The sequence below is a fragment of the Typopeltis vanoorti genome, chromosome 1 (assembly GCF_054136105.1).
Source record: "Typopeltis vanoorti isolate ZY-2024b chromosome 1, IOZ_Tvanoo_1.0, whole genome shotgun sequence".
NCBI classification, from domain to species: Eukaryota; Metazoa; Arthropoda; class Arachnida; order Uropygi; family Thelyphonidae; genus Typopeltis; species Typopeltis vanoorti.
In genome coordinates, this window is record NC_143549.1 from 71280515 (window position 1) to 71424693 (window position 144179).

Sequence of the window (144179 nt, forward strand, 5' to 3'; positions counted from 1 at the left end):
AAAACATATTTACATACTCGTTATATCTAATATCTCATGAGCTAAGGGTTTTGGTCAGTGAAATTTCTGACTAGAAATCACTATCTTGGAAATGCCTTGTAAAACTACGTCATTATGGGTATGTCAAATAAAAGCCATATTGTAAAATTGGTAATATTAATCTCGAATTGAATAACAAGCACTCTATAACGAACGAAGCAATAATTTTGAAAAGGTTCCGATAGATGGCAGCACATTTCACAGCAAAGATATATAAACAAAAGTTTGGTGTCAAAAATTATCGATCGATATAAGAGCATTTCAATTTCATTGAAAAACTACATTATTAATTTGAATTTTTTTTTTTAAATCCTTATATGAAATAATTTTTATTTAACGGCGTACACAATTTCGAAAGTGCATGCGATAATGCTTAGAATTCTTTCACTAAGAAAAAAAAAAAGTTTGAAGTTTTCTTTTAAAATGTAAACTTTTCTTTCAGTTACAGCGGTACTAGAGATCAAACTTGTTTGCATTGTATATTTTTCATTGAAGAGAAGCTTTACCTGCCATTCCATGGAGCCCACTTTATTCCCTTGTGACTTCATGTATCAAGCAGCAAGGGAACGCACGCTTTCTCTGTAGCGAATCCAGCGTTACTGCCATTGTTTGAAATCGTGTGCAGAAATTGTGTGTTTTGAAAAATCACAAAAAAAAAGAAAAAAAAAAAAGAAATCTAATGAAGTGTTTCAACTCTGCTTATTGTTTCCGCTCCAAAACATTTTTTAAATACCTCGAATTTAGATTTTTTGTTATTGTTGTTTTGATTCTAGTTTGCAGCCGAACTTCATTCATTATTTGAAGTACGTCAATTTTAATTGTTATTGTTGTTGTTATTGTTTTGATTCTAGTTTACAGCCGAATATCATTCATACGAGCTCTTATTTGAAGTACGTTACTTTTAATGGAATGGAAGGTTATATTACTTTATTTGTTACGTCACGGCGAATTATATCTACCAGTCATAAAGGACTTTGGGGTTGAAGAAGTAACAAATTGCAGTAGAAATCTTCCACTTGCATCGTCTATTCCATATTATGTAGCAAAATTACTGTTCGCCCAAAAAAAATAAGAAACAAATTCGAAAAGTACAATAACCTAGTCAAAGGATCGTGTTACATTTGAACATTAAAATTCATCACTGGCATTAGAGCTTCAATGTTCCCGTCCAGTTTGGGTGTTTGAGATTTTCCTCTGTTAACACGCAGTGAGCGACTTTGCCACTAACTGCGATGCCATTTTTCTAGTCGTCAATGTGGTAAATTTTTACTGTACCTTCTTACAGTGAAGTTCATAATTGGAAATATGGAAAGGTAATTTCTTAATTCTATCTAGAATTAATTTTCTTTATTCAAATCCAGTAGCGGCTCGTGGCTTGAAATCGTGGGGTGCTGTAACTTTCGAAATATACGTACACACTGTAAGTACAGTGTATACGTGTTTGGATAAAATATCAAAATTATGGTAAAAATTAAAAAATAATTAAACATGAAAAAATATTGTTTATTATCGATAAAATTATACAGTTTGGTATAATTCAAAATTACTTTAAAATAAAATCCATTATCATAACCCAATAATGTTCTAAAATAAAAACTATAACAAATGTTGTCTTTAATTGTAATGTCCAAATATTTAAAGAGAAGGAGTAAACACGATAAGCATTGCGAACACTCTACTACTGGCGCAAACTGCTTATAAACAACAGTGGAACTGCGCGACGGACAGTGCCGCATTACGCTAATAGCTCGCATTTCACTATGACGTGCATATGCTTGTGCGCGTAGCAATATGACACTGTGGTAAACACAGTGCTGCCAGCGTCCTTCACCCTCCTAAGTGCTACAAGATGGATTTTTATTATTTTTTATACAAAATAAGAGAATTGTATAGGATTGTTGATGATAAAATTAAATATTACAAGCAAATATTAATAAATTAATAAATAGATTTATGTATCGAGAAAAATTGGGGGTGCTACAGTTCCGTAGTGCCAGTACATGAGCCGCCCCTGCTCAAATCGTCGGATGACGGGACGAAGAAAATATGCAACATGTGAAAAACAAGATTCATGTGTTTCAAATAGAAATTCGGAGCAACTTAATATATGAAAAAAAAAAAAGTTCAAGATATCCAATTTACACTTATTCAATCCTTCATTCTCGTTTCGAAATTTGCCATTCACATAGATTTGAATGGCTAATTACGTATTTGATTTGCACGCATGAATGTTCAAATAGTAATTTGGAAATGTTTTTATTCTACAAGACTTGAAAGTACATTTCAAACTATTTTCTGGCACACTCGGTACTTGTTGTTGTTATATTTCTGGCAGAAGAAAGTTTACTCTCTATCCCTAGAGTAGTTATTAAGGTACTGTTTTGAGAGGTACATCCAGAGGTGGGTTGATAACACGTTGATGTTTTATAGAGGGCAACGTGACTTTGTTAAACGTAGGTCTTGTTTTACTAATCTACTCGCATGTTCCAATAGAGTGATAGCGAAGTTGGATAAGAGAATGGATACATAAGCATCTGTTAGACAAAGCGTTTGACATAATTTCACACAGTACGTTGTTATACAAACTCAAAGGGATAGGCACGCAAAACAGCATTGTGACATGGATTGGAACAACGAAGTATACGAGTGTCATCAAAGAGTGATTTGTCGTCGAACCACCCCTGTTTAACTTGGATATTGATGATATTTGGAAAATGTTTTGAAGGGAAATGCTCAATTCTGTGCGGCTGATTCAAACTTCGATTGAGTAATCAGAGACAGTTCTAACTTGTAAGCTGACATGAATAGACGGATCCTACGGGCAAATATCATTGAGTATCAGTTTATGCTGCAGAGTATAAGTTATGCATTTTGGGATGAAGATACTGTAGACTGAGTATTATACCAAGTCTACCCATAAATGCTGTTACAATTTGAACATTACATAAATCTTTAATCCATCAGTAAATCATTTACAGCTTTCAGCACATAAAAACAACGTGTATAACGTGCATATAGCATCACTCAATGTTCAAATTATCCCCCGTGTGCCTTCACGCAAGGACACATCTTTTCCCCAAACTACTCCCACCCCTGTCATACCCAAATGGCTCTACTGCATCATCACTCACAGAAAAAGCCAACCTCCTGGCTTCACACTTTGCCCCCGATGCAAGCATAAATGACAATGGTAAATACCCCCCAGCCATTCCAGACGCCCAATATACAATGCCCCCTTTATCCTTTCTTCAGAAAGAGATCAGAAAAATATTGTCGAAATTAGACATAAAAAAGTCTCCTGTTCCTGATGGCATTCCTCCAATTGTCCTGAAGTTTTGTGTACCAGAAATAACCCCTATCCTATATTGCCTGTATGAATACTCTCTTACTTCGATGGTATCAATTCCACAGCCTGAAAATTGACCTATGTTCAACCCATTCCCAAGAAGAGTGACAAATCGCTGCCGTCAAACTACTCCCATATCTCACTCGCCCCAGTCCTACCTAAAGTAATGGAGAGAAAAACCATCAATTTCCAACTCATATATTACCTCGAAGGCGCCAGTATGGATCAAGAGATCTACCCACATTTATTACCCTTCTGTGGACAAATGCCATGGAGACATTTGACGAATTTCAAGTGGTTGCACTTGATATCTTAAAAGTTTTTGACCGGGTCTGGCACAAAGGCTTACTAAACAAAGTAACATCATTTGGTCTATCTCAGGACTTCCGCAGTTGGATTGCCAGCTGTCTGTTTGGACGCACACTATGTGTGATAGTAGATGATTCCTTATATCTCACCATCCAACTAATGCTGGGGTTCCACAGAGTTCTGTCCTCTCACCAACCTTCTTCCTTCTATATATATATATATATGACCTACTTCAGTTGACCTCCAATCCAACAAACAGTTTTGCAGATGACAGCACATTGCGCTCCTCCCTTTCATTTGATAAACCTTATTCTACACAATTGACCTTAACCTACAGAACAATAACCACCACCGCCCTCAATTCTGATCTCCAAGACATCTTCCAATGGGGTTAAGGTAACCTAATCAATTTCAATGCTAGTAAAACCCATGTCTGTCTTATTTTTCACAAAAAATAACCATTTTCTCCTAGTATTACTTTTGACAACACTCAAATTACCAGACACGATGAGATTTCTCTTCTTGGAATCACCTTGCGATCAAGCCTCTTCTGGCATAAACAATCACAACCTCTGCATCCTCAACTTCTAAAATACTAGGATTTTTCTTTCGCTCAAGACTTCACCTCTAAACAGCTGTTAACCTTAGGCAAATCACAAAAGTTTCCCAACTATTGAATACTGCTCTCACATTTGGAGTGGGGGGCCCCTAAGAGCTCTTAATGCTTGAGTCAATACAGAAGAGAGCAATTAGACTTATTAATGACTCATCTCTTACCAACTCACTCCTCCCACTTTAGCACAGATGTGGCTTCTGCAATATGTTAATTCTATAAATATTTTCATGGGAAATGTTCATCTGAAATAGTTTGAGGTTGTTGTCCAGTTTATCTCATGTTGACGGCCTTCATCATTTGTGTTTACTGAAAACAGGACATGGCTTAACAAGGCACTTGCTCTAGTTCTTTTGTATTCAATGTCTCTCTGGTGTTCTTCGAGACGTACGAGGATGGATTTCTCAGTCTGTCCATAGTATGGTTTACCACAGGCTGTCAACATAAGATAAACTGGATAAAACTTCAAACACACTGTAAAGGCCGCTTTTCAAGCAGCTATGCCTGATAGCATAACGGAAGAGGGACTTAGCCCTCCAACCTCAGAAAATCCGGCGCCTATCTTTCTGTTAAAAACTAATAATTCATGGGAGAAACTTACACCTAGCAACAACAACAAAATCTATTGTACTGTATTGGAAAATCCTGCATCATCCCACCAAACACTCTTTCAATGGGACTACCGTATCGTACAAGAGCCATCAAACCCGACGCAGATGTTCAGTGGAGAATGTGGCACGATGTATTACCCACTCCAACTATATTACGAAAATTTAACTCAGATGTCTCAGTTAACTGCATGTGCTGTTACCGATCAGGAACAGTCCGGCATATCTATTTGGAATGCCCAGTCAACACTCGATTAATCAATTTGTCTCGGGAAACGGCAGCTCTCACCTGTGGTAGTCTTCATACAGAAGAGGAGTATTTCAATCTCGTCCATGCAGAGGCAAATAATCATTCATTCCGCAAGTACCTCTTCATCACAGAGAAAGCGGTAATATACAGTTTCTACCTCAGACATACAAGACCAGACAACTCAGCAACTTCACAGAGAGAGGAAGCTGACCAACTCCTTGCAGCCTTCAAACAAAAGGTGAGAAGTCGGATCCTACACGAGCATCACCACCACAGGCAAAAACAACATCTTAGATCTTTTCCACCAAGACTGGAATCCACGGAATCAACTCCTGGCCGAGCAGTGCGACTGCATCATAGTACACTTTCCAGCATAGAAATGACATCAATCACCTCGCCCCGCCAAAGAAAGGGGGAAGAAAGAATTTTGTACTTAACAGTGTGAATATTAATCAGCTGTCACTCCCATGTAAATAGATAATATTGTCCTATAGTAACTGTTATGTTCTTCCACATGCATGTCAGATCTTATGTTCTTATGCAGTATCATGTCAAAATAACTCTTAATGGCTTTAATCTATAAAAAAAAATGTAATTCACTTTATAAGTGACTTCGATGTAACATACCTCAACAAGAATATGAGCATGTAACCTCTCTGCCTGACTGCAGAGAATCAAAAACCGGTTAATCCTGTACATAAGATTGTTATGTTTACAATAAAAAAATAAATAAATCAAATAAAATTACTGATAAGCACGCGAATGTTGGCTGCGCACAGCGCCACTATCGGAACCGGACTCACGCAATTCTGTGCGCAGTGCAGGGATGTGCGTAAGTTGTAACAGTATTTATGGCAAGACTGAGTATAATACTGAGTTTGATAGGCAGAAAAGGGGTGATATGATTAAGACATTCAAATTACTGAAGCGTTTCTATAAGATTAATTCAGGAGATATTTTTGACAGGACTGGTGGTGGGAGGACTAGGGCCATCCATGGAAACTGGGCAAGAGTGTGGTTAGCAAGGGTGTTGGAAGTAGTTTTTTTTTTACATGGAGAGTGGTGAATGAGTGGAATAAGCTGCCAGAGTTTGTTGTGGGTGCCATGACTGTGAATGAGTTTAAAGCAAAGTATGATAGATACTATGCGAATTCTGAATAGTTGTTCTTGATATGATGTTTAGGGCCTCCCTCGATGAGTCTAAAGACTTCTTGGAGTTGCCTGTAATAATAATAATAATAATAATAATAATAATAATAATAATAATAATAATAATAATGTAAACAGGCTACAAGTGCTTGGTGAAGACATGGGCTTGAGGATAACAGCGAACAGTGAGTTAACGTTTAGGGGTCACTTCGCCGATGTGGTAAAGATCATATCTGATAACTGCAATTGAAAAGACTGGCGTGCGCGAATGAAGAAGTTATTCTCCCACTTTACAAGGTGGTGATAAGACCACATTCAGACTACTGTGCTCAGATGTGGTCACTTGGTTTCCATGGAGACGATAAAACAGTGGAAAAAGTCCACCACCGGCTAACCAAAATCATATCCGGCTTATGGAACTTTGCATATGAAAACAGACAGAAGGAATATGGGCTTCACCGTTTGAGAGATAGAAGAAGAAGGAGAGGGTGTATGTTACGAAAACCAAAACTAGTAAGACGTTCTTACAGTATAGATGCTGAAGGAAATATGCAGCTCACTGCAGGTTGAGAGGAGAACTCGCGGTCATACCTGGAAGATGAGTAAGGGTGTGGTCAGGAAGAATGTGAAGTTCAAAGTTTGCAGTAAGTGAATGGAATAAGCTTCCAGTGGACATTGTAACAACTGATTCTTCAAGGAATGTTTCTTTTAATAACATAGGGACTAAGGAATTAAACTTTCCAGCACCCAGCCTCGATGAGCCCAACTCCCTGGAAGCGCCTACATATATTAATAATATTTTTTTTAGCGCGTTACAATGATTTTATTGGTTGCTAAAATATTTATACATACAATAAACATCTTGTGTGACATTGCATCTTATAATTTTACAGAGTTCAGCACTAAGTGCTGCAATTCCTACATTGGATTTCAATTAAAATTTTTAATAATATTTTTTTGCCTTTATATTATGTATTTACAACACATGTTCTTCTAATATTAACAATGAAGATTATACAGAATTTTTTGTATAATTTTTAATTTTTTTATTTTATTTTTATTTTATTATTATTATTATTTTTTTTTTAAGTTTGAGAAAGAGAAAGAATGATTATACATACAAATTTCTGCGTTTGCTTATAAGGTTTACTTGTAGATGAGTGAGGCAAGTTAATCCCACCTACTTCGAAGCTTGGGTTAGCTTTTATGAAGAGAGTGGGATTTAGCCTTCACTATTTGTGTTGTTGCTACTGTTTATGTATGGAATGTAGGCATTGGATGCTAGTGATTTGTGACGTGTATATTAGTGTTAATGGTGTATTAACTTTGTTGGTATATTTTCCAGAGTTCGTTTTTTAATGTTCTGTAGTTATCTATGTGTTTTAAATTTCTTGGTAGGTTGTTGAGTTGCGTGAGTATCTGATGCGATCTCACAAAAGAACCGTATGAGTTGTTGAAGGGTGTGGGGATGTAGAGAGTTGTCATTGGTCGTGTTATACGATATGTGTCTCTGTTGTTTCGATAGATGATGTTGAAGTAATTCCTTGTTAATGTAATGTAGTGTTTCAGGTTTTTAATGCTCAGAATTCTGAGCATTAAAAACCTGAGTGTACCGCCATGTGCTTGTCGGATATTGGTTATTGCGTGTAAAGTGTCCAGATCACTGTTGACACGATTTTCCTGTGTAGTGTTTCTAATTTTGTTAGGTGACTGTTTGCATAGACTGTTATTCCGTATCTGAGTAGGGATTCGCAGATACCTTGATATAGGAGTTTTTTTATGTTGGGTGGAATAATGTCTTTAACTTGGAAGAGTTTTGCTGCGATGATCCGGAGTTTGGTGTGTAAGTAATCTATATGTTTTATCCATTTAAGGTGGGAATCAATGTAGAGACCGAGGTATTTTGCGTGTGTGACAGGTTTGATTTCGGAACATTGGCAGGTATTTTGTTGTTAATAATGATAATAATAATAATAATAATAATAATAATAATAATAATAATAATAATAATAATAATAATAATAATAATAATAATAATAATAATAATAATAATGAAAGCATTGGTTTTATTTCCTATTTGTCTATCCACTATGTATTTTTTAAACTATTTATTCGTCCATTTATTTTGTATTTAAACTCAACTTTGTCATGGATTTTACTTAAAATGTCTGCGTGTGTCTAATGAATCCCATTTCTATAACCAAATTGATTAGAAAAACGCTATCTTCTCCTTCCATGATTTAATTTATCACGAAAATCGGACCTTGCATTTAGCAGACGCAAGCTTAAAAACTCACTACGAAAATTGATTTGTCGAAACGGGAACATCACACAAATTACTTCATGAATTAACGCATCCGACAGTTTTGCTAAAGGATTGCTTCTGTGCGCGACGAAGATATTAATTAATTCTCAGGGTTGTGGGGTGTATCACACTACACAGAACCAACACCGAATGCATACACACACACACACTGCTGATGACCTGCTGTAATTATACAGTAATATGTTCTGTCTGTAACTGTCATTAAGTCGTCACTAGCGGATATTGATAATTGCTGTGCGTGCGTCACCATGCCAACGACAACTTAATGAAACAGAAACCTTTATTTGTTCGTCTGCCACTAAAAGAAACACGTGACAGACTCTACAAAAGCGTCACGTATAGAAAGCATACAAATGCTGTTGTGCTGAAGACTTATCAAAACTTTTCTTTGTGCTTCGTGCGCTTATCGCTAAACAAAGGGGGGGGGGTGAGAGAATCGAACAGAAAATATGCGTACAATAACGTATTCAATCAGGAAGAGACGAGAGAGCGAAAGCGGGAAAGTTTTAATAAGATTCAGCCCTAGTTAAGTCTACATGCATTTTATACTAGTTTGAGTGCAGTCTGCTTAAAATAGGAAACCACCACTGCTTGTATATTCATAATTTGAGGCGTTCCGTGAGATGGCTCTTTAATTACATACTGCCATCTGTGGATGCGAGGAATTTCGAAAACGTTCAACACGAGAAAGAAGAAGAAGAAGAAGAAGAAGTGAGAGAACACGATCTGGCAGTACAGTAATTAGAATATTCTACACATCTCCTTTCTTAGCAGCCCCTGTGGTAATTTACTCTCGCTTTCACGTGTAATTCAGAACATTTGCATTGTTATTTAAGCGCAGGGCATGCCCCGTTCCTTGACGACGCTCCTGTTTTAATCTTCTCCGACCATCGCCGGTGTGCGGAGCAAAGTGCAAAGGTAATCAATAATAATATTCAAGGACGGGACGAATTTATCTTCAGCAACAGATGCAAGCTACTTATTAAATCTGCTTGTCACCATTTCCCTTGATTCAATTATTTCGGCGGTCGTCTTGCTGGGTGTGTTTTATTAATTTTCGGTGGCTAAATGTCCGTTCACAATTTCTCATTAATTATTCCTGCGACTACAACAGGGATTGTGGGATAAATCGTTCAAGAATACGAACTTGTCTGTTGTTTGTCGAAATCAGACACTGATAGATAAGCCTGTCTTTCCAAAGTCTTGTCAAAAATGTATTTTTCTGTCACCTGTCCAATGTACTGGCAACATCCCATCATTCTTGGATCTTGTCTGGGACGATATGAGAACAATACATCATGAATGAAGCTAATAAGATTAATACAGAGAAATTTCTGAGGACGATATTTACATCGTCGGCATAATACTCGGATAATTAAATTAATTAATATGGTAATTGATGAAATAATTGAAGAATTACAATAGCTGTGGAATAAGTGGTGACATTTTTACTCGTCTAGCAGCAAAAATGTCAAAAAGATAATTAGTTGGAAGTTTTAATTAATAATTAAATAATTAATACACACGCATATGCTTGCTCTCTCTCTCTCTCTCTCTCTCTCTCTCTCTCTCTCTCTCTCTCTCTCGCACACACAATGCTATGAAATTCTTAACTTTTTTTATGTCTTAAGTAGATATATTGAATCAATTATAAAGAAAATTATTCTTATGATATATATATTTATACATGTAGAAAGTTTTTTACCTTCGGTGTAAAATACGTTAAAGATACCAAGAAATTTTATACTTGGTTTTAATCCTTTTCCCAAATAAACAATACAAAGTTTTGCGCGTGAAATATATTCACGTGTTAGCTACCTGTTTATAGAGGCTAATGACTTCATATCACTTGCCTTAGTATGTTTCGCATAATGCAAAGCATTATGAGAAGTCGGTTTGGGAAGGGTCACTACCCAAACCGACTTCGACCTTTATTGAGGTCTCTTTCTCTCATCCAGAGATTTTTATTAAGAAGATCAAGCACATTTTGTCTACTTGTATATGAGATATATATATGACTTCTGCATTACTTCAACCTTGGTATTTCTCCCGGATCTGGCTCCCACTGAAGAGACCTCAATAAAGGTCGAAACCGGTCTGGGTAGTGGCCCTTCCCATTATGCATTGCATTATACACGCCTGAAAGGGGGATGTGCTTTGCATTATGCGATACATACTAAGGCAAGTGATATGAAGTCATTAGTCTCTATATACAGGTAGCTAACACGTGAATATATTTCACGAGCAAAACTTTGTTTTGTTTATTTGGGAAAAGGATTAATATATATATATATATATATATATATATAGAGAGAGAGAGAGAGAGAGAGAGAGAGAGATTGGAAGCCCATTTCAAAAGATGATGTTATACTTCTAAATAAATCCGCTACAAGTCTGCAAGATTCTCTGACTAAATTGAATAGCTGTTGTAATAGATATGGTATGAAGGTCAGCAATAAAAAGACAAAGACAATGAAAATAGGCAGAATCATTGAAAATGTCAACTGTGTTGTGAATGGAAAACCTGTGGAACAAGTAAAACATTTCAGCTACTTAGGCACAATTTTTACTGAAGATGGTAAACTAAATATAGAAATAGACAACAGAATCAGCAAAGCTGGTATCGTGGGAAGTCAATTGAATAAATTCATTTGGAATAAGAAAGAAATTAGTCGGAACACTAAATTAGCTGTATACAAGACTGTGTTCAAACCAATTTTAACTTATGGATCTGAGAGCTGGGTCAGAAGTAAAACACTTGACCAAAGACTAGAGACCGCAGATATGAGAGTCCTGAGAAAGATTAGAGGCGTGAACAGATGGCATCAATGGCAATATCATATTAAAAATGAGGATATTAGGAAAGAACTTGACATTGTCAGTATCCAGGAATGCGTTAGCAGAGCTAATCTCAGATGGTATGGTCACTTAAATAGAATGGGAGAGGAAAGATTAGCAAAACAAGTGTTCTCTGCCAGGTTGGCAGGAAAACGACCCAGAGGAAGACCAAGATATAGGTGGATTGATACGGTACAAAGTGCCTTAGACGATAGAAATATAAGATCTGATAATGTTGGAGTCTTGACAAGTAACAGACTGATTTGGAGGAAAATTGTAGATAGGAAGTTAGTAATGATGTAATTTTTTCATGTAGTACTGTCATATCCTGTACACCCCTTGAGGGTACATGGCAGGAATTTGATGATGATGATGATTATTTTTAGCTATAGTTTTACGTTTTTGTTTATTTATTTATTTATTATTGTTTGATTTTATTATTTTATTTATTTGTTTATTTATTTGTTTATTTTTATTTTATTTTTATTTATTTTATTTTATTCTTTTTTTTTTTTTTTTTTTTTTTTCGAACAGGATTTTTATCGGCTCTTATGACCCCCAAAAGTGCTAGCATGTATGTTATGTATGTCGCTATCTAACGATGTATCTCTAGATTATTTTTGTTGGAACAGACCACTTAGAATGTTCTAAATGAAGTGAAAAAGTTGATTTAGAAAAACTCCGAACAATGCTATGAACCCCGAGATAAGAAACAACGGATCACTGTATATTTGGTAATGATGTGCGGGCATGTCACAAGGATATGAAGTCACAAAGTTATGGCGGTTCTTAAGAAAAACAAAACTCATGAGACAAAAAAGAAAAATAATAAAATAAACGACCAGCTTTCCCCATCATTAAGATAAGATTCTTCTGATCATACCAGAGGGATTCTTATGCGTTTGCATTCCCTTGATGCATCTTAGTTTTGTCACAACTAATTAGCTGCATCCCTTACCTGCCAGAGCACAATGGCGGTTCTTGTGGCATCGCACGGTCTCAAAAGTGCTTTTATTGTCTCCTCCCCCGTCTTGTTAGTTTCACTTCCGCGGGCCTGTGCGGATGTTGTTTACTTTTATATTAACATCGTCTGATATTTCGGAGGTATTCCTCTGGGTTCTGGTTTCAGCATGTTCTTTATTTATTTTTTATTTTTTTGCAATATTTATCGCATTCTAACCTTAGAGAATTATAATACGATATAGTAAACTACAATAGAATTGCAATATTTTCACACGTGAGCGAGTGTACAAAACGTTGAATTCTAAATAAATGATGTTACTCTTTGATTATGACGTCATTCCTTAAATGTACAAAATATTAAATAAGGAAATAGACAACACAATAATCAAAGCTGATATCGTGGTGGAGACAACTGAATGAATTTATAAAGAATAATAGAAACATGTGAACAAAGCTAATTTATTTACTTGGCTTATGATAGTACAATGGTCGGAATATCTGCACGGGCATTCTCTACCATCCTATAAACCAATGTATTGTTATTGGTTGTAACGTATTTTTATCATCTGTCAATTGCATGTGTTCTACTAACTGGTTTGTCTGGTTGGGGAACGAAAAACCCGAGTTTCTAGGAGGAAAAATTCTACACCTCTGTATAAGACGGGCTAAATCATCTTCAGTTGAAAGGTCCTTATAATGGTCCTTAGTCATTAGCGTTCTAGACGGAATTCTAATATCCAGGACTTCGTCTATATCGATTAAGGTACGGATGCCATAGCAAAGCTAAATATGGGAATAGAAGCGGAAATAAAACTGTTACCAAGAGAGGTGTTTGATGCTAAGATGGCCTGGAATAAGGCCGAGAGTAAAGCCAAGATCTAGGGGGATTGAAACAGTAAGTAATGTAGAAGATCAAAATGTTAAATGTGACCACATTGAAGACGTGATAAATAACTGGATAATTTGAAAAGAGAACTATGAAAAAATAACTATCTTATCCGAAAAGTACTTTTTTTCTTGCTAGCGGAAACTGACATATCTTTTATTGTAAGCTTCATATTCTAGTACAAAAGTTTGACAATCTTGTGTGTAATCTAAGAGCAACAGCTCGTCCAGGTTACGATATGCTTAAAGTTACAAAAGTTATGTAATGTATTATCATTATATACACATATGGACATCCATATAATACACATATTATATATTATTATAATATAATAACATAATAAAATCACAGGAAACATGTACAGAGAAAGTTGCATAACATTAATTAAGAACAAAATCAACAGAGTAGTTAAATTTTTTACATTTGACACCTGAAACAGGATCTGTTTAATACCAATACGCAAAAACCAATCATTTATGTTTTTATTCTGAACAGAACTTCCTCATTTCTGTGTGTAAATAAAGATTCTTTTATTCGAGTTTTGTATTTGTTTGGGTTAGTTTCATTTCTTGTTTTTAAAGGTAGTGTATTGAATATGTTTGGGGCTAAATAAGTTTGTATATTGCTTCTTTATTTGCTTTAGGAACTATATATTTTATGTCCTTATGTCTACTATGGAAAGCATCTTGTTTGATATTTACGTATTCGTTGTCTTTTTTTATGAATAGTAGTCCTAAAAGGACTGGGGAGATGGACTGAGTCCTTGACTCTTCATCCCTTCATCTGAATGAAGAAAATCTGTGTGGATGGGATGTTATTAAGCTAAAAGCGCTAGTCATGGCTGAGTAACGGCAATAGCCGAGCCTCAGTTAAAACTTCATTGGCTTCAGCATTGCCATCCGCTACCCTGGAAGTCCTAAAAAGGACTAATTCTAACCTAATCTGTCGAAATTCAAAAAACTTGCCTGAATAGTAGTCCTTATAAGGACTGGCTTAAGGGGATGAAGCAAAGAATTCTTTTCATCTTCCCCGTTATCTGTAGAGGACAGTGTAGGGATAAGGTGTTATTGAGCTATTAAAGCTCTGATCATGGCAGGAGGATAACAGCAATAGCCGAGCCCCAGTTAGGTCTTCATTGACTACAGCATTGCCATCCGTTACCCTCCAAGGGTATTAATCACCGCATCTCACGGTCGATTGTATACACCCAAAAGTCCAAGTCATATCCTGAATAATAGTAGTACCCTACAGGCGTATAAATATCTAAGGGCTAGTAGATTTAGTATGGTGTATTTATTGTATATTGCAGTATCCTTGTATTTGTTTCTAGATAAGATTTAAATTACTTTATTCTGAGTTGAAACTAAAGGTTTCAGCGTAGTGCGATAGATACCTCCCAACTTAATATACCATATTGCAGTGTACTTTGAATTCATGCAGAATATAATATTTTTAATATATTTAAAATCAGTTAATCTATTTAGTAGTAAAGTCTGTTTAACGTAAAATTTACTTTATTTACGACATCGGTGATGTGCGGTTTTCAACTTAAATTGCTATCAATTTTTAATTCCAAGTAAGTTATTACAATGACTTTCTATTTCCTCGCAGTTGCAATTTTAATTTGTCCTGCAATTTCAAACATGCAAAATTAATTGTGCAGTGAAGCTCATTTTTCCTGTTGTATTTCAGAAATTAAAATGCACGTATATAGTTTTTGAGACATTCAGATTGAGTTTATTAGACTGGAACCAATTTGTTACTTTTAAAATATTAGCATTCACTATGGTTTGCATTTGTTTGGCTGTGTCCGTAGAAAAAATTAGTACTGTATCATCTGCAAAAGTATTTATTTTACCGTTTAGTTTAAGATTGCAGAAGTCATTGATATAAATACTACATAAAATTGGTCCTAAGACAGATCTTTGTGGTACACCACAGACTACCGTTTTGGAACTGCTATAGTTGTTTATTTTTTACAATTTGTGATCTGGCATTTAAGTAATTTTTGAACCAGTTTAGGGCAGTACCTCGTATTCCTATGACTTCTAATTTTTTTATTAAAATTTCATGTGATACAATGTCAAAAGCTTTGTTTATATATCTAAAAATATTGCTGATGTTAGTTTATGTTCATCTAGAGAGATAACAACTGTGTTTGTAAAGTTCAGCAAAACATGTTCTGTGCTAAACTTTTGTACAGAAACCAAATTGATTCTTTGAAAAGGAGTTGTTTTTGTCCAAAAATTTCATGCGTCTAATTTTTACCAAATTTTTTAATATTTTCGAAAAGACCAGTAGAAGGGAGATCGGTCTGTAATTTTTCAAGTTATTTTTGTTTCCCTTTTTTCGGTACAACTACGGCCTTCTTAAAATCCGATGGAAACATTCCTGTCATCAGTCATAAGTTAAAAATATACATTAGGGGGTTCGATAATGTACATCTAGCATTCTTTCACAATGCTAGTGTTAATACCAGAAGTTTTGGTTGTTTTTTAGGCCAGCTATAACACTTTTGATTTCGTTTTCATAAGTGGGGAAGGATATATAGAGTTGTCTATTTTTTGGGACTGCAATTCTGAGGGGTGGTTTTAGATCTGATTTCCTGTGTAATCCAGGGCTTTGTTTCTTTCATTTTGTATATTATTTTAACTTTAATGGAGTCTTGCATTTTATTGTTTAATATCGCAATAAATTTATGATACGAGGTATCAATATTTGTTGCCGATGTTATCTCTTCCCAAGAGACAGTGCTCAAGTTACGCTTCAATACTCTGGAGTCAATTGTTGTGTAGGGGATCTTTTCGGTTGTACTATCTTTGCTGTACTTGCAAATCCACTTTGATACCAATTGGAAAGTGATCCGCGAGAGGTTGGCGTAGAACTGCCGCTTGGATTTTGTTTCCTCTTAAATTTCTTCCGAATACATGATCCAGGCACGTTCTATCATCATTGAATTCTCTCGTGGGAACATTAATATATTGTTTGAGTACGTGCATGGCAAGTAGATCTAGATAATCTTGGGAGGAGCCTATTCCTCATCAAGTCAATATTCATATCCCCAATTATGAGAACATTGTCACTTCTTGATCTCATCTAGACTACACTCGAGTTCTTGTATAAAGTTGGACTCTGTGTAGCAATGCGACGTATATACAGACATTATATGTATTCGTGTATTATGATGTTCTAAAGATAAATTGACATTTTCAACTGTTTTCATTTTTAGTTAGTAATGTCATTAACAGATATGGAATTTCGAATAAAGAAAATTACACCTCCAGATTTGTGATCATTTCAACATTGATAATAATTTTTAAATCCGCTTAATTGGTACAAATCAATTTCTTCGTCTTTAACCCACAGTTCTGTTAATATCAGAACATTTGGCCGATAGTTTAAATTGTCTAGTAGTAATCCTATGTGTTCTAATTTATCTCGAATAATTCTTATATTTATATGCAAAATATTCAAACTACTTACAGTGTCTGAGTATAAAAAGTTTCTTAATTGCACTGAATCATGACAAATTACACACTTATGAAAAGTGATATCGCAGTTGTTATTCTCATCTGCCATTGTTGTTCGTGAGTCAGTTATACTCTCGCTGTTTTCTCAGAGTTTACACAAGTCTTCTTCGCATATGATTCGCCATATATTAGATGTATCGTCTCTTCTCATGAAAAGTTTGTCCTGTTTGACCCAGAGATATTTGTAGTGGACTTCTTTACATTTCTTGGCAATAAACGGATGTTTCAGGTTTCCAGTCAAGTGCTCGTTTAGATATATTTTGCTTTCCTTAAAACTGTCACATATATCAGTTGTGCTTAGTCTATATTTGATACGTTTGCTTCCGTCTAGCCATTTGTCTCTGATCCCTTTACATTTAAATTTTATAATGATAGGCATTGCTCTGTTTATCTGCCCACTAGGAACATGATGTATTGCCTCAGTATCATCTTCATTATCGTTGATCGTGATTTTATGGGCAATTTTCTTTGGTATTTCATACATATTTTCGCGTGGCTCATGGCAACACTAACAATTCCCAGGTTTAAGCTTATTGCCTGTTGATTCAGGTCATCCCCTGTTTCATGATTTTTTTAAGTTCCCTTCGCAGCTCCGTATTTGCGTTTTCTAGTTCAAAGTTCTTTGTTTTAAGTTCCTTTTTTTTACGTTACCTTAAAAAGATTTTACGACCCTTTAGAAAAGTGTTTTTCATCGCTTAATGTTATTTTATTTTATTTTTCTAGATTAAAAAATAACAAAAAAATTCATTGTGGGTGCTACTGAAATATAGGAAATAAATGAAACAAGTAAATGACAACTATCTATATGTTGATGAATGTCTGTAGCATCTGCGAGTGTGGTTATATTTTCTGATTTTTTAAGACACTTGTTGTTTAGATGCAAAATTCGGACATACTCCCCACTTGTCAGTGCAAGCAGATTCTTGCTGTTCTTGTGATGTCCTCTTAACAGGAAGATTTGGTGCGTTTCTTGTCACTCAGTTTTGTTTTATTTTTTATTTTTTGAAAAAAAAACTCGAAGAAAGGTTTTCTAGTATAACTTAAGAACGGAGTTTGCTTCTTTTATTATCGCGGGCCGTTTCCGAGATGTTTTTAAAAAATAAAAAGTGTTAAAACTGCATTTCAAACTATGGCAGATTGATGAATACAGCTTACGAAGGAAAAGTATTTGCTTTCTAACTGCAGAAAGAGGAAACAAGCAAGCAGCCAGGATTGGGTGAACATTGGACGGCACCTCCTTAGTTAACTTTTTCGCCCAGGATCGTTGCACTGAGTGCACAGTGAGATGAACATTCATTCCATAAATTTAACCAAAAGTAAGGGAGAGAGAGAGAGAGAGAGAGAGAGAGAGAGGTTCGGGCCAAAGCAAACTCTATGAAATATAACTTCGCAAAGTTCGAAATAAATTACCAGTAATGTAATAGGAATATTTTTTTCTGTCGAATAAAAGACAACTGCTAATTGTGAAACCTTTGAACTTTAATACGAAATCAGTGAGAATAATTTCCATCTAGATGCTAATTTTCACAAATTACACGTAATATAAATGCCACCTTTGCTCTCTGCGCAGCGGCCATATTTATGAGACCAAACATTGACGAAATTATGTCTACGTAAGACAATAGACTACCGTAAACGTGACTACAGTTATAATGGTGAAGTTAATGGGACTCCGAGTGGTCATTAGTGGTCAATTACACTCCCTCCTAAAGCCAGCAGGCCCTAATGTTCATCATAATTAACCGTTATCTCATCACACCGCCAGGTTGTGGCGACACCACGTAATATCTCAATACGTGTTATCATGCGCTAGAACTAAGCGGATGTCCTATAGCCACCTGCGGTGTCTTCTTCGATGATAAATGCAGTTAAGATTCGGAGGCCTCGTGTTAAAATTGCCTACTTGGAAGCTGTTGGTGAATTACTTGACGAGAAATATTTCAAGAACTCTTACGTCAGCACTTCCTTGACTGATTATATATAAAAATTGGCATAAAGCCAACTTTGTAAAGACAATTTTTTTTACGTTCTGTAAAATAACAAATAAAGTAACAAAAATATAAACAAATAGTCACTTAATTTTAACTAATAATAAATTAATAAGAAAGTCTTACTTAAGTCATTTATTTATTTCTATTTTAAAAGGTATTGTCAGAATAAAAATGCATTTTAAAATATACACAATAAAATACTTTTTCCCCCCGGGTCATCTGCTTTCTAGAGTAATTGTAGAAAGCAGACGACCTGAAATGCAAATTACTGCGCATTAGGTTTAAATCTCGTGACGCGATAATCATTGCTTTAATGATAGTTTAGCTCACACAGTTAAAAACATCTCTAAAACAAATATTTTTAAATGCTAATATATTATAAACTCTAAAAGAAGAAGTTAGCAAACCAGCAGGCGAATGCAACTTCGATCCCGGAAACATCACCAAATGTCATCGATTTGGTCCCGTAAACAGAAGAAAGGACGGAACGAACTATCCACGTCTCGTCAAAGTGATCTGTGATACACCGACAAACACTTCCTTATAAGGATTGGTTTAAAGGGGCGAAGCAAGAATGCTTTTCATCTTCCCCGTTATCTGTAGAGGACAGTGTAGGGATAAGGTGTTATTGAGCTATTAAAGCTCTGATCATGGCAGGAGGGTAACACTTCCAAATTAATAACGGCGATAAATAGCAAGCTAAAGAACAGTAGTCCCCAATCGCGTATACGTGCTCGACCTGACTTAACCTTTGAACAAAGACGTCAACTTTTAAAACAGCTAGAAGAAAAACGCCACAATGGAGACAACAGCTGGACCATAGACTACAAACAAACCAAACTAGTGCAAAAACCAAGTGACGCCACTAGTAGCCACCAAGGAGACCAGTATGCAGGCACTGCATAGGAAACGTGCAAGACCCCAGCGGTCAAAGCCATTCCCCACAGACCCTTGCATATCCACTACACCAACATCCGTGATCTCAACTCCCACCTTAATAGCGTTCACTATCATCTGCAGTCAATCAAACTCCACCTATTCTTCTTAACAGAAACACAAATTTCACCTTCCCCCAGCACCATCCATCTCAACCATCCAAACTATTCACTATTTAATTCCTTTCGACCCAAGGGCGGTGTGGTATGTGCATATATCCGCTCTGACATACCCTGCCAGAGAGCACCTAACCTAGAATCTCCCAACTTTGACCTTTTTTGGCTAAAGATATCCCTCCCCCACTCAGTCAAATTCATCTGCTGTCTCTATCGCTCTCCCAATGCCACCAACCACTCCGAGCTCTTTAACTTCCTCTCCTCAAAAGTTGATTTCCTCCAGTCCCACTATCCGAACAGTGAAATCATCCTCCTAAGTGATTTTAATGTACAAAACATAACTGGCTTTCCTCTTCCAGTTGTACAGATCTTGCAGGCAGAGACGCCGAAATATTTGCCATCACCAACGAACTAACGCAAATTGTTCACAAGTCGACCAGAATACCAGATAACCCAAATCACTCCCCAAATACCCTAGACCTCTTCCTTACAAACTATCCTTCCAAATATACAGTGAATGCAGTGAAAAAACTGGCTTTCCTCTTCCAGTTGTACAGATCTTGCAGGCAGAGACGCCGAAATATTTGCCATCACCAACGAACTAACGCAAATTGTTCACAAGTCGACCAGAATACCAGATAACCCAAATCACTCCCCAAATACCCTAGACCTCTTCCTTACAAACTATCCTTCCAAATATACAGTGAATGTAGTGAACCCCCTGGGTAATTCTGACCACAACCTGGTGCTCATCTCCTGCCCAATGCAACAACGCTCACACAGTCATACCTGCACAAGAATAGTCTGGCATTACAACAGTGCTAAATGGGACAGCCTCCGAGACTACTATGCTTAATTCCCATGGTTGGACTACTGTTTGCAGTCTTCCAATCCTAACATATGCACCGAACACATCACCAAAATAATCCTCACTGGCATGATAACATACATTCCCCACACCACTCTGAACTGCCGTCCCCTATCCAAACCATGGTTCTCCAAAAAATGTGCCAAGGCTGTGCAAACGAAAAATCAGGCATACCACAACTGGCTCAATTTAAGTACACCATCCTCCTTCAATGCCTATACTGAAGCCCGAAACAGATGCAAAAAAAGTATCAATGATTCCAAAAGAGAATTTGAACGGGCAAAAAGCAGGAAGCTTGCAGCCTGTCCTAGCGCAGCCATGTCTTTTGGTCTCTCGCCAAAGCAACTGGTCGCAACTTTTGCCCTACACTACTCCCCCCCCCCGCTATCATACCCAAATGGCTCAATTGCAACATCATCCACAGAAAAAGCTAATCTCCTGGCTTCACACTCCAATGCACACATAACCGACAATGGCAAATGTCCCCCAATCATTCCAACTGCCCAACACACAATTCCCCCTGTATCCTTTTGCCAGAAAGAGGTGACAAATCGCTGCCATCTAACTACTGCCCTATCTCGCTCACCTCAATCCTATCTAAAGTGATGGAGAAAACCATCTCTTCTCAACTACTACTCTACCTGGAAGGCACCCAGCTATTAAACGACTACCAATATGGATTCTGTCGATGCCGATCAAAACAGGTGACCTGCTGTCATATATCACCCATCTCTGAACATATGCCATGGGAAAAATTTGGCGAATCCCAAGTAGTCGCACTTGATATCTCCAAAGCCTTTGACCGGGTCTGGCACAAAGGCTTATTAAGCAAACTCCCATCATTTGGACTGCCTCAGGACTTCTGCAGATGGATTGCCAGCTTCCTGTCTGGATGCACACTATGTGTGATGGTAGATGGCTCCATATCCTCCAACAATTCAACAAATGCCGGGGTCCCTCAAGGCTCAGTTCTCTCACCGACCCTCTTCCTTTTGTACATTAATGACCTACTTCAGTTGACCCTCCAACTCAATACACAGTTTTGCAGATGACAGCACATTTGCACTACACCCTTTCATTTGATAAACCTCATCCAGTACAACTCACTTCAACCCACAGAACATCAACCACAACTTCTCTTAACGCAGACCTCCAAAACATCCTCCGATGGGGCTCAGACAACCTTGTCAACTTCAACGCTAGTAAAAACCCAGTTCTGTCTTATTTCTCACAAAAAAGAACCATTTTCCCCCCAGTATTATTTTCGATAACACTCAAATTCCCAGACAAGAATACTGTTCTCACATTGGAGTGGGGTTCCTAAAAAAGCTCCCACAAATTGTTTGACTCAATATAGAGAGGAGAGCAATTAGACTGATAAATGATCCATCTCTTACTGACTCACTCCCCCCCCCCCCCACTGTCACAAAGACGCTTAGTCTCTGCAATTTGTATATTCTACAAATATTTTCATGGAAAATGCTCATCTGAAACAGCATCAATAATTCCCCCCACTCTCTACTAAACCCATTGAAACACGTAAAGCCACCTCCCAACACCCCTTCACAGTACACCTGGAAACCCACAGAACAAGTTTCTTTTCCTCTTCCTTCATCCCTACTACTGCTGTATACTGTGGAACAATCTTCCCCCCTGATGTATTTCCCAAGGGAATACAATACAAAGGCTTTTAAATCGAATGTTAACAAGTTCCTCCTCCCCCCATCCCGCTATCCATATACGGTACTAAAGTACTATAGGTTGATCAGCCAACCTCTCCCAACATAAAAAAATAAAAATAATAAATTAAATAAATAAAGTATGTATCATTTTTTTATTTTTTTTTTGTATTATTTGTCTTTTTAAAGACATTAAAATTATAGACATTAGTTAGCATTTAGTTAACGCCTGGAAATGCCATCTAATAATAAAGAGGTAACGGTATGTATGAAATCCATCTACATATTTTGTTTGAGTAATTTAATAATTCATTTTCATTTCTTTATTAATGTTTGGTGTTTAAAATGACTACATTTACAGATAACATCATTATTATGCGCAAATAAACGCTTGTCAGTCTATTAACATTTAATGATCGCCAATATTTCTCTTTATCTCTTTCGCTGTATTTCTTTAATTATTTTATTTCTGTAAAATCACCTCAAAAAGGGAGTATTTGATTTTTCCTTTGAAGTTCCGCCTAAGACTAATTGGCAACTGATGCTGACTTCTAGTTCCATTAAGGGCAGAAATAGAAAGACTAAAGCAAGAAAGAAAATGAGAATAAAAGCCTCGCCGGCCAGATAGTGCAATTTCACGGTATGTATCTTTCCTGTTTTGGCCGTCCAGCAGGTCAATTTTCTTCTTTTTCTTCCTTTTTTTTTTATATAAAAAATAAGTTTTCGGGGCACGTGGTGGGCTGAAGATTAAAGCAGCTGTCTTGCGCGAGCAACAAAGCTGTGCAGCTGGTGAAATGACATCTGTAACCGCCCAGGAACATCACGTGTGCAATGTCGTAGACAGCTGCAACCGTTTCCTGATGTACCGTGTGTTCTCGTGTCAAAGCGGACCCCACTGAACGCCGACAAAACCTTATCCGACAGACAGTCAATTAGAGACGCTAATGAAAAAAAAAAAAAGTCGCGAACAACACGATACTTTCTTAGAAGTGCGCCAGTTGTAAGGAGGGCAATTAAGTCTTATTACGACCCATAGTTTACCTTGCAAAGAAACTCTAAATAGTCCTGTACTCCATTCTTTTTGTGTTTCTCTCGATAAAAGGACAATGAAACAAAGTAATGTCTTGAAGCCTTTGGCTCTTCATATATCTAATAAAAGTAATAAATATTAAAAGACATCAGATATTATTTGTCTAATTTGCATTTTCAAAGACGAGCCCCAAATGATTTTATCCGTAGCTATTATGTCAATTGTTTGCACCCCCCCCTCCCCATTTAAATATCTTTCTTTAATTATTTCCCGATCTGCTTCCTCCGTTGATTTGGAAATTTTCGTGAAGATTTTTAGGATTTCGATATTTTATGTCTTTATTAACGTCACTTGATGAGTCGTCGTCGTCCCGGTAGCATCCTCTAGCAAGAGGATTGAGCAGCTCTTCTCCATTTTTCTCGGTCTGTCGCCACTGTCATTCTTAAACCAGTCCATTCCACGATGTCATTGAACCACTCTCTAGTTGGTCTTCCACGTCTTCTCTTCCCCTCAACTTTCCCTTGTAATATAGTTCTTGTCAAGTGTCCCGAAGAACCTCTCAGAAGATGTCCTGTAAATCTAGTCTTTCTTTGCATAATATTATTTAACAGTGTTCTTTCCATGGCTGATCTTTTCCATCCTTTTATAACACCACATGCATTAATTCTTTCCATCACTCTCTCTCTTTCCGATGTCCATGACTCACTTCAGTAACTTTCAATACTCCAAACTGTTGCTTTTACTATTCCAACTCTAACACACCTATTTTAGTGTTCTTGTTTATTAAAATTCTCTTCATTTCCATAAATGCTGATTTAGCTTTGCCTATTCTATTTCCAATGTCCAACTCTGAAGTTCCTTTCTCTGAGATCCAACTACCTAAATATTGAAATCGTGAAGATTTTTCTCGGTCTTATTAAAACCGAGAAAAATCTTTTCTCCACATCTTATCTTTACATTAGTTCCTATTTTTCTATCCATTATCATTATCTTGGTCTTCTTTGTGTTAATCCTTAGTTCGTACTCTTTACAGGAGTTTTCAATTCTTTGAAGAATTTGTTGTAATCCATTTTCACTTTCTGCCATCACTACTACATCATCCGCATATCTTAAGTTATTAATGATTCTTCCATTTATTTTTATTCCTTCTTCTTCTACATCCTCAAATGCCTCTCTTGCATCCTTGTCTAACTCCTCTCTCCCCACTGGAAATTCTCCTGTTTCCTCTCCAGTAACACATACTGACGCTGTTTGTGTCCAATATAATCTCTTTAAAATTTCCAAGTCATAAGAGTTAATATCAATATTTTCTAGAATGTCAAAAAGCCTTTTATGTTTCACTGTATCAAATGCCTTTTCAAAGTATAGAAATCCCCAAAACAACTTTCCACCATGATTTAGCGTTTTCTTCCCAATAATTCTTAGACAAGTTATAGCCTCTCTAGTTCCTCTGTTGGTTTTGAATCCAAACTGTTCCTCATTCATTTCTTTTTCTATTTTACTCTTAATTCTCTCCAAAATTATTTGTGCCAGAATTTTTGCCGTGTGAGTTATAAGACTTATCGTTCTAAAATTGTTATGGTCCAAAACTTCCGCCTTTTTTGGAATGGTGATAAAAATATTCTTCTAAACTCCTCTGGTAATTCTTGTTCCACCTGATGAGAAAATGCAGTAATTACTTTCAAAATGGAATTCAATCTCCAACGCTGTTTGTTATGGTTTAAAGGCTTCCTGAATTTGTAAGGTTCATTTGTTCTAACAATCATGAAATCTTTTTCAGTTTTAATTATTTTTATAAATTATATTTGAAAATAATCGATTTTGATTTCCAATAAATAAGACAGTTTGAGTTGTAAGTCAGCAGTTAGAACTGAAGGAAGTACAGGAAAATGGTTTAATGTTAAATCTGGTGTCAGACAAGGAAGTATATTATCCCCTTTGTTATTCATTATCTACATGGATCACATTATGAAGGAAAGTGGCATTAAACCTGATATCAAAATTAGAGATGTTAATGTCACCTCCTTGCTTTATGCGGACGATGTTATACTTCTAAAAGTATAACATCGCTACAAATCTGCAAGATTCCCTGACTAAATTGAATAACTGTTGTGACAGATATGGTATGAAGGTCAGCAATAAAAAGACAAAGACAATGAAAATAGGCAGAAACATTGAAAATATGAACTGCATAGTGAATGGAAAACCCGTAGGACAAATAAAACATTTCAGCTACTTGGGCACAGTATTTAGTGAAGATGGCAAATTAAATTTTGAAATACACAACAGAATCAACAAAGCTGGTATGGAGGGAAGTCAGTTGAATATATTTATATGGAATAAGAGCAAAATTGGTCAAAACACTAAATTAGCTGTATACAATACAGCGTTCAAACCAGTTTTAACTTATGGATCTGAGAGCTGGGGTCAGAAGTAAAACATTGACCAAAGACTAGAGACTGCAGATATGAGAGTCCTGAGAAAGATTAGAGGCGTGAACATCAATGTTCACGCCTCTAATCTTTCTCACGATTCTCATTCTTTGGCAATATCATATTATAATAATATGATATTGCCAAAGATGGCATCAATGGCAATGTCATATTAAAAACGAGGATATTAGGAAAGAACTTGATATTTTCAGCATCCAGGAATGTATTAGGAGAGCTAATCTCAGATGGTATGGTCACTTAAACAGAATGGGCGAAGAAAGATTAGCAAAACAAGTGTTCTCTGCCAGGTTGGCAGGAAAAAGACCTAGAGGAAGACCAAGATATAGGTGGATTGATACAGTAAAAAGTACCTTAGAAGACAGAAATATAAGATCTGATAATGTTGGAGTCTTGACAAGTAACAGACTGATTTGGTGGAAAATTGTAGATAGGAAGTTAGTAATGATGTAAATTTATCATGTAATACTATCGTATCCTGTACACCCCTTGATGGCAGGAATTTGATGATAATGATAAATAAGACAACTAAAATAAAGAAATATAATCGTGATACTGTTTGAATTCTTTCAGCGGCAACTCCTGTTCGGTTAGTTTTGGTTAAGAATTTCTTATACACGAAAGTCAGTCTAGTACAATAACAAACAGCAGATTAAAAATATAAAATAAAATGTTATATGAGCGAATGGATATACGAGCGAAGTCGGAAGCTGTGAAGTTTAAATTGGAAACCGATTTTTATCTCATAATACTAAATCTGACCGCTACAATTTCTAAATCCCACACTTACTCCGGACTCACTCTCTCTCTCTCTCTCTCTCTCTGTCTCTCCCCTTCCTGGTCTATTTAAATAGGCGATTTATCGCAAACTTGAATACCTATTTGAAAAAAACGTATTCCTTGTAAGAATACGTACACAGCGCATATTTAAATATAACATTAGTAAAAATTTGGGGGTTGAAGAAGATCAAAAGACTCTGTTATAAATATTTAAGAATACCTGTTGGTTTTCAACAGAAGAAAGAGCACATCTTATGCTGCAAAGACCAGTTTCCTCGCGGATATTCACAATAACGTCAGCGTATGGAAGAATTGTCGGGATACCATAACTGAGGTAAAAGATTACTCAAAAAAGCTGGTGATATTGAAAAAATTTAAGAAAATAAATAAAACAATAAATAAATAAATATAATTAATAAATAAACATTTTTGTCACGGACTATATAAAGTATCAGTTGGTATTTGATTTCTTCATAAATTGGCATTTGAAACTAGCGACAATCACAGTTGACTATTCTTGTAGTACACACACACACACATGCACAAGCTTGTAAGCCTGCTTGTGGTTCACTCGAATTCATTTTCGATAAGGTGTGGCACTCCATGACTTCGTTACATATAAGAACAATACCTTTTAAATGGTCACAGGACCAGCTGATTACGCCTATTTCACTTACAAAATTTGATCATCATCATCATTTTATTGAAAATGATTTTAATTAAATGGTTATAAGCAACTGGGTTAAAAAAAAAAAGGGAGAGAGAGTTACATCACTTTCTTCAGTATCTCTCTTGTCAACCACCGATTTTCTTATTTCCAGCAATGTAAGGAAAGATATTAAGAAAAATAAAAGAAAATTTCACATTCCGTTTTAGTTTTGGAATTCTGATCTCGGTAATCTTTAAAAAAAATTGTGATGAAAAATGTTAAAAAAAGAGCAACTTTACATATTATACATTTATATTTAAATAATTTAGTAGTTTTATATAAAACATCTGGAATTTTTTAAAATTAATTTGATTATTTTAGCATTCGAGTTCTTTCAGAATTACTGTAAGGAAGATTCAGAATGAAATTAAAGTTGGGTCGACGATTTCACCGAGGTGGTATTGGTGATTATATTTCTGAAATCTAAATGTTACCGTTATTTTTCTTCCCTCGAATGCCATGCCTGTGAAAATATCGAATTAAATAGAAGAGTTCAGTAAGAAGCAAATTATAAATCACATCTCCGAATTCCTGCTCAATTTCAATTTAATCCGTCATCGTTAATTTCGTATCAAATTACATATGAAGCTGTCGAAAAGCAACATCTTTGTCCAAACGCCGTGTCATGCACAGCCAGACATCTGTTACGTAAATTAAATCGCTTTTCGCGGTAGCCAACACTCCAAATGCAAGTCTCTCATCTTTCCTTTTGCTTGTGTAAACAAGCCACAACAACACCACCACCAGATGAAACAGTAAACGACACTAAGCTATTCACTGCAACCCTAAGCTGTGGGATGCATCTTACATCCAAAACTACTTTCCCTTCTGCAAGGAACTTCCTTAGCTGACTTATCTTCAGGTTCCCCAAAATCTGCTGACTTCGCACACGACTTTTCCCCCATTCTCTTCTCCCCTCCCTACTTCAGAACAGTTCCGACAGTCACAAACAGATCGTTTGCTATTATCACTAGGGCAGATTCAAGTAAGGCCAGTGAGTGGGGAAAGGAAAAGAGAAGGGGGATTGGGGGGCGGATAAGAGTTTCACGTGCAGATATTTGATCCTAGACAGAAGTAGATCGCTGTCAATCCATCGGTAATCAGGAAATCCATTATTTCCTCTCCTTCGCTTCTCCCCCCCCCGTGTGAGTACAGCCAACAGTTCTTGCTTCCCGCCCCCGAACCTAAACAGCGGTATCTTTTCATGTCTTCACGGTCTGTTGCTATGGTCACAGTGTCCGCGGTTGTTCTCAGGGCGACTGCGTCCTGTGTATAGAATGAAAACGTATGTAATGATAATACTGCCAGGTCCATCACCTGCCGAGTGTGGGGCAAATAAACACAGAAGGAAACACGAATGCGAACAGATAAACATCCTAAACTAACGACTGAGGGGTCCTTTGAAGTTTTACGAAAAAAGCGGTGTCTTTAGGAAACCCTATAATATCACTAAACAGGGCCAAGTCGGGAGATTTTACATCATCTTTAATTTGTGAACATATGGATGGGGGGGGGAGTCTAATCTCCTCTCCTGCCCTTTGTATTGCTGTTGAAACTTCGTTTGCGCAATCTGGTTGGTTTGCAGAAAATGTTGAACAGATATTCACGCACAAAATAAATGCGTATGAAGTACAAAGACTGAGGGGTCGGTAATGGCAGACAAATTGCAAGCATTGATCTACAGTAATTTAATTTGAAAATTACCGTATCTGTTGATGTAGAAGACGATATTTGAACTTTTAAAAAATTGTTGAAATAAGGGGTCATCCTATACTTAAACGTAAAATAAATAAATAAATAAATAAAACTAATATTTATTTATTAATAAATAAGTAAAATAAAATAAATAAATAAAAAAAGATATACCCGCTGTAATTTCTATGCCCATATTATATTAACGTAAAAAGCTGTTAGTGCTAAGCGTAAAATTTGTGGTCATCTCATACTGCGAGTGTAGCACAAAATAAACATTTTGCAAAGAAATTGCGTTTCTTTCAACGTGTTGAAATAGAGGAAATCATTTCTCTCATTTTCAATTGGCTACTAGATGATGTGCAAGCCAAGACAACTACAATGCCAAAGGTTATATTCTCATAAAATCCCTGTAAAATTTTATTTGCATTTGGCTATAAAATACAAATGCATTCATAATATCCTATGTAATAATAACTAAAATAAGATTATTTTTTACTTAAACATTAAAGATCTGAAGTAGATCGATGAAAAGTATCTCCTATTTCATAATATTCTTTATTGATTATATATTGCTTAGCTGTTGTATTGAAAAAAATCAATTTTTTGAATAAAATAATTTGGTATTTATTATTAACAATAAAATAAACAATATTTGAAAAAATGGGGCATTAATTCTATAGAAATATTTATATACCATTTAATTATGAACATGTATAAATTATTTAATATCTCCCTGAGATGAAGTTTTTGATCGTTCTTGCAACTTCCATAAATTGGCATTGTTGATCTGCAAATGCAAAAAAAGTCGAATGGATGAAATTTCAGATTTTTTATTATTATTATTATTATTATTGTAATATGGTATTTTACTTACTGAACACACTACGTACTGACTTTTTCGTTTTGAATTCCTATTTGTTCAAGAACCGAGGAAAGTAAGACATTCACATTTTAACAAAGCATTTGTTTATCCTGGGGACGTTTGTTCACTAAAACTAGGAAACATATGCTCTTTGCGAAGAGGTTTGTTCTTTGAGACTGAAAAAAAAACCTGTATCAGGTTTTTTTTTTCTTTTTTTTTTTTTTTTTTGCAATCTTCGTTTGGAAAAGAATGTCCGTGTTAGAGAAAAGTGATGCAGTTTTAAAAGGAATACGGATGCTCAGTCGTAAAAATCTCTGCGGAATGTACGGTTCGTGAAAATTCAACCACGGCACTTTGCCGAAGGTTACTTTCTTCAGTTGTGCTGTAGCATCGGGAGTCCAAAATAATGTTTCAAGCAAAGTCCGAAGTTTATTTCCATTCCCTCCATCCCCTCTTAGCTTCACTCCACAATACTAACCTACGGAGAGTGTTTACAGACTCGACAAGACGCTGCAGGCCATGTTTAATTCTTAAATGTTTCATCTAGGAGAGACAGAAGAGTGTAAACAGCTATGGATTAGCCAAGTTGATAAAGAAATGGAGAAGAAAGAATAGCAGGATGTAATGATTTGATGTGGTTAGTACTCAGGCAACTTAGGTGAAAGCCTTATACCGGGGTCAAATCTTTTTCGGATACAAAAACTGGATGAAAAAGGGAATGTGATCAGGGGCAGTAATTTGAGGAGAATAAAAGTGGGAGGGAATTTGAAGAAAACTGTAAATAAACTGAAAGCAAAAATATAGTAAAACTATAAAATGAAATACTCTTAGAATCACTCAAATGTTTACTAAAACATGTCAAGATTTAACTATTAAAAAATGAATAAAGACAAATAAATAAACACATTCATGAGATCAGCTGCTAGTTATCGACGTGGTTTTAAACGAAGTTTCAAAAATATCGCACCGATTCTCAATAAACAGCAAACATCATTTTCTTCCCTATTTCTATCTTTCGGTTTATTCAATTTCGTACAAGAAAAAAAAAAGTTACACCTTAAAATTTTAGTTATTTGACTAAAGTTGAAGTAGCCAACTTTAGTCAAAGTAGTCTCCCAACAATTGCAGTTTTAACTGTGTGTTACAATGAGTGCAACCCACGCTCGTGTTTCTATGGCTATTTGACTTCATATAAAGAAATATTTTTAAACTGGTTTATCGATATATTTTCGAGAGCCAGATGAAAGTCATTAGCGAAATGCCTTTCGGTCCGAAAGTCATCTCGAGGTTTTTTTTTCCTGTAAATTGTGTGTTTTTTGGCTGATTTGTCTGTATGAGAGATGAAAAACCAAGTTTTCCAGAATTTAACACTAATAAACCAGAATGTGGGTTGTTTCACGCACAACTGGATTAAATGTCATAAAAATATACTTAGGATATTAACAATACAGAGATAAATGATCTGATATATCTGAGGAAGGGGGGGGGGGTTTCTAGCAAGGTTCTTATTGCTTAAAATTAACAGCTTTTGTGAATATATTACAGTTCTGATTTTTTGCGTCCATTCAATTCAGAAAATCAATTTTTTTTTAATGGTAAAAACTTTCGACAGTTCTGTACAGTTTTTGACTGTTTTGAGTTAGCGTAGTTTTCAGTAAATAAACGAAATTAATTCTATTAATTGCGTTTATTTACCCGACAACTCCTCTCTTTCTCTCAAACCATTCTGTTCACACAAACGTAGATATCTTTTGTGTGCGAACAGTACTGGGCGGATACTCTAAAGTCATCTCTCCCCCTCCCTCCCATCTGTCTCACATAACTTTCAAAATGTCCGGCTCATTGGAAGAACGCAAATGAGACATACGAAACCGAAAGAAAATTGGTGAAAGCAAAGCAAAGCGATACCCGCCATTAATGTTCCTGGAAACGTACCATTTTGTATAATTAATGACAAAAAAAAAAAAAGGTCATCATCGATCCATTTACGTTACACCAACGTAAGAAAGTATTTTCTTTCCTCTCTCTCTCTTTTTTTTTTTTTTTTTTTTTTTTTTTTTTTTTTTTTTTTATAAAAACGCAGAGTCTTCAGATAAAAAAAAAAACGAAAAAACGATTCGGAATCGGCAATTTAATTGTAGTCATGATTTTTTTTAGGTTAAAAGTTGTGTATGTGTGTGTGTGTGTGCCTCTTTTAATTGCATTCCTCTGAAATCCGTTAACATTTTATTCCCTCAAGACAACTCAGAAAATAAATTAAGAGAACTAGTAAAACCATCCAAAAAATAAAAGTGTGTTTTAAGTAACTTAATGATACGAAATTACTAACTACCAATGCGAATTTTCGCTGAAAATTAGCCTAAGTCGCATTAGTCAAGAGCTGAAGATTAGCTGAGTTTTATTGTGGCAGACCATTCTTGTATTATATTACTTGAGTTCATTTTGTGACGTACAGTGTTGTAGCGTACTTCGACTTCAACGGTGGAATTTATTTGCAAATGATAATCGATGTGCCAACAGAGTTGTGCTTGATAGTGATCATTTTTACTAAATGACATAAAAAATATTGAATTTTTGTACTACACTGAAATGCCAAAACTTATATTGGTATCTGGGACTGAGTTTTTTTCGATTAAATTCAAGAAACAAAGAGCTCTTAAGGCAGTGAATCAGGCATGCAATTGAGAGTATATATTTTGGCTAGTTTGTGTATTTTTCGGAAATACACAAATCATCTTTGTATAACTTGTCTTTAAATGTTCCTTTTTACTGCTGTAATTCCTGAGTAGCTGAATCGGTTTCGATTACGTCCTTTGGCTGGCAACACCTGGGATCGAATCCAGGGGCGAATGCTGGTCTTGAAATTCACGCTTGCGCTTGTTATCATTCAGGGAGTGAGAGCTATGATTTAAGTCTGATTAGCGGAATAATGAATTACTGACTTGCACTACTTTGCGGGTCACCTAGACTTGCATTACGTGAAGGCGCAAACTTGACTTACTTGTCTCTTTGCTTACTTGGGAAATGGAGTAAAAACCAGGTTTAAAATAGCTTGGTATCTTTAACATATATTATACCCAAGGTAAAAAAACTTTCTACATTTAAAACTATATATTTAGAAATTTATGTACATTTAATCATACAAATACAACATTTATTTTACTAATGATATTCTATCTTTTTCAATTTAGCTACTTGAATACAAATTCTACCCTACGGTTCTTCTTTATGAACTGGTCAATAACATCGTCGTAAAAAGTTGGTTGTAACTTAATTTTCCCAAGCAACACGCACACTTGTGAAGGCTGGCTGAAGCACACTGGCTAGAGTTACTTTGACTGCGTATGGCCTTGTGTTTAAGACGACGTGAAGGGAGCAGAAATGGCTATGCGGCGCATGAATCGCAGTTCTGCAGCGAGGACCTGGAAGCTCCTACAACCTAGCAAGCCAAGGTAGCGTTGACTAGAAGCAAGCATCGGCCTTCGATACACAACGCAAAGATCAATTATTGCCGCGCAAGCTTAAGACGTCTTCTGTCTACAAAAATGAATGGAATGCTTATAAATGCATGCATTTATTAGCAAATAAATAGTACTTCTTTCTCAATTAATGAGCTTGCGCAGCAAGCATGGAGAATTCGCTCCTGATCGAATTCCATCAAAGAAAGAAGGAACCTTTATAAGGTTTTTTTCTAGTGAAGGTGCGTTTCCTGTCTCGTACGGAGGTGGAGGGATTTTTTCCCTCACGGAAATTCGGTTTTTCCTGTAATCTACCACAAGATCACACCGGCATTCTAGCCTTATTTGTCTCAGATATAATTCACAACCTAACCTTTACGAGCTATAATAGTAGGTAAATCGCTCCACATGAAAATAAAGATATCAGTGCCATCTATGATAAGGCAGATAATTCGCTTTTTCTATTCCTTATCATTACGAATAAAAACATAAATCACTTCGGAACAAAATAAGAATGTTATCTCTGAGTTAGGTGATGAAGTATCATACATTTCTTACTCGGGATTGGGTAATAGTACGCAACTGAACAAAGTAAAAGAAATTTTTTTTTTAATTAATTTTTAAATTTAATTTTTTAAATTTTTTAAAATTATTACAATGAGGGATTGGTAAGCGTCAGAATGCTGAGGACGAAGTCCATTACTGTGTTGTAAGCGCAACTCGCAGTTACGAGCCGAGCAGAGAAATTTTAAATCAATTAACTTCCACTTTGGCCACCACAATTCTCGCTGGGAGATACACTGCTGTGGGCAGTACTACTACAAGACATTTGTAACTAGTTCTGATGGCGGTTTGTGATTAGACTTTTTTTACCCCCTACAGATTAAGGTTCTCTTTGAGTTGCATCCTTAGGCGATCGTGCAACAATCCATCAAGATCTGAGCAATTAAGTGTTATGATCGTGCAGCGACATCTAGTGTTTATCTTTTTAGATTAAGTCGGATAAACTTTTCAAGTTTTTATTTGTTGTACTAAATAAACATCTCATTGTATGAGTTATTAATTATCCTTTCTTCCTCTTCTTCTTCCTTATACGGAGAACAAATTTAGACTTTTTTTTTTTTCTTATGTTGTGGTGCACATTTGCCCATTATCTTCATAGTGAGAGGAAGAAAAAAAATTATTTCCGTGTTTAGATAAGAAATGTTAGCGGAAACATAGAAAAGTTCAAAGTATGCAAAGAGTCTTTTAAAATAATTTAAGTGGTCGAATTTAAAAAAAAAAAAAATCGACTGGAACCAGTCGCCTATTAAATTTAAATGTAGCAATGGTAAATTAGGACAATTATCCTAGGAGGACGCAGTAGCAAATGAATAAGGAATACCTCCAAGGGCCCCACATTTCAACATCAGATTTTTAAAAAAAAAAATGTCATTATTCTCCTTCAAAACGGGCCTGAAGCAAATGGAGGGAGGGGGGGGAATAAACTGCTTAAGAATATTCTGCTAAGGTTTATGTTAACAATTATTTAACGTATTGTTTTTTCCTCCTGAGGTAGGTATTATTTCTTATACAAAAATCGTTGGACGTCTAAGGAAAAGAAAGAACATGTCCTCCAGACAGTTGTTAACACCTTAAGAATACGCAACGGGACAGCTAACTAAAAGAAAAACATCGATGGGATCGAAGATATGATGGGCGCACTTTTACAACTGTACCCACTGGAATGGCACACGTTAGAAGGCGGTGTTATTAAGAAACTTAATCCAAATCGAAAAACCCAGTCAAAGAAATATTTAATGTCAGTTTTTTTATATGGATTGTAATAAAAAAACCAGTCATTTTGGCAGCTGACACTAATAGAAGGAATGATAAATGTCTCTGCCCATATTAAGGTCATTCAAACCCGTATGCGTCTCTCAGCAAGACTCATAAGTGTTTGGTAATAATTCTGTGTCTTTAGATGGCAGTGCACCCTTTTTTTTTCTTTTTTTTTTAGAGCAAGAACTTACACACTGGTGATTTGGCAATTCAGGTATTAAACCAATGTGTCTTCTGCTCAATTATCAGGAAAGCATTGCTGCCTTGCATAAATTCAGTATTCAAGTTAACGAATAGCAAAAAAAAAAAAATAAATAAAAATAAATAAATAAATAAAATAGTATCAAAAAAAGTATTAATTTCGGAAACCCTTTTTTCATCACAATTAAAAATATAAATTAAAATTTCATTATTTTAAAATAAAAAAATAAAAATTAAATTAATAAAGTGAAATAAAATTAATTTAATTAAAATGAAATAATTAATAAAATAAATTATTTAAAATAAACGAATGCATACAAGTTTCACTTAGAAATGATAAATAGGCAAGTACCGACAATTCTCATTGTCATTCTACAGAGTAAAATGATAATTTAATAAAAAAATAAATAAATCCAAGGTAATGCAGGAACTTTTTTTACTGCTTCTGTTTTTTTATATATTAATTATATGATAGTGGAAATTCATAATAAATAAAAGGAAGATAATATTTATGAGAGGTTAAACGATGATGAAAAACACACGCTGAATGTAGCTGACAGACAAATGGCATTCTTGTTAGTGGAATTCTCTTATCAAAATCGTTAGATAAGCACCGCCAATGCTATTAACAAACTCATTAAGGTAGCAACACAGGAAACTAAAGCCTGAGTATTTTATATGCTTCGTTACCTTTCGAAAGATAAAAACCGAATTGAGAGAGGAAACCCAAATGAATGGCCTCACTAGTCGTTTGATCTCCTAATCCCCCCCCCCCCTACTTCGATCACAGTGTATTCCGTTAACGGCACGCGCGCTGTTGCATGCACGCCAATAAAACTACAGAAACTGCTTTGTTTGTGGATTCCACAAAGGTGCGGTTAACGCAAGTAATCGTGCATGTCAGACCACCTGGAATTTGGCAGATCTGTGTGTGTGTGTGTGTGTGTGAAAATATATCCGGAAAAATGTGGAAAGATCCGGATCTAAATAAGTAAAACAAAACAAACAAAAAAGTCATAAGAAAAGTGTAGAAGAAATGCAACAAATAAAATAATTGAAAAATAAATATAGCATACAGTATTACGTCTTGTTAGTCATGCTGTTTATTAGCTTAGGAGTCCAATTTTAAGAGATCGTCTGCTATCAGAATGCTATATCTAGTGACATAATATGCATGCGCACGTTTAAAGGGAATCATCTGCTATTTCGTATTATCATAACGCGTGACAGCTGTGTGTAAATTCGCGCCGAACGCGCTCAAAACTGTTTCCGTCTCTTTTGTACAATATGATAAAATTGCACTTGCGTGAGTTGAAGGAACGAAAATAGCAGCTCGTGCGTGTATTTTAATAACGGTTGCTATACCACAATGCACCTTTTTCAAATGCCTGAACAAATTTGGCGATTTAACAACAATTCTTGTAAAAACAAAATGATAAGATTTTGAAAAAAAGCAAACGATTATTATAATAGTGTATTTTTTCATAAGCTAAGCATGAAAAAAAAAAAAAAAAAAAAAAAATATATATATATATATATGAATTATGTGGTTTAGAAAATCGTCTGCTATTGGAATCTAATTTCTGTTTAATTGTTTTAACACGCGAAGTTCTCTCGTATGAGGCTATGTTAAGCATTATTTTGTGTTTAAACATGTCAATTCTGAACTTAAGCTATTTTATTTATTATTATGTTTTAATGGTCATTAGTTCTTCGATGGATTTTTCTCTTTTACAAATATAACAATTAATATGTAACAATCAATATGTTGTTTTATTTATTTATATTTTATTATTTTGAAGCCAATTTAGACATTTAATGAATGGGTTCACATCGACGGAAGATACATTAAAATTATAAATACTAAAATTATTAAACATTGAAGATGTTGCTTCTCGTCATGGCCTTCTTATAAGATGGCCAAGGAAACAGAAACTAAAGCGCTAAAGAAAGTTGAAAAAAAAAAAAAAACGCGTTATTTGTATAATGGAAGACTTTGTTCTCGCAGCGCAATCAACAGAAAAACAAAATCACTACAGTAGTTCATTCTCTCACTTCTGGCAGCTAATTAGAGAAGTCCGCAAAGTGTCACATGTCTCGACTTCGGCCGAAGATGGTGACATATAATTAGCTCGTAGTGACAGCAGCACGCCGCTCAACACACGGACCGACATGTAAAATCAACTATTTTCGTGGCCACCTGTTTCTAAAAGTACACTGTGTGACACTGAAAGGTCCTAAAAATTACACATGTGGGAAGGGAAAAAATGGGAGAAGTTGAATATGATGTTGCTTGTAGCTCATAACAGCCTCGACCTCAGCTATCGGTCTACCAATGCATGCAGATCTGGTTAGGATTGGTTCAGTTAACGGTGAGGGTGAATTCTGCGAATTATACTCTATCGATTACAGGAGTTATCCTGACGGCTTTTTTTTTTTTTTCGATGATAAAAATTCCAGTTTCCAGGATATATAATTGCTGAATCTGTATGAGGCCGAAAGACAAACTTCGCAAATTAATTACGACTGAGCTACAGAGGTCTTTCGACACTAGAAACGGGCACGCGCGTTTCTCTCGCCCTGCTCTACGGAGGCAGTAAGGTTCTCTAATCGCATAGCGATGCTTTCAGATGTGTATGAACGGGAGCATGGTTTTTTTTTTTTTCGAATTAAGATGTTGAATCTTAATAATTTCTTATTTTCGAAATGAGTCAGGGTGATTGAGGAAGTAACCGTTGCCAACATTAACGTACAACACTTGTAAATACTCGACCGAAACGGTTTTTGATCTGAAAAACATGAATCCTTAACGAAATTGAAGCACTAGAAATTTATTTTAGGTGGAAATAAGGTTTTTCATTGGGTAAAAAAAAAAAAAAAAAAAAATCCACCACCAATATAGATTGTTGATCTTAGTCTGTGGTAACGTAAGAAAACACACGTTGTGATCAGCGTTTAGTTTATGCTCCTATTATGAAGAATTACGCCTTACTATTCCATCTACAAGCGATTAGGGTTGCTAGGAGTACAGCAGACGCAACTAAGGTTATTGATGCCAATATTTTGGCTGTTATAGTTCGCCCACCGATTTGAGGTCCCTCGAAACTACTGCGCATGTCAGAAAAAGGAGAATCCATTCCGATAATAGGGTAATCAGTCTGTCTTCTGGGAGGTAATAATAAACAAACTGAGTTTGTTTATTATTACAGGTCGGAAAATTTAGCTTTTCTTTTACGAACATTGTTGTTTTTAAAGTGTAACTATTTTGCTTGTATAACAGTTGGAAAAATGTACGTAGAGTGTTAATACGTGCAAATACTGCGTTCTACATAAAACAATGTCACTTCGCTCCATGATAAGTTTCCTTTTATTCTGGGACTTTTTAAAACAAAATCCGATTTCATGAAGTATTTTCCTTAAAGTTTCTCTTTTCCAAGGAAAATTAATTTTTTCTTTAAGCGCAGGAATCAATTTCGGAACAGTTGGCACTCTTTTCTCGACCGTAAAACTTGTTAATAGTCTTCTTCTTATAACGTCTACATCAAAATCATTCAAAGCTACGGTTTCGATGGTTTTACTCTGGCGCTTTTTTTTTTTTTTTTTAGGAGATTTAAATTTTGGCTTACCTTCACCTTTTGATTCCCTACGAATTCTTTTAACAGTCGACCCCGATACGCCCGCAATTGCACTTGCACGTTTTATGACTTGAGAAAGGGGAACAAGAAGACGGCCTTCTGACGATTCTTTTTCGCAGAATGTCAGCACATTATTCAATATTCTTTTGCAAGAGCTACTGAAACGTGTAACAATAGAACTTGTTGACTGTACTGAATCCATCATACAAATTAATAATAAAAAAATAATGCAAAAAGAGAACAACAAAAATCAAGCTAGTACTAGTACAGCGACAGACAAGAAAGCTCGTGATTTCGCATGTTGGCGACCAATTCGTACATCCTTCATTTCTTTCTCCCCTTCAGCATGAATCGACTATTCTTGGCACAAATCCAAGAAGGGATCTAGAAATGGTGGGCGAACTATAACTGCCGCGTATAATTCTCGCTTGGGTTTGTCTTGTGCAGGATGAAAAGCCGGAGTTTCCTGCTAGATTCGCATGAAACCTTCGATCTCTTTAGAACATCGTACAGTGACAATGACGTATTGTGTGATCAATGGGTTGTTCCAGATTATGGATTCAGATTCAAGTTTTGTTAAAGTCCATAACTTGTCCGTTTAACCTCCACTCATTCCAATCCAAATAAAAACGTGCACACTAAACAGCGATAATCTTTAACATTAAGCAGGATTTAAAACTCAATAATCGCCATTTGGAGTGAACTACCGACAGTCGGCATCTTAATTGGTATCATTCCTTAAAAGGATGGTCGTATAAGACCGCTCTTAAGAGATTAATATATGCTTAAGGGGTTCAAACACCGGTGCACCTTTTGGGAAAGGCAGAAGGAGGAGATTGAGGGTTCAGATACAAGACCCGCTCGAGCTAACTAAGTTTGACGTTAACCGTAGATTGATGGCGACCTGTGGTGTGGAAACGGCTCGCGAGCAAACATACTTCAGGGTGTTCTGTGACACACTTCATCGAAAAGAAACAAATTTCCAGCAACAGGCACGGACAGGTCATCGTTTCCATTCGTTTTTACCTTGCGCAGACATCGCCGCCGCTGAGGTCAAATATAATGGCGGGGGTGCTGACGTTAAAAATCGTCGACTTCCTTGACATGGCTCGTTTCGTGACGCTGCGGAACCCGTAATCACGAGACTATAAAATATGGTTGCGTCGGCCCCTCCACTTACCGCGAGGGAAGGGCAGACAGCCAGGTGCCCGAGACCAGACCTTGCTCCAAGATTCCCCAACACCGCGTGTCCAACGGCGAAATTATTTATAGGGCATATTACGTCCGCCTGTCGCGCTGTCATATACCTTACCCTCAGCAATCCTAGAATGGGTTTACGGTAACAATGTTCACCTTTGACGTCTGCCGATAACAGTACTTCTAGAAATGGCAGTAAACGCCCCCATCGTGGCTGTTTGGAACGGGGTGTGTAACGAAGATAACGACAGAGATAAGAAGGAAGACAAAAGATATCGGTAGAAAGTAGAAACGATAAGAAAGATGGAAAGAGAGAAAAAGAGAACAAAAGATATAAAAGTAAAACGATATAAGAAAGTAATGAAAAAGAAGAATAAATAAATCGAGACGAAGAGAGAGAGAGAGTTTAAACTAAAAAGCGTTTAAGAAAGAACAAAGGTGAAAAGGGCGCCTCTGCACTGTAACAGACACAAAAAAAGTTGACATTCTGTATTACGATCTTCTCACTGATTCCAAACAGAAGTCCCTCCCGCCCTCTCAAGATGCTGCATTACTTTGTCGAGTCTGCGGTGACTTCTCTATTTTGGTTTGTTGCATTTCCCACCCTTCAACAAGCCATCAACGAGAGGGCGTTTTAAGTCTCACTGACACGTAGCTCAGGAAAAAAGGACTTGTGGGGGGAAAGGAGGGGGGGGGGTTAAAGAGACTTGCCATGAGAAGTGGTCGTCCTGAGAGTGAATCGGCTCACAAGGTTCTCCTCTTTCCCCGATGTCTGTTTTTCCGAGACCAAGGTGGTGACATTACAATGCCCCTATTGTGTACGACTGTCCAGAAGGGGATTTCTACTCACAGGAGCATCCTCGTAAGAAATGGGCAATTAACAGTTAATAAAGTGAACATCGCCAGAGTTACTTTTGCCGGTTGCTTAACAACTTAACTGGAAGCGGCGTGAATAACTCGTTTGGGTCCAACAAATGACTTCTGTACTCTCGGTAGTTACGAGTTTTATGGCATTCGACCTACGACATTCGTTCCATTGTTAAGTTGGCCTCCTTTCCCCACATCCTGTTTCCTTCCCCCCCCCACCCCTCTGATTTAACTGTCTCTCTTATTGTTGGACCACTGCCAGTTACTTTTCGCAGTGGAAGTGTATTTCGTATCCTTTCCCACCACTTCTTTCATCGTTCTGATACGCATGTGTCAAGTGTTAACTAAGACCCTTCTGCGCAATTCCAGATATAAATAATATAAACAAATTTGTAAGCCTGTGATATTTAACGTTCTAAGAAATACTTATGATAAACACCTTGCAATAATAATAATGACCAGAGATTTATAAGCGTAAGCAAAACAGAAAAGATATCCATCTATGTGTGCGATTGCCAATCATGTAAGAGAGAAAAAACAGACATCTTGAGACTCCTTGTATTAAACTGCAGTAACTAGCTAACGAATGCACTACGGGTCCATAAGTAGCCTAAGAAACGTTCGTAATTATTCTTAATTTATTGCAGTAAATATCACTACCGATTCAATATTTACAGTTATGATCATCCGAATGGCATGGATATTTGTGATTGTCTTTGGGTGGGAGATAAATTTTATCGCCGATATCAGACCTGCAACACTTTGCTTATACGAAGCCAGAAATGGTTTGAAAATATTCCATGTTTGGTCTCTATAGCAGAGTGTCGGGATTATCTAATTTGGCTCACCCATGGTGAAATAGGTTTCCAGTCTTTCGTGGGTGGAAACTTATCCTGTACCAGAGGGAGCGCCAAAAGGTTTGCGTATCTTCACGACTAGTCTACATGTATATAGTGGCTGTTGACTTCACATCAGTTGCCTTAGCTGGTAATGCAAAGCACACTTCTTTTCGGAGAGCTATATTGTTACATGTTATGGCCAAGGTCACTATCGACCAGTTTCAACAGTTTATTGAGGTCTCATCATAGGGAACTAGACACAGGAACATACTAAGGATGAATGAGTTGACTATTTTAATAAAGTGATGCACCACTTTACTACTTGTTTATGGAAAATGCGATGTCTGCATTGAATTAACCTCAGTATTTTCTTAGATCCAGTTTCTTTTCATGAGAACTCAGTAAAGGTCGAAACTCATTTTTGTGCGGTGTTCCTTTCCCATAATGCACAGCAATATACATGTAAGGAAAGGATGCGTTATTTGCATTATGGCATACAGAAGTTGGTTGGATTTTTTTTGGATTTACGGCCAAAGCAACCCAAGCTTTGAGGTCAGTGTATTATTGATTGTTAATTACGTGTGTTCTTATGACCGGTTAGTTTGTTTTGAGACTGGTAGAAAAATTACAAAATACACATACTCGTACTGTAATTTTTTCTGTTTTCCCACTTCTATTAGCTTCAAAACGAGGTAGCAACATTTGCTCTTTAGGGAACCCCCTAATGAACGCAAAGGGATAGGCATTAATATATTGGATAAAAAAACAGCGGGCTGAAATCGAATTATATCAGTTTCTTGATATAATTCGACCTTTATAGGTGGAGGTCAAGATAGAAAAAATGACCAGTGTGTTAAAACAACTGCTGCCAAATGGAAGATTTCATTAAAAAAAAAAAAAATCAAAATTGGGATTATTTTTTGATGTTTAATTTTAAACACTTAAAGTTTGACTAGATGAAAGTGTTTGCCAGTTTTCCAAGCAATTTGGAAAACTGGCAAACCTCAGAGAATGAGCCACTTCCGTACTGTATTTCAAACAATAGCTTTTTAAAAGAGCTTTTTTTATTTATTTATTTTTTAAATTAAGTCCCTATCGAAGTGTGTTCATAAAGGAACAAAACTTAAGAACGAGAAACAATTTTCCATATCATTCTCGTGATCCTATTGGACTCAATCTTTCCAAACATTGAGATGTTCGTTATAATTACACAATATTTTAAACTCTTAGGCACAATAGGATATCCTAAATAACATTGGTCCCCGAGGGCTCACAAAATCGTAACGATGACACTGTTTGTAATATTTTTGAGCGATGATTCAAAATTGCACGTTTCTTCATAACCACGTCTTTAAGTAAGAGCATTGTGTTCAACTTGATTTAAATTATATACCGGGTGTTGTTCTTGAACACAGAATACTACAAAGAAACCAGTTTTAATTTCAGAAGAGATGACTGAAGCCTTCATCATGGTGAATGACCCACTTCGTGGAAATGTCGCAATTAACGAAGAAATTCAAGTAAGGAATTCATCGACTTAGTTTAACACGCAAATGTAATGACCATCCAAACAATACTAACCTTGTTATTAAGCTTTTTTTCTATTTAATAACCAACTACGTTTGCAATCTGCTGTACAGTTACAGAACTGTTCACTTTTCGTTCGTTTTCATATTCTCCTTCATTAACAATAATTAGCTGTTTACGACCTCCCTCCTTGGGATAACGTTTTCGTAATAGTATCAATTACAATATTTATGTTTAAAAAAAAAAAAATTTCAAAATCCCCATTGTCTGAGTATTTTTAGAGTACGTGAGACTCATTCTTTACGTTCTCAATATTACAGAAGTCTCGACTCGTGGGGCAATATTGGACGACCTTCGAGTATTCTTAGGCGATTGTTGCTATGTTATTACACAGACCGCTGACTGCTTTGGCATGATCTAAATGCGAGTAATGAACCAAAAGTTCGGACAAAATTGCATGATACCTATAATCATACTGTTGAGGCAATTCTTCCGGTTTTCTTTTTGTTATATGCTTTGTTCTGATTGGATAATTACTTGCTATACATGCACCATTCTCGTGCCTGAAGGGTCTGTTTCCCATATATATAAAAATTGCTTCTTATTTGATTTAGAGTAGGCCGAGGGTCATGATAGGAACTTTGTCTGGAATCTAAAACGTACGCGCGCGCACGCACACACACACAAAAAAAAAAAAAACGTAAAAAGAAACACAATAGTAACGCGTAAATGGCCAAAGGAAATGGAAGTAAATTGAAGCTAAATCCGGACTTAGATTTAAAGAAAAAAGACGAATATATTGAACGTAACCAGAGAGCGAGATGGGATGTCCATCTCTTTATGAAGACAGTGTGATGCTAGGGAGAGAATAAGCACGGGATAAAACCGAGGCAATGCATGTTAATCTGATTAATATTAATATAAGCAGATTTTAGAAGATGATTAGAACTCTTTTAATCTACGATAAGTCGTAACATCATCGTGATCTTCCAATTTCCATTACCTTCACATACAGGATGAAACAACAGCCGATGGTGGATAATAATACTGAGCTCTAAGAGATGTTTCGGAACCGCAGTCCTTTTTTTTTTAATTTAGGAGTCTGCATTTTAATCATTAGAAAATAGTATGGAACTATGTTTTCCAGGTGGCTGACGAGAGCCGTAATAAATTTAAATTGACCCTTGAGGGGGGGGGGATGAGGAAAGATCGAATGTTTTCTGGATATATCGATTAGTTTTCTAGGATTGCTAATTGATACATTAACATTACAATGGGATAAATAAATACATAAATTTATCCCAAGATAAATTTCTTTATCTTGGGATAAATTAATCCCAAGATCTAACTTCATACTTCTCTCATGAGCCAAAACGTTATGACCAGCTATCTGTTAGTAGCATGTTTGGTGTCCTTTGGCTGAGAAAACGGCTTGCACTCTTCTTGGCACTGACTCCACTAGACTACGGAAGGTATCTTAGACAAACTAGACAGAACCTTGGAGGTCAATGACCGAGCAGGCACTGGCGTCGAACGGTGGATGCTACGTTCGACATGATCCCATAAATGTACAATGGGATTTAAATCAGGAGAATTAGGAGGACTGGGAAGTACACAGAATGCATGGAGAACATTATATTGTAGAAGAGTCCGGATCTCTTGGGGCGCATTCAGCAGGTAGGGCAATACCTGGTCTGTAACAATACCAGGTAAGAATTAGCGACTACGATGTGTTTAATGGGGAAGCAGAGGATCTAGTGATGTCCTTGCGAAAACAATCCGCATAAAAATAACTACCGGGAGATCATAATGGTTTGTGCTCATGAGTGTATATTGCATTCTATAATTTCCAGTATAGTTCGCCCACCGATTAGAGATCCTTCGACACTTCTGCGCATGTCACAAAAAGGAGAATCCATTCGGATAATAGGGTAATCAGTCCGTATTGTGGGATGAGTTGTTTATTATTACAGGTCGGAAAATTAACTTCTCTTTTATGATTATTGTAGTTAACTATGTTGTTTGCATAATAGTTGGAAAATTTTACCTATAAAGCACGTGATTTCGCGTATTGGCGACCAATTCGGACGTCCTTCATTTCTTTCTCCCCTTCAGCATGAATCGACTATTCTTGGAAAGACGCGAAGCAGGGACCTACAAACGGTGGGCGAACTATAGTGGTATCACTTTATATGAGCCAGCCTGGATGGCCGAGGTTAACGTACCCTCTCTCCAACCAGCAGGTCGCGGGTTCGAATTCCGCTGCGGGCATATATGTTTGCGATTGTCTGTACTGGTATAATCTTTGATATGGGGTAGTATGACCGTTGAGTCTAGATATTAGCTGCTTAGACTGACAACAGTATGAAAACCACGAATTGCCCAAGTCTTTTTTTTTTTTTCATCTATATTAGCCGTAATATTTTTACCAAGATGGGTTTAGGGTGTGATCTAAGTGTTATATGCCATCTATCGGAGGAACCCAATCTCGTCTATTGGAGCCTTATAAAGTAGTTGATGCCATGTTTAGTTTCTCTCTCTCTCTCTCTCTCTCTCTCTCTCTCTCTCATACACACGCAACAAGGGTTTCTACTTCTGCTCTTTTCTCCCTCTCATACCCTCTGAAGATTCAGGGAAACGAGGAAATTAGTAAAGAAATGTCTTTGGTAAGGTGTTTAAAAGAAAATAAATATCTTTATCTTCCATATTCACTTCGCCAACATTATCGGAATAAATACACACTTAATGCATCCAGACTTGACCCTCCTGTTTTCGTTGAAACCCCAAATAGCAGCTATAGCATCCACAATGCACTTTACTATGAAAACTGTACTTTGTTCTATATACATATGATTTCTTCCATTACAAGTGTGGCTTATACGTAGTTGTTATTCCTTACCAGAGAACGTCGAATCTTGAATATCTTATTTTTGAATTTCTGTGACTTAAGGTTCCTTTGTGAATCATTCATTTGCTGTCTTCACTACCTACCCAGAACGCTAAAAAGCACTCTGTACTCTTACAGATTTGTAAGCAATTGTAATAATCATTGTAAGCAATGATCTAATGCAAATATTCTGTCTACGGAAGTGGTCATCTCTCCTCTGGCAACTCAGATCAGATCGTGTGTACGTTTTTTCTCCACAGAACACTTTTCCAACCTCGTGTCCTTTTGGCATTGCAATGATTCTAAGTGGGATAACCCCAGGACTGGCTGCTAGTCTACCTTTCCACGACCAAATAGAGATTTTACTCTCCAGCTTCATACCTTTGTTTCCGACCGAACAACAGAAAGAGCTCAATGTGAACACCATGTTTACATTCTCAAACTCCATTCAAATATCCAGCACATAGTTTTCTAAGTGTGTCAAGGTAGTTTCAACCATTAATCCAATCGTGTAAATCTCAAGTATGCTGCTTTAAGGCCATAAATGCATTCTAGGATATTCTGAATGTATTGCACGAGATTCACCTTTAAGGGCTGTGCTAGCCTAAACTGGAACTTGCTGTTATGCTCTCCAGTCTTGAACTTTTTTTTTTTTTTGGCTCAGTAAATCCTGTACAACACTAGCATCTAGAGCAAGAATAGCGCAATCAATAGTTTGATTTATTTGTTAAAAAAACATGTGCTTTACATGGTATATATGCGTAATGATAGTGGTAAAAATTTAACTAAATGTTGAAGTACTGTATAGTAGATCCTCCATAGTTCAGCCAGTGTAGACGAAGCCCTTTGGTCGGAAAGACATGGGTTCAATTTCCATCGATGACGTGAGGAACCTTTATCTGGTTTATTTTTACTAAAGGTGAGTTAGCTCGTCTCAGGAGGTAGAGGGGGAGGTTTCCTCCCGAAAACTCGAGTTTTTCGTCCCTCAGAACAGGCAACCCAGCCTCGTGAACACGCATTTCTACAGACAAAAAATACCCCCCCCCCACCCGGCTCCAATGTCAGGTTCCGCGACAAGTCGGCTGGGATCGCTCGCGTAAGGTCACATCATGTAAAATGGCCGACCCCAAATAGATAGGATAAGGCACAAGAGGAAGAAGTTTAAGAACTGCATAGTTTTGATTTAATTAGTTATTAAATTAGCTTTAATATACTCACGTTTTCTCGCTGAGTTAAGGTCCGGTTATATTTTTGAATACGAAGGCATGTAAATTCACGAGTCTTCTCTTGATGCACTCAGAAATTCGAAATGCTTGCAATAATTCAAATTACAGACAATAACATGTAGTTAAAAAGGAATTCTCTCTCTCTCTCTACCGACCTGTCGCTTAATCCTTTTACTGCGAGGTTTAAATTAGTTTTAACCATTACCTTACTAATTTAATGTTTTCAATCACACCTTAATAATTGGCCATTAACAATGGCCAATTTGAGTGTGCCTGAGGGGGGGGGTTGAATCATTTCTACATTTAAAAGGCCCGTTACAAGATTTCAAAACAGGGAAAAAAAAAAAAAAAAAAGACAAAATTTGGAAAGGAAGGAGATTTATTATACGTTTAAGGGTTAGAAAGAAATATTAGTTTGTTTCCCAAGGGCAGAATAAGATTACACCGAGACGACAGGATTGAAATATATCTGAGCCGTACGTTGACTCTGTATTGAATCACTAAAATATCAGAAATAAATTGACCCCCTCCAAGTGGTGGTTTCAAGAAATAAAAATGAACCCTACGAAGTCAAATAGCTGCACAAGATGTCTTTATAAAGAACATGTTCATTTTTCTAAGTTTCGTCTAATAAAAAATGCAAAAAACATCGACCACGCATATTTCTCGCACATAATTGTAAAGTGAGTGAGAACGCAATCTCTTTCTCATCACAAAATGTCATTACCAAGGTCTTTTTCTTTATTTTTTTTAATTTCATGATCAGAAACCGACCTCCTAAAACTTGTCATTCCCATCGGTAAACTCGTGGAAAGGGTTAAATGTTTTCTAATGCAATTATTACTGAGAACAGTTATTAACTAATGCTCTAAGAAATAGTTGATGATCGGTGTGATTTCCAACTGCACGTGTGTGAACTGATTATAAATTCGGTTAGAGAAGGAAGGACACTTTGCCATCAGCCAGACACATCATTAAACGGGAACGGAGGCCATCATTACTCGGCTAACAGACTCGTACTATTCTCCGAATTCCGAACACCTGCGATCGGTGTTCCCAGACTAATGTTATTTCGCGTATTTTTCCTCCGGAGGAAGAGGAGTACTTCCCTAGAGAAAATTTTCGTCCAAGAGGCAGTCCGATGCCAAAATAATAATAATCACCGCGATAACTTCAGCTTAATCCTTGCCACGAAGCTGCTTCAGAACGTGAGCCTCGTTGGCTGCACACGCGTGCGAATACCAACTCTTATAACGCAGAGGGGGACGTAGCACGTGCGACGACATTAGACCCCCCCAGGTACGCAAAGCTGGAAGATCTTAATAAGAAGCGGTAAGGAGGAATGCGAAAGCTGCGGCCGGCAAAATGCTGTCTCATAACGCACGGTGTCATCGAGGTCGGATTAGCGACCGCATTCCGTATATATCCGACACGTGTTGTCACGTGCGGCGTACTGCCACTGCTGCGATTCCTTCCTTTCCTTCCCCCCCCCTCTCTCTCTTGAGGGGTGGTAATTAATCACGTCCCCCATATTACGATGTATGCGTGGCAGAGAAGCCACACATTACGTTGGCAACGCCATTAAGGGTGAGCGGCATCCCTGGTGCACTCATTCGTCACCGAAATGGGTACTCGGCGTGACATCAGTAAAACCGAGAGGGGTGGAAGAAAACCAGCTGCACGAAGCTACCGACGGTACTTAATATTTTGGCCATCTTGGATTAACCGGCAGCGGTGCCATGGTTACCGGTGTTGTTATGTGTGCTGCATCCCGAGATTTGAGCTCGAGTACGAAAGGGAATTTGTTCCGCATAAACTCGGCTGGTGACGGGATGGGTTTCCTTCCCTCCCCCCTCTGGTGAGGGATTTATTTGGTCGTTTTCAAAAGAAACGTAATAACGCCGTGGCACACACACAGAGAGAGAGACGGAATACGAAGTTGGGTCACGTGTAATACGTAATAACCTCACACAAAGACAATGTTTTGGAAATAGCAGTGGTCTTATTGATGCAGAATGCTTTTAAAGAATCCTCCCAGAAACCTTTTCATTCTCTGGAATTCGAAACTTAATGCCCAAAGTCATTACATAGAGATAGACAGAAAGGAAAAGCCTTTTCTCTTTCTTTATATGAATGGCGGAGATGATGTCGGCGATTTATTAACGTCAAAAAGTGCATTTTTGAAAGGCGAAAACGCGTTTTAAAGAGATGGAAATAAAAGCAGTAATGTTTTTGGTCACCGGATGGTTCAACTCGTCATTACCGCTCTGTTTTAACATCCAAGAGTCTCTTTCTTACTTCTTTCATATCGAAAATGAAAAGCTGCATACACGACGAAGTGAATAAATACTGCAGTAACGCACACATAAGAGGTAAATATTAGAAGGTTAATGATGCGAACAGTTTCTCAGACCAGGCTTTAAATTTTGCGGGACTAAAGGTGGCACGTGAAAATGGCATTTCTAGTTGGATTTAAGTGTGACAAGCGCCGCTTTGAAACTGGTGCACCAGACCCCCAAATTTTGTCTTAAAGGTTCCAACTTTACAAATATACACTAATATTATTCCAGGTTCCTTAGCTCAATATGTAACGACGGTGGCTTTTGATTGGGAACAGGGAGGTTTTGCGAGACCTCGGGAAAAAGTTATGAGTGGGGGTCCCAAAATATTTGCACAAAAATAATTTTTTTATCGCAAAATCATATAATTTTATTAAACATAATTTACAAACATTAAATACATATAGTTATATATTGAAATATTTCCCATATCAATATGTCTCTGAAACATCAAAAATCCTATTATCAAATTTTCTTAGAAATTTGAAATTGTGGGGCCCCCTCCAAGCGCTAATCATCGGTCTGAGGCCTGAAAAGCCGACTTGTGAGCCGGTCCTAATTGGGAACCATGGATTCGCGTCCGTTCTGAGACACGAAGAATCATTTAAAGGTTTTTCAACAGAAAGTGAGTTAGCCGATCTCGTTTGGAGATATCGTGGCTCACACTCCGGGAACTCGGGCTTTCATGCCTAGCCTTCCAAACAACCCATTCTTTATAGCTCCGATCTAAAGGCAGATCTGCTATCACAATCTTAACTTTCTTAATATTCACTTCTTAGTTCCTTTCTCTCTATCTTAATACCAGAAGTCCTATAAATTGTGTTTATACGCTATCTTGGTATCCATATGATTGGTCCTTATTTGGGTGGTTCGTTTGCTGATGTTTTTTTTTTATTATTATTATTCTTCCAAAAAGCAAGGCTGAGTTAGTTTTAACAGTTTATCATCGAAAAAAAAAAAAATCCAAGGGAAATAACTGACAAGTTTAACGTACGAATTCCTCAAAAGTTGTCTACAGCACTTTAGCCACCTTCATTTAACATGACCGGTTTCGTCGTTTCATAAAGCCTGGGCCTATTTTGTAACAGAAGTGCATTATTTTAGTTACAGTAACGATGCAGAAGTGGACACTATGATTCGTTGGACAACCCCTCTTCCATTTGAAAGTAGAACGTATTATTTGATCTTTTGTTGTTGTTGTTATTGTTTTAAACTCTCTCTTTATGCTATTCAACACTTAGGCCTAATTTCTTAGCATTCCGAGTACAAACATAAATCGCATTACCACAACACGAATCAAAGCGTATCCTCGCTCCCGGCAGTCTCTGGTTAATTCTTGGTAACTTCGTTACGAGCAGTTCCACTTCGTAATTGCAAAACGTGCCATCCGGTTTCCAATTAATATTTCAGACCGATGTGGGTACAGTAATTAGAATACTTCAAGTTATTTACATGTTCTCTGACAAACTGTGGCAAGCAGCCTTTGAGGTAAATGAGATCTTATTCCCAACAGCGAGTTCGGGAAACTTCGGAAGCAGCTTTTAATGTAAAAATGGACGGATGTTTCGTACAGCTGGAAATTTGTGAGGATTGCATGAAGGGGGGGGGGGGGAATTGATAGATGATGTAGTTGGGGGGGATTATCTCGGATAAAAGAAAAAGAGATTAAAATGCTAATAGAGAAATTAGCTGTGGGAAGCAATCAGCTTAACGACTAGATATTCAGTACGGCATCCGCTATTTTTGCGTCGAGTTTGGAGAAGTGAAAACCTCAAATGGATCGACGAAGGATTAAAGTAATAACTTTTTAGTTCCTTCTAATGTGAAATTAAAACACATTAAATCACGACCAGTTATTTCCTTTTTCATTGGCATGTGCTGTACTTTCATTAACGTACTTATTTGCATATTAGTTCCTGAAACAAAATTAATGAAGGCAGAGTGTTCTTACAAAATACATTGGTTAATTTATTAATTGCACTTATTTAGTCCCTTACAAAAAGCTTGAAATGATGACTGACAAGATGAAATACAATGAAACACATTGTTTAAGTTATTGAAATACCTTCTATTTAATATGCGCACGCGAGTGATTGTTGTGAAAACTGTAGGCTTCGATGACGTCAAAACGCAGTAGACTAGATGGCCTAGTCAGTAAATTATTGTTGTCTTACTTGGAGATGTATTCTATTGCTGTGATGATTTTCTTTCTTTCCTTTTTTTTTTTTTTTTTTTTGGTTCGCTAACGATCGTGCTTTCCCCTCACCTTCTACGTTGTTAGAGGAAGCGGATGAGAGAGGAAATACAGAGGCAAAAAAAAAAAAAACGTTTTCTGAAAATAATTCTGTCCAGTCTTTTGAGTCAGCCTAGTAATGGGGGAAACGGTAAAGCATGCAATCTTTCCGCTGTGTAGAACGATAAGCTAAGCTTAAACGGCCTCCTATCTCCTTCCCTCGGGCTGGTCACTAGGGAGCAACAACTGCACGAAGTAGCGTTGAAAAGCGAAGTAACATCACAAAAGCTTGCCTGTCTGCTTGGCGATCTAATTGTGTAAGATGTGTAACAGTCGCAGACGAACCGAACCTCGACAGTCCGGGGGGGGGGGGGGGTTGTGACCCTTAAAGCTTTCTTCCGGCTCACCGATAGCGTCTTCGAGCAACACACACGACGGGGGAGGGAAATAAATTGCTTCACTTTACCGGCTAGAGATTTTTACCGAAGAGTGATTTCCATCCCGTTGCTTATTCCCCCCCCCCCCCGATCCTAGAAGGTTGTGTTGTTGTGCGCGCGCGTTAATCCAAGATGGTCTCATTCTCCCCTTGCAAAGATTAATGGCGGGTGATGCAGGGACTCCTTTTTATCTTCCCGACAATTGATGAGAGACGATGGCGGTTTTCACAGCTCAAGACGTTATTAAGTGAAAGACAGCGAAAACGGAAGAACACTCCGGGTTTTGGACCTAGAAGGAGGTTGACGAGGAATGCATCCTGTCATCGAGGCACGTTTTCAGATCGGAATGCAATCTTGAGATGAGCAGCAAGTCAGCGAACACTTCGCATCAACAGACATCGATCAGAAACACTCAACACCGCTAGCTTTTCTGAGTCCGGGATGATTGAGACAGAGCTGGGAGGATGTTACAAAAAAAAAAAAAAATCTTTCATTCAAAGAAATGTGCTGTATTCCGAGATGTCTTTTATATATTTGGATGCTCCCTGTGGGTTGAGTTATGCTAAGCCTACTTTATATCTTTCTGAATGAAGTTTTGCAATTCTGTGCTATTTTTCATTATTCGCATTTTAATTGTTAATTGTCCCTTATAATTCTTCGAACAATGAAACTGTAAATTTTCATTGTTGAAATACTCCATGAGATAATATATTTCTGTGGATTCTCTTCTTTGCTAAAAATGATTTTTTATTTTAGACAAAGTGCTATTTCAATGTTGCTTGAAATCAATAAGTTTAATCAAAATTCATCTTCGAATTCGAATCTAATGAAATGTTAGTAGAGTCAATGGAAACTTCTCGTGCAGTTATATTAGCTGATGTTTAAATCTTTAATATAGTTCTCTTGGTTTATTTATACAAGTCAGGAACCACGGTAACAAGGAATAATCATTTTCTCATAAAGTCCAAATAGAAAAACAAAATTAATACGTAAAAGGGGATGGTTTCCAGTATTTTTAGTTGGTTCTTCAGTCACGAACATGTCTACATACTTCCATCAACACTTATAAATCGTTTAAATGATTTTATTCAAATATACAAAAAGAATCTGCGACGTTTTTCTCAATATAGTTCAATTACTAAGTGATAGCAAAACATTTTCATACAACAATAAAAGTAATAATAATGGAAATAAAGTCTTTATACAAATTCTATATGCTCATAGATGGCGAGGCAATCGATTTAAAAAGTAGCTGAGCTTTCATCTAAAATTCGGGAAAATAAAATATAATCTTTTATCATCTTGAAGGCTGACTCTCATTTATTAGCTTTAATGTAGACAACATTATAATTAATATTTACGAGCGCATGATATTACTTTGTAGAATTCCTTACTAAAAATTGGCACGTACTATGTGTAGAATTCTTCTTTAATTTTTTTTTTTTCATTAAGCGATTAAAATAGATAGCATTTTTATAGGGTTGTGCTTGAAGTTTTATTAATTATAAGTAGCAACACTGTTGTTGTGATAGATGGTAAAATCCAATTTACTCGTCAAAATAATACGTTTGTATTAAATACCACGCGAGTGTATTTCTCTCTCCCTTTGAATACCACGAAGTCCAGACATGTGAATGTTCCAGAGGATTTCGTTTTTCGCTTATTGAAAAAAAATAAAAAAATAAAAAAAACGTAATCCGTCAGTATTTGCTCTTATTTTCTAAAGACGTCTTAGTGTCGCTTATCTGATGAGCGTGACACTATGAGGATGACGCACGCTCTCATTTTTCCAACACGCAAGCGCTTACACACACACACACACACACACACACACACACACACACACACACACAAATGAACCATACTTTCATGCCCGCATTTGAGAAGCCGAAATTTGGCTCCATGGACCGAAACCAACGTGCCGACGTCCGACAAAACAGAAAGGATGCATTTATTATGTTATTATTTCAAATAGTCGGAGTGCTTATCTGAGACGTTGCCAGCTTTCAAGTCGTTATAGTAAGCACTGAAGAATGGGAATCATTCATTTTCTTAACTCCCTGCTCATATTCCTGTCCGTCTGTACGTCTCTTATGGCAATAATGCGCACGCTACCTTCGCTCAGTCCCCAAATACCCCTACGGGTATAATAAGTTAATGTCAGAAAGCTATCTATGATATGTAACGTGACTGGCTGAGCAGTTCTTTCCTTCTCCTCTCCCTTCCACCCCCCCGTTCCCCCCTCCCCGGCACGGCGTTCCAAACGTCTGAATCAGACTGTCTCTCCCCCAACTAAATCTAACAGCGATGGAATAACTTCAATTTCTTAATCATAGCGCCGGAAGTCACGTGACGTCTCTTTGTTGCCATTGTTGGAGCTCTAACAGTATCACTGACGTCATCAACTTTTCGCTTTTTTTTTTTTTTTTTTTTTTTTTTTTTGGGGTGCGGTATCACGTTGCGTTATTATTTGAAAATGGACGCTTTAATTGAATAAAATCACAACTGGTAAACCTGAGCTCCTCTTATGAAGATAATTTTGTTTTCAGTGAAGATTTGTATTTTGTTCGTGTAGCCGTGTAGCAAATTATGGTTGGTTGCCTGAATTTGCGGTTCAATGACTGAACCATTATAGTACAAATAGAGTAGGATATTTTTGAAGAATCTGAGTCTATTAGTGATAACTTATGCATTACAATCTAATAATATTCTTCTGCATGATAATGATTGGTTCTCATATTACATGATGAAACATTTTTTTACATCAAAAACCTTTTTTAAGGAAAACAAATCTCTATGAGAGATTTGTTTTCCTTAAAAAAACAAATCTCTATGAGAGAGAGTAATCAGACCGCATATTCCTCAATCTCATAAAGAGATTCACCACAATCCTGGAATGGTCGCGAGGCACTCTTGACCTTAATTAAATATGAAACAATTTCGTCAGAGAAACGTATCTTTATTAATGTAAAGGAAATGTTTGTGACATTATGCACAACGGACACACGGGGACGTGCAAGCCATCCCAGGCAAGATAAGCACGCACGTATGCACACACACACACATCATATATATATATGTGTATATATATAAAACACAGACGCCAATTGCACACTTATATACATCCCTGTCTATGTACAGCTGCTCACACTGTGGTCACGGACAGCAGTCCAAAGGGTTTGTTCCCTCCTACGTTCTGTCCTCGGCTGCCGTGGACGAGCACCTCCTGAACAGTCGTGAAGTCGTCGAACACTGCTTTTCCCCTGCGTCGCATCATCTTCTTGTGAGACAGTTCCAGAATGTTGATTTCTTTCTTGTTCTGATTGGATCCTTCTTCGTTATCCTCGGCCTGTTCCTTAACGCTGGCCATCTTGTTTCTCATCAGCATTTCTTTCCTCTTCCTGTCGCGCGCTCGCTCTAGATGCCTTTTTCTCTCTTCTTTGGTCCAGTAGCGTCCCACTTTCAGTTCGCTCACGGTATCGTCGTCGGTGGTGACCCCGCATCGCTCTTCCATGATCTTCATGGCTCGGGCTTTGAGCAGCTTGTTCCTGACCGGCCGACGGGTGATGTACCGTGTGCCGTCAGCCCGTCTCTTCACTTTCCACTCCATCTTCATCTCTTCGTCCTCCCGTACGGTGCTCAGGGTCAAAGGACCTGCGAAATAGTTACTTCCACCATAAGTTCCTGACGTTTTCTGGGCCATGCGTTGTACAAACCCCTTCGTGTGAACTCCCTGAGGAGTCGGGATGTGCGGTTTATTCTTAGTGTCCTTTCGTTTCTGGCTGGTGATCGCTTGCCGAAACATTTGCTGCTGAAGCCAAATCGTGTGCTGGAGATTCGCCTGGTTGGTGTACATCGTGGCGCAAGGGTAAAAGGTCACGTAATTTTTGTTCTTCTCCTGCACTAGCGTCTCCCTACTTCGTCCGAGAGTAGACGAGTCCTTATCGCTGTGACTTTTAGTAGAGGCCTTTTTGTTACAAGTGTTGGCTTTGGTTGGTGTAGGCGGAAGCGCTGGAGAATATTTGATCGGAGTGCCCGGAGGAACAGGAGTGTATTTGTTCGACTCCTTGTCGCTTTGGATGATGTCCCGACAGCACTTCTTGCAGCTCTCGCAGCTAAAAATGCTTGCTACGTCCGACTCGTGCAACTGCGTGCCTTTATCTTCCATCCTCGGAGACACAAGCGACATGACGGATCCGTAGATCTCGCCGTTGCGAGCGGGAAGAGCGGTCAGTTCTAGAGTCAGTGGAATGCTGCCAGAACTGTCGGCAGTGTTGTAGGCGCTGGAACTGTCTCGGTCACTGAGACTGCGGTCTAAGTTTATCTGTCTACGACTGAGCATCATGCTGTTCACCCACCGTTCCACAGATTCCTTCTTGTCGAAGGAGTCGCCACTGTCGTTCGCAGGGAACTTGCTGGCCTTCCGTAGATCTGCGAGGTTGACGTACACGTGGTCCAGCTGCACCCTTATCCTCTGCTGCTCTTCCAAATGCCGATTCACCAGCGACTCGCACTCCAACTGGATGTTTTCCATCTCTTTGTTGAGTAGCGCCATCTCGCGGTCAAGACTAGTGTCGGATCGAAAGCGATTCAGAGGTCCGTTACTTTTGACATTAGTGCTGCCATCTACATGACACAGCTCTTCTTCTAGCCTGATAATCTCCTGCTGAAGCAGCTTGTCCCCTTCTTCAACAGAACTGTCACTGTCTTTACACGAACCCACTTCTCTCCTACGGCTCACTTCGCTGTTCGCATCGCCACACACGGAACCCACATCTCCACCTTCAGGTTCGGAGCTCTCGTCGTTTTTCGTGCTCTCATCTGTACGTCCAACACCGCTGTCTTTCTCGTGATGGTTGGACGCATTTTCGGTGGTCCCGGTGTCCGTAGTGACGTCATCGTCTTCTGGTTCTTCCTGCAGGAAGGAAAGAAACGTTAGCAGTACATAACAGAAAACACACGCAAAGAATCCTACTGTACTGAATACGAATTACTCTCGGAGCACATTAACAATGGTAACTATTGATATTAGTTACATACGAAAATAAGATCAATTAAAATCATTCATAATATCTAATGAAGTGACACGCGCAAGTTACGTTTGTCATCCCGACGACAACAATAATCTGCTCATCGCATAATTTAAGCTCCGTTACATAATGAGATCGCGCTCGTGACAGATAGATTGATCTCAATGCTCTAAACAGATGCTCTGAAGGAAGACAAATCCTTCAGCTGAATGTAATGACAGTTTCTCTTCAGAGCATTACAGTAATGACTTTAAATAGCCAGTCTGGGCTTGGGTTATTTGGTTAATGTCTGCTTAATGTATGTGACATGCCATAAATGAAGGAGAAACCAAAGAAATACGAAGAAACAATAAACTCGAATTTTATAAAATGTACCTTCAAAAGACATGTTTCGATGTGGCATTTACTCTCCTTCCAACTTTAACGCCCAAGTAATCTTGGATAAATGCAATATCCAAGATTACTTGGAGACGTCCTTTTGAAGCACCAAGATAATTTGAGTAAAATTGAAGTAACTTTAAAATTTAACGTAATCTGATACTTTTGTTTATGAAAAAGTTTGGAATCAAAGTTTTCTTTTATAAAATTAACGAAGTAATGCGACACAGTTGTCATTCTTACTAGTTAAACCAAAGAATAGGAATTTCAAATTTTTTGAAATATCTTAGTAAAGATTTGCTTCCTGGAGAAAAATCTGCCACATTATGTGACAAAAACAAGTCACACACACACATTATATGGTGGTGATATCTTGCAGGATGTTGTACGTATTTTGACCTCTGTTGATTCCCAAATACAAATGAACAGTTTTTCTTTCTCAGCCCTCCTTTGACTAGTTCTGTTTACCTGGAATACTCTTGTTATATCATTGAACAGTTATTGTTTGTGGGCAACCACCTACGATTTACGTCTAATTGTATCACCTGCTCTTCAGTGATCTACAGTAATCACGTGACATTCAAAATTTCTTAAATCTCTGCTTTTATCCATTCTTCTTTCGAAGTTATCTTCAAACATTACAAGGTGTTTCTCTTTTGTGAACTGCGATAAATATCTGCATATAATGTTACGCAAGAGAACAATCACTTTCGTTTGGTTGGAAATAGGGTCTAATATACACTATCTATCAATAATTGTCGGGACATCCCTGTTATTTGAAGTTATGGAACATTTCAGGTTTGTTAATAACATAAAAACTAGTGTACGGATAATAGGAAGCAGTTCGTCATCGTAGCAGTTGACATCGTAACAAGGTGATATGGCAACCCAACGGACTTCAGTGACTTCGAGAGAGGTATCATCATCATAGATTCTCACATTGGTGGCATGTCCATACGTGCTGTTGCCGCTCATCTAGAGCATCCAAAATCAAAGGTTGGCGGTTTGACCAACAAATGGAGACGTTCTGGCATCACTAGTGCAGGAAAACACCCAGAACGGCTGCCAAAAATGACTGACAAGGACGGGAGGGTGTGAAAACCGGCTACAATCGGTACAGTGCATCAGTGATTAGTTCCAGAGCGCCAGTAACACTATGGTGAGCGCTAATACTGTACGAAAATAACTCCATTTACTGAGTTTTCCACGGAAGAGCAGCGGCACAGAAGCCAAACATCAAAACAACGAACAAGGCAGCTCGTCTGGCCTGGTGGAAAGAGTGAATGGTTCCATGAAGGCAGCTCAATACCTTGATATTCTGAATAATTAGATGCTGCCTACACTGTGGAGTTTTTATGGAAAGGACCTGTGTTAGTATCAAGACGACAATGCCCCATGCTACAAACCTGCAGCTGTTATGGAATAGTATGAAGAGACGGGTATTAAACGACTGCCCTGGCCTATGCAGAATCCTGACCTCAATCCCATCGAATACCTGTGGGACGACTTGGAGCGGCGATTGAGGTCCAGAGCAGCACGTCCTCGATCTGTCGCTGAACTCAGTGCTACTTTGATGGAGGAATGGAGATAAATTGCACTTGCTGTCTGCCGCATATTGGTGGAAAGCCTCCCTCAAAGGATGCAGGAGGTGATCAAAGCCAAAAGTGGACATACCCGATATTAGGGTTCGCCTGCCGGTATCAATTGCAAATTGCTAAAGTGTGAGGACAGACAACTATTGCTGGATAGTGCATGCTCCAACAATAAAGGTAGGTTCAGTATACCATCATATAAAAATATATTAATATTTTTATACAGTTTAATTAGTGTTTTTATTCACACTCGATTAAAAGCGGGGATCCAGTAATGTTCATGAAAACAGTCCTCATATCCGAATACTGCCATCGACCTCTTTCCGGATAATCCCGCAGTCTTGTTGCCGGAAGTAGGTTCATAAGCGTTCATATGAATTTCAAGTATAAGAAACACCAGATAAGAGAAATTGGGAAAAATTCTGAAGAAATAGCGAATAATGACATCAGAATGAAAAATGAAACCATTAAAAAACTAAGTATTTCGTTCTTTCATTTATGTTTTTTATTTTTAAAGTTTTATTTTAATCTTATTTTTAAGTTGAAAGTTTCAGTTTTGGGTTTGCTTTAACTTGGAGATGGTGAGAAAATTTTTATTCCATCGTGTTTGATTATTGATAATTTACTCAACATTAAACACTAGAGGTGAATGAAGTTTCTGGACTGAGATTTTGTGCTTTGCATAAAGTTTCTCCGTTAGATGTAGGAAGAGTAGAATCTGCGGAGTTATTTAACGTTTGTTGCAATGTCTCAGCTTTAATTAATGAGAAGTAATATCACGTAGCATGGGTTTGTGTCTCTAGATTTTCGCTGCATCAAAAATGGCGTATTTCAAAGAGCAACACGATACGTCAGAGTCTACTCCATCATCGTTACATTTTCCGAAAGTGCTTCATATTTCGGAGAGAAAAACAATGAGTAGAATTCGAATGTTCCGTTAATTTTTCGAAGTTTTAAAAAACTGGAGTGTTCTGTGATGACTTAAGCTGTGGATAGTCATCGATGAGCAAAATGAGTAAAATTTCGAATTAGATTCAAGGAGGTTGTCCATGAAAACAAACACATCACCATCCGCGAATTAGCTGATTCGTTGGGAATATTATTTGGACCTTTCCAAAGCAGTAAGAAAGTAAATGCCTTTATCATAGAGAAAGAAATTGTCACGAAAAAATTTATTTAGTTATTTTCTTTACCTAACATCCAACCAAACATCGGAATAATAAACGCAGCTGAGTTGATAATTTTAAGTATTAAAAATTTTATCTTAAAAGTATAAGATCTCAACTGACCAGCAGTACTCCGTATTCTTGGCATAGAGCAAGATCAGATGGAGAATCCTCCAGCAAGTAATCTTCTAGCTGAAAGAGAATAGAAACAGACCACCTCAATAACCGTAATGAGACAATTTTTCATGACTGTTTGACATGAAAATATTTGTATAAATAATAGAGGAAGATGACGTGGAAAAGAAAATTATAAGACGATTAACACAGTTATTTTCTTTTAATTTTATCATCTTAAGAATTTATATAACTTAAATACGATTGTCTTTAATAGTTAAAGATGATCATAAGACAGTTATTTTGGTAAAGCAGTTTGTAATCATTTAAAGAAAAAATTGGAAGAAAAACTTTCTTTTCCAGAATATCATTTTTTTTTTTTAACGAACAAAAAGATACTTCGGGAAACTTACCGGCAGTTGTGGGCGTGCCACCAACAGTGTAAAATCAGAGCGATTCTCTGAAAAAAGAGCGATAGCCTGGTCTCTATTATGCACTTCTATGCCATTGATCTGAAGAGGAAAGAAAATAATAAATGAGGCAATCAGACAGTAATTAAAATTCAGAAAGAACTCGTATCTTTTAAAAAAATGCATATTAAAATTCAAAATCTGATTAGTATAGTGGTTATGATCAGATGGCGTGACAATCGACATAACTTTCGATTAGTTGAATAAATATGTTTTTTTTTTATTCGTATAATGAAAACACCACCAGTGCACGAAATTAAAATTAATATCTATCAGAATGTATCTAACAAACGTTATCTCGTTGGATAGACACATTCCCGTTCAATGAATATAAAGTAAAGTAAAAGAAATCTGCAGTTCCAAATGAAATTTGCTTCCAGTTAGTTTATCTATGTTAAGCCTATTTTTTTTTTCTTTTATCGACATATTACACACGAACATGAGCTAATCATCTTACCTGGAGCAACTGGTCTCCTTCCTGTATTGTCCCCTCTTTAGCTGCTGCACTTTCGGGTTCAATCTGCAACGTATAATATAGAATTATTATATAATATAGAAATAATAATAAGAATTATTATTTAGTGCTTAAATATTGCAATTTCACCAAATCAATCTATCTTAAAGGATGTTTCCAGTAATTCTATTTAGTCTTTAGCAACTATACCCAAGTTAGATTTTTTTAAAAGAGAAAAAAATATATAATGCATTTCGTTTGATAGAATATATCTAGTGAAATCTTCAAGAGACCATAAGAGATTAAGAGAGGATAGTCTCAGTTACACACTCACTATATAGATGTCTTGGAGGTCTGCTGCCAAATGTATTTGGCAGCAGACCAAGTTAGCTTAAATTTGACAGAAGTGTTTTTATACACTTAGATCAGTGTGTGTGTGTGTGTGTGTGTGGTAATCAGCTTCTGAGGGTCCTAAGTGATGTTTTGACGTTGCATTCAGAATTATTTCATTTGTATTGAGTTCAGTGATAAATATGTTAAGTTTGTTGGGTTTACTTATTTGCAGGAAGTCGCAAAATTCGATATCAAGGACAAGAATATCGCGGATATTAGAACAGCAAAAGGTTCTTTTACAACATATGCATTTTGAAAATCTGATGCTAGGCATTCATTTGAAAATAAACCTTTAAAACCACACAGAGACGCACTATTTAAATAATGAATTACGGATAAAAACAGAGCAACCTTACCTCGCTTATAAAGATGTCTGTGTCCGCTTCTTCGGGAGCTCCATAGCATAATGTTAGGCCTAACTTTTCGTTGTTGCTGCTTCGGTGGAGGGTTATTTCCTAGATAAAGACAAGGAATACTAATTGAAGACGCTCTGGACGTTCAGGGATACAATTACATGCATTGAACAGAGAAAGAAGAATGAAATAGAAAAAGGGAAGAAACAAAAGAAGAGAAAAAAGAAAAATAAGACATAGATAGTAAGAAAAATGGAGAATGGTGGGAAGTTGAGGGAGGGTTCGATGCAAATTCTTCGTAGTAAAATCGGGAAGTGATGTGCATCGGTAGAAACACAGAAAGAAGAAGGGAAAAAAAAAAAGATAAGCAAAGCAGAGCAAGAAAATTAAATGTCAGTCGAATACATGCAGGGTCGACTCTCTCGAGGGTTCTTGAAGCAACTTTCATCTCGCTTAGCACGTGCAAGTACGTTACCCACCAGATGCACGAGAAAGAGATAACGGTGCCGACATTCATCACGGTGAAGAGTTATTATGACGAGCACCGAAGTGACAGCCCCATCGCCGTCAGCGGAACAGTTCCATGACACCAGATGCACCTGTAGGATATCACGCTGAATAACGGCACGGGGCTCGGGTCGTAAACTTGCGAATTTATTTCCTCTTGTCTAACTCACTTCCATGCTCTGTGTACCTGCTTAGCGTTTCGCTAGCGGCCTCCTTCTGAGAAAAGCAACACTAATCGTCACGTTCAACACATCAACTCCCCCCCTTTCACTTTTCAGTCCACGCAAGAAACCGAATATCATTTTCTCTCTCTCCTTGGTCTAGTCATAATAAGTAGCAGAAAGCCTGCCGAAATCGGCTGAGAGAAAAAGTGAGTCCCAGTTCAAGCAATGCACATCACTAGAGTGCTCTCTCTCTCGTTTTGAAAAGTCGACTGTAACTCAACGATGAAGTTTTCAACCATTCCAATGTCCCTGATGACGTGTGTCTAATTTGCTATATTTGGTTCGGAAATATCATTTGGATGAATGGTGGCATGTCTAAGTAAACAGCAAACTTTTTAGTATAAATATTTTTATTTTAATTAAATAATGTATAAATATACTGAATATTATATAGTTAATAGATTCACTTTGTCCGTACAAGATAATTAAGCTTAAAAATTAAAATCATAAAGCTAATTCTGCAAAAGAAAAACTATTAGAAGTTCAACTCTAGTTGCCGACCAGAAGAACTTTTTTTATAATTTTTTTTTTCCAGAGTTAATCTGATTTGGTATACAAGCAGGTTACGTGTTCTTCACACGGGGAAAACTCTCAGATTTTTAACACAGTAATCAGGGACAGAGTCATGTTACATAACACGGGTACATACCAATTATTATTGGTACAATTGCATCCTCACAAGATACAGTCCTGAGGCTTGCATCTTGTGAAGACAAGGCTATTGATTAATGCAGAGGTGCGTGAATAAGATCTAACTACATGTGTGTGTGTGTGTGTGTGTGTGTGTGTGTGTGTGTGTGTGTGTGTGCAGTCCTATTGGTTTTTCATACAAAAAGTGGTTTATCCTCCCAAAACTTGAGTTATTTTTCATTCCACAGAATAGACAAACCGGCCAAAAGAATGCATGTTAACAAAAATACACTGATTTTTATTAGGTCTTAGAGTTGCTTCGCCGATTCGCCAACCAACCAACAAATTAAACTGCTGGTTTCAATTCTTTTCAAGTTCCATTTCACCCCTGGGGTTTTCGTATACTATCTTTGCATTATAGTGTAATTCCAATGATTTTAAACCTAAGAGATTTCCAGTTTTTATTAAGAACAAAGAGGATATGGGTTGTCTCCCGAGGTACGATTCTCATTTAAATTGTCGGCTCTACGAATAAGAAAATACATTATGTTCCAGCAATGTAGGTAAGCAATTTGACGGCAACGTGCTTAAGCATTAATATTACCGCATTTTAAGAAATAACTGAGGTACTTGTGGGAAATGAACCGTTGACAACGAAGACAACGTAATTTTGCATGCGGGAATAAAATCTAAATCAGTAAAATTCATAAATAAATAGCTGATAAGTGAAGCCTCGTCATAACTATTTGTAGGTGAAGAATCTTTAAGCTTCTTTGAATGGAAGATTAAATAAAAGATTAAAAACTCAGAAAATTTAAATGGAAGGGAGAGAATTTTTAAAAGGCTATAAATACCACCAACAACAGCATTAATAATAATAATAATAATAAAGTTGATAAATTGATGGAAATAGAACTTTAATAAAAGAATTAGCAATCGTACATTCCTCAATTCTTAGAAGCGAAAAAGAATAAGTTTTTACTTATTCTTTTTCTTAATTCTAACAGATAAAAGAGAAAATGTGAATCATATTCTGATATTTGTGGTAAAACTGCCCGAAGTTTTGTTTATAACATATTTTTATTTTAAATATTTAAAACCAGAAATATCGATATCACTTAGGGATATTGTCAGAGACGCAATGAAACAAATAGAAAATTCAGTCCCTGATGCATTATCGTTTTCTGAAAACCCGAAGAACAAACAAAGATCGCATTTGTTGTGCATTGGTTTAATGGAAAACGAAATATCAGACGACTAAAAAATTGGAATAATCACCAATCTATAAAAACAGTGACTCGCTGTATCTCTATCTGTATCTAGTAAACACAGTAAAAAAAAAAGTACACTCAATGTTTTCGCTCTGTATACTATCTGATTTAAAAGTTTATGTTACTCTTCCACATTTATAAGCAGGCATCTAAGAATAAAAAAAAAAGAGAAATATAAATTTCAATTAACTTTAAAATAAATCAATTATAAAATAGACCATTACAATACAAAATAAATATTTCCTTTAGGGTTGTGGAAATTCAGATAACATCCTGAAAGCAATTTAAAAGGAAGAAATATTCTCAGAAAGGGGAAAAAATACAAATAAATGGTGATGATAAAAACAATATTGAGAAATAAGCTTTATAAAGGTTTCTCGTTTTCCTAGACGGGATTTGAACCCAGGGCAAATGTTACTTGGTCCTCGTGAAGACCTCTCAAAGGACACATTCTCCGTAGTACAATGTGTCCTTTGAGAAAATGCATTTTCAGCTAACGTGCGTTCTCGTTAAAGGTGGAATACCAGCTTACTTTACTTATCCTCACACGAAAGTCTAGTGTGGTAATCCGGAGATCTCGGAAGCCTGGAACTCGGCCCTTTTCTTGAAGAGTGGTCATTTTGTTTAACTCTGAAATGCAGAGTCATTAAATCAATAGAATATAAGATGGTTGTTATCATGAAGAAATGTGTGGCTTTTAAATTAAATGAACTCAGAACTCACAGAATAATATTATATAAACTGCCGAAAGAGTTGTCTAGAAGACGTGAAGAGAGTGGGAGGAGAAAGGAAAATAATAATAAAAAAAAAACTGAGAATATTAATTGTTTAAATGTTATCACATACAGAGAACTTCATAAAGAATTATGCGATTTATCGGGGGATTTACTCCAAGTGTGCCATAACCCATTTTGCTTCTGTAAATAACTTCACGCTTTAGTGGAGCAATTATTTTCTGATATTTGAACCGCACTCTTGTTATTGAACAGCATTAATCGACCACAATGTAGAAGAGGATGTTCATAAATTCATTCGGAGTGCTGCGTTTAGAGATATCGACTTTGATATCTCTAAACACAACGCAAGGCATTTGAAGTAAGTTATTGTTCGATAAAAAAAAATGTAAGAGTTTACTGCAGGGCAACACGAAAAAGTTCTCTCTCTCTCTCTCTCTCTCTCTCTCTCTCTCTCTCTCTCTCTCTCTCTCTCTCTCTCTCTCTCTCTCTCTTGTAATTTATTAATTTTACGCAATCTGCCTCTTGTCTGTATTTGTCTCCTTTATTTCTTCGTCCTTCATTCTATTTCTTCCTTGCAACTGGATCGAAGCGATCCATCCTCTACCCCTGCTAAATCCTTTCACTGAAAGCGACCCACTGAAACGGCGTTAATCTGTTTTTAGAAAAAACAGGTGAGCGAGAGAAAGAGGGAGCCTTAAAGCTTCAATTCATTCTCGCTAACCAAGCTTAGTTACCATGGTTACGTAGAAAATGATAGTCAAGTGCAGATGCAGGGGTTACCAATGATAAAGGGAAGTCGCTTTTCATTGGCCGCCAGCCACATTTCCATCTCATTTGTCTTCGAGTATCTGATGCGACTCACTGTTCGGACACCAAAACAAGGTCAAGACAAATGTCGGGGTCATTTTTCATTGCTAAGCCCGTGACGGTAATCCATCACTCTATCAGAGAGAGAGAGAGAGAGAGAGAGAGAGAGAGAAACACTGCGACCTTCAACGAAGTCACGTTTCCAGAACGACGAACTAATTCTGTCGTTTACTCGCTTCCTGACTGTACGGAGTAGGATTGTTTCCAGCCACGTGCGTTTCAAATTAATGCCATCGGAAGCGTCGAGGTTTGCAAGAGTGTTCCGCCCTGGCAGATACATTCCATTAGAGTTAGTAGCGGACACGGACGGAACCCCCGACTGTCCTATGCTGCTGAAACATCGAGTCGTGATTAGCATCAACATCGGCACGCAAAAAAAAAAAAAAAAAAAAAAAAAAAAGCCTCCCTTAAAATCTAATGCTAATAAGGGCCTGGCGTACTTGCGGCATTTGAGGAACGGCATCTTACATCTGTAGCGTTTCATTACCGTCACGGCCGCCAGCGACACAAGGAGAAGAAGCTCAATTACTTTCTTCAGCGCTGTTGTTTTACGGTGACTTCGTTACGTTCACTCCGCACCCCCACCAGTATTAACCCGGCCGTGACCGCTGCGACTGGCGGCATCCATGTCGAAAAGGAGAGGTATAAGACTTCATTAGTTTCCGCAACGGATATTTTTGTCATAACTGAGAACAGGGAAACATGTAGGGGGTGGTAGAGGGGGGAGGGTAGGAAAGAGTTTCCTCCTCTTTCTCCCCCCCCCCCCTTCGCTTCCTCGCATTCGCCAAAATGACGCCTTCTGCGCCAGACGATGCTTCAAGTATTGATGCTAACCTAGAAATGGTTACTGGGGGAGAAGCTCCGACTCTTCGGCGGTTTTTTAAATTGTGGAACGATAAGATGTGCGTGCGTCTGTAAAAAAAAAAAAGCTAAGAAAAAGTGAGAGAGAATGAGTGAGATATTTATAGAAATAGACAGAACGGAAAAATCATTGAGAAAGTCGAGTTACTTCGAATCTATAAAAGAGAAGACCGTGGAAAGAAAAGAGGTCGCTAATAGCGATAAAGAAAGAGAGAAAGAGAGAGAAAGAGAGAAAAAAAATAAGAAATGCAGAAAATTCAAAACAAAACTAATGGTGAGAATATAATACAAACTGCGGAAAAGAAATTAAAAGATAGAAGAGTTGGAAGCAAAACAGAAGAGATAAATAAAAAAAGAATAATAAGATAATAAAAATGAAATTTAGAGAAAGTGCGAGATTAAATAGAACAATAGCAAGAAAGAAAGAAAATAATTGAAGATGAAGAGATCAAAGGAAAAAATAAAGGGGATGGCGAATAATTAATATAAGAAAATGCGGGCAAATACAATACTCCATCGGATATCGTGTTTGTTCGCTGAAATTTGCCCAATCTGGTTTTTCCAGGGAAATTATCGAGTGATTGTTGCAGTTACTTTGCCATCGTAAAAGCAAAACATTCTTACCTCATATTCCACATCACAGCCTTCGTCATCCTCTTGATCATTCTCCGTCACTAATGGATCGTAATTATTGGTCATGACATCAGTGCTCAACAGCGCCATCTGTGGAGATCCAGATTGCATTAAACTGCGAGAAAAACAAAACACAGACACGATTTTGAAATAATTGGTTTGAACTGAATTTTAGATAAAATTACAATAAAAACAAAAATTATAAATCTTTTATAAATATTTATTTATAAATTTAAATCTCTCTCTAATTTTTTTCTCACTTAAACGTACCTCGTCTGACCAAATGGGAAGATGCTTATTGGATGACCTTCCCATCCTCCCGTCCAGTCCGTCTGCGCATAGCTGTTGCAGTAAGTGTGAGGTGCGGAAGACTGCAATTCACTTGCGTTTGGTTTAATATTGGACTGCTTTGACGAACGTCTCTGCACTTCAACAACTATAGGCTCCTTCGCCGAGCTGAATGCTTCTATCGTCTCTTCGTGCGTGGCCTCTGACATATCGCGGCCGTTCACCTACAACAGACATAAAAAAAAATTGATATCAGAAAAAAGTTCAACGGCTTCGCTTTGTGGTTCGGGGAGGAAAACCGCGTTGACATATAAAGATGATATCTGATTTCAAAGACGAAAGAAATATTAGTTTCATTTTAATAAGGATTAAAAGATAAATGAAGAGTGAAACGTGAAAATAAAGAAAACATAGCACTGATGAGATAATAGACGTTTCGAATGCATTTCGAATTCTACGCAAGATCTGAAATATTCGAAAAAGAAATCTTTTGAATGTCAATTTTCTCTTCATTTGAGCAGCTAAATTAATTATTAAGTACACTGGTCAACAAGTATTTTGTCAATAAGATAGAATCAGAAGGTTTCGGTGTTTTTTTTTTTTTTTTAAGCAGAATTTAAAGATGGAACTTATTGTTGATGTCAACAATTCAGAGTGCTTTGTTAGATGGCACTCTAACAATATAAGTGTAGCTAAGTATTGGTCATGATAACAATTCAAATGGTGACTACGATTTTTATTATGATGATGATAACAATCGAAATCGTAGTCACCATTTCAATTCTAAACTTAAAAAAAAAACTGTTAAAATATGCACACATTTAATAAAAGTTGTTATAAGTACTGTATCTTTTGTAAGAATCATTCTCTCTCAAGAGATCAACGGTAGTCTCCTATAATACTAATGTTAAGTTTTCCTAGCATCAAGATGACGGAACCGTTCATCGGTTCGTCATTCGTTGTTGCCCCAAATTTTCCAAAACTATTTCAAGTTTTCGTTCTTAGAACTACTAAAACTAATAAGTTCCATTATTGAAGAATAAATCTACGATGTAAGCAGTTCAGACAGTTAGTTAGATAAATTCAAATCTCCAACAAGATCGTTGAGATTTTCATACAAAACGAAAGGAATTCCTTCTGTCTGATCACATGAAGTTTAGTGACGACTTACTAAATGCTCTGATCTCATGACAATAACTTCCTGTCTGCGCCGGAAGCAGAAAGTTCATCATCCGTCAGTAGTACAATATCTTGATGGTGGAGCTGGTAATGGAAGATCTGAAGAGTAAGTCTCGGCTGATTCTAAGTTTGGGAATAATATGAAGTCCTTGTTTTTGAACACAAAATGTAGAGAGAGAGAGAGAGAGAGAGAGAGACGATACATCAGTTAAATAGAGGTAGTAATCTGTTGCATGATCTTTTCATGATCTCTGGTATTTATCGATACTGTCGTATAGACCAGACTTTTCCCTGAATTCGAGCGTCCTTTGGGACCTGGGTACGAATCCTGTCTACGACGCAAGGAACCTTTTCAGGGCTTTTCAATTAAAAGTGAGTTAACTGGTCTCATACGGAGGTGGAGAATTTTTTTTTCTTCCGGAAGTTCGTGTTTTTTTCCTCAAAACATACAAACCGGTTCTGTGAACACAGAACCTCAGGTGAGGCAGCAGAGGATGTGGTAAGCCGGCTGCATTGATTGCCTAAAACCCCTAATTAGGGGACTCGATCAGTCTCGGACGAACGGGATGAAAGACAGCTTCAAACCAATTTCCATTCACTTTTAACTTTCGTTATATTGCTAGGATCACAATGACTTAAAAGGCAATTAATTTGTATCTTAATTTTATAATTAACTGCTTTGTTAAATTTATTTAAAACCCTCATTTAAAATCCCCATTTAGTTTTAAAATAATGAAATCCATCTTTGTTCTTTTCATAAGCGAGGCAGTAAGCAGCTTGTTATATCGGAAATACCGAAACATAGCACTGCGCTGTACCAAAGATTCCAATCGCGCTCAGGTCGCGAGGAACCTTTGAAGAGTTGCCATTGTTGTTGTGATGATGGCGATTGTTTGGAATTAGGGAGAAGCAATAAATGCTACAAGGCCTTGTGTTATGCATATTCTTAAATGGATGCATAGTGAAACAGCCGTTTCGCGATGTTTCGTAAGTAAGAAGTCATTTTTATATGAATTCATTTCTCAGACCTTTGTGTGCACATCATCGTACGATTGTCCTTAATAAACACACCTCCTGCATGCACGTTTGGAGATATTCATTACTAGAAAAACTGCATCCGAAAACTACACTCTTCGTTTCATCTGGTCAGCTGTGTAGAACGATATTATTTATAGTGTTTTGGGGAAGGAAATAATCTAAGATTATAAATTGGCAACCTCTTTCTCCTCCAGTCTTTCTGTTTAAAGCATCGAAATCCATTGCTTCATGCAAAAAATTATCATTCTCATGTCTTTTTTTATTTTTTTTGCAGCTAATCTAATCGAGTCCCATCATTAAACTTTTTACATTGACAAAGCGATTTTATTTTAAATAGACTTCGCTTAATCTTTTGCTAAAAATAACGAAGTCTCGCAACTGGAAGCCAAAATTATAGAAACGAAATATTAACAACACTCTACAACCCTAACTTTAAATCAGTATTTTTTTTTTATCCTTATAAATAGCATGTGGGAGAAAATGCATCGCATCTTTAATCCCTTTTCCAATAAGTAAATCCTATCTTCATACTGACTTCGGGGACTTCCGAGTCCCATTCTGATTGCTGAATGAAACAATGCTGGGGGGGGGGGGGGGGAAGGACAACAAACACAACGAAAACAGCTAATTAAAATTTGCTGAGACAGATGTCTTCATATATTATTCACCAATATCCTCGCGCAGTCCCTTCCCCCTCCAGCAAAATCTTTCTAATGAAAAGTACTTTAGTAGCTGAGTGTAGACGTCATTGGGTCGCCTCGGTTTATTTACGAAGTGTTCCGTGCGACTTGCGCACATCTCCGTCAAGTAACTATAGCAACGCCGAAAAGCTTTGGTGTTGAAGTTTCGAATAATGAGAACAGGTGTCGACCCTTGGGAGAGTGTGTTCCGACCAGGGAAATTCGCTCGGAGCGACTCTCTTTACTAACTGCTCTCGTTCGCTCAACGTTCTTCCCGTTTTCCCAATCCGACTAAGTTCGACACTCTTGCAGCGAGCTTACTTGAAACAAAATCTGCTCAAATGCCGCGAGAAAATTCTTAGAATATTCTCTTGATCTTCTCTGAGTGTAAAGTGATACACACACACGGCGAGCGAAGTTTTGATAAGCCCCTCTAATATTTCGGGTCTCTCGGGGTGCGATTTGCTGTGCAGGATCCGATCGGAAAGCTCCAAGAAAAGATTCTTTTCTTGGCGTGTTTGTTCGGATGTCATCTACCCTTGTTGAGGGGAGAAGTCAAACAATAAGTAAAGTGGTCTGATATAGGGGTGGTTTGCTGTAAATCGGACGAAATTTATGATTTACAATTTTCCCTTGCAGTTGACCTGACCTCCTCTTTCAGTCACTTTAAACTCTCCGTTAAATCATCGGCCGAAACAAAATCTTGCTTTTCATTCACCCGAACACATACTACGCTATGAAATTCGCCGCTTTATTCAGTTTCGCATTCCGAGGACTTACGTAATCCCAGACTTAGCAATTCATGCATTCGCAAGCTTAAGACAAGGCGAAGGGATTGAAAGGCAGTTAAGTCCCACTTCTCTCCGTGCTCCGTTCACTCATGCGCTTTTGGCTGACGAGGGTGGCGTATCGCAGTTAACTACAGCAGAAAAAGGAAACAATTTCTGAAAGAGTGTTTCGAATAATGAGACAATCGGCTTCTCTCGCTGCACTCCCACCTGTGTCTTCGTCGGTTCGCATTCTCCTGCAGAATGGTGGTGTTGTGTGTGTGTGCGTGCGTGCGTGTCGGTCTCTGCGGAACAATCCTTCAGACGGCCCGGTAATGCGGGAGGATATCTTTCGTATCCATCTGCTCACTCCCCACCTTAACAGTTTGTATGCGTGTGGACACACATGCGCGTACGAACTTCCTTCCCCGGTCTCCCCCCCCCCTGCCTTCTCGTGTGTGTGTGTGTGCGCGCGCTTTTCTCAATCTGTTTACTGCACACGGTAACCGGAAGCAGACCTAGATAATTGAAGAGGATCAGCAAAGCTCCAAGCTTGTCTCCAGATGGGAAGCATTTGGGGGAGAGGAAGAAGACCTAGCAAGAAAGATGAAGCACGGTAGAAAAGTCTGCCATAAACTGATTGCTTCCACCGTTCAACAACAACCGGGACCCAGGAGAAAAAACGTTATTTGTCAAACCAGCATTTCACATCCAAAAGCAACCGATGAACAAGTTATTCATTGTTAGCAGGAAAAAAAAAAAAAAAAAGAAAAAAAATAAATTAATTGCTTGCAAATAATTGATAATTCTTCATTTGCGTTTGTTAAGCAAACAATGTCTTCTATATGCGTTGTTAATAATACGAACTATAATTGTTGTAAGCTACTTCTGGACAACTGTTTTAGAAATTTTTGGGAGATCAGAGAGAATTCAAAAATAAATGCGATTTCATATTATTCACAAAAAAAGGATATAAAAGAATGCAACAGTTATAAAAATTCGGTTTTTATAATAATTTTCACATGAATGAAAATGTGCAGAACCTATAAAGCGAAAAGGAAAGATAAAAGAAGAAAAGATTTTTTTAAAAAAAGGAGAAAATGAGAAAATATAGAAATGGAAAAAATAAAAATAAAAAAATAAATAAAAATTTAAATAAAAAATTTAATAACAACAATAATAATATATATATAAACACTCAATTTCGTTTACACAACATAGTCGGTCGGATGTAAACTTTAGCGAGATGTTAGTTGGCCATCTTGGTAAACAATAAGATTCTCATAGTTTACACAGAATGAAACAGCAATCATCGTATTCTATAAAACACAGTTTAACCTACGGCAATTATCCAGTGAAAAATCGAAACTCAGATAAACAATCTAAATCATGAATCACGAGAGGGGAAAAATGATGTGACGTCACAATGTGTGCTTGTATTGTAATACTCTATGAAAAGGGTATTCAATTTTGGCAGCTGCAATAAAACCCACAGACATGTGAACTCTAATTCATAACGAAAGCCCTGCGATAGGAAGGTGGAAAAGTAGATAATGCCATTTACTATCCTCGTTTACGAAAGGCGATCCTCTACGCCTTGATGCATTTTGTCGGTGCCAACATCGCTCGCGTTTTGATGTCTAATTACAAGACGAACTACTCCCCCCCCCCACCCCACTCCCCTTGTTGAACAGCTATCTCCGTCCGTTCGTTTAAAGCAATTATTGAGAAACGAGGCAGCACTTCCCCCTAAATAATTTCCCCGCGTTCACTTCCGTCTTCAGAATACGTATGTTAATATCCCCGTCTTTCACCGACTCCTCTAAGGCATCGAGAGAAATCATAATTAGCGGCTTCACTGATGTAGGTCTACCGCAAAAAGCTAATTAATTCATCTATTATAGACGGCCGATTATTTTCCTAATTATGCCCATTACTTTAAAGTGAACTCATATTTTTTGATATTTGCCCGGTCGAAAACCGACTGATTTTCGAACCTCCCCCCTCTCTTCCTTCCCCCAATCCTTTTTCCACGTACAAGTGCAGGCAGCGGTAATTAAAGCAAACGGAAAGAGGGGGGGGGGAGTGACGTCATCTCACTTCTCGCCCGCTGCTGTTTTAGTAATTATGTCTGCATTAGCTGCGCCTGGCGATAGCGGGCTATTATGTCAACATCACGAGTTCTTGGACAAACAGAGACAGCAAAATAGAGGAAGATTGCTCGAGCTAATTAATTCTTCCCATTAGTACACTCGTGTTCAATGGCACTCCGGGAATACCGCACGTATCAACAGCTCAGGCTCTAGCAGGTCTGTGATTCGTTACCTAATAGAAGCAGGCGCGTAGTTTCACGTCACGTGCTCTTTAGGAGCGAAAGAATCTCTCTGTTGATGGACCTTTTAGAATTACTAATTGTTGCAATGCTTGTGCGAAGCTAAGATTTAAATTTTATTCGGCAACTAGGAACTACTAGCGCCACCTGCATGCATGAATAAAAAAAAAAAAATTACAATGATGCTGCATTTTTTTTCTTCAGCAAACAGGTTTTCTTTAATCCTTTCAGCGCTTCTCTGTGCAGTTTTAGAATCGGTGAAAGCTGGAGCGTGTGTTTTTCTTATTTTTAATTAATAACACGAAACATTTCCCTTTACACAAATGCGAACTTATTTTATATGCTGACAGGAGTCGCATTTACGTCAAATAGCAATACGGATAACATAATAAGACAACCTGGATATGTTGTTGAGAGTAAAGCTCACGATACTAAAATAGAAAATATTATTTAATGATAGAGAGAAGGAGAGAGAGACTATTAACTTATTTAAAACTTTCACTGTGTTAATAATATGTTAATTATATTATTAACATTATGTTAATAACATGAAAAGCATATCGTGATGCTCTGCAGTTGTTAAATAATTGTATGTGTGTGTGAAAACGCACGCACACACATTAAAAGAGCAACTGCGCATCTTTTACTGTGGCTTAAAAAAGCAGGGCATCGAACAAAATTCTCATAATACAAGCACGCATTGTGACGTCACATATTTTAACTGGTGTGCATAATTTGTCTTTGATAGAAAAGATGACTTTTTTTAGTATGAGTTCAGAGCGTTTTTACTTATAAAATAGTCAGCATGTATTAAATTCGTTTTGTCCGTCTGTACTCAAGTTATTCCGAGACTCACTATTTGAAATCCTTACAAAATTTTTGGCTGATTTATAAATTTTTGAGCATTTGCAGAGGCACAAAGAGAAGACAAAACTTATCGAAATCATATATTGCAATAACTCTTTATAGGAGAACAGAATTTAACAAAATATGAGATTTAAGTTGTACAAAAGAGTATGTTCAAGCGATTTCATTTTGGTTTTGGTTTGATCATTTTACTGGCCCAACTGAGGAAAGAAAAATGAAGTATCACGTGGTTAAAATGAAATAAATGGATGAATACCAGCGGGTGGAATTTAGTGAAATTTGCTATTCAGGTTATTTATTAAAATCTGTCAAGTTATTTAAATTTTACCTTTCAATCGGGAAATTTAGATTGAACAAGAGTGATAAACGAAATTTTTACGTCTAAAATATCTAACCCCCTAAAAATAATCACGAACACGCTATATAAATTTGATACACTCGTCAAATTTATCAAAGTTAATACCACTTGGCTGAATAACGTAATTCTATCACGGACATCGTGGTTATTCTTAGGGAAAAAATAAAAGGGAATGTCGATAATTCACAATTTCTCGATAAGTTGTAAGAAAAATAATGAACAGTGATTGCGAGTGCCTCGTGCATTTCATCATCTGGACACTCGTTGAATTTATTCTAGAAATGGATGTCGCAAAATATTTTTTTTTCGTTATAATATAATACCGTTTTTGTTGTCAAAACTATTTTAAAAATTATCGCAATTTTTCTCCAGCTTGACGAAATGTGAAACAAATTTGGTATTTAGGATACTATTAAGATTTGTGCCACTTCTAATGAAATATTTTAATAGCAAAATTAGGCAAAAAAAAATAATACATGAGCCGAAATCCATTTGAAATAAGCTTTTATCTTCCAATATAATCATGTTTATTTCTAATAATCTATGATTTTTATCCATTAATCTGATTATAAAACAATTTTCATATATCGAATGCAAAGCTTTCAGTTTACAAATAATGTGCGTGCTGAATTTTCCCCACTGCATTTTAATGAAAATTAAAATGCAGTTAAAAAAAAATATTTTTTCCCATTTTTAATTACTTCAAAGTTTTTATTATTTACCCCAACTTATACAAACTGTGTAAGTCATAGTAAATATGGAAAATATTACGTAGTGAATATTTTAAAAAAGCAGGAACATTAACTGTATTTACAATATCTGTTATGAGAACAAAGCTTTATATTTGAGGACTAAAATATAAAACTTATGAAAAAAACAGAAAAATCCTGCAATATCCATTTTAAGGCTTACAACAACATTTAAGCACCTACTAGTATCGCACTGACCGATTGTTTTTTCACATATAAGAAAGAGCTTTTTTCTTGAGCGAATTTTTATGAAATTTGCCATTTTAAGTGTTTACGAACGTTTTAATTTGGACTGCAAGTGGACAAAATTTATGTGGTTGAATTATGCAAAGTGGTACGATATTATATGCCATATTAAGGTGTCGAAAGTTTTTTTTTCATATGATTCGATGTTAAATTAAAGATACCAAGAAATTATATTCTTGATGTAATCCTTTAACCAAGTGTAAGCAAAATTCTGCGTTTGCGCGACTGGGCTACTTATATATAGAGGCTAATGACTTTACATCCATTACCTTAGTATCCCATAATATCACAAATGCCTTTGTATTTCCCATATACACGGGTGTACTGTATATGGGAAATATATGACTTCTGCATTACTTCAACCTTGGTGTCACTTCTGGGTCTGACTCTCACTGATGAGACCTCACTTAATATCGCAGTATCCCATAGTGCGTGCCTTGCATTATGGGATACTCAGGCAATGATGTAAAGTCAACCGCCTCTATATATACAAGTAGCCTATTTGCGAAGATACTTCACGCGCAGACTTTGTTTACACTTGGATATAAAGATTAAACAATATAATTTCTCGGCATCTTTAATTTTATGTGTGTATTGTTGTAGACTTTAATTTTATGTGTGTATTGTTGTAGACTTTAATTTTATGTGTGTATTGTTGTAGACTTTAATTTGTAGTGTCTGTTTCGCACTGAATGTCGTCAGTGTGCAAAACAGTTAATTGCAGTGTAAACCGATGAAGCAAAGTTTCATAATAGCTGCAGATTACAAACAGAACAGTTGCGGGTGCTTGAGGTGTCATTCGACTATGAATCATAGTCGAATGACACCTCACAAATGTGGCTTGTGCATGCGCACTGCGGAACTGCAGCACCCCCAATTTTTCTCGATATATAAATATATTTATTAATTTATTTATATTTTCTTGTAATATTTAATTTTATCATCAACAATCCTATTCAATTCTCTTATTTTGTATAAAAAATAATAAAAATCCATCTTGTAGCACTTGGAGAGCGAAGGACGCTAGTAGCATTGTGTTTACCACAGTGTCATATTGCTACGCGCGCAAGCATATGCACGTCATAGTGAGATGCGAGCTATTAGGGTAATGCGGCACTGTCCGTCACGCAGTTCTACTGTTGTTTATATGCAGTTTGAGCCAATAGTAGAGTGTTCGTAGTGCTTATCGTGTTTTACGGAGTAAACACGATATATCCCATGATTAACAAAGTAAAACTTGAAACTGAACTTCGAGTATTGTACAGTAGACCCGACATGCATGATTATTGTAAATTAATTGACTTGTTAAAATTTAAAACAGAAAATAATTTAGATTGTGTTCTTAGTGAAATTACTGTATTGATAAACATTCTCTTAACAGTTCCTATGACTACATCAGAGCCTGAACACTGTTTTTTAACATTAAAGAGAATAAAAATATTTCTGAGGAGCACTATGAATCAGGATAGGTAAGAATGCACTTGCGATGATTTCAACTGAGAAAAAATTCTTCAACAGTCACACAAACATCAATAAAAAGTTATTGACCTTTTCGTTTGAAACAAAACAAGAAGAATGGATTTTATTTTTAAGTAATTTTGAATTATACCGAACTGTATAATTTTATCGATAATAAACAATATTTTTTCATGTTTAATTTTTTTTTTAATTTTTACCATAATTTTGATATTTTATCCCAACACGTATACACTGTACTTACAGTGTGTCTGTATATATTTCGAAAGTTGCAGCACCCCAACGATTTCAAGCCACGAGCCTATACAAACTATAAAACACATATTCTAATCACACAGACTTGATGAGCACAAACTGGAGGATACTTGCAATTAATAATCATGACAAATTTTCCTCTCTTAGTTTCCTGTACATTTTCTTCATCATTATATGATATTGTTTTCAAAAGATAATAGTATCAGTTTATCAATATACTATTCTGTCATAATCATCTAGTAGTGATAAAAATTTATCATCGTAACGGTGTTAAGGTTGTGAGGCGTCGGTAAGGGGATCAGTATTACACACGCGTACACGTACCTGCGAGGATAGTAGAAATCGGAACTGATTCTTCACTTTCTCTACATACTTCTGAGTACATTCAGCCATTGACGTAAGAACAAAGCAAGTGTACTGCATCGCCTCATTCAAAACATTCTCATTATTTTCCAGTAAAAATTCTTCACCTGTCCTGAAATCAATCTAGATTAATAGATCAATCCAGAATGTTGAGACCGGTATCTTATCGTAGATTTGATACTTTGATGATTCGTATGTAAGCACAAATACATCTACTAAGAAGTATTTAAGACTGACTAACTCAGTACTGAGTGAAAAAGAGCATGTCACATATAAATCGCAGTACCCAAGTAGCATTCCTTATTTGACTGTTAACCGTTTATTAAATCTCTCTCTCTCTCTCTCTCTCTCTCTCTAAATAAATAAATAAATATTATCTATATTTATCTATTAGTAATTCATATTTATTCAGCATTTTCAATCTTGAAATTACTAAAACAGAAAAAGGACCCAAGAATTATTTTAAAACTTAAACAAAATAGCTAATACTTCTGTTTCTAATAGTCACCTGAACTTTCTAGAAAAAAAAATTTCTTTGCCCCCTAAGAAATTTTAAAAATCTAGAGATATTAAATTATCGCCATTATTTTTTGAAAGTGAATTGTTGTCCCTCCCCTCCTGATACACACACACACACACACACACACACACACACACCAAAATAATTACTACCATCCAACGCGAACAGTCGATGCTGCCAAGTAAATGTCACATTTCCTGCATACACCGGTGCCATACAGGGAAGCATGCGTTAACTCTGTTCAAAAAAACAGAATTAAAAACATCCGCGTTTTCAAATTAAAGTTGCGCATCATATACCCTAAAAACGCGTTACAAGACCAACGATAATGCATAACACGCACCTTACCTCATTCAACGACGGTTGCTTGACGAAATTTACTCTCTAAATAACAAGCGAGGCCGTTCAATCGAACAGAGGGTCAATAGATATCTCGCGACTGTTGGTCGTTTGTGTCGTTCACAGACCCTCCCTACCTGTCTATCTGACAGCAACACACGTCGGACCGGCCGTTTCTTGTTGTCAAAGGAAATCCCACGTGGAAATCGCAGAGCGCACGACTTCGATGCAGTCCGCTCGCGTAATGCCACTAGCCAAGTGGTGTCGTACGATACGTCCTTATCGACGTAGCGGAATGGATTAGGTCCACCCTGGGCAGGGAGGGAACGTCAAGAATGTAAGGGGGGATGAACTGCGATGCTACCAAGTTGGTCGAGAAAACAACTACAGACAGTTCAAGATGCTAGGAGTGACGAAGATGCGCAAAACATGCGATGATCTCACGCGTCGACGCAGAAAATAAAAATCTCATTTTGATTAAACAAAAAAAAAGCAGAAAGAACTTTGAGAAATAAGGATAGACAGAAAGGGCGAAAAAATGAAGAGAATGGATCATTAGTACATTAATCTCCATGAATTCTTTTATATTTCAGACTTGGTTTCTTTTTAATAACAAAGGTCGATCGTAAAAGTCTTTAACGCCTCATAAAGATTTTGCTTTTCTTCACTCTTTTTTGTATTATTTAGAAATTGAATTTTCAAACAATAACAAGTGATTTAGTCCTTTATCGTTCTTTGAAACTTTGAAAGTTGTGTTAATTGTTGTTATTGTTTTTTTTTTTAGTGTATTGTTACGTATTCTGCTCTGTTGTATGATGTATGAGAAAATGTCATTTATTTTTGCAAAATAGTAGAAATGTACTTTTCATCATACGTAACAATTCATTGTCTTGTTAAGCCTGGTTAGGAATATATATAGAAAATAATTTATAAATTCAAATACAAGCGGAATAATTTGAACTTTAAAAAACATTCCTTTATTATTTACTTTGTGTATTCGTCATTGTAAAATGTTATCAAAAGATGGAAATGTAGCATCATTTAAATGATGGAGGTAATAAAAAATGAAGGTGCGTGTGTGGAATATGAAATTGCTATCGATTAAAAAAACCAAATGTTTGAAGCAGTTTTGCGATATTACATCAATCTAACTTTCTTGATATACACGTTTGTGAGAATCACATATTTAATTGAGAAATTTTAGGGTAATCTTGGGCCGTAAAATGGAATATAAAATAAATGGCAACAAAAAAATCCACTGAGATAATTACGTAGAAAATAAAGAACTAAAGAAGAAGTAAAAAATGTACACAACTTATAAACAAGACTGCATTATCTTGTTCATCGTATACAATCTTTCACTTTTCTATATATTAGATTTAATTCTAAATACTTTGAAGAACTCCACAGTAAGAGAGAGAGAGAGAGAAGATGTGCGAGTGTTTTCTACAAACTAACTTCTGTGAGTGCAGTCAACAAGATAAGACTAAGAGAGGTATAGTGGCCAGTAGTAAGAGTGAAATAGCCACAGGACACGGAAGGAACTAAAGCGGGGGTAAATTAAAAGTTAGACACCGGAAAGAGTTAAGATAGGAATGCGAGGGTGATCGAGCGTGAATTGAAGGAAAGTGAAAAAGAACAGATAACAGAAGTTATGGGAAGAATGAAGATTAGAAAAACTGGGGGACGTTGGAGAATTGAAAGCAAAAGAAGCAAGAACCAGAGAGGATAGTTCGCGTGTGTGTCTCTAAGGGATCTAAATAGGCCAGAAAGCTACAGCGTAGACGGTAATTGTCACCGTATGGACAAAATGAGTCACATCGTGGTGAAAAGGACACGAGAAAAACCGACTGATAGGGAGGAAGAAATAGGGCTGTCCAAGTGTTAATAATGTTCAGGTACAACCCGATTAGAATGTCTCGTGAATCACAGATGGAGAAGTAATAGAGGATTCCGTCTGTAATCTTAGTATGGGTATCCAAAGGCGAATGTATATTGAGATAAATATTGGGTGGATGTGGGCGGCATCGCAGGCATGTTATGAGTGCTGAAGCACAACAGTTTTCAAAGATAAGACTCGACTATAGTGATAATTATTGATAAACCTGTGATAATAAATTAAGGGTCATCTTTCTACTAATTCGCAGCATTATTCTCTTTAGCTTTCCCAGTCTGTTAAAGCAATTAAAGTTTACCTATTTCAGAAACGAGCAAATGTTTGAAGTCTGTTCAGTGAAGTTGCTTTTTTCGGGAACTGATTGACATGTTTGTTGTAGAAGTGAACGACAAGTAAGTTAATATAAATTTTTGCTGATATCTAAAACAACAAAAAAAAAAAAAGCTTCAGATGCTTTGACATTAATTCTGAAACTTTTTTTTTCATAATTATGAACAGAATTTCAGAAACACTTGACAACGGACACCAGATGGAGCTACAGTCATGATCACCGACTGCTGTAAGTTTGTAAGCCTATTTATTTGAGCTACATGAAAATTAGAGGGAGGGGGTTACTTTTTGGTAATCAGGAAAAGCACTTAGATAGTAATGATAATAAGTCTCTCACGATTCTTTAAACCGTTTGTGTTCAAAGTCGTACGCACAGCTCAGCCGTTCCAGTCATTCCTGTTGAAGTTAGCGGTGTCGGATGAGTGGATTCAAGGTTATCGCGATGTTCTCTGCATGCGATGTCAGGAATAGCTCCTAGTGAAGTTGAACGCGAGGCGTAGCGTAAATAATTTATTCCATAGAAATTATGGATAACACACTGCTAGCTATTTATGCTGTATTTGCACGACTACATCATGGGCTATTTAGGCCTCTTCTTGCTGCTCGCATTTATTGAGCCGCTTCAAAAGGGGCTGAAGAGAAACTACTGGAAGTGAAGTCCGTGGATCACTCCTCCTGTCCTTCTATAGTGATCGCATTAGAGAAGGGGGGGGGGTGAATTGGACGGAGGTTATTCTGAAGATTTAGACAGAGAAGTGTCGCTGATTTGGGACGAAGCCAACTGCAGCACTTACAATCAACAACGGAGACCACAAATCATGACAGAAGCATCCCGATTGCTCGCTGCGGGAGCTTCGTCGCCATGCAAGTTCACTCCCTTCATACAATTCCAACAGCTTAAGATAATAAATACCGCCTCCGTCTTTGTCTGTACGCAAGTAGTCACCATGCTGACAAAGTAAGAACCTTTTGAATGATATTTTTACAATCGTCGTCGTCCATTGGATGCTACTAACGTCCTCTGCAGGAATAAATGGATCCGACGAAACGACATTGTTGGTAATTTGGCATTAAGTATTATCATATTTATAATATTCTTCAATTTACGAAATGCAATAGATTTCCGCTTGGCAGTTTATTTGTTTGTTTATTTTTACATGCCGTACTGAAAAGATGAAAACAGCTGACACAATTTTTCAATCTTTAATTTTAAAATTCATACCATACGAAAGCAACAATAAAGCAAAAATTGGCGACAATAGAATAGCGGCAACTGTTTGGTTTGAAATTCTCTGTACCAACCAATCCGTTACATGGATAATATGGCACGCCTATAGCAATAAATTAAATTAAATTTAAAAAAATAATAAAATATTTGTTTGGAAAGAACTCTAATTCCGATCTATTGCATAGCTGCTTACTATTCTACCAACTAGAAAAATCATCCCATTTATTTTTATTTTATTTTTTAATTATGAAAGGTCGGGAAAATATAGAGCAAAGATGAATCATAAACATCCAAATAAAACACAAAATTAAGGAACAGTATCCAGTTATTCCGGAAAAGCTGTCAGCTATTCGCCTTTCTAAATATGCCAACCCTTGAGTTGGCTTTCGCTTCTGATCTGAACAATATATACATTGTTCAACCAAATCTTCTTCCTAACATGGATTTTCGGGGGGTGGCCTGTTCCGGTCTCATGCCATATCTTTTTTGTTCTTTCAATTCTTCTTTTTCCTCTTATTTTGTATCTGTATAATATTTTTAGTAGTCAGCTGTTGTCCATTCGATTTAAATATTCTATCCATTTTTGTTTATAGTGTCTTATGTAGTAATTAATTGGTTTTACATTCAAAAATTGTAAGATTTCTTCATTTGTTTTATGGTTCAACCAAATCTCAAACAGTAATAAGTTTAATCTTAAAAACATTTTTTTTTCTAAATATTCACGATTAGCCAACATAGAATCTGTGATATCAATATTTAATTATCAGTGCAATTTAAAAAAAATATGGTCGAAGTTTTACTTTCATCCACAAGGACAATATGGACGTTGTGCTTTCATTTGATCTGTGGAAATTCCCAAGGCATCAAGATTTTCTTCTATTCTCCACTCTTTGACCGAGTTTGCTAGTTTTGTAATTATTGGAATGAAATTAAAGATCCCTTCGTAATCGATTTGAGTGACATTATGAGATTACTCGTGTAATAAAATCTTCCTCAATCTAAAAAATATTTCGTAAATCTCCCGTTCGTCTCTTAGTTCATATAATGGATTGTAACAGCCTTCCAGCATTAACGGATGTCGTATCAAAATAATTCTATGGGTTGTATTTCGTAGCTGAAGGCTTCTTCAGCTAAGAAGCCTTTATAAGTTCTTATATTTAAAAAAGAAAATGCAATTCTATTACCACTTGGCTTTCTGCACAGTCTTATGGTGTTTCACGATGCTCCGGAGAAGGCTTTCGGATCATCCATCGGTCCATCCGTGTTTTATGTCATATATTCTGACGATCATGTTGTTGAAACTTTTGTTAGTTGTAGAAAATTCTGAACTTGGATACTACAGTGTCCAATCGATATGTAAACTAATAGAAGTATTAGTTTACATATCAGCTGGGCAAATAAATATTTGAACTGTTTATTTTGAACAGTTGAGATCTTTCTCGAAAAAGAAGTTGAAATCCTCATTTTCCCAGATGTGTTGCGCATCTTTATTTGCCACACATCTTAATCTTCCACAGTCTCGTTGCATTGGGACAACACAGTCTTCTGGAAGCGTTCGAGGTCCACTATTCTTTCATCAGATAGCGAACAACAAGATTCATATCTTTGGAAAATGCCTCGGCGCTCCTGAGTCCAAATTCTGTCATGATGAACGCCATCCTTCCACGACTTAGCACTAAGGTTTGTGACTGAAATCCCTGCTGTTCTCGATACTCTGCGCTTTTTATGTGATTCTCGGTCTCCGAAATGTTGTAACCTATATGGCTTTAGTACTGTGGACAGATAAAAATATTGCTTTTTATGTTAATATTTTTTTTATGTTTTTCTTTACACATTTTACATAACCCGGGAACCTGCACTGGAGACCAAACACAGAACTCCAGTTTGATCGATTATTAGGGCATACATAAACTTTCTGTCATTATATGCCTTCCATGTAAATAAATAAATAAAAATAAGCTTCTGAAATTTTGGGATGATTCTGTTGTAGCCGTGGGCGCCATTGTATTTAGCACCCGCTTCCTGTCATGAAAATATGCAGTCAGCCATTTCAGTTCACAGTGTTTGACATTTCGTCCCGCGCGTGGTGTGCCATATAGTATTCAGTATGTGTGTGTGTAGGGAAGGAAAATTGAGGGGCAAATGTACGCGGTACATCGTAGCTTCCGTTTATATTTATGCGCAAAGATCCATTATGTCAACTTGCTAAATCGAAAAGGTGATATATCGCAATAGCGTAGCGAATGCTATTCTGCCGTTAGGATGCAGCGCTATAGAAAATGCATTAGGCCATTCCGAAAATTATATGCCACTTTCAGAAACGTGTGTGTATATAGCTCCAAATGTATTTTTATTCAGCCATAGTAGAAGATCGGGAATCTCTACAATCCTCTTTCTGAACTCTTGCGATCCCAGCATCAAAGAGTTTGAAGATATAATAACTATGTCACCATATCCTTAAGACGTAGCCAATTGTTATTTTAATGAACAATTCCCCCCCCCCCATCTATTTCTTGTATGATATTTTATATATTTGTTCATTTGCTCTCATCCACTTCAAATAAGTCTTGGGACACGTACAAGCCCTCTCCTTCCTCCTCCTCTTTTATGCGTTATATATATATTGCATTGATTTTGCTTACTGGCGTATGTGACCAAGTCAAGTCACACCAGCGAGGGACAGCGTATGTCATTAATAATAACAATAAAGCGGAAAAAAAATAACTTGGGACAGATCCAAGAAACCATTTTTTACTCGCAGTTCACTAACGTCTTTAGATGGAGCAAAAGACTTGGCTCGTATTCAAAGTGTCCCATTTTTACTGTAAACTGGAAACCATTTTTATCTTTCTATAAGACTGCGTGTGTCGTTTTCACTGAAGTTTTGGTGACATAAACTGTGCTTATCTCCACACTCGACGTTAGGAGAGATAAGAAACAGGGCAGGCGTTTGCGCACAATCTACATTTGTAAAATACTGGCAGTGACTAAATGAAACATCGTTAAAAAAAAAAAAAAAAAAAATCTCTAGCATAACGTCCCAAAATATCTTCAGTTATCTCTTACATATTTGAAAATCTCTGATCTTTATTGCATTGTAGTTACAAATATTCGTCAGTATTTTATTTTTTAAAATATATTGTTTAGATCATTCGTATTGTTTTCAGCTATGAATAAATTCGCAATCAAGCATACGAAACAGGATGCATAGTGACGTCACGACATTTCATCCGGGTATATTTTTTATCCTTTTTATTGCACCTTTTAGAGAAAACGCCGAGAGTTATCTAACCTTAAGTCATAGAATATCTAATAATTGTTAATAGCGTATTAGTTAGCTATTCCAGACACACACACACATGCACGGGCAGGTCCCCCTCCAGCAGCCATGCGCTCTACTATCCTAATGTAGGCCACTGACAACGATATTACGTCTTCTAAATACCGTCTTAAACTCTCAACAGCTACTTAAAGTTTCCTGTTTCCTCACCACCCCATCAACTGCGTCTAACCCCGAGACCTGACGGGTCAAAAGGCCTTTCATAAGCAACCGTACCAAGTGACAAAATTACTGTTGTTAATGGCGCAGAGACGATGCCGCTGGCTTTGATGTTAACACCGAATGCGGGCTACAATGGCGGATTGTGAGATTAGGTTTACGCCACTGTGGTCGTGTTTTGTTGTTTCGTCGCTACAAAAAAAAAAAAAAAAAAAAACCTCGCGCCTGTCACTGAATTTCTGTCCGTTAAAGAGTGGAAAATGTCGCATTTAGTGTCATAATGGTTCGTCGTGAGGATGGAAGGGTGCCGACTTGCTGACAGTCATGTTAACGGGGATTCCAGACGAATGTTTTTTTTTTTTATTTATTTATTCAGTTGATTGACCTCGCAGTAGGTTAGCACTAACAGCAGCCTTGCAACGACAGTTTCGAGTAGCAGAGGGAAGTGGGGAAAATAAGGGGAAAGTTGAAAACGCGCACTCAAAGTCACTTGTTATTAAGGTCACGAGCAACTGAGGGTCACTTGAACGCGAAATTTTCCTTCCCTCCCCCCACAAAAAAAAACGTTTCAAATTAGACACGACTTCCTCCCACAGGTTAAAGGGAGGGTATCTTTGCTCCTGACAACCACGAAACAAATAGGGGTCATTTCAACTGTACTTTTCTACATACTTCCGGGAGGGTGTGAAGTGTTCTGGTGTGCCTCGGGTGAGGGGGATAACGCGGTTTTACCTCTATGCCTGTCAGGGCGTATTCGACAGTCTGGACAGGTGTGAACCACTTAGAGACGCGTGCCTGAATACATAAACACGCAGTACATGTACAAGGCGGTGTAGAAATAGCGTCTTCCCTCACAGAAATAACTTGGCGAACGGAAACAAGTGTCACATTCGTATAGTAGTCATCTCAACAACAACAACAAAAAAAAAAAAAAAAAAAAACTTAGAAAGAGCCATCTATCTCTCATCCATGGAAAGCTTCTTGTCGTACTGAGAGCAATGGAATTCTTCATGTATTTTAAAAATGCATCAATTTACATTGAGTTACTTTGATAGAAGAACATTTCTAAGAAATGCTATGCGACGTAGAAAAAAATTAGTGACAGGTATCAGGACAACACTCACAAACGTGATGTAAAACTGGAATGAAATGATTTGATATAATCACGCTGAAGTATTCAGAAAAAAAAGAAGAAGAAAGAGAGGTGGGAGAGGATACTTTTTCTCTATTTCTGATTTACTATTGTTTTGTATTCTTCTAAGTCATTCTATTTTTCTTTTAGTTCCACGTGTTTACTTTCTATCGATATTTTCTGGTTCAGATATTCTTTAGTCAATTATACCTAAAGGTTTTTTTCCAGTTTTTATAAAGTAGAAATTCGGGGATGTCTCTTAGTATAGGAGGAGGAGGATAAAGGATTAAACCAAGGAAGAAAAGAAATTGTTCTTCATCCGTATATCTGTTTCTTTTCAACAGTTGACACCTTTTTATGGTGACCTCCCATAACTAACTTGCTTTGAAGACAATAGTTATCCGAGTATAACAGACTTCAGCTTCTGCCGAAGACTATTTTTTTTTTTCATTAAGCACAAGTATTATGAATAGATTTCGCACTCATGAATCACACGCTGAGGAGTAATTTTTCATTAAATTCGCAGTGTTTGGTATATATATATATATATATATATATATATATATATATATATATATATATATATATATAAAAAGCTCGATATAAAGATATATGTTGTATCTGCAAACTCCATGTTTAAAAGTCGTTCTTGTATTCTACCGGAAGTAAAATAAATTAAAAAAACCTCTACTACATCTTCTTAAGATCAATGCATGAACTTAACAGTGGGTAAAACCTCTCAAGGAAAGTTATTTTGGTCTTCAAACCTAATCATCTAATAGTATTTCTTTCGAATACGAATTGAGAGCAATGCTAAAAAAGGAAACGATGCGTATTCAAATAAGAGAGAGAAAAAACTATCAATAGTTATTCGTATACAGTGGGACGAAAATGACGTCACCATCATAACTTACAAAGGATGCTGTTAAAGCGTTTAAGATCATCGTACAATGCAGGATAGATAAAGACAATGTGGATATAATTAGCGTGTTTAATGGGAGGTATTTCCCTCTCCTTTGAGAAAAGGGGGTACTTCTTATCTGAAGGGCAAATGGTTAGATGATAAAAGAAATGCATGGACGAAAGGAGGAGTCATAACGAAGGGAAATAACCCTTGTGGCACGGTTCTCAGACAATACAAGGTTATCGCTGCCTCCAGGCGGCGCTATGTTACTTCGGTGTCATTAGTCTCCGATACGGTAAGAAAGGCGAGAAGACGGTGAGCAACCCCCCCCCCCTCCAACCCCAACATCGTGTTTGTGGGACACTCGTTTCTTCCTCGGGCAGTTGCTGCTGCTGGGGGCAGGTGATCCGTTTTGCCAACAATAAGAAGCTGCCGAAAACTCTCAGAACCGAAGCGAAAACAATCGATTAGAAGCGATGCTATCTGGCGACAGTGAATGCATAGCGCACGCAGCTTGTGGGGTCTGCGCTCTTATCACAGTCTCTTTATCTGCGCCCTGCTATCGCAAAAAATCTCGACAGGTAAACCTCTCTGATCTACGGTTGAGTGCTGCTATTCACTGGTTAAGATAGATAACTGCCATCCATCCACTCTCCCTGAAGCCGCCTTGCACAGCAACAACTGCTCATCCCTCCCTCCCTCCTCCTTTTAATCAAGTAACGACTCGAAAATCACTTTTCTGGAATTTCTTCAATATTGTAAATACGCAAGTGATGTCACTTCCGTTTCTTCATGTGTGTGTGTGTGTGTATATATATATATATATATATATATATATATATATAGAGAGAGAGAGAGAGAGAGAGAGAGAGAGAGAGAGAGAGAGAGAAAGTTTTTTAACTTGGGTATGTTATGTATTCAAGATACCAAGTAATTTTATATAAACTTGGTTTTTACTCCTATTTCCCAAGTAAGCAAACAGACAATGCTTAGCATTGTCAGGTCTGGATCCCACTGACGAGACCTCAATAAAGGTCAAAACCGGTCTGGGTAGTGACCCTTGCCTTTAATGTATAGCATCATACATCTCCGCAAGGGGATGTGCTTTACATTAAAGGAAAAATACAAAGGAAAGTGATCAGAGCTTAATCTACCTTTACCACGAGTTGCCTAGAGTGGCACTACCATGAGTTGCCTCAGACTTGCACTACATGCAGGCTCAAACTTGACTTACTTGTCTGTTTGTTTACTTGGGAAATAGGAGTAAAAACCAAGTTTATATAAAATTGCTTGGTATCTTTAACATAGTATACCCAGGTTAAAAAACTTTATACATATATATATAGATAGATAGATAGATAGATAGATATGTAGAATGTTTTTTAACTTGGGTATACTATGTTAAAGATACCAAGCAATTTTATAAGCTAGGTTTTAATCCTTGATTAAAACTTAAGGATTAAAAAAGGATTAAAACCTAGCCTATAAAATTGCTTGGTATTTTAACATATCTTATACCCCAAGGTAAAAAACTTTCTACATCTTACTCTCATCCGGAGATTTTTATTTAATGAGTCAAAGCACTTTGTGGCAACTTTAGTTAAAATTTATAAGCTCTGCGTTACTTCAACCTTTGCATTTTTAGGTCTGGCTCCCACTGACGAGACCTCAATAAAGGTCGAAACCAATGCGGCTCTGGCTCTGATTTAAGAAGCTCTGCTTGGGGGTAGGTTTTTGCCTGTCTCCGAGTGGGGCTACCGCTGAGGTTATGGCTCCGCTTAGTGGTGGGGTGAGCCTATGCTGAGAAGTTCTTCTCGGTGATGGGGTGAGCCTGTCACTGAGTGGAACAACGCTAAGTTGGGCGATCTTTCGGGATCGTCTTATTTTTAGAGCCCGCTTCACCTATACAAAGGTCGAAACCGATATGGGTAGTGACCATGGCCTTTAATACATAGCATCATACATCTCCGCAAGGGATATGCTTTACATTAAGGGAAAAATACTAAGGAAAGTGATCAGATCTTAATCCACCTTTACTACGAGTTGCATCAGGCTTGCACTAGGTGCAGGCGCAAACTAGACTTACTTGTCTGTTTGCTTACTTGGGAAATAGGATAAAAAAAAAACAAGTTTGTATAAAATTACTTGGTATCTTGAATATATATATATATATTTTTTTTTTCTAGCTTAGATAGAAATTTCTAGCATTGATAAAATATCATGATATATATATATATACATATATATTACGTTTCGTGAATGTTCAGAACCTCCGTGGATCCTTGTAAAAGGCTGTATATAAAAATAGTTTACATTATTTTATATATCAGTCCAAATACTGGTGCCGTGTGTAAGAAAGAGTTAAGGAGACAGAACCTCCTAATATTCTTCTTGAAGTGCTGGAGGTTGTAAGTGTTGGGGGAACACTGCGTGAGGAAGATTATTCCAGAGAATAGAGACAGATAGAATGAAAGTGAGAGAAGAAGGGTTCGGTGGGTTAGCGGTTAAATTTTGAATCGATGTTCGGAAGCTGAATGAAGGGTCAAAGTGCGAAAAAGGAAAATTACATTAATACGGAGTGAGAACATAACAGTTTTTTATTCATAATAAGATATAAAGAAAAATTTAATTAAGTAAGCCATAGAGATAAGAAAATTGAATCGAAACAACTCTACCCAGGCTTGTTTATCAACCATTCTTACAAAATGTTCTTCTTACCCTTAGTGTCTATAAGTAATCTCTCGAAGAATGAAATCAGTAAGTTTTTGTATGGAAATTTCTAGCATTGATAAAATATCATGATATTAACACGTTTACGATAAATCTGTTGAAGTTCAGCTTATTATAGTAAAAGTGTACTTTTATCGCATTTTACTACTGATTACTCATTTATGTGATTTCTATGTTGCTGTTGTTTTTTTTATATTCATGAAATCAACATGTTTCCCCTCCCCAGCATATCAGCATTTTGGTGTCGACCTAACAATGATTGCAACATTCGACAGAATGATGTTTCCTCTCATCCAGGAAAAAAGTGTTCTATAATTTAAAGCTAACAAAATAATTCATTCTAATGATAAAGCTGACAGCTTTATTATAACAAATGATGTTTATTTTTGTTTACTTCACATATACAACCCGTTAAGTATACGGAGGGGAAGGGAATTGCTGACACTCGCAGCGTGATCCTCCAGCTGGGATTGCATATTTATAGTAGTTTCCCTTTTCCTGAAATGACAACCCTTGTTTGCTTCCTACCGCGTTACAATAGCTGATGGGAGTAAAGTGCTCTTCAGACCGCCTACTGAAGTCATCTAAAACCATCGTTATAGCATCCCAGTCAAGGTTCATGCACGCGAAAAATCTGAACATGAGGTGTGGTGGCACGGGCTGATGGGGTGTTCTGCGCAAGTTGCACGAGAACCCTTAGTGCAGTTGCCTTGAACTAGCGACCGGCGAAGCAAACATCACGCGAGGTATTTCACATGAATATACAGTAGCTGCTCAAGGGGAAAGCAAATAAACCACCGACACCTGGCATAAGGGGAGGTGCGAATTTACACGTGGAATTTGCACCATTAGTGGATAATTCACACACCTGTTTGTAGGCAGACGCCAGCATTATTTGCCATTATTTCAACCAGAGATCGTCAACCCCTGATATGAACAGCATGCGTAATGTGCGTACGCAAATGTAACACAGTAAGATGTATTTGCAAATTAAATGGACTTTTGTTGTCTGCTTGATGACGTTACTTATTCACGCGGTGTGTGTTATTATACCAAAACATCGTATCTTGAGTGTTCATTTAACTTATACGTATACGTGATACAGACAGATTAGTTTACAAGTGCTAGGACTCGCCTAATATCAAGGTCTTTCTAGATAGAGATTGTTGAAAGAAGGGAGGTATTCGATAGAACTCGCTTGTCCATTTGACAGGGTTCGTATACGATTGAATGACTCAGTCCATGAGAAAGAATGCACTCCTGGACAAAGAATGATTATGTGTTGCCGTCATCAGCTATTTGTTTCTATAAGTTTATAGATTTCAAGCAGCAGCTGATATTAAGAGCAACAATGAATAATAAATGGAACTGTATATGGCGGAAGTTGTCAGCCACATATCCGGTTCCACATGTATCAACTATATAGCTCGATGTTTTTACATCGGGGAAGCAAGACGTTGCGACCGTGCTTTCTTGTAAGGGTTCAGAAGTTCCGTTTACGTTTTAAGACATCACTGAAAATCGCTCTAAAACACACATCACACTCCATTTTGGCTATTTATTTATTTGGCTTAAATATGATTTACTAACATAAAAGGAAACAATAAAACGAGTTAGGGACGTGATGGAGTTCGACGTTTGAAGTGCTTTAGTAAAATCCTTACTGATAAGTTTAAGATGAAAGAACGTTAATAACTACAATTATGAAAGAGTGTTCAGGTTTTAAGTTCAGTCATTCTTGTAGATTGAACCAACTAGCTGAACCATTAAAACTTTAATCAATAAAAATCTCCGCGATTACGTTTTTTTTTTAATGTTTCCTTTGATATTGGCATAATCTAAACGTTTTTCTCTAATATTGGCATAAATAATCTATCCTTGGTCTACAGGGATGATGACACTGAACACAACGGACAGATCCGGTATTTTAGTAGCAATAAATGAATTTATTAATACATTTTGTTACCACTTTTCAGAGTAATTGTAAAATTATTTTAACAAGACTAAATTAAAATCTGAAATTCGTTTTTATAATATAGCGCTTTCTCATATATTTTTGGAGCATACCCCTATAAAATTTTCAAGTATTATATTACACACCATCCTGCTATATATGAGAGAGCCTGACGTTGAGAAACTGGACGTTATTTTTCTCTGACTAACCTTAAAAAAGAAACCCCCAAATATTGAAATTTCCCACAAATTTATTGTAAAATTATGATCACCAAGCCTGCTAAACAACTTCTATATAGGAACAACTGATATCATTAAAATACCAGTTAAATTTATTGTTTTAAATTCAAATTATGTAACTAGAAACAAATATGTTCTTATTTTATTTTTCTTTAATGTTTCAATTTGTTATTTTTGTTATTTTCTATTAAATTTTAAATAAAGCAAATATTTAACAAGCTAAATTTCCTTGAAAAGATGCAATTTGAATGGAGGCCTCGACATACTCTTTTGATACCAAATGGACATCTTAATTCGATGTTATCCAATTCTTGCATTACGTCGCTGAATTAAGGCAACCTTTGTGTGGTTTAATGCAGCTTCTTAAGAATTTTCTAAACTTTAATACGGATACACACGCACAAAAAAAATTCTCTGAACTACATTTTAAAATCCCAAACAATTTTTCCGTTGCTTTCTAGCATGGAAATTCTTATTGGATTTTACTGAGGAGAAAAAAAATCACTTCAAGATAAAATAAGACACATAAGAAAACTGGAGAATAAATTCTAAGAATATCATAATAGATATTGATAATATCTATCAATATATTCTCAGAACGTAACGACTTTGAATGGTAAACGTAGAGTAGAAGGAGTAGTTCTCAGAAAGAGAGAGAAAGAAAGTAATAATAAATCTGTTTTAGCACATTTAAACTTTGCAGATGAACTGTGAACACAATTGCAGGTCCAAGTATTGGCTCAAGATTCGAAAACTTCAACACACGTCACCAAAACACTGTCCAGTTCTTGGCAATTCAGTGGCGACATCTGGTGATCACTTCCGACAATGTTTCAAGAAACATGCTTGGACTAGCCTGAATGCGAGCTATCAATCAAGGCGTTATGTAAACAAAACAGTGACTGATAGAAAAAGTTTAAGAAATATACCAGCTGTTTCTTGTTTATTACCACTGCTTCCTCAATGAAGTACAGAAAGAAACGAAATACTAAATTTAGTAATTTTACGCAACTCATGGGAGACAAGAAGAAAGCAATTCTTAAGTAAACTGCCTCAATAATGACAATATCAATCTTCTGGCGGTCCTCTCATTTAGCAGTTTCCCTATTGCGATTCAGACGTTTCTATCTTAACCCGAAAACATCGTTTTTCATTATCCATCTCAATGTACGCTGGAAGGTGAAAAGATCGTTAGTGAGTGCTTCGACCCTTCGTTACACCAGCAGAGTTGGAAAGCAGAACACAGTTCGAGTGAGCGATCTATCACTCAGCAAGACCGAAAGGTGTGACACGAAGCTAAAATTACATCCGCACGCCATGGTAGCACGAGTCTCCAGATGAAAGAACGAAGTGATTAAATTGCTCTTACAAACACGTTCAAAGGTGAGTTGTAATTTATTAGGACCATGCAATCGCAATACACGTTGTTCTATGTCATCATCAGCTGGCTGCACTGCGTGCAAGAAACATTATCCGCCACGCTGAAGAACAGGGATGTCCAAGTCAGTAAATAAAAGGTAGCATTTTCAGTAATGAATTTCAGAAATAAATATTTAAATATTACCTTCCGGCAACAATATCGCTGCATTCAGAAACCATGTTCGTACGGTATTATTGAATGGATGCATTCAATAGAGAAATATTTAAATGTAAGAAAATTAACCTGATAGGTCTTCAGAAGACCTTTATAGGTACGATTCTGGTCACCGATTAAAAGAACGTCTAGACTTTTTTTTTTTTTTTTTCGGCGATGGCAAGTGGTTAAGATTGGCTGCATATCGATCTCTAAGTGAGGAACCTTTATAAGGTCTACACTCCTGATGATGCGTAATGCTTATCCCGTGTAGAAGTAGCGGTTTCTCCCTTCATCCCCTCCCCGGAAATTCAAGTTTTCATCCCACAAAATAGGCAATCCGGCCAGAATATGCAATTCATCCGACATAAACGCTGACCTCATAATTTAGTTGATTCGGCCATAATTTCAACCAATCGCCCGATTTTCAAAAGAGAAATGGGCTAAAAGAGTTCTGCCCACTTCCTTCAGGGAATGAAAAGGCGTTAGATATGATTTATTGATTTTATTTATACAAAAAAGGTGTAATTAATTCTTGCTTTCTAGGTTAAACTTTCAAAACAGTTGCGAATGGCACAATTCTAGTTGATCCTTAAATATTTGTGGTTTAGTTAGGTGAAAGTTCTTGAAATATCGCAGGATTTCAGCTGTTTTATTATTATTGATCCCAGAGTCACACACAAGAATATATTATTTCATTTTCAATGCTTAGTTTAAATTATTTAAACTGGAGCATTGTTGTATTTAAAATTCACAACTTGAATCATTGTGGTTTATCTGATTTCGCTTTAAATTGACGCTGAACTTAAAAAGATTTTACGGGTCTGTAGATGCTATTTAAATTCAACGGCAATTTAAAGTGTCATCTAAATGCAACAAAAAAAAAAAAAAAAAAAAAAAAAAGAAAAGGCAATAAGCATGTGGGTTCTGAAATCTGAAAGGACTCCAATTCTGTTGGACGATAAGGTGTTGTCGGCAAAAGAAAGACAGAAAGAAACCAAAACTTGCATTCAAGTAGGCATTGATGCAAAGTCCCAGGCTTTTCAGATGGATCCTGCATTTGTGAAAAGATGTTTGAGTAACTACGCTAATAAGCCAGATATGCATACGGGGATAGAAAAATGGGAAATCCTGCATCGACTAATGAAAAGATTATCTCCCCATATTTTTCCGTCCCTATATTTTATCTCCGTATGTGGACCAATTTTTCTTGAATTTGATGTGACAGTTGGCAATTTTCTCGTTACCTTCGAAAAACAATTTTTTTTTTCTGGTATGTAATAGATTAGAATATCTTAAGATATCTTTAATGGCACGGCTTTTTTTTTTTTTTTTTGCGACATTGTTACCCACAAAAGGTCGGAAACCTATTCTGCACTAATTACTTGAATGGATTAGAATATGAAGTTGTAACATCCAAATAATTTAAAATACCGAAAAACCTTAAAAAGTTTAAAGCATTACGACTTCCATCTTATTCTTTTAATGTTCTTTTTATTTTTTTTCATGTTTACTAATCTCCTAAAGTATTTCCGTAGCATAGTCAGAATGACATCCTCTTTATCAGAAAGACTCGGATTTGTATCTCGTATACAATGCGAGAATTATAGTATTGAGACAGAATTAACCTCCTTATTATAGTATTAATTATTTATGAAAATCATTCGGCTATAACAGGCCACTGAGCAGAATACGTAATAATGAGATAATCACATGAATTCATCATGTGAAAACGTGAGTTAATTGTTGCGTTGTTAAAAATATTTACGCCTCTCTAGAAATGCCAACTTTTGTACAGAGGCGTAAAATATTTTTAACAACGTAACAATTAACTGTTAGCTGTAAAATGCAGAACGGAAAATTTATTGGTTGATATACCAGAAGTAATAATGTGGTTAGAAAAAAAAAAAAAATACAAGAAAGAAAAAGAAAGAAAAGATAACCGAAGCTGCAGCTATCTTAGCTGCACAGTTTTTTTTTTTTTTCCTTCGAAGGAAGGAAGTCAGAGTCCAACAAAATAGGTTGGGTGGGTCGATCGTTAAGGCTCACAATTCTCATCATCATAATCCGCTGCTTAAATACGCAACGGAGAAGTAAATGAACTACAGAGTCAACGACTTCCGTCGACACTGCAGCCGATGAGAAAGATTATCATCTAACAATCACGCTTTACGATGACCGATGCCAGAGGGTGAAGAAATGAAGAGATACCGATCCCTCGTTTAAAGATGCGTCCCCGCTAAAACGCAAACGGTTTTCGCTCGTCATTTTTTTTCCCTTCTTTTATATTAAGCATATTTTGACGATCATTTTACAGTTAATGCATTAAAAATTCAATGCCGCTCATTAATTTAAGCGGAATTCCTGAAAATAATTACCCGATCGATGTAAAGCCGTACTTACAGCGAATAAATTGAATGTTTGCCGGTCTGCAACGATAGCAAAGTTCTTTTGTGTTTAATGACATTCGCAGTATTTCGGAGGACATGAAGCATGCGTAGTGTACATTATTTCCATGTCGTTTGGTTAATATCAGCGTAATTAGTTGTTTTTATAAGATTAATAACTTAATTTTTTATTAAATTTAAAGTTATAACTTATTAGTTGTGCATTCAAGTTATTAGAGTTATATAAGTTATAATTTATGGTTGTAATAATTTAGATCATTAGTTTTAAAGTCTTAATATGACGTAATCTGGCGAATGAAATCTCAAGGATGACGAATTTACAGTAGCATTTGACACCTAGGAGTATAAGGGACACTACAATATCTTCATTTCAAGAAACGAAAAAGAAATTGATACAAGGATATCGGCGTCTAGTACATTATTTGTTGGACTCTGATGTTATAACAGTTAGTTTGGGCATTTCAAATTTGTCCATTAGCAGCAAAACTTACGATTAGAATTGTTAATAAAATCAATCAATTTTGAGCGTTCAAGTAATCGAATTTGCATTTGTGTTCACGACGGATAAGCAAAGATTGGTTAAGAGATGAATAAAACATCTTGACACGTGTTACAGCTAACAAAATGTACATCCGCCCTGTCCTGGAAAAAGTTTCACGTGCAGTTAAAATAAGACTGCCGGAGTCATTAATCACAGGCACCTGACTACCGCTATAAAACACAGTAGCCCGTTTCTAAATTTAGCCGGTATTGCAGAGCACGTGAGTGCGTTCATGACTATCAGCTGACGACTGCTTTTTAACATCCGAGAGAAGAAGTTGCAGTGGCCACCGAGGTAACTAAACTCCTCTGTAACTGAACACGCACTTAAGGCATCGTTTCCCTTTTTCCCTAACCTCAATTGTACACACACACACACACACACACACGCACGCATGTCCTTGGCTTTGTTTTTACTGTGCCAAAGATGCCATCTCATCTTACGAGCTGTGCTGGTAGACATTAACTCATGGGTCACACGATGCTTAGCCAACCCTAAGTCTTTCCATCTGTGGTTCTATCCAAGTAGACGAACTGAACTCACGAATCTTTCTCAAATCAATATTTCTGGGATCAGCAGAGGGATTTTCTTTTTTCATTTGTTTAAGAGTACCAGTAAAAGTGGATAAACATCGTCTACCACATAACATCCACATTTCTACGAATTCCTTCCATACTTATTGATGTTTGTATCTCCCCCCAGCAGTTAGAAAGAGGGGGGGGGTCCTTCTAGCTGCTGAAACAGGGATTGACATCTACTCGCCCCATTACGCCTGTGTACTAAAAGCGAAAGAAAAACGTAGCAACTAGATATGCCACAACTGTATATGGATCGGAGAGCAGCGCTTACTCGGGGCGATTTCTTTCTTTCAAGAAGTTTCTCGCGCAAATGAATAGTACCATAAGAAAAATCAGAGAATAGAAAAGTGCTTACGAAACTAAAACAGATGATTCGAAGGAAATTCAGGGTGGATGTTAAGCGGTGTCGTTGCTCCCAATACGTTCTACGAACAGAAGGTGGAGTCAGTATTTTGAGGGCATTTTTCCGAATGCCGATCCGATCCTTGCAGCTGCGTTACTCGACGGTGCAGACAGACAAATTGATCATGCTAATGACCACTTCCAGCTGTCGCACCGACTGCTTACGGCTATGCAAATGTTCCAGTTTCCCCGCACCGCCACTGGTGAAATGCGTGCGCATCGGACCCGAGCGTTTCAATGCCGCAGAAATGCACGTGCAACAGGCGTCGATAGGAGAAACAAAACGGTATACAAAAAAAAAAAAAAAAAAATGAACACTTACCGAGAGTACGACAAAATCCATCGTGGTCCAAAGAACGGGGATGGAGATACAGTCACTCAAGTCACTGAAACAAGTTCACCGCCAAACAGTGCAACACACACACACATACGCACTTTAACCTCCTGTCACTGCCCACGTTTCTCAACAAGCATCGTCCGCAGTCATATCCCGACGGTCAGTGACGTCTAGGCTTGGGTCAAATAATGAGGTCGGAAAGGAAACCGATGGGTCGAGCTCGCCTTCAGATGTAGACACGCCAAACATATCCAGCAGCAGTTCGAGACACGTCGATTCACTTAACATACTCCGAACGTTCACATCCCGCCGTCAACAACACGAGCGAGAGAACGACACGTCCACTCCCGTCTCCGTCTGCCTCAGGAATGACCCACTAAATGGAAACGACGGCTTACACTAGATCGTCCGACAAGTCAATGTCAGGTCACATGCACACCCTTTCTCCAACGTTTCCGTCCCTGCACGTACCATACTTTCGACGTACGGAAAGGAAGAAGAAAAAAAAAAAAACTTTCTGCACGTGCAAGCTAGCTATACTTTCGCACGCGCATCGTCCCGCACAGCCCTCTCTAAGTACTGCGTGTGTCCTGTAGCGCACGCCACCCCAAGTTTATAAGGTCCACTCCCATTCGTTTCCTCCCTCCCCCCTTTCATTAGTATTTCCCCGAGTGCTGGGTCCCGGGGGAGCGGTGCATGCCGGGAGCTCAACCACCTCCAGTCCGCCGGTGTAGGAAGCGAAGTACAGACCTCTGGTGCTGTTTATTATTCCTCACAGCAGGAACTGGTGCCGGACTGAGAGCAGCGGCCCGCCAGAGCGGCACGTTCTTAGCGCACTTATTGGCGTCTTCAGCAATAGTCTCTATCTCCTCTTTTGCTACAATTTATCAGTTCGGCGTTCGTTACGCATTTTATCCGACATTATCCCAAAATCACTCTGTCCCTATAACAAGGACTATTGTTTACCAAAAAAAAAGTTGATGGGCTACCGTAGCCATCCCAACGACTAATGCAAATAAACATCAGCTTTTATTATCATAGCATATTTCCACATAACGGCGTAATTTGGAAATAACAAAACTTTGTACCGAATGTATAAAAAAAAAAAAAAAAAAATTGACTTCATATACATGTTGTATATAGTTTCTAGGGAATATCCACCAACAGAGTAATTTGGAATTAAGACGTGTTCTGTGATGTGTGCATGAAAATTAGTTGGGATTCTAGACATCGGGAAACTTCTGATGCAAATTATTAGGGGGGGGAAAGAAAAACAAGAAAGAAAGAAAAAACTTTGCTGTGTCTGGAAAGAAACGCGCCAGTAAACTCACTGGGAAATTAATTGCAGTTGCGACCGGTGGTACCAGAAGTGCAGTTCATACCAGAATTAGTGAAGCGAGAGGTGCATTGTGTGCGGCAAAATAACCATCAGTGGCCACTTGATTAACATCTACGCATTCCTGGAAATCTTGCTGTTTTGATAGAGAATGATTTCAACAAGAAAGTGACAACCTCACCCCAGGAGGCGAATATTAGTAATTGCGTGGTGTTGCAGGGATTTAAAAAATATTCGAATATTAATGAAAATAAAAACCAAAGAAACGGGAAAAGATTCTAAAAATATCACTTTTACCAAATGACAGAACAATTGATTTGCGACAGTTCAGGAATAAATCACCCCTTAACGTCTACCTCGTGTGAAGAATCTTGCAACAAAATGAACCATGGGACTCGAAAACGATTGAACAAAATCTCAGAAGGAATGCTGCATTAGTGTAAGAAACATAAGCCTATGTGCTCCGATGAGCCACGTTTTGCTCTTGTTTTACAGAGAAAACAGTTGCAATTTGAAGAAAACATAATAAGACTCCATAATGATAAATATATAGTATCGAGAATACTGGAAAATAAAATTGACTTGTTGTCTGGTTTGTTGGCAGCACAGGCCTATCCTTGAATATCACTGTTTGATCAATATGCGTCTGATAATGTTGCATCTGCAGCATTGCCCGACATTTGATTCAAAGGGTGCAGCATTGCCCGACATTTGATTCAAAGGGTGTAGTGCATTGTTCCACAGAACACAAGAGCAACATTAGACCTTTACACGACTCTACTCAAACCCGACTCCTTTTTAAAATGCAATGCACGCCACACAAAAGAGTTTTTGAACACACGCACATACACATGTTCAAAAAGAGGCTAATATCCATTTCCTTTGCTTCCGATGTATGAGCGCGCTACAGCACCAGAGATGATTTTTTATTGGTTCACAACATTCTACTTTTTGATAGCTAAGAGACAGAACTGCGAAAGACCACCCACGTCTGTCTGCCGCCTGCAGTGATGTGGGTGAAAACGGCAGTAACTACGGATGACGTTAAGGGTGCATAAATCGACAGAACAACCCCTTGGCAACTGCAGTGTGTCCTCGTTTCATGTCGATGGGGATGTAGGAAACGTTATTTCAGAAATATCGTCAACAGCCTTTGAAAAAGAAATCGTATCAAACAGTCGCGACACAAAAAAAAAACTTCTTACATTATTCGTTGCATGCATCGAATTTAAAAGACTGCGAAGATAGATTTTTCTTATACAAGAGTGAAGATAGTGCATCACAGAGGAACGCATTTAAAGTATTTGAGAAGTGAATGAGGTACGCGTTCCCAAAATGATTGAGTGTTTAGATAAGGAAGGCTATTGGACAACTCCCGTTCATGCCACCACGTAATCAACGAAGCGATTGTTATTTAGCACGTGCCTTCCGTCTATTTCTGCTTTGCAAACTAACGAGATGCTCCTTGGCGAAATTGAGAACTAAAATAAATTATTTTACACCTCATTTGTCAGCGTCTGTTTACTAAGTGTTAGGCCTTTATATCGCTGGTCTAAAAGAAATTCACTGACCTACAACTCTTTAAATTCTCCGGGTTTTCATACGAAGCAAATCCGCTTCAATTCTATAGGTAGAATACTAAAGTTAGCCTGAAATAATTCGCAAACTCGACTAGATCTCCGAACTATTTGGGTCTTCTCTGAGATCCAAATAGTTCCGTGGAAATACTCCATATTTTCTCTTATGATAGAAACGCATACATTCAAGTCCTAGCGGCGAAATTTTTAACTATCGCAACTGTAATACGTCTCTGACTGAATGTTTTTCGATTTATAAGAAAAACAAGATAACTATCAGATTGCTATTTAGGGAGATAGCATTTCTTTCGGCAATGATTAATTTAAGTTTGGTTTATATATTTTTATATTTTTCAGGGCTTATAATAATTGATGTGCGATTAAAATAACGAGATTTTGGAAAAATTGATATATAAACCCGAAACTTTATTTTAAAAAAATGTAATTTGCTGCTACCTCGAGAGCGGAAGTCTAGCTGTCAACATCCCTGATAAGTCCAATGCAAAACGCACAGTATGTGGAGAAAACCGGTTGTCACAACACGAATGATGTGTACACAAAACAAGGAAAACCTAAGTGGGGTCATGTAAGTCTCTTAGAGATTAGTGCAATGATGATATTTCACTGGTTATTCCCAGGGCCATCAGTGTTGGGGCAGAGGCCTCTATCCCTACGGTGAATGATGTTGCCTACAAAAAAAAAAAAAAAAAAAAAAAAATTAAGAGAACACTTTGTATGTGTGCAGCGCCACCTGTAAGTATAATTTTAAATGCTTTTACATATCTGCATATTTTCAAGCCAGGAGGGTTGCAGCGACATCTGGAATAGCTCCCATTTCAAGCGGAAAGACACATCTGGCTTTATCTAAAACTACACAGACATGTAGGCTTGCTTCGTAGACTGCGTTGATAAAAAGGAAATAATGATAAATAATATAAAACAAAAAAGAGGGAAAATGTCTTTTCGGTCCGAACAGCGGGAATAAAGGCGAAAAAAACGAAACAAGCAAAAAAAAAAAAAAAAAAAAACAGTCCCGTTGTTAAAAGAGACAGAAACTTGTACATGACGCAGAGAACGGCGGCCGCTCTACGGAAAGTCGTAACTAGGTGATTTATGGGCTCGTAAGTAGACTTTACAGCCTATTATTTGGTGCTCATTCTGCGAACAGAGCCCTACAGGGAAGGGAGAGAAGAGGTTTTTGGGTGTCCAGGAAATATATGTAGTGTTGTCATCCGCAAGGGGACGGCACACACATACGCACACACACACACACACACACACACACATAAAAAAAAACCTTTTTATTAGTTTACTCACTCTTTTTTTTTTTTTTTTTTTTTTACTACATGGGATGAAGACCTGCTCCATGCTGCATGACAGTCAGGTTTCAAACAAAAGACAACGTTAAAATTAACGAGGCTAATTAGCGTCCATTCGTATTATCTCCACTCCCTTCTAACCCCGTAATCATGTTCAAGCACAGTCCTAATTCGAATAATCAATGGCAGTCACTAATTTAACAACAGAGTCGATAAACTTGTCACCTGAAGCTTGAACAGGAGGTGTTTTTCGTTCCATTTCCTTCAACAGTCCACAAATAACCCAAACTCGACATTAAGGAAAAACGGGTTGCAGAAATTCATTCTTCATAACAAACAATGGAGAACGTTTCCCCCATTATACGTGTCTTAATTCAAATGTAATTACTTTCTTTAATATCTTGAAGACGTATGCTTCCTGTTGTGTACGCGATTTTAACAGTAGTCGCTGGGGCGAGACCGGGTTATCTATAAGAACTCTTGACAAGTATCTAGAAATAACTATTCTGTGCGTGTTTTGTCACGCGAAGTGGAAACAGCAAGCTATGCCACAATCATCTAATCGAACGTGAACAACTTGGCAACATGTCAAGAAAAATCCATTGTTATCGCATTGCGTGTTGTGACGCAACGATGCTAAGATCAATGCCTTATTTAACAGCAAAATCTTCCTCAATGCCATAAATCAGAGAAAGACCGAACTTTGCCTGTAACCTACAATACTGTACTTAATCTCGGGATGCAGTATCGCGGGTTACGGAAATGTTTTATAAGTTTGGATTGATTCGTTCTCACACATTGACGACATAACTAATTATTATTATTATTTAGACTTTCAAAGGCCTCGTAAATGTTGATCTATTCCCATTTCATGCCACATTCGAAGTCATCTGCATCCTCGCCTGTTTACAAGATGCTAAAGAATTACCATACAGCTGACCTCATCACCATGCTCTAAACTTTCGTCATCGACTGCATTTCGTTTCCGTTGAAGAACCTGCTGTTGCCATGGAAACACGGAATCTGCAAATAAATATATATTTTATATGAGAGAGAACACCAGTAGGTAACCCATATGACAACTATTAGGAGCCACAAATCCTTGTCATGTATGGTCACTCTCTTTTTGAGGATCTCTCAGTACCCTAAGAAAACTATGAATATTTACCATCCAATCAATTAATTCACCGAATAGAAACTCGTTAACCTTATGATTTCATGGTCATTATTCTCTTCTTTCCTTCTGGTTTGATATCTTTTTGCTTTAGTTTCAGGGCCGTACTTATGCATAGGCGCATTAAGCTATAGCTGTGGGCCCCCGAAAAATTAGGAACAAACAATGAGGGGTCCAAAGCACTCTAGCGCCTTGGGCCCCCAGCTTGCCTCGGGAAAAGTATAATTACTGAGTTGATTTGTAATTTGCAGACAGCCACCAGCAAACAACTAAATTATACATATAATCACGTATAGAAAACGATAGGCAATTAGACACACACGTATAGACAATATCTTTTGGAAGATACAGTAGCTGAAAAATTCAGTGGGCGCATGCAGAGGCTAGTGTTGCTAACTGAGCGGTATTAACGTGTACAGCAAAGAAAATGTTTATTGGACTTGGTAAATCTAGTAAAATACCAACACCATCTTTAGGGTTCAAACAATATTTTAGTTTTAAAGAGTGCAGTTATAGAAATTAACGTCCCATATCAACCGGTTATCAGTGGCACAATAAAATATGGTACATTAAGTAACGAACATTAATCTAACCGTTGAAGAACAAATCTCATAACCTCCCACACACAAATATCGGCACTCCCCCCCCCCCACACACACATCTTCTCTGCATCCCTTAACAGCAACTTGACAAAATAAAAGGAAGCAATTTGACCAACACGATGGGAGCCTGACCTTCAGGATATATTTCACGATCATCTCAAGTTTTCCAAGACCCAGAGGTTAACGTAACCGCACGTGATCCTATGAAATCTGTTTGGATGGTATTTTATGACAGCGCAGCTACCGTGAAAATTGACTTTTATAGTTAAGCCCGTCAATGTCTGCGGAACAATGTGTTGACCCGCAGGAACTGTCTTTGGTGATGGCTCTTCCATCACACGCGAGCCATTAGAAATCCTGGTCAACAAAAGTCTTCGGTGACCTCGGCGAACTTTCGAGAACAAGATGGAGGTAATCCGGTCCAAAATATGTTATTATCCGCCTCTGCCGTTGACAGCTACGTTGATCCCGGAAACTGAACCCGTCACTCGACTGTACGGGAGACCTGTAGCTCGAGAAATAAAAATAAAGTACCTTGGCTCGCATCTGTTGTTAGTGAATTGGAAAACACTTGCGGTTCTTTGTTCGACGAACGACCCAGTGAGTAAAGAAAGAACTGTAATTGTTACAAGATAACTAGTATTGTACGATACAAATCTCCATTGGAATCCCTGCTATATCATCTTGCAGTGTGTGTGAATATTTCTGCCATAAGCAAAACAATTAGAATGAAAAAAGAAGGTTGGCGTTTATTATTATGTTCATAATACAATGAGGCGGGTTTTTTTTTTTATTTTTTTTTTTTTTTTTTTTTTTTTTTTTAAGATGAGGCTGCTATTTCTCTCAAGTGAACCGAAGAGAATTTTAGTTCACTGATGATTTAAATTTGTATGTGTATTTTTTTTTTTTTTTTTTTTGAAAAATAACTAATAAATACGTCTGCTCATTAGTGCATCTCCTAATTAACCCTTCTTTGTTTGAGAATTTTTTTTTAGTTTTTTTGCATTTCGTTTATTGTTTCTGTTTACTTATGCTTCAAGAAACATTTTAAGGTCGGTTTTTTTTTGTTTTTTTTCGGTTAGATTTATCGGTATCCTCCTTTAAGAGTTCCTGAATTGCTTTTCAGTTTTCACTATATTATCTTCTCAGCATTTCTTTAAATTTTTATTTTATTTTATTTATTATTATTGTTTTTTAAGTTTCCTCGTATTCTAGGTTACTTAGGTACGCGAGTGCGGAAAAGAGTTACTGTAACAATTGATCATCAGAAGTGTCAGATTCGCACATTATTCATTTCCTCTTGCAATGCTCTGAAATATAAGAATATATAATTTTAAATCTGACTGTTAAAACTGCGTTATCGAAAATGTCATAGAACGTTATTTTGTTCTGCAATTCCAGTTTAGTCTGGTTTACTGTTGCTTTCAGTTGTGTTGTGGCTGTAATATTATGACGTCATCTTCCTAATGGAAAAAATAGTTCTGATTTTTTTTTTAAGAGAGAGAAGATGTTTAGTTACTTTTAGTTACTATGAGACCACTTTCGTTAATTATTGCGCAAGGGTTCTCCTACGGATTGCCTGCATGTGGAAGAGGGAAAAATACAGTCCCACCGGAGACCGATTAGTTCATCCTCAGTCTAAAAACTTTTTTCTTTTTTTTTTTTAAGGTTCCTCGTATATTCTGAACCGTAGTATCCTAGACACGATTCTGACTTAGTTCTTTCCAAACCAGTAGAAATTTCTCGTCATCCTTAATCCTACGCTAAGGAGATAATTTATCTTAACGAGTGCATAACTACGTGCCTTCAGCTGCATATTGCACTGTTTATATTGTAAACTTTAAAAACTTTGAAATCATTATTTTAATTAAATTTTTAATAAAATCACAGTTGACATATCCATTTTTGTTCTCAAAATTTTGAGACTTCTCATTATTATATATCTTTGGCTGATCCAACCAAAACTTTATCCTTTCTTGTATGCCAATCACGAAATAATCTGGTTTTCTGTGTTTATCTTATTCTTCTGAGAGATTTTTTTTCCCCTGTTTATGCCATCAGAACAGTTCTTAGTCTAATCACAGTGCACTCACAAGGAGAGTAAAGCTGCCTTAGAAATACGCCATATGCCTATTTGTGGTTGGCATTAAACTGTACATCCATCAGTAACATTGACCTGATCATCAGTAAACTTAAGAAAGCAAAACGACACACAACAGCCACATGAGAGTTCACATATGGTCTCTTAGACCGAACTTTGAATGGAAACTTTTTTTTTCTTTTTTTTTTTTTGAAAGGGTGATGAGATTAAAGAAAAAATTGTCCATTACCTAATTTGGGGAAGAAGAGAAGGGGGGGGGAATCCGATTTTCCGTAACATCCTTCTACGTCATCGCTTCTCTGTGACATAGAAGGATTCTCTGAATTTGAAGTTTAAAAGCGAAATAATTATTTGCTCGCTAACCCAGTTTAAATCGCATGACTACATTTATTAGTGTAGTCGAATATCTCCACATTCTGGCACCCAAATTACGCCTCACACACCTTAACAACGCTGAAATCACGGACTACATTACGAATGATGTGGACATAGTAAAGAGGGCGCTGTGGAATCTCAAATGTGTAACAAATCCACAGGAGGGAATGCATGCTGAACACGCACACACAGCACGCCTGAAATATGTCTGTCAACAAACAACTTCCCTCTAAATTTCTGTAGGCCATTCGTACTCGCCACGTTAAACACGTCAGACATTTGTAGTGCACGTGTCGCCAGGAATACACCGGGCGAGAAGTGCACGAAACCATCACCACTCGAGGTATTTTAACAAGGCAGAAACTGACAGGACGACAGATCGAAGAGGTTTGAAAATCATCGCTGCAAAACGTTTTTCTTTTTTAAAAGCATTTTGGCCGGTGACTTGCTTTTAGAGACCACCGTAACGGTGATAACAAGATGTCCCATCATTCCATACCGAGAATAAACATTACATAGGAACAGATAACACATATGAAAGCTGTGTTACACATAAATACATTATTTTTCACATTTTTAGGTGAAGCGTAACGATATAAAACAGTTTGAGTCACAAATTATTTAATACAAAAAATAATAAAACTATAAATACACTTTACGCTTTAGATCTTTAAAAATATTATATTGAAGTATACACAATAAAACTATACTAAAAGAAATCATTAAAATAAAATTTCAGAATAACCTTTGAGTTGATTTTCTTTGATTATTTTTTCTCCTTCTTAAACTCAGATATAATTTAACGATCGGCTGCGTCATTAAAATAAAATCTTTAGAACAAATATTAATTTTATTCCCTGCAACAATAATCAAGATTCAATGGACTCATCTCATATGGAACATGCAGTACACGACACGAGAATTAGCGTGATTCTGCATTCAGTATTGTTGTCTATGGTTTGCATTTTATATTTCTTTGTGGTTTGATTTTTAAGGTTCAGGAGCATCAACATTGTTACAAAGCACTATTTTCCTTTATTTATCTAATGTATTTCGTGTCTGATATATATTTTTTTTTTATTTACAGAATGCGAGCAGTGTTAATTTAGAGTACTTTGAATAGCCACTCCGTCCTTTGATTTAAAATAATAATAATAATAATAATAATAATAATAATATGTGCTCAATTTATTATTATTATTATTATAGGGCTAAATGGCCTCTCCTACTCCCCGTATACGGGAATAAAAAGGAGTTAGCTGATTTTATTATTATTATTATTATTATTATTATTAAATTTCTGATAAATGTCTATGGGAATTGGACTAAGACCATAGCTGTTCTGAAAGCAACAAATTTTGATTTACGATGACCGGAAGAGACAATAAGGCCAAAAAGAAGCATTTCATAATCGCTATTGCGTTAGTGTGTTATAGGCTGGTTTGTCTGTTCCTCAGAGCGTTCGCTTTCAGTATAAAGTCAGTAACCGTCTCGTAAGACATGTGATCTGTATCGGTTGCTACGTCCATTGTGCCCAAACGACCCGGATTTTGTTACAACTTGCGCTACTCATCCGGAACGTGCATCTAAATTTCTTCCATTCAAGTGCATCCCATAAACGATGCGATCCATGCATTAATGAGGGGCTATAAATTAATATCGGAATCATAAATCATGGGTTAGTGTCTTTAGTCCCTCTATAATCTCCATGAAAACGACCCCCACGGGCACTCTAAATATGGTCGTTCCCACTCCCACTGACTGCACACGTCAGCGTTTCCCTTGCCAGGACGAATAAGGCTGGGTGATCTCCGTATTTGACGCGCTTCATAAACCTGATGGCGGGAGAGCGTGAGAAAATTGCCGTTTAAATAGCGGGAGATGTTGTGAGCAAGTTCTCGATCCATTTCGGTGCTAAGTGTCGACTGTGTCCCTTTGTGGTAAATCATGCCACGCGAGCAACTTGGTTCAGTGCAGCACTTGAACGCGACTCACCCATCAAGAAACAAGAGCGTGTATACCTCGCAGGAGGCAAAGCAATAGATCACGAGCGTAGAAAACATACCCAAACACACGTCTGATTCGCGTGTGGTGTAGTTGGAAATAAGTGAAGTGTTGTTTAGTTTTGCTTCCCCCCGCCTCCTTTCCCCCCAAATTTCGACCATAGTTTGCTCACCGAAATAACGATCAGCAGTCAATGCCTTCCCTCCCCTTTTGATTTTTTTTTTTTTTTTACGATGGTCAAATAATTAGATCAATTCTTCTTTGATTGCAACAGAAAAAGTTCGCTTATTACAAATATCACAGAAAGCAGACAAAAACTACGACGCCGTGGTGGAAATTATTAAATCGCATTCGAATACTTTCGAAAAGTTTTGTTTTTTTATTTTTAAAAAGATAAGCCTTATAAATTCAACGAGCTGCACGAGAAGTAGCTTTTATCAACTAAGCTACCGAAGGCCCTTGAAGATTTTATTTTTAACGATAATCCAGGCAAGCTAGCGTCAAGTTATCTAGAAACACCGTTTTGGAGACCAAACATGGTCGAGCCACTTCTGGCCCCATTAAGCGGGTGGTGGTCTCGCACTTGGCGATGAATGCACCTTCTACCTAAAAACGTTTACAAACATCCATTCTCGTAGGAGAATTCGGACCCACAGCCTGTGGGTTGGGGAACGAAAACGTTATTTATGCTTGGCTAATTAGGAGCTGACAACCAAATAACTATTAATTTCGATAATGAAACCTCACTTTCTGACCAATTATTATTCTAGTGACTTGCCTTTAGATATCTTATCCGACACTTCCAACATTGAGAACTCTAAGTCCTGTAGGAGGATTGCTTGCATAGTAGAAGAAGTTGCATGAAATTATAATATATATATATATATTATTTTATATATATATATATATTATTTTGATTGGGTTGATTTATTTCGGATTACGGCCTAAGCAACCAAGGTTAATGAGGTCAGTGCATTATGTTCCCTGTGTTCTTCCGATCAGTTTGCCTATTTGGAGGGATGAAAAATCAAATTTTCAGGAGAAAGAACTTTGCCGGAACTGTATAGGATCAGGTAAGTAACTCGCCTTCATCTGAAAAACCCTGATGAAGGTTCTTTGCACCCTAGACGGAATTTGAACCCCAGGTCATTCTAGCTAAAAGGCATCCTCGATACTCACTGAGCTATGAAGGCTGCACAGTCTTATAAGTGGACCTCGTAAGTTATATGAAGTCTTCTGGACGTGAGGATCAAGTTTTGTGATAGACGACCCCATTATATTGCATATTTATGTAACATTTTTCATTCCATTATCTAAAATAGTTTGCAGATGAGTTCTTGTTTTATTGGGTGCTTGATACATTTGGGGAATATGGCCCCTTCTTATAACATCACTTAGAAATTTATATTCTAAATGGAATGTTCACCTGCTACTCCCATTCCTCTCTAATTATAGAAGGATTATATAAATCATCGTGATATATAGATGGCCACTATCATTCCTCCACTTCCTCCCAACCATGTATAACTTAGAGCAGTCACTGGCCAACTCCAAACATACCGAACGAACTTCTCATCAGCTTCCTTCGTTTCACTTCTTTGGAACAACCTCCATTAAATTCCCATGGGCTACTTTATGCAGTAACATAGAAGCTTTGGAGAAAACTGTCAAGAAGTATACTATGCTGATTATGATTTATTTCTTTCAGTCTATTCTCAAAAATTCTCGAGGTTTGTTTAATTTTAAACGTTGTCACATCTCGCGCTGCTGCTCTATTACACTACATAAAGCAGTCATTCCTCTTCGCCAAACTTCGCTTGTGAAAGCGAACGATGAATATGATTCATTGTGTTTTCTCTAGATTATGATTTGTGATGAAAAAAATGAAAAAGAAAAAAAAAAGGTTTTTTTTTTTTTTTTTTTTTTTTTTTTTTTTTTTTTTCTTCCGAGAACAAATCCTAAATATTAAGCATTTTAGTTGAAGGAGACCAGGGACTAAAACCGTCTCAAGACAGACACGAACCAAGCTACCGTTTCAGGCTGACTGTATTATCTCATTAAATACAATGAGTGTGATAAAAGTGTGAAATGTTAGACGTGAATAGAAAAGTAAATATATCAGAAAATATTAGTAACCATGTGGGTGTACTAAATATACAGCATGAAAAAAAACTGTTCTTATTCCAGAGTGTTTCCTGTTGGTCTACCTGCAGAGAGTGTAAGAGGCAGAAAATGGGCGTAAAATCTGGCAGTGCAACAGAGCATAACTTGTACTAACGAGGTCACCCCTCCTTCACTGTACCACACGCCCACGAGACAGCTATCGTGACACAACAAATGGGATGGATAATTAGCCTGTCTTAACCCGTGTCAGTCAGTCCATTGTCACAGCAACGGTAGATAAACAGCGTTCTAAATAACTGCAATTATAATCACCATTCGAGTAAGCGGAGAAATTTCGAGGTTAGAAGAGGGGTTGCACTTGCAGTCCATCTCGTAGTTTTCTCTCGTAGATACTTTCGTACACGACATCTCTTATCTGCGGACATCAACCGTCTCTTCTAGCACGACACTTCTTAATTTAAAGGTTAGCAGGAGACGGAAATGACGTCATATTGTCATAACTATAACCGAAACAAATGACAGATCTCTGTCTGTTAAATTATCTGTTGCAGAACTATATATGGAACTAGATGTTATGCATTTAGGTAACTGTTTTACATTATATAAAAATAGCTGTGGAACACGAGACCCATTGTTGCACGTATCATAGTTTTTATGGCGAGAGAATGGAAAAGACAAATCAGCAGCTGTTTTATATTGTAATATTCTAGAGGGAATTTATTGTTGAGATGGTTTGAATTGCCTAAGATGTTTCAGCTTCTTCCAGAGAACTTTTTGAGGATAGCTGGGAGGATTCTTATGCCCTATGATTTATTGCGGTTTTTATTTTAACACTTATTGTTCCTGGAGCTCCTTGAAGTCTAAAGAACGCCAGCATGTGTTTCCCTGTTTTTGTATTGCAGCTCAAAGATTTCTTGGGATTTGAGAAAATATTTTCTGCAGTTTTGCTGTTTTTTCTCCCCCTGCTCATGAAAAGAAACTCGATCTTCTGCAAGTGAGGTCATTGATACGGATTGTTTTTATTTGCTTTGGAACTCAGCGGTAATGTACAGAAAATATGATAGACTTTCTTTTAACACCAACGTTCCGAACAACAACAAAACTAAGAATTCCTGGTTAAGGTAAAATAATAGCTAATAAGGGAATAAAATATAAACCAGAAAAGTAAATAAAAGACGGAATATTACAGCACTTAAAATTAGAAAAACGTTTCGTGAAAATGGGAGAGAGAGATTGCCAAATCACTTGGATGCAATTTCGACCCAATTGGTCGAAATTGCGAGTCGCATATTTGTGGCATATTTGAATCCGCATATCGGATTCAAACACAAAATATTTCTAAAGTAATGCGGGGTTTGCCTTGGGCTTGAACTGCTTGCGGACGCGGGCTTGACTTTCTTGTCTGTTTGCTTGCTTGGGAGGTGGGATTGGAACCAAGTTTTTGTGAAGTTGCTTGGTGTCTTGAATGCATAATATGCCCAAGTTGAAAAACTTTCTAGATCTGTATTTAAGTTTTGTCGATTTGGAAAAGGTGCCAAGAGAGAAGCTGTTCAATACGCTACAGTTATATGGTGTCAATGGGGCATTACATCAAGCAATACTTATCTTTATTTGAGTTGTAAGTCAGCAGTTAGAATTGAAGGAAGTACAAGAAGATGGTTTAATGTTAAATCTGGTGTGAGACAAGGATGTACATTATCCCCTCTGTTATTCATTATCTATATGGATCACATTATGAAGGAAAGTGGTATTAAACATGATATCAAACTTGGAGACGTTAATGTCAGCTCTTTGATTTATGCAGATGATGTTATACTTCTAAATAACTTCACCACAAGTCTTCAATATTCCCTGACTAAATTGAATAACTGTTGGATAGACATGGTATGAAGGTCAGCAATAACAAGACAAAGACAATGAAAATAGGCAGAATCATTGAAAATGTCAACTGTATTGTGAACGGGGAACCTGTGGAACAAGTAAAACATTTCAGCTACTTAGGCACGGTTTTTTGTAAAGATGGTAAATTAAATATGGAAATAGACAACAGAATCAACAAAGTTGGTATGGTGGGAAGTCAGTTGAATAAATTCATATGGAATAAGAGAGAAATTAGTCGGAACACTACATTAGCTGTATACAAGACAGTGTTCAAACCAGTTTTAACTTATCGATCTGAGAGCTGGGTCAGAAATAAAACACTTGACCAAAGACTAGAGACCGCAGATATGAGAGTCCTGAGAAAGATTAGAGGCGTGAACAGATGGCTTCAATGGCATTATCATATTAAAAACGAGGATATTAGGAAAGAACTTGACCTTGTCAGCATCCAGGAATGCGTTAGCAGAGCTAATCTCAGGTGGTATGGTCACTTAAATAGAATGGGAGAGGAAAGATTAGCAAAACAAGTGTTCTCTGCTAGTTTGGCAGGGAAACGACCCAGAGGAAGACCAAGATATAGGTGGATGGATACGGTACAAAGTGCCTTAGAACAGTGCTTCCCAAACTTCTAGATGTCAGGGGCCCCTTTGCAAAAATTAAAATATTTCACGGCCCCCCCTCGAAAAAAAAAATCGTAATAGAGAGATATATTATTATAATATTTATTGTATTTATATTCAATACAAAACATACACAGCGAATATTGCAAAAATCAAATGCATGTATTATATTTTTTGCCTCTTACCGTTTGGTTCTGAAGACGATGCGGGCTGTTCTGGTAAAATATGAAATACCGTCCTTTTTTTTTTTTTTACTCTGTTTCTGCTTCTTCTGATTGTTCGCGGGAATTTTTTTTTATTTTTTATCAGCCACTTCTCCATCTCAGGGTTAATTTTTTTTAACGTAGAATAGATCAAATAATATCACCACTTACCGATACTGGCACACCACAGACTGATAACATGAAATTAGTGAATATTACCTGAATAAGGGAATCCTCGGATCAGGAACATTTTTCTCTTTTATGACTTTTCTCCCTTTAAGGTAATTAATCCTAACGGAAACAGACAGCAAAGGCAGGTTATTAAAACGTGCATATGATTGGTGCGGTATTAACAAAAGATCGCGCAACCGAAAGATAAAAGCATAGCTGACAATTGAGTTGAAATGCTAACTCTCTTCAATCGAATTCCAATATATATATATATATATATATATATTACTTAGTTTTAACACTTTTACGAATTTTAACACGTTCCGTTGAATTTTATTGCTGCCTTGGGAAATCGAACTCACACACACATCTAATTAATAACAATAGTTTTTAGTTAGATACTGTGTTTTTTCCCATGCAGAGATATCTATACAGCATAGTTTCTGTATGAGGGGACATGTGATTCATTAATTAGTGTGTTTTTATTCCAGTTGTCTCTAATTGCACTATTTGTTGAGAAATATATTACACAGACTCCTCATACCTTATTCACTGGCATAATAAAAATACTTGTTTTTATTGCCTCTGCAGTATAGTGGTTGTTAGGGAGGGGTGTTGTTTACCACTGGAAGCAAATTACTATCTCCCCACATGAACTTGTTTAAGCTTTTTTTCATGTGTGAAGTATATGCGAAACTTTTATTGGTAACAGAAAACTAGCTCGGATGACAGTGATAATATAAAAAGAGTTTTGATATGTATATAAAGTCAATATCAACAGTCCCTGATTGATGAAAGGGACTGGAAGATTTGGAGCTTTCCTGGAGAGCATTCGAAGTAAATACAATTAACCACTGCTTTGAAATGAAACATATGAATAAACAATATTTATTAATATTCATTAAGCGCCGAAATACAACAGGAAGCAAAGTTTGTGAACCAACACCAATGTGTGAATTTTTTTATTAAAATATAAAAAATAACAAAAAAGTAATAATAAATAATAAAAGTTAAATACATTTCTTTTAAAATAAAAAAAATCTACTTAGTCTTAAAACATTTTACATTTGTTTTCATTATTTCACGGCCCCCCCTCAACAAAACCTACGGCTCCCAAGGGGGCCGCGGCCCACAGTTTGGGAAGTGCTGCCTTAGAAGATAGAAATATAAGATCTGATAATGTTGGAGTCTTGACAAGTAACAGACTGATTTTGAGGAAAATTGTAGATAGGAAGTTAGTAATGATGTAAATTTTTCATGTGGTACTGTCAAATCCTGTACGCCCCCCCCCTTGAGGGTACATGACAGGAGTTTGATGATGATGATGTAAGGCATCTTATCACTGAGCTATGGACAGCTTTCTTGCATCTGTCTTTCTTAATCGCCTAACATCAGATTGAAAAAACGAACACCAACTATTCTGTCGCGTGGCATCCGTTACACACAAGCAGAACCCATTGTTGCGTATAAACGTTTTAACTGCCTTAGTCAAACAAACGAGCAAAACGCTATTAGAAGTGAAATCTAAGTTATACTTAGAGGAAGAAATCATCTCATGTCACATAACTTCTTTTATGTGCACGTATTCTAAGACGGTGTTTCGCATGCTCAAAATATATGATGTGGGTGTGGCCAATCAGTTGACCACGCCCACATTATATATTTGGGTGAAACCTTTTTTCGAGGGCTTCGGGAATACTTTATCTGTAAACCGGTCCTCTGCACCATTCTTTATTACAGCATGCTTTTCCCCTCATTTTTAATCGATTTTGGGGAATGCTTATTTATGACTTTTAAGCTTATTTGATAAAAATGACCGATTTCTCTTTGTTTAATCTTGAGTTTCCGGTGACACTTTTTTTTTTTCGCTGCGACTGGCGGTAATCTACACGACATCTGGAATAAAATGATTTCAACAAAAGCCATACCGTAAATAAATAAAAAAAAAAAAAGATTTTCTTATTAATGTGCATCTTACTTGAAACTCAAAACCATATACTTGGAAAGAAAAAAAGAAAAAAACCGGAAAAGTTACAGAAAGAGAGAGATAAAAGAAAAAAGTGCCGTGTTAAAATATGTCTCGTGGTTCCGTGCGTTTTCTAGATGACGGTTTTGATGAGGTTCGCTGCGGGAGTCTAATTACGAAGTACTTTCCGTGCCCGCCGTTCGAAATAATGACCAGAGATTAACCGAGCTGTGATAACGATTGTTTCTGCCGCGCGCGGAATCTTCGCTGCATCTCGAGCCAATCTGAAACAAAGGGGTCCAACAACTGTCATCACCACAGGGTCGGTTACTCCCCTTGAACTTCAATTTAAGCAGCTCGAGACACGAGAAAACGATTACAAGACACACGAGGCTGTCATTACGAACCCCCCGACGCTAACTGGAAGAGGTCGAGATTAGCTTACCTACTAATTATCGGTGGCAGGAAGTCGGCGGGCAATGAAAAGGATGGTGGACAATGGCCGCATCTCCACCAAGAGATGCGAAAACTCTCACCACGGGAGTTTAAGGGGACCACGAGGCGGTGTGACAGCCTTTCGATATGATCTGCTGCAGTGTCCTGTGGTATGTCCGTCTTGATAGAAATAATACGAAGAGCTTGACAACCAAGGCCATCCCCACACCAATCTCTATGAACAGAGGCGATGAATCGAGTTTTATTTCCGTGCAGAATGAATAAATTGTGTGGGATTTTCATTGCATTAAGCTTGACGTTCAGCTGATTGAAGTTCGTCGTCTTGTCCTGTTAGGTTGGTATTTTCGACAACCTCCACTTCTATTGCTGTAACGCTCTTGTCCTTTGCAATACGCAAATCTTCATTTCCCCCTGTACAGTCTAACTAAATACGCAAATGAAATAACCTTCATATTGTCAGCTGCGTAATTTGTTGTTTTTATTTTTTTAATTTATTTATTTGTAGTTCGCAAGAGATGTAACTATCTTTGAATATATTTCTTTAATGTCATGTTTGCTGCACGATAAGTATTAAAGAAATATATTCAAAGGCATATATAAATATATCTCTGGCGCACTACAAATAAAGAAATTAATTAATAAAATAATAAAAATAATAAATCACGCACTTAACAATATGAATGTTATTCTGTTGGAGTATTTAATTATACGTTTGGTATTTTCTCTAATATTTGATTTTTTTTTTAAAGAATACAAAATTCCCTTATCGACTGCATTTGTGGGACCATAATAATTAACTGCGCTGAAAAAGTGGATGTGAGAACTTCCTTATCACAGACAGTTCGAGTGGATCTCAGTAGCAATTAGCAAGACGTGGAAAAGAGATTTCGTTTCCCACAGAGACAAAGCAGTTGGGGGAAAAGGTTCCGGTATGGCCCTCACAGATAATCAGGAAACAGTCGAGTGGCGACCTCAGAGGGAAGATAAAGCGGTGGTGGGCGTTCCAAATATGACAAACATTCAGAGCGGATAATAAAGCCGTACTAAAGGCAGGGACACCAGTAGATTTTACCGACAGATGGCGACTAGGTAAGTGACACATGTCACTCAGACGACATTCATTTTCCGGCCGTCTGTTGTGTGTGAACCAGCCGCAACACAGATAAGAAGAGTAGCTGATAGAGTCCAGGTTTCACTAACCCCCCCCCCGCACATCCCCAGCCTCTCTTTCCGTTGCACCGAAGTATGGTGATCCCTTTGTAGTGGCGGTTTCGATAGCGGCTTAAGCTGTCGTGATACGGTCTCTATCGTGGTCTCGTGTCGATTGACGAGTTACTTGAGAATACCAAAGGATATTGACCTCCAAGACGTTATCGAAGGCGGTTGACCTACAAGTGTTGTTGCCCTAATTCGCTCCTCTGATCAAAAGTAGTCTCTTTCCCTAAAATAAAATAATAATAAAAAAAAAGGAGAACCTGTTCAAAGGAGAAATTCCGTTCTCAATCCCAGAGTGCCTTTCGTTATCTCCGAATAGAATATGGCAAAATAAAAATAATTTAATTATCCCTACTTAACGCTACTATTATAGCTTTTGCCTGCTCTCAATTTCCAGTAGAATGATTCGAAGTAGCTTCGAATCATTCATATAAATCAATCGTCCCACCTCTTAATAAAGTAAATTGGAGAAAAAAAAATCGTAGCTAAGACATAACACACGAAGAATGATTTCTGCAATGATCAGATATTTGTCTTCCACAAGATAATTTCTGCGGATGTGCATGCATTTGTCGCTTAATTGTGAAGAATTATTAATAATCCTTTTACACGACTCTCGGAATAAACCGCCGCTAATGTTAAACGCACAAATTAATACGGCGATAATGAGGCAGGAAGGAGGGAGCGAGATCCTCGTTTCACAGTTTGACAGGCTTGATACGTGCGGACCTGGAGAGCTTCACTTAACCATGGAATACCACGTGGTCATTCTAACAGAGCGTGCAGGGGCCAAACGTCGGCACAACAGAGGTGTTTGACTGTGAGAAATGGCTGACGGCCTTGCCGCTAGCTGCCTCCACCCGCACATATCACCGCTGACGGGATCGCAATTCTCTTCCCCTTCCTTTTTTTTTTTTTTTTTTCCCTCTTCACCGTCGCCTTCTTCCTCCTTGTGCGGGAGATCGAGGTCAAAGGGGAGATCGCTAAATCTCGCAGGCGAGATGAAACAAGCCGCTTGGCGCTGAAGGTCCGGGATATTGGTGAAAGGGTAGTGGCCAAGATGTGCAATAACAGTTCCTTGGTGGGCTGCGAGTTGAAGAATGTTATCTTGAAGGAAGTAGAAGACAGAGATAAGAAAACAAAACAAACTGAATGAAAAAATTAACTGCGTTTCTGTACAGAGATTACGTCACGTGATTTTGACACCAGTGATTTCCGTGATAAAGTTGGGAAATGAAGATCATGGAAGGGGAAAAAATTGGTATTTTTGGATTGTGGAGATATGAGAGAGAGAGAGAGCGAGAGAGAGAGAGAAGAAGAAGTTTTCTTCGTGTGGCGCCTTTGCTAGGAGTTGAAACCAAGACGTCTCCAAGAAGAATAAAAAAAAATGCAGCTCATAGGGCGTGTTGAATGCATGCTGTCTTCGTGTCAAAGACAGTTCCGCTCAAGGTATCGCGTTCAGATATCGTTAACAATTCATCAAAATCAATTTGTTTACACTTTTTGACTTACTTTTCTGAGCACGGGTTAATTCAGTATTGCACCCTTCTCTTTGCATGTTTTTGTTAAAAAAAAGTTACGGTAATTAAAGGCGTAGTTAAGTGTGAGGGAGTGGGAAAAGTTGGATGAGTGTGTGTGTAAGGGGAGGGGGGGAGGAGACCCCGGTACATGCATTCGTTAGCTGTGAGGTGTCTTTGGGGTAATGGATGAGTCTGGGAAACATCTCCTGCAAAATTCCAGCAGCGTGAGTACGAACTTCTCCGGATGCTGTATCTAATCCATCCCCCCCCTCTTTCCCTACAGTGTTCGGACATACCCTAATGGTATTGTAGGTGACAGATACAAGCTGTAAGAAATATGCTTCTCCGAACCCGCCAGCCAATTCTACATTACCAACGTGCCAGGACTTACGAACAAAATACCAGGAATAAGTAGTCTCGGTGATTGGCAGAAATCTCGCTCGTTACAGGGGTATCGCTGCATCTCATTTACTAAAGCGAGGTCATTAAGGTGATAAAAAACGGTACCCTGTGTAAGATAGGCTTGTTGCGTTGTACTGTAATACAAGCGTTTGGGATTTCCGCTCCTTGTGTGGTCGGCGAACATCAAGTAACCCGGGTGTCCTCTTTATGCGAAGAATCTTTCCTACAACCCCCCCCCCCCCAAATATACTCCCTGGCTTTAACCTAAGCCTCCCTCATGAACTGCTGGACCAACTGCCAAATATGTAGTTTTCTTAAAGGAAGGTGCCACCTTTGAGGCATTTTAATCTGAAGACATTAAAGCCACTTGTCTTTGAACTGCAAACTTCTTTAGCATATTTGATACACTTTTGTGTTTCAGGAGAAAAAAAATCACTCATTAAACATAAATATAAGGTGTTATTATGTTATAACTGATGCTGTCCCCTGCCTTAATATTGTCCTATTCCTGGCAGTCCGTTTTTAAGCTTAAGTGTGGCAAGATTGGCCACAGAGTTTTTACAGCCTGATGATCTTCCTTTCATAATTCAATTGAAATCACCTTCAGTATGTATTAAGCATAGTGGTTGGAAAAATATTCGCGTGCAATGGTGTTTGCGAGAATGACTCAAAATCAGGATCGTGTGTATGCAATTCATGCCAGATTGCGTGTTCTGTCATGGATGAAAGTAAGACAGTAAAAGCAGTAGAAGAATGCTATCGCCAACGTTCTTCCTATTAAATAAAGATAATTATTATCGCAAAGAATTCCAGATTACATTGGTGTTCCACACATAATGACTGCTATTCCAGCTTCATTCGCTAAATCCGATCCTATGCGACAAAACTTTCTTTTGGTCTTGATAAACATTACTAAAACGGGTCGATCTTCTCTTTGCATTTATGATGCAAATCACTTTTCTTGGTATTTTTATACTGCTGTTCGCAGTTATCATTTCAATTATTTTCTCACTTTTTATGTGATGGTGGAGGCAAAATTTCTTGAAGAGTAATTAACTATTTTCTGTATTATAGACTAGACAGGTCATGAGTTTCGACATGGTAGCTTGCATATCACATGAATTAAATACTACACTGAGATACTAACTATGCAGGTACGTCAGATTTTGCTGAAATTTTACTGTGAAACTTTTCGCCAGTGTTAGAAAAAGACTTAATACGATTTTCATAAATGCCACGTGCTGTTGCAAGAAACGACAAAATGTTTATATTCTTCCCATTTTGACGAAAAAAAATTGATCAACAAATCATTTCCTTTTTACTATAAAGCACAAAACTTATATTTCTAGTATTTATTTATTCAGTTGCCTTAATTCCATGAGTTATGTTCAATTAAATTAGGAAATACCTTTGACGAGCATCAGATGGCAGCACTCGACATTTACTCTTGTTAATATAATTCGCATTTGGTTTTAAATGAACATACTGTTGAATGGTTTAAAGTTGTGCGTATCCAGAAAGAAAGAAAGAAATAATAAAAGATGACAATGGAAAAGCTCAGTATATATATGCTTCTGACATTGGATTAGCTCTAATATTCTCCGATGTCAAAGCAATCATGTCAGCAATGAAAATATTCCCAAACTAATTTTAATTAAGCTTCGTTAAGGAGTTCTTATAAACAGAGAGGAGGAGGTGAAGTCATTCGCAAAGGTATTTTTTTTTTATAAATTCATTTCATTTATAAAAACACATTTATTTCACTTATTCATTTATTTATTACACATTCATTTATTTCTCATCTGTCTGGGACGGGTTAAATCTTAAATATTTTTATTAAAATTACAATGAAAATATTTAGGATTTCTAAAAAAAAAACATTATGCTAATTTAGCATAACGTCTTTCTTTTTTAGGAAAAATATATTTATTGTGTATTTTAGACATGTAAATATGATGAATGGAAAACGTAATGTGTTTTGAAATCCAGTGAATAAACCATACAGAGTAGTTTGGCTTTCACTGATATATAACATCAGTGAAAGAAAAATGAAAAGAAAAATGGTGTTTGGAAACCATTGCTTATAACTGCCACATCCAGGATTTTTTCACTGAAAGTTTTTTTTTTGTATTATTAATAACATTTCCAAAGTCGCATCACTAAACCAGATATTCTATGAGATGTCGCAAAATATTCATTGGGGTTGTTCTGTTAATGGCGAAAATTGGGCGTGTTAGGAATTTTTTTTAAGCCTTTACTATATTGACAGAAGATCATTTCCGATCTGTATGCATTAGTTATGAAAAAAAGAAAAAGTATTCCTGCAATATATATTTTCTTCTCCAGTAGAAGGAATAGTCTTCACTTGCTAAGATTGTTTCTGTAAAAGATTTTAATTGGCACTCCTAGTGATGACTCAGCATTTCTCTTAGTAATCACTGGGAGCGAGAGTCTTTCTTCTGACAGACTGTCGAACCAACCAACTTTTCTACCCCACCTAAAACGAAGTACAAATCCTCCAACTAACTTTTTTTAATTTTATTTTTTACTTTTGCTCATTTGAAAACTCCCTTAAACATAACAAAAAGAGCAAGTCAAGGCAGTGATTTTTTTAGGCCAAGTATTGCTGTAAAAATCACTACCGACTGATTGTGTCACAAGAATCAATAGATCAAAATTCGACTTGCTATGGCTCCGGTTGTTAATTGGATATTATCGGCAGGCTGTCTTTATTCAATAAAGGTAATCTACAGATGAACAGTACTCAAGTTTGAAGTCCAATTTAAAAACAAGCAGATAAAATCGTTCCCCCCTACGCCCTTTTAATTTCAGAAGATCCCCTAGGAAATCCATCCATATTTATATATAAAACGCAGATCAAAACTACCTGGTCCAACAATTTTGTTATTTAAACATTCTGTTTATTCTCAATTCAGCTGCTAGCACTTTAAAGCTTTCACAATACGTATTGACCTTACACAACTTGGACGATGACTAACTATTGGTTAAAATTTCCAACCGAAACTTAAATGCCGAATTGCGTGTCAGAAACACTTCATTAGGAGTATCCCGTTGATCAGTTGAAGAAATACTTTGACCTGACTGCGAATATATTTAGCGACAAAAGAGAGGGAAGAGTGGCCACCAACATTCTCCCCTAAATGGCAGGAATACTACGTCCTTTAGTCGGCACTGCCCTCTCAGCCATCCATCCGCTAAAACCACCCAATTTGTCTCGCATTTGGCACCACCTCTCAGCCGTCAATGGGGTTCGTCAAGCAGCCTGCGAACAAAGGACACATCTCGTGTAGAAGTACCGCTCTTGGAGCAAGCTGAAAGTGTCGGAACGGCTTAGATGTCGGTTGTCCGCCCTTCCTCCTATATCATATACACATATACTGTACAGCTAAGACGAACAGCGATATTTTTTTTTTCATTATTAGAATTAAAAGTATAATCGTTGTTGCTTGACTATTCCGAAATTCTAATTCTACCACATTCCCTCAGTCTTTTGTACGTACTAATTGAATTTGGATTTTATTTATGTGATAAATTTAAAAAGATTAAAACAGCAAAATTAGGTAAAAATGTTTGGTAATTTTTTAAAAAATGTAAACGCTTACTATAATTAGATCTACAAGACCTTTAGGATGTAAAATATTTATCCCTTTCATCCTTTATTAAAGCGATTACAATAAAAAAGGAAAGATACCAATCAGAGGATAAAATCTTGAAATACCCCAACAACAATAAAATATATAAAAGTATTGAATTTGCTGACCTTCAGGCAAACTACTTTTATCTTGAAGGATATTACGTGTCCTTTTCCCACAGAGAGGAAAGTGTGGAGCAAGCGATGCACGTAATGTTTGAATACCAGTATTCATCATCATTATTTCAAGCCTCCGCGGCTGAGTGGTTTTGCCACGCGTCACTTGTCCGGGAAAGAGGTCTCCGTCCCATGATGACAAGAATTTTCTATGGGTGTTTCAGGAAAAGCTGGATTAATCTTTCTTTTGGACCCTGTTTTGAGGGAGAGGAAAGTACATTTGAATGCTAAGCCTTACTGCTGGAAAAGAAGATAATCATCACCATTTTCAAAGGATGATCGCCACCCTTATATTATGCCAGTGGCTTTCTGATCTTCCTCTCGTTTTTTTCCGTTTTAAATACTTAAAAAAAAAAAGGGGGGGGATGTTGAGAAAATGGAGGTGGTCTATTTTCTCCGCGTGTATCTGTTTCTGCATTTACAAATCTCATTTGGCTTTTAAAAATTTTACTACATAAACCACTTCACATGCTCGTTCTCTCTCTCTCTCTGGGATCAACTTTACATATGCTATTCAAGCATCCTTTTATCCTTCGTCTTCCTCCCCCCCCCCACTTTTCCTCAACTAAAGGACCGACACCAGCTACCCACACTCCGTATTTGTCACGGTTCATAAACTTTATGGAGCATGGCGATAGGCTTAAGTGGACTACAATGTACAGAACTGCGGACAGCAGGGACTTTCTGCCTTCTAAAAAAACCTGAAGTAAATCAAGAGCTGTTGGAGGAATAAAGCACGTGACCCTGCGGCAATACATCATCCCGACCACGCCCAGACACGACATCTTGAACTACGGGATAAAAGAACTTATGAATGAAATGGCATACACAACAGCAGGGGGGAAAAAAGTTTATCGCGAGGGATACTGGGAAGTTGGTGCCATTGTTGAAAATGTAAACACGTGGTCAACTACATGTAGCGTGGCCACATGTAATCGCGGACAAAAACCATCACCTTGGAAACGAATTTAACACGTGTGATCGCACGTTTGGAAATGCAACTTGCTGATTGAAGAGGAAGAACTCACTCGTCCAGTGTTTCTTGGTTGTTTATACTAAATATGGAGAGCATTTTGATGCTACTTTAAGCCAAGCTGTAATAATACTAATCACCTCATGCCTATGAGCATTTTAAATATATATAACTGCCAAATTTAGAAAAGCCGCATCAACTTATTAAGGGCAAAACCTTTATCTGCATCTTAATTTTTTTATGACAATCCGATCCACAAAATGTTGTAAACCTGTAGCACATCAACACTGTAGGTAGCTAATGGGATAACTCTAGAGACGAGGTCATACTTTTTTCAAAAGACTTTCAGCTTCATGAATGCAATAATTTTATCTAAAATAAACCATTTTAGATAAAATTCTTTCAAAGAACTAAAAGCAAACAATAGTTAGCCCTTGGCTATCTGAACGGTAGTCGCATAATGGATTGGAAATTGCCTTCATACGGATCGTAGCTATAAAGGGGTCTTCTAGATCGTATCTGAAATTCCACTCACTATACGCAAACTCAATCTCATAAACGAACAGAGAGATTTCTTAAGGAGAAAGTGGGTCTGTTCTAGCATGTTTTCATTTTAAATGAAACTTTTTTTTGTTATAAAATAAAATATCATCGTGTTCGGGACACCAACTGATAAATGTAACCATTTATTAGCATAATAAGTAACTTTTTTTTTTTGCACTCTTTTTTGACCAACATACTTTACACTGGTAACAAAATCTCCATACAGGAAAAATAAATTCTAAAAGACGCCGCATTGATTTTTTTTTTTATGTGAATACCACCCGCAAAAGATTGTAAATCTGTCATATATTTTAGAACCGCAGGTGAGCGATCACCTAAAAACCTTGCTCTAGTAGACCAAAGACAGTATTTTTTTTAAAAAAAAACTACTTTTGGCCTCCAGACAAACAAGGTGGTTGATGGTCCGACATTGGGCGATGAAAAGCATCCATAAACCTAATTTATGCCTCTTCTCGAAGTTGCGTTTTTCTTCCAAATCTTTCCCCGCCACTTTGACAATTTCAAAACCAAAATCGTCTACTAAATAAGTCCATTTACAGCTATTTCTTACTTTAAACTTTGCAGCAGATGAGATTATTATCTTGTCGATAAGATATTGACTCATCTGCATGTAAAAAGAAAAGGGAACTAATTGCAGAGAAGAAATAATCCCCACCTGACACCCGCTTCAAGAGCATCGGTTTTGACGATGCTCTTGGAGTGAAAAACCTGGGTTGAAATCCACTTAGTACGCAAAGAGCCTTTAATCGTATAAAACAGGCAAACCTGCCAGAAAAAATACACATAATTTACTGCCATATACATTATGCAAATGAGACTAACTGTCCTATTGCATGAATGAGGGTTCAAAGAAACCAAATAATTTGTAACTTGGTTTATTTGGAAAAATGGTTGGGGAAAATGGGTGCATTAATAAAATAAAAACTGTAAAATAGGCGTTTGTCATTCACGTCCTCCTCCCCTGAAACTAAAGCCTGGATTCACACCTGATAGCAGAAATCTTTTGGAAAAACCGGTTGTAATCTGAATACCTCTGATTTTGCATACCTGCTTTAAAACAGTCGTAATAATCCCCTACAGCCAGTGCCATCTATCGGAAAATAATGGAATCATTTTGTATTCTCTGTATCCAAGAAATACGTAAGTAAAATTAATTAAAATATGATAATTTTAATAAAATTCCAAGAGAATAAAACATCCGTTAAATATTACAATACATGGACATGTAATGTTTGAAAGTTCAAGAATATACTCATTGTAGGTACGCATTTATGCAATTGCATTCTGCACTGATCTTTCAGAATTAAGCTTTCTGATACTATTGGAAGTCAGCTAATACTGAATGCATGCTATCGCAATTCCATTGCACCAGAGAATCTTGACAACAATAGCCATTATGATACTTCACTCTCTTCGTCTTGTAACGTTTCCCGTTTTTCAATTCATTTGTCTGTTTCGCTATCTTAAGTTTCTCATTTCTTTTTTTTTCAAGTAATATCGAACCTCCGATCAGAAAGTTTCTCGCAGAAGAACAATAATTGCATTTTATTTCGTACTTCGCATCCAGCTAGCCTGCTTGTTAAAGGACAACGTAACAAGTTAATGGGTATTTCATCGCAAACGAAAATTAACAGACAGAAACAAAGCAACGGGAAAAGCGGCAATTTCTGTAATCTTTCCGATGGTCTCTGAAGGATATGCTAATTGGACGAGAGTTTGTTTAATCCGAAAGATTAGCCGACACACACTCTACGGCTAATTTCTGTTTATAAATGGAGATGTTACGCAAACACAATCGCATTACATCCCTGCATATAAATCCTCTTCTTAGGGGCCAATTAGAGGAGGTGCGAGTGAGGGTCTTAATTAGAGTATCCTCAACGAAATCATTTCAACATTAAACAAGAAAACTTTTCCCCTCTTCTCTCCCTCCGTTTCCATCAGCCACTTGGTCCACGTGCTCACGCACGCCACCACCTATTACGTCACAGTTTCCTGGCTCTTCGCGGCAGGAGGACCTACGGATTCCCATAGGCATGACTCATCCTCTTTTTCCCCGGCCTTACCGTCGAAACAACATTAATAAGATGACTGACATCTCCGTCTCGCTCTGGCTTTACACGTGGCTCGTGCGATTCAACGTCTCACGAACACAGCTGTTTCGAACGCTTCAGCGGACCGCCCCTTATTACCCGGAGATTTGCATCCCAGGCGACCTATTGTTGAGGGAGGAGAACCACGAGACCAGAGGGGCTGGCTGTTGACGTTCCGAGGACACACGGGGGATGTTGCCGCTGTTGAGCGGGGAACTCGTTTGTTGCCGTTCGGGATCTGATCGTGACGTGTCACTAACAAGGATTTTATTACAGGACAGAAATAAAGTAGATGACAATGCAGTCCTGATTTGGAACAGCGACTCGACAGTCCATTAAGAAACCACCCCTATTTGCAGAAACATTTTTTTTAAAAAAATGTTTTAATTAAAAATATTTTCTCAACGACCTCATTATTTTGCACTGTACTGTGACGCCCATCAAATACACGTATTTACAGCGCCATCTATTGTTCAAATGTTAAAACGCTGAATCGGATCATGTTTTTAATTAACAATATTATTTCATGAATAATCTCAGTGCAGGACTTTTGTTAATTCCATTTTAATTCACTGTTAAAATATATAAACAACATCTCCCACGCTCACAAATACCTGATAGTATTATAAAAATTCTGCTTCACTAAATTCTTCCTACCAAGGATGGAAACAGTTTTTTCTGTACGTGTTAAAGCAGTCTGGAGAGAGTACATTATTTTTTGTAGCTTATTTTTCACCTCAGAACAGACTCAGAAGATTACATGCATTTAAACACTTACCCCCCACAACCACGATGTGAGGGGGGGAGGATATGAAGAAGCTAAAAAAAAAATTTTTTTTCCTACATACTCCCCAGTCCCTCACACACATAGAGATAGAGGATGGGATGTGCCTGTCTGTTTCATTAATAATGAGATCGCGGGTATATAATACAGCAGGTTGAACTAACAACAATGAAATAGGTGATGTTCAACCTCACTGGCAAAGGGACTGTCATTCATGGGAAGGAAGGGAGCATCCAAATAAAGCTGGTAGTAGAATGCACGCAAATCCAGGATAAAAAAACAATGACAATGTTATTGGATCCATTAAAATTGTATTAAAAGATCAGATAATTTAATATATATATATATATATATATATATATATTGTATTCTCGAGGTGTTGATTGGATAAATATAGGAACGAGACACCCAGAAATGTTTAATGTGCAACCCAGTCAATATATTATGGTTCATGACAATTTACATATTGAGTTTAAAAATATTAGAAATAAGACACCGGAAATTGAAAGGAAGCGGCATCGATGTTTGCAGTGTTCCTGTATTCACGTTTCTGTTATGTAAACTAAAGGCGACCTCTAGCGATACTTATGTCACAAAGCGAATATGTTTATACATTTGCAACAGAGTTGGAGGAATGTTCGTATAAATATTTGTAATATTAGAAACGTCCTTTATGTTACTGCATCCCACGCATAAATGCACACTAAAGTTAAGTGTTCTTCAAACATTACAAGTTGCTCCATTTCAGGATATTAGCACTCGAGACCTTCGGTTTTAACTCGCTACGAATAGCGCAATTGTGTTTCTTTCGGTAGTTGCACCATCGCCCTCCGTATGTGTATCAGTTGCAAAGGTCAGTACTGTACAATGAGTAATTAATTATCTGCAAAATTGTAATTGAATGAGGCGTGTATTGATTGGTAGCAAACGAGCGAAACGTGATGCTGTAGTGTCGTGTTTGACACGTAAGAAGGAGCCCTCGAGGGCATTGAGAATCTGCTTAGAAAACTGCACTGTACACATTGTGCAGACAGGTGTTGAACTACATGCTTAATTAACTATTGGCTGATCTGATTAGTCTGGAATGATGAGGGATTGAAACATGTACGAGTGAGGTACGAAATAATAAACCGGATCAGACAGCGAGGGGGATTCGGGAGGAGGCAATCTGGTCATGTGATTTTGCTTACGAGGTCGGAGCAAGCGTCATGTCAGAAAAGCGAATACTTCGGGATTAATTTTGTCCTTGCAAAGCAGCATCCAATATACGTACTTCGAAAGAAAACTTTTTTTTCTTCAGAAAATAAAGTGATGAAAATAAATGCATCGACAATTAAAATACGATACTTATTATAAATCTAAGATAACCTCCGCAAACAAATTCAGCAGTATGATTTCATGTTCCAACCTTACAAAAAGGAATTGTCTGCGCTTTTGTTTATACAAATGAGAATAATTTTTCAAATCCTTTCCACTATCTTATTTATGACTTCGAAAGCCAACCGCCTTCCCCCCCCTCTTCTCATACAGGGGATGTAAGGCATTTATGTTTTTAGCTCTGTTCCTTGCGCGAATAACTACACGCTTGGAAGGCATCAGTAAGAGGATTCGGACCAGTCAATCGATTGTCGAAAATCACACCACAGTTCCGAAATCTCAAAAAAAAAAAAATAAAATAAAATAAGCTTGCATATTTGTTCCGCAGAAGTCGGTGGGGGGATGGGGAGACATTCATAAATAAGATAGTGGTGAGGGGATCTTTTGTTTATCGATCATTCATCACCATCAGAAAGTTTTGTCGTCTGCATAACAGATGACTGTATTCTAAGCAAAGGTGCTTTGTGATTGCATCGCTGAATTGTGTTAGGAAAAACGGAAAAGAATAAAGTATCGGGGATCGCCCATAAATTACATAACGCCTTTGGGGAAAAGGGTCTCATTTTATGACAATAAGCGGAGAGAACATTATGAGATGTAAGATACTTGGTGACACGAGAAAGGAAGTTTATGAAATGGAGTTACGTAAGTTATGGACGAGTTCTTGTTGCATGCATACAAGAATACCTTTCTCCATGTCATTTCATTGACGGGATGCAACAATATTTATGATGACCTTTTCTTCCATCCACCCCCCCCCCCCCTTCAATCTGTGTACATCATTCTTACGGACTGTTCACATTATAAACTGCTACTGAAACCATCTTTTGCAATATCAGCAGAGTTGGATATCGGGCACCCGAAGCCCTAGCTGCAACAAATAAATCAATCTTTTTCGTTAATTTACATTTAAGAGGCTCCGCAAATTCATTATCAATGTTGCAGCAATGACTCAGAACTGAACAGTAAAGAGTGTGACCAGTGATTTCCAATTAATTCGTTAATATTTTGACATGCTCCGCATTTATGAGCAAGTGCTATTATTGTTATTATTGCACATACTCTCAATGGAAAAGCTACTAAATAATAAATCAATCGATTTATTATTTAGCGTAATTAACAAATTCCTAATCACCAGATAGCCCAATTGCAGTTAGTATATAACTCCTCCGCTAGGTGTAGATGGAATACAATCTGCTATGCTTATTTCAACGTTAGGTCGTGTTACTGAGAGTAACAATGTACGTTGTTCTTTGAATTCTCTCCATTAAAAAATGATTGATTTCAAGGAAGGTCGGAATATCAAAATTCTGTTTTAAATCTATAAAATTTTCTAGATGTTAAAACTTAATTTTGGAGAGGAAAATATGGACAGAACCCAAGTTGAAATGCGGAGTAACATCCGTCGGTGATTCTGAATGTTTTTCTCTTAGTACAACAAAGGATGAAATAGAAAACAAATCGAAACAGTTCCTCTTGAAAACAGACATAATCACGCCCTTGAATTAGTTGATCAATTGCGAATCTCATCACAAGATCTGATGACATTCGTTCACTCAGCTTTGTCTGTGCAGGAATTTCTAGCTAAACATCGAATGGCCAACCTTCTTGCTTCTCAGGTCTGGTAGAAACTCCGTGGCTTTTTCTTTGATTGAAAGTCAGATTACCGAAGATAAGAAGAAGAAAATCTAAAGTTATCATTATATTATATTAAATAAATTAAAATTCCCAGCAGACTTGATGAGTTTAAAACATCGACTTCAGCAAATATTTTCGACAATAGCCGAAAATAGTACAGGTGAAACTATCCATAAAAATAAATACCGCTAGACTTCGAAAAAATCTAATATAAAACCTACAAAGGAAAAAAAAAACTATTCTAAAGTCCTCAGAGATGACATTAGATTACGATGATTCCAGAGCATATACCACACTATTCATGAAACTTCTAAGTTTGGTACAGTCATGCTACGATACAGTCAATAGTCCAGATTTACCTCAAAGCGACTTTTATTTATTTTGGTCTCATGAAGGGTTGTCACCTACGTCCACATCATTTAACAGTGATAAGGAATTGGAAATAAAAAAAAGTATCAAAAACTGCTTCAAATATCATGACTTCGCATTTTTACAATGTTTGAGTTCAACGTTGCGAAATATCCAGAATCAAGATGCATAGGGAAAAAATGGATTAGTATCCTCAAATATCTGTATATTAAATTTAATTTCTTTAAGTATTTTTTTATCCAAAAACAGACATTGGTTTTCAGTTCGCCTTTGAGCAAATGAAATCGAGTATTCATCGTGACCATTTACATTCACGCCAAAGTTAACGATTTTAAAATCCTGCGAGGAAGATGTCGTTTCAGCAACCATGCAGAATCGTTCAATGTAGAGGGATTGAGAGTCACAGGGAAAGACGGAGAGTGAGGGGGGAAGGAATAGCATATCAGGGTATCGATGTAGTAAGAGTGCAAAACATTTCCACAAACGCTGTCACGGCGCAAAACATCCTCTTGGATTCAATTTTACTTTTAAATCGTTTTCCCCCACTCCATCACTTTCAAATGGTCATCAATCTTCATGAGCAGCCGGCGAAGGGATCTGCTGCATGAGGACAACATCACTTTCATTAAGTGCTACAACGCAGTTTTCTTCACCCAAACACTAAATCCTGAAACATTCCTAAAACCACAGAACATTCTTCATTCCCTCCATCCCCAACAAGGCACACTTTCATTCACGGGTAACAGATCCTTAGGGATCTGCTCAATCCTCCAAGTACTACTGGTGTCGAGCACGTTATGGATGTGTGTTTGAGTTGGTGTCTCGTGGGGGTCGTTATCATACGGACGGGCACCAATTAAAGGAATGAGCAAACTGGGATGTTCTGGCATCTATCCAGGGAAACAACACCAGTCATAAAGATTTCGGCAATAATAATTCAGAGCAAAGAGTTTTGTTTTAGGACGTCCAACAGATGGCGCCGCTGAAGTGCAGTAAAATAATTTATAATTCAGGTTCATGAAATCTGAATTAGGCTTGCTGTGACGTCACAGAATTGCTCCAAGTTAGTAAGTGTAAGAATATTTGAATCAATGTTTCTCATTCATGCGACCCGAAAATGAGCTGTTGTTATTAGATTTGAAAGTCTAGCTAAAGTTTTTGTAGGTTTACCTACTCTGTTTTTTATTCTCAAAGAAGCCACTGTCGGTGGCTTCTTTAAGAAAAAAAATAAACCAAATAAGAGGGGAGAAACAAACTATGAGGAGAGCACGAGGGAGGTGATTTTCCCTAGAATATTTCATACAAGCATCAAAGGTGACTCATCACTTCGTCACATAAGAGAAAGAACCGAATTCTATTTTTGTGCAAACGTAATCCAGTTTCGGGTTGCAATGGAAACAGCAATATTTGAGTCCTCCTGACATCTCGCTCGACGAGGAAAAACAGCAGCCAGCAGTCGATCTTGTATCAGCCAATTACAAGCGCCCTCTTGGGACAGTCGTCACTATCTGCAGTCATGAGTCACTCGGCAGAGGGCAGGAAGAGTCAAGAGACTGACTCACAGTGGCTTACGGAAGAGTTCTACACCGGCGTCTTTCTGACCGCTGTCAGCACCGAAACCGGATTAACCGCCATGTTAATATTTTACATCGCTGCCGACGTCTCCGCTGTCTGTGTCGGACGAATTTATTAGACGACACGCTGTAGTATTAAGCACGTCGTAGGCGGCATCAAAACAGCTACTAAAAGCTGCTGAGGTCAGGCAGAGAGAGAGGCAATTAGTGATGTCGCTCTCCGTGTGTTTGCCGTGTGGAGCACTTTCCAATTTTCACGATGCAGGAGGTCAGAGTTAAGCCTACATCAGAGTGCTGCACAGTGGATAAAACAGAAGTTTCCTCATCGTTTCGGGCCCTTTAGAATGCACCGTCACAGCCCTCAACGAATTAGTCACGGTCTTTCAAAGGAACTTGCCGTTCAACAGGAATGTGTTTGGTTGGCAAACATAGCAGAGCTTCGTTCTGCGCGACTCTTATTTCTCTCTTCTCCTGCATGAATCATTCACTAAGTGGGATACTATTTACTGCCTAATTAACACATCTACATTACAGGGAGAGAATAGCCATAGTCGATCGAGAACTTATAGTAACACCTTTCGTGTTTTTTTTTGTTGTAAAATTTGCAGAGAAGCTATTACCAAATTGTTAAGATGATACGAATCTAAAACTGCATAGAAACAAGAATTACAGAAAAGCGCCACCTATAACAATACCAAGATAATGCATTTCAGATTAGAAATTTCATTGTTCAGTTACCTGCAGGTGACACTAGTTATTTTTCAATGAGCGTTACTCCTATCACTTTTTTTTTTTTTCGTATTTCATGATTCTAGGCGCTCATTTTAATCAAGACCAATCGATTAAAGAATTCATTTAATTGACTAGCAGACTATTAACATTTTTTATATAAGAAAATAACGTATTATTATCTAGAATGAAGGTTACTTCAATCAATATTAATTTATGAATTCCTTTCTCTGGAGATGCATGAAAGAAAGTTTAATCACTATTGATACCATTAATCGAGCATAGGCATAAATGTAAGAGTATTTGCTCAATAACTTCACTCTGGACGGATGGAATTTAATTAAATTAGAAAAACAAATGTTTAGCTTAGGTTTCAATAAATCACTTTCACCCGCAAAATAACTGAAATTAATATCGATAATACCACAGTAGTTGAATAGAAGTTAAGGAAATCTGTATTTAGGGTTATTAAAATTGTATTTAGGGTTATTAAAATCTGTATTTAGGGTTATTAAAATTGTAGAATCAGCTGAATTTTGTTTCAGTAGGACCATTTTAGTGGGGAAATTAAGTAAAATAAAAGTGTATCGTACTGTTGCGATAACGAATGATGTCGCTATGCAAGAACGCAATTAGTACCTATTTATGTTGTGTGTATTGATTTCCTTTTTTGCTTTTTTCAATGATTAAGAAGTCATTTTGCAGATCGCGTAAGTAATATTTATAACACTTAAAAGTTGCTCTAATAATCAATCGAAAGGAGCTCACTATTAAACTTATCAAACTTATGGAATGAGCAAACTAAGTTTGAGGTTCCGATTCTCTTAAAATACTCATAAAAATTAAGGTGGTAAGAACTAAGAAGTTACTTACCTCAAGACAAAAGTTAGTTTGCTTACCTGAAATAATCAAAAAAAAAAATATGATTTAGTTTTGCAACTGAAAACACACACAAAACAACTTAAAATTAGTTTCTTAGCAGACAACATAACACAAATATGGCGCTCAAACACATACATTTACAGCAACAGCCATTCCAACACATACATCGTCACCTTCAGTTACATAAAAACTAACAACACATAAAAAGTTGTAATTCCAGCTGCAGCAATTCACTCTTGTGCTGCCGTCCCCCTACCTATCCCGATGACTTTCCAAAGATGCAACCACACAAATCACGTGCGATGAAACTCGCATTAACGGCTTCCACACTATCTCTTTAGCAGCCCACTAAAAGTCTATCATCCCAAGCCTGTTTCGAAAAGACAATATTTCACTTCGTGTCACAACTCGCCTCCCACGACACCGTCTGCAAGTTCCTTCCGTTTTACGCACAGCTGTCGCCACTGGACTCTGCTGTGATGGCAACCCCGGCAGATGACCTTAATGACATTCCCCACTTGAGAAGCTGCTACAATGACCGCTCGATATCCCTGTAAGGCCGGCACACAGAACTGTTGATCCCCGTTGCTGTGGCAACGGACATCCTTCTTCCCAATGTCCCTCTTTGGTCTACTACTTTCCTTCAACTGACAATGCCAACATAGTCTACTTCTGCTGATCTCTCTCTCTCTCTCTCTTTCTATATATATATATATATATATATATATATATATATGGGTGTGTGTGCTTGGTTTACACTAGAATGAAGCATTTGGTTCTATTTGCTTTCCATTAAGTGAATATTGGCACTTCACGTCACGTGTATCACAGTCTCGCTCTTTCTTGTGTGTGTGCCTATCAAGAGCGTAACTGGATCTTTTCGTTCTGCTTGTGATAATCGAAAATACCCATCCCCAAAAGATGACTCATATGACAGCGCATCAATAATAATTAAAAAACAGCAACATAAAATATCATTTAAAACTCAGTTAAATCAAAAAGGCTGCTTGATTATCGATTACGAGAGGGGGATATTTAAAATTATATTAAGGTGATATCGAGTCAGCGGGATGATACGCATTATTTCTGAATTTATGGACTAATTTATTTCCTCCCTATTTCGAACGCTAAAGGCATTTTACAGCCTCTTTTATATGACGCATTAGTTCATGTTACAACTGTACGAAAGTACTGCCGTAAAGTGGGATGTCTCTCTCTCTCTCTCTCTCGCTGTTGACTGATCCGCAGAAAACATAGCGATGGCAAACAGATGGACAAAAGTTTTAGAAAATGAATTCTGTACATATCTGTTTATGCTCTTGGAAACAATCTACCGAAAAATTTTTTCGGCAGATTGTTTCCTTTGAGTGTTTCCTTCACGGAGTTTTTATAAAAAGTTATCCAAAAGAATTCCATGTATAATTCCTTCCTTACCCTCTGCTGTGATCTTTTATCCTAGGTAAACGTAGGAGGTTACTACATCAATTTCCTGGTGTTCCATTTGAATTGACTTTTTGGGTGATGGATTTATTATACATTATTTTCGTTTTGTCTTTGTTTATATTTAATCATTTCTTTTTACATTCAAATCACTGATCGTTTGTTAAAGTTCTTCTGCAGAGTTTCCTAAAATAGAAATGTCATCTGCGAATCGTACGTGATTTAGTTCTTTCCGATTCACCATAATTCCTCTATTTTTCTAATCTAGGTTTTAAAAAAAAATTCTTCTAGGGCTGCTGTAAGTAACTTAGGTGAAATGACACCCCCTAACTGCCTTTTTATAGGAAATTTCATATCCGTTTCGGATTTTAAAGATGCAGTTCAATTTATACATATATATATTTAAGTATATAAATGTAAGTTTTTTTCAATTTCTTGATTTTTAACCATTTCTAAAACAACTAATGTTGAGATTTAATGAAATGCCTTTTCAAAATCAATACAGTAAATGCCAGGCCTAAAGATTTTTGGTATTCATTTGCCTTTCATGTAGTTCATTTTATATTGCACTGTTAATGATTTTTGTAAAAAATTTGCATATCGCTGAAAGAAGACTGATAGGGAGGTAATTTTTAATATCTTAGTATAGTAAAGTGCTCTCATTCATTATTAACGTAATTATGTATTATTATAACAGTTTACTATTTGTGTCTTGTTTCGAACCGGTTTACCAAATTATTTACTAAAATTGTCCCATCCCATCTCTCTCTCTTACACACACACACACTACAATCGAATTTAGATCTTTCCATCCAGAGTATGTTGCTATGGTGAAGTTGGAATAAGAAAAAAGATTTTTAGATCTAATATTTGTAATGATCGTTGACTAAATTTATTTCAAAACTTTGTGGTTTTCTTTCCTGAAAAAGCAAACAGTGGCATAGTTACCGAACTCGACGTTTCTGGAACCGCGAGAACATGGTAGGTTTTATAAACCCGCTCAAACTTAAAAATTCTAAGGGAGGTTCATATCTTAAGTTCTAAAGGGATCCATGATAAGCTTGTTTGCTGGGGAAGGAGAGGTAGAGAGAGAAAGTCGCTATTACTTTACCTTTATTCAAATTTATTTTCGGGTATTGTCGCCTTCTCATTTAAACTAACATTTGCACTTGGAGATAACAGACAAAATACCATGTTATTATTTGTAAGGCTACTGAAACGAGCGCACACACACACACTAATGTCTAAAGCCGAGGGCTGGCGGGAAACAGAAGATCCGCAGTGATTACCGAGAGTTTCAAGTGGAGTGAGATAGCCGGATTTCTGGTAACGCATGCAGCGTGGATATGAGTTATCGATTGCATTAAACAGAATTCTGTTCTCGGTAAAAGATTTGCATCGTCTTCTTTTTTTAGATTCGAAGATTACGTGTCTGTATGGAATTAGAAAAAGATAAAAACTTTAAATCCGGAAATTTACTGAATAATTATTCCGGCTGAGGGATTCCGTCAGCAAATTGCAAAAAAAAAAAAAAAAAAAAAAAAAAACCCAAATCGTTACCATCAATAAGCCTTTGGATTTCCTGCGCCGTTATTGAATTTTTATGCTGTTACGGCTTCGTATTTTCTGTACTGAACGTGTTTTTTTTTACGATATCTACATAATAATAAAAGGAAAGCAGAATGGTCTGAATGAAAAGAAATATCATGGGTAATTTCTGCACTAGGAAAGTAAATAAAAAGAAGGAAAATTAGCCTGTGCTTCCTTTATACAGTTTTGTCATTCCAAGACTGCAATTTCTTTCCATACCTTTGGGTCTTATACGAAAGGAAAGAACTTGCAAAAAAAAAAATAATAATAAAATAAAATAAAACCACAACTCTATCACTTATTGACTTTTCGAAATCCTTTGAGATTTTTCCTTTGCGATTGATGTTGGGATGAAAAGATGGGGAAAAAATCGGCAATTTAGTGGATTTAACCGAAATATCCACTTGAAATATTCGCATATTTCTCTCGAATGTCCAAAAATGAAACTGGGCAGATGGGATCCTTATAAATATTCACGAGAGAAAGAACAGCAAACCCTTAATATCCATACGGAATCTACATAATTTCGACATGCAAAACGATATTGCAAATAACATCCACAGGCGGCTTCACCTGGTTATAGGAATTTTATTATTAATTTTTGGTAAGCAGGCAAAGCAATCGAATTTTCAGCAGCACAAATGAATCAGCAAACGACGTAAGAATCCGATTACAAGACTGAATGCTGATTAGCAGTTTTCTGATCACCATTTTTACGAATGTATTGAAGATATTACAGATGAAATTTGGAGTTTCGCAAGTTCTCTACCTGGAGACCACGAATATCAAAATTAAACTCAGAATGTTAAGTAAAAGGTGAATATTAAATATGTCCATTTAGGCATTGTATTCTGTAACCTTTTTTTTTTCTACGCGCAAACGTCGTAGAAAAATTTTACACGTCATAAAGATTTAAAATAAAACTTCTCTTCCACTACCTGATCACCTTCTGAATCTGTTTTAATATTGATCTTAGGGGAATTCAAAGGCATTATAAATAATCTGTAAACAACCAATCATAATTGGTTGTTTACAGATTATTTATAATGTTTCTTAGAAATTAAATAAGGAACTTTCAAATATAATGCTGAAGTAGCGCAATCAGCGAAGAGGCTTCCTCCCCAGAAGGGCCAACATTCGATTTTCCTTATAAAATTAGAAAAAGATTTATGAGGGCCTTTAAAGCGAAGCGACAAGTGATTTTATCTAGCAAATTATTGAGATGACCAGTAAAACATTTTTTTTAGGAGAAATACATTACTATTTGTAATTATTACAGCAATTATCTAAATAATATCATTTGAAAACTCCAGTCTATCGTACAATATATTTAAAAGTTTTGTTTATTCATTTTTCAAATATTAATGCAAATATTGAGCGAAAGTTGATACTCACAGTAACAACAATAAAATATTCTTCCTAACTAGAAATAAATGAAATTTGGCGATTTTAAACTGACTTCGTTTTTCAATAGTGTTAGGACTGGGTTCCTTGCATGAGTATTTAAATATATTTCCAGACGTGTACTAAATAACGATGTTATAATGAAGGCTTTATTAAACTTTTAAATGCCACAATTTTATTCAAGTAGATGAGTGCATAAATTACCGTACCCCAACGTATAAAATTTAACCTTAATACACTTAGATGTCAGCCTAAGATATCTGTATAATTAAGTTTAAAATGTAAATGACTGTTTTGGCATAGCAAATTTCAATTGATCACTCACTCATTCTCTCTCTCTCGTTATCGCTCAGAGTTGTTTTCGAGAGATCGGATAGGAGGGAAGGATGGAGAGAGAGAGAGAGAGAGAGAGAAGGGGGGTCAAGATTAAACCCATGAGAGTCGCTAACGCGTTGCAGGTGTAGAAGCAGCTTCACATCTCAATTACTTCTGTCCTCTGTTCTTGACGGCTCCAAACAGTTGGTAACGCAAAGTCTAGATGGGGGTGAGGTAGGTTATCCAAATAACACAGTCCTGCTCTCACTGATCGGCTGTATTGGGATTACATAGTTCTTTTATTGTATTAGGCGACACATTAGGCCCCTGTGTCAGCAACCGAGTACAGCACTGTCATCCAGATAACAGGGGAACTAAAAAAAAAAAAAAAAAATGCTGCCAATCGAAGCGTGTTTCGATAACAACTGACTGCTAGTCTATTTAGATTTAGGCTTAGCTGCATGAGTCACATGCACTTAATCAGACCTATTTGCATATAGAAAGACTGCTTTTCCGAATAGTGCATGGTCTCGAGCAAATCGCTAACCCTGATCAAAGATAGTTTGGAACAAGTAGGAGCATTGATGGCCCAGGGCAACGAGCTGGGATGAAATGGCTGGATGATGTGGCCTGTGAATATATTTATAATCCCCCACGCGTATGTGGTTTCGGCTATTTGTTAGAAGCAGGCAATATTACCCTCAAGTGGGGCTTATTTAAAAATGACAAAAGACCACAACCAACTGGGTTCCCCTCCCCTCCCTACGTTTCCCTGTTTACGAATGGCCAGTTAAAAATTTGTGGACACTTTATATAGAATACAAATAAATGCATTGTCACCGAGAGTATTGAACATCGCTCTGATTTTAATAACAAAAAATAAATTAAAATAAATAGAACTTAGCTGAAATAGAACATATCCTTAACTGTTTAGTTCAAGCAATAACGACAATTGGTTTTGATAGAATTACGAAAGAGTCAGTTAAAGCTATGAATCCACTGCATTATGTCTGTTAATTGCGACTACTTTGCCTGTTTAGAGGGATGAAAAACTCGAGTCTCCTGGAGGAAGACTCTGTCATATGGGAACGAATAACTTATCTTTGGTTGAAAACGGGGGAGAGGAATTGGAAGTCAGACCTAGGGGCAAATTCTGCTTTGTCTTTACGACTGAACTAAAACAATTTGCTGTTTATTGTGCAATGCTCTTTGTAGGAAACGTACAGAATCCTGTAGGATTTTGTTTCTTTACACTGAGATTTTCTTTCGTAATTTTAAGGAGTATTAAAAAATACTGCATAGGTTAAATGCAGAAATACAATAGTTACGGCAGAGTATAAAGATCTTCAGTCATCAAAAATAACTCCTTTCACAATTAATAAAAAAAAAAAAACTTTTTTTAAGAGTGATCGAGAGAGATAAAAAATAATCTCAACATCACATCCGAGGAATAGCATGTTGGCTCCATCTGCCATCCATCTTCTTATATCCCTCGTGGCCCTTAAGAACTTCTTGAAGATTTCTTTCAGCTGTGAAAAGAAGCCGAGATGGTTTCGCAACAATTGTCTTGTGAGAAAGTTACGATAAAATACCAAATATTAAAAAAAAAAAATGTTTTTGTTTCATTTCAATAATTCCCTCTTTACCAATAGCAGTGCAAATATCACGTGTGTGTTTTGGGCATGCAACGGCACTATTGCATCTTATAAGAAATGTAACTGTCTACACATAAACATGACGGATAATAATGGCGCAATTAAAGAATAAAAAAAAAATACGCGACTGAATTCTCTAGAGAAAATGATGACAGTTTTATCTGCTGCATTATTTATCAACGATTTCCTCGATCTTCATCGCATGTCAAACTGACTCTCAGGAAAGATAAGATGCTGCAAGCACTCCAGAAAATATATTGCCAATTCTGAGCTGCTTGAATGTCTCTAATGCGGCATTTACTTTAATACACAGCTGAGGTATTCCCCGGAGATGTTCCCATAGCATCTTTTACATGGTATTCATTGAGGAATAGCAAATAAATGTCCTTGTAAGTGACCTGAAATGTAGCTGTACAGCATGCACGTGCTTTATTTCCTGTTTCAATACGGCTTCCAACACGTTTTTTTCTTTTCTTCCGGCAAAAAAAGAGGACTTCATAGTTAGCATCTTTTAGCGTTGCTCTGAATGACCGGATTTTTATGAAATTTAGATGTTTACTAAAATTTGTAAACATACTTCAATTCCGTTTAAACTGAATTTTTTTTTTCCACCAGCATTTTCATGATTTTGGCTCATTTCCATACTTCTTTTACGAAGTATGCTGACTGATATTTTTGCTTCCAATACAATGTTAAGCTAATAATTATTTTTTTTCTGGTGAACCAAATATTCGGTGACACTCAAGTGGATAAAAGCATCATGAAATCATATCCATGGGATTCATTTACTGCCCGTATTGCTTTCCTAAATCAATCCATTTCGAAATTACTTAATGACTTTATTTTATTTTTCAGATCTGGTGTCTTTTCAAACCACAGTTTCCTCAACAAAAGTAACTTTCTTCTTGGCAATTCCATCTAGTTTTCTTTCTTCACTTTTTGTCCACTCCACCAAAGCAATGTTGAATTTGCTATCAGCAATAAATATTATTGCCAAAAACTCCTGATAACCTTATTTAGTCTTCGAATTTTTCTCCATAAATCTTTCAATCATGCTGACCTTTTTAAGACAATCCATGTCACAACTGGAAAAGCATCGCATTTGGAATCTGCGTTTTACAGATTCGATCTGCTATGCCTCCTGATCGTAACAGTGCTCTACAACAACCAAATGGAATGATCTTAATAATTCTAATAATTCTAGAAATATGTAATCCGGTATTAATCCACAAAAAAAAGAGATCAAATAGAAACTATATTTTCTCCTTTCTCTAGTTGAAAGCTCACATTCCATTTATCAATCTCGCACTCTCCAAAGTTTTCACCAGCATGAGTATCTTCACTCAACTTGGATTTTTCATTATTTATTCAATCACTGGTTTTATTAGCAAGTGCGAAAGACTCAATTTCCCGCTTCCCTTTCTTTTTATACCAAAGTCTCTAAATTTCGAACCGCTAAATCCGATCCAAAACAGTAAAAAACTTGCCCTGGTGTCTGAATGGGAAATGAATTTTCAGATCCGTCGCTAAAGTCATGATCATAAACTAATCTCATCTTTAATAATAATAAAGTTCCGTAGTAACGGGGCTTGGCTTTAGTGGGCCTCCATACCGAAGAGGGAGAGACTTGTCTTCGAAACCTTCGTCTGTTGCTTTAATGAGATGAGGAAAGAAGAAGGGAATTTGAAAGAAAGGGGAACTACGATTTTTCTCTCCACAAACAAATTCTACTAATCCACGGGTGTGCGCATTATGCAATCAAAAATTATAAATAAGAGTAAGATAATGTAGGGATATAATCAGTAAAATAGGTAAGGGATAATCAGTGATCAGTGGTAGCCTACCAACATTTTTAGGGATGCATTTTCAGAAAGAAGTACTTCGAATAAAGTGTTCACTGGAAGTCTTAGCGTCTTCTGAGCAGCAAATTTGTATAGGGGGTAAAGAAACAGTGCGTTCACAACGTTATACTTCACATGCCAGTGAAAGATTTTTTTTTTTTTCTGTTTTCCACATTTTGAATCCACATTCCAAGAAGTCAGTCAAAAAAAAATCAATTTTACAACCACAGAAATTCCTTCTATTCGCTTAATATCTCTTCAGTAAGTCCTCGCGGGCACTTAGAAATTTTATCCGGGAAAAGATATAGACCATAGCACGTGCGGGTTTGTTTATACAGAGGAGCCACACAAAGTGCGAGGGCCTCCACACTCACTTCAACTGCCATATTTTGACGGTAATTTATAGATGACGAGGAGGGCTGAAAATACCTCGTTCTGCTAGGTAGTCCCCGAGTTGACAGCTTCTCCATAGTGTTTTATGGGCATCGCAGAGTATGTGGGAGTGGAGGGGAACACATGCGGGCCATGTGCCTAGCCGTCGTTCTGC

At 37.1% G+C, this 144179-nt stretch overlaps 1 protein-coding gene across 1 annotated transcript; it reads right to left on the bottom strand.

The window, feature by feature from the left end:
* Positions 1–55578: 55578 nt before the first annotated feature.
* On the bottom strand, positions 55579–99966 carry LOC150110079 (E3 ubiquitin-protein ligase PDZRN3-like). Its single transcript, XM_090391197.1, has 8 exons — positions 99515–99966; positions 68591–68832; positions 68312–68435; positions 62594–62692; positions 61848–61910; positions 61334–61432; positions 60930–60998; positions 55579–57555 (listed from the first exon to the last, which is right to left on the bottom strand). Exons 1-8 carry the CDS (start codon positions 99533–99535, stop codon positions 55786–55788), a joined length of 2487 nt encoding a protein of 828 aa, XP_090247323.1. The 5' UTR covers positions 99536–99966; the 3' UTR covers positions 55579–55785.
* Positions 99967–144179: the final 44213 nt, after the last annotated feature.

Bases quoted from the DNA above. Each gene is read 5' to 3' on its own strand.
- LOC150110079 (XM_090391197.1), bottom strand. From the start codon at position 99,535: ATGGATTTTGTCGTACTCTCG. The intron at 61,433-61,847 runs GTAAGATGATTA...TTTCCTCTTCAG, and splicing joins AAGGAGACCAGTTGCTCCAG to ATCAATGGCATAGAAGTGCA. The intron at 60,999-61,333 runs GTAAGTTTCCCG...ATTCTCTTTCAG, and splicing joins TGGCACGCCCACAACTGCCG to CTAGAAGATTACTTGCTGGA.